The sequence below is a fragment of the Lichenostomus cassidix genome, chromosome 1, assembly GCF_008360975.1.
Source record: "Lichenostomus cassidix isolate B80296 chromosome 1, HeHo_3.0, whole genome shotgun sequence".
NCBI lineage: Eukaryota > Metazoa > Chordata > Aves > Passeriformes > Meliphagidae > Lichenostomus > Lichenostomus cassidix.
The window spans coordinates 32,737,976-32,850,191 of record NC_139479.1 but is presented as its reverse complement, the minus strand read 5'-3'; the positions used below and the strand labels follow the sequence as shown (position 1 = coordinate 32,850,191).

Genomic DNA, 112,216 nt, shown 5'->3' with positions numbered 1-112,216 from the left:
TATTGTCTTGACTTGGATTCAGTGATCCACATGAGGATCAATGACATCAAGTGGCTTCAGGCTCACTGCTCCAGGTCTTGTGTGTCTCCTCCAGGAACCTCAGGAGCACAAAGCAGGCGCAGGCTAACTTGCTGCTGTGTCCCCACAAGCTAGAATTAACTCTGCTACCAAAACTTGCCTCTCCCCACTCCAGACTCTGGTTTCCAGCTGGCTCATGTAGCAGCCCCATTATTCAAGGGGCACTACACACCAGTGAGCACCCAGCACCCAGCATGGTCTTTCAGGAAGTAGTCCCACACAGCTCCTGTTAATAGATTGTATCTGTTGCTCATCATATACCCTCTTCTTAGCAATTTTCTCCTGTCAAATATTTTTATTTGGTTGCCTTTATTCATAAAGCAGGTGGCACAGCCCAGGCTTCACTTGGTCACATCTTTTTCTATTAGTGGTATATCTGGAAAGTTCATGGGCCTTAAGACCTTACCAACAGGTGTTTCATGTAGGCTTCTTTCAATGGACTTGAATGTGATATTAATGTGATAATTAATTTATCATCACCTTACCTGAGCAGTTAGACTTCTATTTTAGAGGCTTCCTTGGTATTCCTTCAGTGCTTAGCAATGAATTTTCTATTTCTGTCCCTACTGCTGCATGTACAACAAATAGCAGGATTTCATCTCAGACCTGAGGCAAGCAAATTATTAGCAACAACCAACACAGAAAAATATCCAGAAAAAAAGTACCACATATCTCTCCTTTTTTCCATACATTTTACAACTTGGAAAGAAGATGCAGAATTTAAAAAAACAAATCACATGCAAAGAATTAATTGAATTGATGAAGGACAATGAAGGACAATTATTGCTTTTTACACAGCTTAGCCACATTTACTGCTCTCCCATTGTCTTTGCACACTACAAGGCCATTTGGGATACGATGCACAAGCTTACTGAATCCAGCAGCAACAGGAGATACATCCTCAACCCACCTCACCAGTCTCTCTGCTCCTTGCTGACTTAGGCATTTGCCAGCATGGTTTGGAGGCATCACAACAAGCTGAGTGCTGGCACACACCTTGGGAGAAAATTAACAGCTCCTGTAAGAGCCAGGTTACAACACAAACTCTGTGCCTTGTATTTTGAGCTTGGATCTCACATAGTCACATGGGACAGCACTTCTGCTTTGTCTTCCAAGCTTAGCTAATCCAAGTTTGTGGAAAGGTAGAGCAGGGAAGAATCCATGGTGGGGATTCCCACCTTGAATCCATGCTTTCACAGAGAGCATCAGATGAGGTCTTCTGCCAATGCAAGTTCACTGTGGGAGAGAAGAGCACAGAAGAGGTAGCTGCCAAAGGTTGTGCTGCTTTGTGCCTTCCCCACTGGGAACTTCCCACTGCTGCACCACAACCACAAAGTCTACTCTGTGGCCTCCAAATCTGATTGGTAGGGAGCTTACACAGTACCTCTCTGGCTTCCAGAGGACACACTGGTAGCTCAGTATTTATTCCACATGGTAGTGCACATCATACACTCATTCCTCCTGCTTTGCAAGGAGAAGGGAGGTAGAATTCTTACTTATCTACAACCATGAAGAACACAAATAATAGATATGTGATGCAGGAGGCCCTGTAGGCTGAAGTCACAGCCCTCCCACAGCCTGCAGGTTCCCTGAGCCTGCCAGAAGCCATTACCCATCTTGCCAGTCAGGAAACGCTCAGCAGTTTTGGAGAATAGCCTGGAACACCACAGAGATGGAAAAAATTCCCCCACCCTCAATGACTGTAGGCAAGAAGAGGTGTCTCCTGGACTGTTTCAGGAGCTATAGTGACTGGGTTTTACTTCTGCTCATTCCTGGAAAGTTGCAGTTGTTCTCTCCTTTTAAGAGCCTAATCCTGCCATTTCTTCATTTTAGAGCAATCCTCACATATTTTCCTTCACCTTTAGCCTTTACTACTGCTAGTCCTCCTTCCTCCTTGAAGGTGGGAGGGCTCTAGACCTTATCCATGGCTGATACAAAGTGCAAATGCTGCATATCAGATGTCTGTATCCCACCAGCTGCCTCTGAGTATGGAGTCTTCAGGCCTCCTCCACAGAAGGGCAAGGTGCAGCTGAGAGCAGCGACTGTACCAATGGCAGTGGAGCCCAAGGAGCCACTACCTCCATGCAAGCCTGTTAAATCCATTAAGGCAACCAGAGTGAGCACTTGGGAATTCTTCACTAGCAGATAATACCGCATTTGGAGCTGCACAGATGGAGGGACAAGCAAAACACAGCGAGCAAGAGCAGAGGTAGAAACACAAAATCAGTCACTGCAATCAGTTGGCTGGAAAGCAAGAGTTGGCACCGTCATGCACTTGTTTGTAGCCAAGTGTAGTTCTTGGAATTGGCTTGTGTGTCCAAATCAAGCTTTTATTTGTTAGCGAGCAACAAGTAGGTCCAGGGGAGATCAAAGTGCAGGAAGTTTCAATTGTTTATTAGTCTGGATGATCACAGTTGCATATTTAAAAATAAAAACATTTGCCAAAATATTCCATGTTCCTGTTTGCAAATGTCTTCTTGGGAGAAGGTGGCACCAGCAGACTTGTGTCCATTGACTAATTTATGTGTCTAACACCACTGTCACACAAGTTAATGCAGAATGGATTACGAATCTCAAAGAGGGAATCTTTTCCAGAAAGTATTGCACTGAATCACCCTGAAGTCGTATTGAAATGTTTAGCCTTTAAAGACCAGTTTTCACAAAAATGACAATTGTACCCTGTAGTTATTACAGCTTATTGCACAGACTTCTTTCAGGACAATTCCTTCTGTACAGGCCACAGGCTCATGAAAAAGCATCTCTCACTTAAGAATACAATGCTATAAGCTAACGTGTGACCCATCCCATTGCAGCCAGTCTCCCCTATGCTTCATGAACACCCTCACACTGTCACACATGCACCCCCAACTGCTTTGTCCTGGGAGCACCCACAAGTGCAAATTCCTGCCACCTTTAGGTGCCTCACAAAGCTGGAGCGCCCAGCCTGTGCTTCTCCAGACCCCTGCTCTGCACTGGGAGCAGCTGGGCAACTGGGTGCTTCAGAAAGCATTCTTCAGTGGAACACAGCCAAGACATTTTTCATTAATGCCTTACTTTTCTGCTCTTTGTACCCCATGTGACCTGGATTTGCATTTTGCTTGCCCCAGGACAAAAAAAAAAAAGCATTGATATGTGCTGCAGCAGCTGCAAAATTACAGTCCCAACAGAGGTCATGCAACGGAGCCAGGACTTCAGGGAAAGGCAGCATCTTTCATTCAAATAACTGATTTAGCAACAGTGCTTTCAGAGTTTGCAGCTTACAGGCATGCAAATCAAAAACAAATTTCAAATTAACTACAGGTTTAGGGTGACTTCTCAGAGTTTAACTTAAGATGTTCAACCAGACAATTAGAGGAAAGTCTGGTTTATGTACTAGCCATTTGTAATGAGTGTAAACTACAATTTGTTTATTAGTATTTGCATCACCTGGCTCATCCAGCTTTTAGGCCTCTGTGTTTCCTTAAACCAGGAGAGATGTCTGGCTTTTTGTAGAATGAATAATCAGGAAAACGATAAAACAATGCCCCTGCTCCATTTTAGAGGAGACAACAGGACAATAGCTGAGCCATCAGTTTTAAGCAGGGGAAGTACTTTGGTCAGGTTCCATTCAACCAGAAGCAAATGGAGCCTAAAATGCCAGTGACAGGGGTTCCCAAACAACTCAGCACCACCCTTGTGAGATAAGGAACTACAATGGAATGCAACCAGACACCGTGGTTTCAGGTGAAGTGGGTGGGCTAGTTTAGAGATGTTTTTGCCCCTCAGATGACTCATTCCCTCACTAGGGCCTGCACTTCCCAGGGTATAACCAGAGCCATTTTCCTTGCAGTTGCTGAAACCACAGAAAATAATAAGAGTGGCATATCTCGAGGGTGGCAAGACACTGGAACAGGTTGCCCAGGGAAGCTGTGGGTGTCCCATCCCTAGAAGTGTTTAAGGCCAGGCTGGATGAGGCTCTGAGCAACCTGGTCTAGTCAGAGAGTTTCTGTCCATGGCAGGGGAATTGGAACTAGGTGGTCTCTAAGGTCCTTTCTAACTCAAACCATTCTGTGATACCTTGAAGTCTGTCACAAGCTCAAGAGCTCTCAGATGACCACGAGATTTCCTGATGACACCTCCCTTTATATGCTGCTGTTGTGCTAAGTTTTAAATCCTTCCTCAGGACTGGCTCATCGATTTGGTGAGCAGAACAACTCTGGAACTGTTGTTCCAGAATCCCGGAACTCAGTCAAAATACAACTGTATGTGTGCTGCTCCCCAGTGCTCCTTCCTGGGGTTAGGGTGGGTGGAGCAGCACCCAAAGAAAAACAACAGAAACCGGAAAAAATGTCTTCAGGACGTTTAAGCCAAAAGAAACCATAAAGGTGTCATTATGGAGCCTACCCAGAGATCTAAAACACTGTATCAGATAAAGTATCCAAGGCGAGGCAGACACCCAGCTCCAGGGCTGCTGAGAAAGGAATGGAAGGCAGGGAGGGTCTGCTCAGCCTGAAACAAGAGTCCCAGAGAAAGGGCAGGGCAAGGTGGATCGAGGAGGTTGTCCCAGACAAAAGAAGCCTACTGGAAAAAGAAAGATCATATGGAAGCTGTACGCATAGAGACAGGGAAACTATCCAAGGCTGCTTCTCCTTCTACAACCATGTGGTCACACAAATTTATCCAAGCTCTCTGCAGAGGGGTTAACAAGATGAACAGAAAAAGGCGCACACATCTGCTATTTTCAAACAACTTACCCAACTGCTATGCAACGTTTTCTTTCAGAAGGCTGTGCTTGCAGTCACTTTAATCCACCTGTCACATCCTGCCAGATGTGTTGACTTGGTTCAGAGCAGAGCCTGGCAGCAGTTATCCCAGGATCGTCTCTGCAAGAGTGACATACTGCAGAGCAGCACTCAGGAGTGACAAAAGTCTGCTCAACTATGAAGCTGGTGTAAAAGGAAGGTTCACAAGCAGCAGTAGCAGTGCATCTCTCATGAAACCAGAACCCAGAAGTCTGTGAGTCTTCACTTCTTCCTAAGGAAGCAGCATTGAGGCACTCCATTGTTTTCCATCTCTGCCCTTCCCTGGTATTTTTCCCTTGCATGCCAAGCTCCCAGGTTGTGCAAGCAGCTTTTGTTCCTTAATTCACATCAAAAGCATGTTTTCCTAACAGACGTGTCAATTCCCTGCAGTGCTAAACCTTTACAAGTACTGGGATCATCAAAATTCCCAACAATCAAAATGAGTGGTTTCACTGGATTATCTTTGCAGCTCACAGAGGCAGGCTTTGAACACTGGGTAACGCTCGGTCCCTCCCAGGTATCAGATGTACATCATGAGTCTGCAGTACAGCCTGTACACCCAGGCCAGCTCGTCAGAGGTACCACATCAAAATTGAAGGAATGTTTCAGGCTTACATTTAATAGCCAAACACTTGTAATATCTTCTTCTGTGCTCCAGGATTCATGGTGCAAAGAAAACATTCTACAAGTGACATACACAAGTTATAACTGTGAAACATTTCTTTTAGGGCAGAAACATAAACACAGAAATAATGGTGCTCAGAACCACTGTGCAGCCCCTGTTAGACCTTGGCCCGCATTACCATCAACACATAACCACACTTAGCTATTTGAAAAGACTCTACAAACTGATAGCAGCTTCCAAATTAATGGGGATACCAATCTCCTTTCTTGGCCCTGTCTTTCCCACATCCCAGCCACAAGCAGACTGTATATGCAAAGGGAATTAGAAGCCATCAGTCAGAAAATCACAACAAGGAAGTCTGTTGCTCGTATCTCCTGAAAGATGCCTTTAGGGAAGAAGAAATCCTGGTCCTGAAAAACAACTGACAGTCTAATGTTTACTGCTTCTTCCGAGTGCTAGTTTTTCTTTCCTTCTGTCTGAACCTTTACTGCCTTTTCTCCTTTTTTTACCTCCTGTTTGCTTTTTGGCTGAGAGACTCGAGCTCCATTTCACCCAAGCTTTCTCCAGCTCCAGTTCCAGCCTGCCTGGGCCCACCTGCTCAGTCACTCCATTCCTTAAGCCACACCACAAGTGTGTTGGCTGCTCAGCTCTGACTCACTCTGCTGCTGCCAGACCCGTGGAAGGCAGGAGGGTCACTGCTGCCTGCAACATCCAGATTACAAATCCCATCCCTCTCTCTTGAAGGCTGCCAGTTGCAGAGCCTGCCTGAGCAGGAGGGATGCTATGGGATCAGCTGTGCAGCACCTTTCTCTCCACCTTCTCGTTTTGCCTTCTTCCCTGCTGTAACCCAGGGAGCAGCTCCTCTGTGCCAGCCAGGTACCTCACAGCACCGGCCTGTGGGAGCAGGGGGAACTACAGCAAAAGGTGGGGTAAAACCAACATGAAGCCGACATGAGCCCAGGAAGCTGCTTTGTCCTGTGCACACAGATGGCACCAGCGGCTGCTGAGTGTTCAGCTACGCACGTCTGCGGGTGTGCAAGAAGAGGGATCAGACAGAAGGCCTGGCTACAGCTCTTCCTCTATACCTCACTTTGTCCAGCCCGGGAAAACCAGCCATTCTACAGCATAAGCAAATACATTGAAAAGTGAGGCCAGGCCAGCAAATGGTCTGTTACATTTGCTCAGCTAGGCAGAAGCAAAAGCCAGGCTTGCACTATTTGCTACACAGCAAATTAGTGCTCAGCGACTCTTTTTTTGGGAGGCTGAAGGGGAAGGGTTTTCCTGGATACTTAACTTGTTAAAGCATTGCCAAATCTGCAGAAATAGTTTACTCCTGATGGACACAGTACTGATGAGTTTCACAACCTGCCAGACACAGAGGGTAAAGCCCTGAATAAATCACAACAAATGAAAATATTGTTAGCAGTTTCATAATTTAATGAAAAAGTACTTGTAAAAAGGGGACATCTGAAAAAGACCGAGTCCATCTTGGAAAATTGAATATATATATATTTATATATATAAAACAAAATGCAAAAACACAAAAAAAATTTGACAAATAAGGTTAAGAGGTAATACTTCAAACAGTTAGCCACCGAATGCACAATAAAAACTAGCAAATGCACTTTGGGGACAATACTTGAGAACTACATAACCAAGGGCTCCTTCATATGTCTATTAAAATCATGTAAAAATTAGCAAAACCATTGCCCAGACTGGAAACAACTGAATTGATTACCCCAGAAGAGCAGAAACGCAGAGTTTTGCTGAAGCACCATTTTCCCTCTCTTCTGTCATACGCTTCCAGCCACAAAATAACATGAACACTTTGCTGACCTCCCAGATAAGTGTTCCCAATAAAAGCATCGTAAAATTTCATGGCCAGTGAGAGAGGATTACTAATAAATGTCGAAGGAGAACTAAGAGAATCAGAACCGGAATACAAATGAACAGACATTTGTTTACTTATTCTGAATGACCCATGGCTTAGAACACAAAGCATTTCCCATTAAAATAAAATATGTGGAAACCTAAATTGCTACTGTATATTTACACCAAAAGAAATAATTTTGAAGATACAGCTCTAGAAAGATCAATTACACAAATATACATAAAATCAAGAAGTAAAAAAAAAAAAAATTAAGATGCATGAAGCAAACAGAGCAGATTGGCCAAGTATACTTTTTTAAATTATTTCACTACTGAAGAGTCCTCCAGCCCCTGACCTGCTAGTCCTATTGCAACTAGGGAGATTTCAAAGTTTAAAACAAATCTGAAAATGTTGTTGCTATTTCCCAACCTAAAAGCAATAAATTAAAACTATGAAGCAAAACAAGTTACTGTTCAGATCCTGCATAGTCATCTTCATGCTGTGGGGGGAACACCTTTTGTTTCTAGACAAAACTGAACCCTGAACAGAAAGGAGCTGTATGACATGCCCTACACAACCAGTGGGCTGTTTCAGCCAGTGATGTGGGGACAGAGGATGTTGCATGTTCATGAAATGTACAGCATTTCAGAGAAAAACAGTGCAGTTACTTTGTTGATCGACACAACAACATCTGTAAAACAAGAGGTTAGTTTGCAATCAAACAAAAATCTCCTGTCATTGAAACAGAGAGGGATTCATTCCCTTCCCTTCTTGACTCCTCAGTCAGAACTGGCTGAAATTTAATCACTACTTAACAATTGCTGATTTTGGAGGACATACAAAAATGTGTTAGACTGGGAAACAGCAACTGATCCAGAGGTTGAAAAGCAGCGTAATAAAATAGTAGATTTTCAGCAATTAAAAAAAACATTTTTAATTAAACCATCATACTCCAAAAGATGACTGGCTAAAATTTTACAGACCTAGATGCCAGAAGGCTCCTATGCCTGTGATCAGGCAACTAGGGTTGAAAATTTGCACCTGCAAAAAAAAATTCAGCTAAAATTATTTCTAATTCAGCTGACTTTAAAAATACCAGGTAAAAACACCTCTGGATATGAAATCTCAGTTTCAAGAGGAACCTGGCATCACCGGTGATTGCCTAAATGTAAGTGTCAAATAGCATTTTTCTTTGAAGTAGTACATCTACTTTTGTAAACACTATCCACAAAATTAGCCATCTGTACTTGTTAGCTGGGTAAAATATTTACAAGTGCATCCCACAACAAGCATCTATGTACAGAGATTAAAAAAACTGAAGTACTAGAAGTTGTATATTTACAAAATAAGCGATTCATTGTGAAGAGAAACAGAACCTTCAGCAAAAGCAGGGAATGGGGGCACGGCTAGAGGTCAGCGAGTTTGGCAGCGCCAGTGACGTCTGCTTCCGCCCTCCGCAGGGAGCCTGCAAACGCCACTGCAGTTCAAAGCCTCCTGCAGAAGGGGATCGTCACTTAGTAGTCACTTTGGGCCTGATCCAGCAGAGCACACGGGCATGTGCTTGGATATCTGAGCACAAATGTTCCCGGGGGAAACCAGCAGGACTTTTCACATGCTTAACTTCCTAACACATCCACAAGTGCATTGCTGGATCAAAGCCATACTGCAGGTGCCGTAAGAACGCAGTTTCAGTGTCTCCGTTTGCAGTCTCTTGCAACACGTTAGAGCAATGCAAGGACTTCTTTAAATCCTGTCCACCACCACAAGACTGACTCCACATGAACATGGCGCCTTGCACATAAGCTGGCAAGGGGGAAGCGGTTTCCTAAGTTTATGCAAAATTGACAGCTTCGTGCTCTCCCAGATGTTACCCTCTGATAAAACACACAATTTCCACGTGACTTCGTGGATAACTGAGATAACCTTGCAAAGACTGCAAACCAATTCACAGTTGAACAAAACTACTCTGATTTCTCTCCCCTCCCCCATCCCCTACTGCAGCTCTTCCTAACACAGGTCCTAGACTATTTTCTGGAACCTTCTGATGCTGAGCTTTGCACTGGTACACTGGAATACATAAAGGCTGAATTACCCCGTGGGGGCTTCTAATCACCTTTGTACCGAACTGTGAGATATCATATTCTTTTTGTTTCTATTGTGACAATCTCTTCCAAAGTCCTTACTTGGGCTTTCTCTCTCTGAGCTGCTTCGTCTTAACCTGACTTGCTCTTTGTTTTCATCACTTTCTGCTTCAGAGTCACTCAGCTCTAAGTCAGGACAGTACCCATCGTTGTCCTGGTATGGAGCACCTTCAAGCGTCTGCTTGCTCCACAAGCGATCTTTTGTTGCAAGTCTTCTTGTTGGCTTTTCACAGCACCGGAGATCCTCCGTGGTCCTCACTAGACTGTTGGTAGCCTCTTTAAAGGACCGGCTAAAATGTTCTATGGTGGATTTTCGGAATCCACTTTGGCTGGCCAAGTGAGCCGTGAGCACGGACTCTTGTTCATAGGATGTCTGGCTGGAGCTGTCTCTCTGGCTCACATCTCCAGCCCTGCCCATCATACCATTGGATTTGGACACCAGCCTTGAGTTCTCCTGCTGCACCCGCCCATTCCCAATGGAAGACTGTCCATGCAAAGCAGCCTGGAGTGCTAAAGGCTTTCCGGATGGCTGGCCCCGGTGAAACTCCATCAGCTGCGTGGGGCCAGAATCTTTTGCCTCGCTCCGAGGCTTGCCGATCCCTGCCAGCAACCCGTTACTTCTGCTGTCGTGCTGATACCTGGCATAAGATTTTGCTTTAATTTCATACGATTCCTTTGACATTGGCACACTCCGTTTGCTGTAAACAGTGCTGTTGTTGTCAGGAGAAAGCGGTCTGTTGCCAGGCTTCAGCGAGTTATTTTTGCAGTCTCCTAATGCTGATTTGGGCATTTTTAACTTCAGGGTGATCCTGGGAGGTGGGTAGAACAGTGTGTTCTCTAGTGCACTTGTCAGAGTATGGCCTACAGGAGAAAGAGACAAGGAAGCAGAAAAAAAAAAAGCTTTTTAAAAAAGGATAATTTCTTTTGTCATCTGTAACAAGTTTTATAGTCCATTATAAGGTCATGCAATAGTAAGAAGCATTTGCAAATAATTACTGTGAAATTATTTTAGGACACTAAGGAGAAGTTGGGATAACTAAACTGTTCCAAATTATCCACTGCTTTGGAATTTAGGTAAGCATTTAAATATTTCCACTAAAAACAACAATGTGCCCTTTTTATTGGGCTTTAAGCCAGTGAATTGAACCAGTTTTGAGATATGACTGAAGCTGTTCCAGCAAAACTGTAAAAAAGGTTCATATTCAGTTTTGGATGAAGAAAAAACAATGCTTCAAACTGAGTTTCAATTTGGACTTGGTTCAACTTTCTGCTTTGTATTATAAATTTCTCTAAGCTTTAAAAGTCTTTTTACTTCAACATATTAGTCGTTTATGGTAATACATGCATACAGCACCCACTGCAAATTTCAAGCTATTATAATAATAAGCATTAAAAAAGCACTTGTATTTGTATAGACATAAAATAAAGTTAGTAGACATTTGTAATAAAATGCATTTACACAAAAGCAAGGAGCTTCAGAGTGCGACTGCTTTCATGAAGTACTAGTCTGATCTAAAAGAGTTTAAAAAAATCTACTTTATCCGTACTAACGAAACTTATCCATGTTTCAGGGGCAGAGAAAAAAAGCACAAAGGCATCACCCTAAGCTGGTAAAGCATGCATCTTGAAGGACCAGAGATCTTAATTTCACACAGAAAAATACCTCTCTTTCCTATTAAAAAAAACAAACAGTAATTACACTGTAATGCATACTCTCCTCCTCTTTCCAAATACTGTGTTCCTTATTTTAAAAAGTTGCTGTAAAAATGAAGGGCAGAGTGGAGTTTGGCACCTAAGAATTCCTAAACAGTTACTAGTCACTATTAAAAACCAGAGCACTTAACCTCTTTTTGAAGGAAGGAGACCAACTGCAGATGGCAAGCTAAGAAATCTACGCTGCTCATGAAGTGCCCAAGGCACACGAGAGCAGCAGCAATTCCCATCAGTCACTCCTTCTGTTGCCTGAAGGAACCAACTACTGACAGCAAGCAAAAAGCTTTCTCAGCTGGAGAACCAACCAGCAGGGCAGCAGAGCTTGCTGTGGGGAACCAGTGCCACAGAGCAGCAACCCAAGAGTGCAAAAGCCTAGAGATCACCACCAGCTCATTTCTGCTGTCTGGATGCCACAGTGATTGATAAGCAATAGGCATATACCAGAAACAGCCATAAAATAAAGACATATTCAAGCAAGTATCTTAAGTGATTAAAGAATTCTCTCCATGTTGCCACTTCTATTGACTATATATTTGAAGAAAGATCTTAAAGGCATTTTTAAGTGTTAAAAGCACTAAGCAGGAACATAAAGAGAACACACTGTTTTAGTTTAAATATGGGCAGCATTTAAAAGTATTTTACATTTATACAATTACCTGCAGCAATTTCCTGATTAATGAGTTGAACTTGCAAGTTGAAGACCTGTTCATGTACTTTACTGTGGGACAGCTTCAATTTTTCTCTCCTGCTTACCATGTAGCAGAGATTTCTTACCTATGGAGGAATAACAGGAGACTTAAAAGGCAATAAGAAAATAAATCCAGACAGTTTAAAAAGTCTATCATCAACAGAATCAAAATAAGATTACGTGCAAGATCCCTTGGTAAAGTTCTTGTCAGTATTACTGAACTTAACTAGCTGTGCATTAAAAAAAGATCTTGCAGATTTTTTTTTAATTGCCAATTCAACGAATGCCTTGAAAACATTTTGCAAGACAGCAGAATACGTTTTCATTTTGGCTGACCCATTTACCCGTTTCTTTTTTGACTCCATTGCATTGACTCATAAGGTTCAACAAGGCCAAATGCAAGGTCCTGTTCTTGGGTCAGAGCAATACCCAGGATCAGTATGGGTTGGGGGTTGAATAGATGGAGAGCAACCCTGTGGAGAAAGACGTTGGAATAATGGTGGGTAAAAAACTGGACATGACTCTGCAATGTGCACATGCAGGTCACAAAGCCAATTATATCCTGGACTGCATCAAAAGCAGTGCAGCCAGCAGGTCAAGGAAGGGGATTCTGCCCCTTTGCTCTGATGAGACCCCACCTGCAGTGCTGCATCCAGCTCTGGGGCTCCCAGCACAAGACAGACATAGACCTGTTGGAGTGAGTCCAGAGGACTGCCCTGAAAATGGTCAAAGGGCTGGAACTCCTCTTTTCTGAAGACTGAGAGCATTGGGGTTGTTCAGCCTAGAGAAGAGAAGGCTCTGGAGAGACTTCACTCCAGTTTTTCCTTATTTTAAAAGGGATTATAAGAAAGAGAGACCACAGCTTGTAGTGACAGAAAAAGAGGTAATGTTTTTGAACCGAAGGAGGGTAAGTTCACACTGGATGTAAGGAAGGCACTGTTTACAGTGAGACATTGTAAACAATGCCCAGAGAAGTCGTGGAAGCCCCATCCCTGAAGTGTTCAAGGCCAGGTTGGATGGGACTTTGAGCAATCTAGTCTCATGGAAGGTGTCCCTGTCCATGGCAGAAGGCTTGGAAAAAGATGGTCTTTAAGGTCTCTTCCAACCCAAACCATTCTGTGATTCAGTTCCACATAATTCTACTTTTACGACTTGTTTGAGTAAATAAAAACATTTCCACCGAAGGTAATAAGATAAGAAGAGACACTGAAAGCTCCTGATAAACACCTGAAAGTTCTTTCACAACACAGAAACAGCATGGGGGCTGTTGACAGGTATCTGCCAGCACTCAATTCCATCTGTTCAGAACTGGAATCTCTTTACCCAGAAACAAGACTCCAAGATTCCCAAATTTGTATTTATCCCAAGATATAACAGAGTAGAAAATCTTGTGGCACAAGAAGTTCAGAAACTTGGAAACAGGCATTTCAAATTATGAATCATCTCCACTCAGAGTAAGTACACTGATTTCAATAAAATTTGGTGCAAACTGAACATTTATCAAACAAAAAGCTTGACGTGGTCTCTTAAAAAATAAAAAGTAACCCACCCCAAAATACCAACCCTCCATCTGAAGCATGTTATGGGTTTAAACTGTTTTCTTAAAGTAAGGTTCCATACTGAAAGCAGTCCTAGAAAAGATCTGAGATTGATTATGATAGATTCAAGACAACAGTTACACTGACAAGTGCAAATCTTGGCTCCAACTATCTTCCTGTATTTTTATGTTTGCTCCCCAATATTGTTTCCCCTTTTACAACACTATTACCTCTCTACTGCTTTTAATTCCCCTCCTCATCACGTCTGTTTTACTTTATTATCTTTTTTACATTCACTACCTGCATCTAAACACTTGAAAACTGCAGGTGACCACTACCCAACAGGCCAACTTAATGGGCAGCCTACAAGTGGAAACAAGCCCTACTCTTGCTTTTGTTTAATAAAAGAAACATTTTTTTTCCCTCATTCAATCTGTATCACTAGCTACTACTCCAGCTGGGTCAAATAAATTTCCTCTTTTTTTAAAACATTTACTCAACTGAAGCTGAACTCAAAGAGTCAATTACCAAATATGTCCACTGTGCATAGAAACATGCATCTTAAAATACGTAAAGGAATAACCTTTAAGCAAGTCAAGAAGCACTCCTTTCGCATTAGATCATTCACTGGACTAAGAGGGGACAGCTCCTGAAAGGCTCTGCACCAGGCAGTGCTGCATATCAAAAGATTGGAGTTGAGGGCGTTCCTTTTTTTGTTTTTTAAATTACTTTTAAAATCTTCTCCCTTTGCTTTCCCCACTCCCACTTTCATCCACAAAGACCTTGCTCACCTGCAAATAATTTTTCAAAATTTTACAAGTTAATTCTTACCCTCTCTAGGTCCTGCCTTAAATGCATGAACATCCTCATGCGAGTATGAATGCTATCTTCTTTTGGCTGCACCAAGCCATTTTCTTCATCCTCCTTGGGAGGAAACAATGGTTTGTTAAAGTTACTTTTTCGCTTTAATTTCCAGTAATTGTAGATGAAGTCTACAGCAAGTTTAGGAAGGCCCAGCTCTGCTGCAACATCCTCCACTTTAACTAGTGAGTAAAACTCTTCTTCCAGCTCTCGGAGTTTTTGGGCTCGCAGACTCGTTTTCTCACTCTCTGTTTGCTTCTGCTCTGGTACGCTTTTGGGGTGCTCCTCAACATCAGGCAGCGAATTCTGTTTGTTCTTGCTGTGCTTTAGACAATATGACTTGAACTTGACCTCATCCCCATCATCCAGGATAGTCTTCATCTCTAAGCTATGCTCAAAGGCACAGGTGACATGGAAGGCAGTGATGCAGCTTTTCACGGAGCACTGCAGACAAAAACCAAAAAACCTCAATTACTAACAGAAGCAGCAAACCAGAAAAAAAGGACATAACTACCTCAATTACACCAAAGTCCATCCCTACCAAACCCTATTTCCTACGCATTCTTAAAAATATTGATCCCTTTGAAGCTGGTATTACCCAATTTAGTATTTTCTTGTTTGCAAAGAGTGTTCAGTGGAAGGAGTTTTCTGTCCATCTTTGATACACATAGTAGTGACTCCTAAACATCTCAGCCTTATTTGAAAGAAGGTGACCCAGACTAATTCCTAAATCTCTGTCTAGTCAACTAATTTGATAGCAAACAGCTATGAAGAAGTAGGCATCTGTCCAAGTTTTCTCCATTGTAAAGCATCTCTGAACACAGGAAGAACAAAATGCAAAACCGAAACTGCCCTTCTGACAGACTCACCCTGCAGAGTCACTATGGGACAAATACGTACCTGAATGCAAGCACCAGTTTTCAGTTTGCACAAACTACACACTAGAGCCCATCGACTTGGTGGAATGTGAGACACCTTTGTGATTGGCTCCATCCTTTCTGGGCAAGCAATACTAACCTGTAAAGAAAAAAACCAGTGCAGAAAACAGTTATCAAAGGAAAAAAAACCCCAAGCTCTCCATTTGTACCAGAAGATGAAAACCATCCATTCATTTCTCCTGCTGCAAGATGTCCATGAGCTCGTACTTGTCAGAAAGAGATCCCAAAAGATCCCACACACACACAATAGCGTGCAATGCTATTAGTTTAACCTGGTGGCTCAAAGTTGCAATTCTTCAAAACATTTGAGGCACCTACAGCACTCCCTTGTTATTAACCGGTGCCCTGGTTCCAGCCAGGACAGGGTTGATTTTCGCAGTAGCCAGGAGGGAGTATGGCTAGGACCCAGAGGTTATCCTATATCAGCTCACATCATTTTCTGAGGATGGGGAAAGGGTTCTCTTCTGGTTGGGTAAGTGTGGTGTGAAGCAAGTGGTCGAGTAGCACTGGCTCCCTCTGTTACTGATATTGTAGCTCTTACTGTTATTCTTATTTCACTGCTCCTTCCAGTAAATTGTTCTTATCTCAATCCATGATTTTTACCATTTGTGTCTCCAAACCTCCTGTCCAGCCTGCTGCAGAGAAGTGGGGAGTGGTTTGAAGTGGTTCAATGGGAACACTAAATTGGGGAATACCATTCCTAAACCACTACCAGTTGAGAGACTGAAGCAAGTGATACTCAAATTTATTTCCATTACCTTGTGATTTTGTTTTTGGCTTTTTCCCCTGTGCTGCTTTCATAGGTCTAGCCTAAAAAGTACCAAAATACAAGGCCCTTAGAACAAAATAGGAGCACTTTCCTGAAAAGTTCCTTCTATAAAATCCCTAGATCTGCTACAGTATTGACTGTCAACTCAAGATTTGGGACAGAACCAGATCTATCAGTCAGTAGCCAGAGAGTTCCCAGCTCTGCCTCTCCACTGAGCACCCCCACTGCAAGAGGTGATTCTAATACATTTTTTAAACTATGAATTGTATAAAATATAATTTGAGAAAAAGTGCAAGAAACTTCTCTTATTGCAAAGCATGATATATTGTCTTGTGCTGGTTTTCACATACTTAGGGATGATCAATTTGTCTCTGGTAGACCAGATTACAGATATTACTAAAAGAAACAAAAAATATCAGATATGCACAGAATAGCTTTTCCTATTCTTTGTTACCCTGACTTCCACATATCCACTGTGATAGAAGTTTCTCAGCTGCCTGGTGTCTATACAGGGAAATGAGGACTGTCCTCCATTATTTGGACACTAAAACAGATGTATCTGTATCTATAGGCATCCCTGAGCCACTCCTGACAGGATTTATCCAAGCACAGAAACAAAAACTTTGAATGCTCTGAATGGAGTACTAGGCCAGTATGAGAATGGCACATGGCAGAAGATTTCAGTGGGATAACTGTCCCAAGAACACCAGTCTCTAAAAGCTTGGATTCTGACATTTCTACAACACTTGTTGAATTTGGCAGTTGTGTGCCTTGGAGGGTTACCTGGCTGAAGCAAAACCACAATGCTGATACTAGCTAGGAAGCTCTCCTTACTTTCTAAATACAATTCACCTGAATAGAGCAGACCTGTATTTCCAGTGGTAGGATATGGGCTTCTTCTCAAAGGGATCAAACCTAAGAATTCAATGAAAGGAGGTTCCTAGGTCATGCTCTATGGCACTGTGAGGCCAGAAGAAAGCTGATGGTTTAAAAAAGCAGTTAGGGATGAGATTTGAACAACTATTATTTTGTTTTTCTAGAAAACTTCAAGAGCATTATGCTACAGTGATTTTCATAGATTAACTCCACAGTAAGAGCCACCCAGGGAAATCTGGGTGGTATGAATTAGTTTAGCATGTGATAATTAAACTGGTGACATTACAAGAGCCAGCAGACAAAGCTAGATTTCCTAGCTTCCCTTTGAGGGACATCAATCACTTGATACACATATTCACTTAAAAACCTGTTTAATCCCTAAGGAGGAAAAGCTTTGCTTCAGCAGACCTCCTCAGTGAGACAGACTTACCCAAAGATAGCAGTGCTAAGTCATAGTTGCTATGCTCAGAATATTTTTGTACTCTCTCCTTATCATGCATTGCTTTAAGGATCATTTAAGTAGGTGGAAAAAACAGCTTTGCAAGAGATTACTTGGTTATTTCCACATTAGGAAAAAAATTGACTAGCAGTTCATGAATTAATGACATAAATTGATTCAAATAAGGTATATGTCAGTTACAGTACTTCACTCTCTGATGTGCCAAATGCAAGCCCACATCTTCTGGAATACACTGAAGTCAACTGGCTGCATGGCATTTCTAAAAGTCTTCATTAGGAAGACACTGAGATGCTTCAAAAGGGTCAGGTTTTAAAGAAGAAGAACAGTCAGGCAATATGTGATGCCTTCATAAGATGGAGGTAACAATTTAACTTCTTGTGGCCTTCCTATAAATTGGTGGACAAGTGACAAGGCTGTCCCTGGAATGCCTGAGTAGCTCAACAAAATCATGTACAGCACTCTTAAATATCACCAAATGTAGCTTTTTCACTTCTGAAAGGAAAAAGCCTTTCATGAACCTAACTTGACCACGCTCAAAACAGCTAACCAGCTGTTGCACAAGTACTTCTGAAACAATATTGTACAAAGATTGACTGTTACCACCATACTAAGAGGAAAGATTTCCTTTAGAAATTCAGGGATGGTATCCATGTGTCACATTGTCTATATTCTTTTCAAAAAGATACCAGATTCTTCAATGATTTTTTTGTTTGGAGACTGAGTAATACCAGCTTTCCACCGTGCTTCGCAACAGGAGCTGGGAATTGACCCAGACCTTTTCCCTCTCCCTCTCTGCCCCCTTAAATGTTCTCCCTGCTCCTTTCCCAGAGGAGACTCATAAGGTCAGGAAACATTTATACTAGAAATACTGTTCATTCAGCTTGTAATGCTGACTGTTGATATTATCCCACTTTGTAAAAGCACAAAGAGGGACTTAGAGAGTCAGGTGCAATTTATTTATACTGGCCTTGTGCCACCTGCATGTTTCTGCAGAGAGGAGTCAAGGCAAAGTCTGTTTGAACTTTGCTGTTCACAAGGGATCCAGAGAGCAGAGGCCAACCTTTTAATCCCCCAAGAACTCCCGTTCCTAGGCAGAAATGATCTATCTGCCATAACATGTAGTCATTTTCTCCATTTCTTCACCTTGAATCAGGTTACATCTTGACTGCTACACTCTGAAGAAGTTTTCTGAGAGTGGGAGATGTCACTGTTGAGCTGCTAGCAGAGAAAAGGACCCCAGTTTCAGTGTAGCAAGAAAAGCATTTATAATTTTGATTTCCATATATATATAGACTTTTCAGAGGTCGCCCAGATTGGTCAGCCAGAAACCTCCCCCTAGGCCTAATTGGCCAGGCCTGAACTGTCCAAATCTCGAGACACGGTTTGAAAAACATCCAGACTTTATCTTTGTTTATGAAACACAGCAGAATGTTCTCACGACAAAGACCTGTGCTAGCCACAGGGAGAGAGTGAAGATAATGGGTTGTTGAAGCCTATTATCTGCAACTGTTATGCACTTGATCATCAATCACCCTGCTGTCCTCTGATTCCCTGCTAACTGTGCCACCAACAGCTGCCCCAGTACACAAGGATCTGCATCAGTAGCTGGAAAGGGCAGCCACTCCCAAAAGCTGCTCCGAACAGTCAGTTTTATATTTCCTATAAAGCTGGGGGGTTATCACTTTCTGATTCAGCTACCACCACATTGGCTGGTAGAGGACATACCTGGAATGGGTTATCTAAGGCGGAGAAAGACCTTGAATTTTAAAACACTCAATACAGGTTTTCTGGTATCAGTGTTTCCTATATTGATTTTTTTTTTTTTTTAATTTAGAAGAATACCTTAAAAAAAAGAGGATATAAACCAATGATGAGTACACTTCAGAAAGTAAAAATCTTGAAATGTCCCAGTCAGTCAAGGGAGGGTAAAGAAAGCCTTTCAACAGCATTAACTCACAAGACGGCAGGGAAGAAAACATTTTAAGGTAGTGCTGAATGAATTCATACAGGAAAATACCTGGCACAATTGACTGCAACAATGCTAGACTATACTTGGTGACTCATGAAGCCTCTTTGAACCTTTTGCTACCAAGCACAAACATGTTTATATCCCCTTCCTCCCTGCATTCTGTCTTGCTCCACTTTGTTAGGGCCATAAGAGGAAATACCAGAGACTTTATAATTAATCTGTTTCTTTTTGTGAGTCCCAGGAGGCTAGTACCTCAGGGAGAGAAAAAATAGATATATGAGAATACACATTCTCTCATAAAGCATCCATCCCTGGGTCTTCAAACTCTATATGCCTTTCTTGCCAACTGCAGCACATAAGGCCAATCCAGAGAGGAAATGACCTGCTATTTCAGTCAAGATATACTAAGATTTTTCTCTCTTCTCTGGTGACTGAATTGTTTCTCAAGTGACTATACACAGGCCTGAGAGAATGGATCCAAGAGGCATTTCCCATGCCTGCAGGCAGGTGCCACCTCTTCACTAAGCCTGACATACTTGGCATTGGTGTGGAGAGGAAGTGTCCAGAGCCTGGAATCACTGAATGGGTAGTGGAAACAGCTGGATTCAAGTTCTCCCACCCTGGGTTTCTCTCCCTCAGCCAGAGGAAGCTGGGCGGGCAGAAATCCAGTGTGTGCCTCCTGCCCTGCCATCATCTGCTTTTCAAACCTCACTGTCCCTCTTCTGCTGTGAGAACAGCAAGGCAACCCCATGTAGAATGGACCTCTTAGAAAAACCAGTCAGCTCTGAGCTAGGAGAGCTTCCAGTGAAGACACTCCATAAGTACAGGAGGAAAAATGATTTTTTAAAAAATATTTTTTCTTTTTTTTTTTCCAACTCCTCTCTCCTTGAAGGTGAATGAGACGCCAGAAATGACAAGTAGCCTGAAAGGAAAAGTGCAACTGCAAAGATAACCTCCTTAAAAAGCAGATATATATGCCTAAAACAACTAAGACTACACATTACATTTGGTTGCTAAGTTAAAAAAAAAAAAAACCAAACCAAAATCTTAACATCTTGCTCAAAGCTGTGGACACATCAGGCCTGTTTGCACTTGGGAGCAGAAGATTCAGAAAATACTGTCACCTTGATTTCATGGTGCTGACAGATCTGACTACTGCCTCACATTAAACCACCCACCACAATGGATTTGTGAATCTTACCAGAAATGAAACATAAATATTCCAAGTGCAAAATTAAACAGGAACTCCATCTATACCTAAGTGAACTTTCTGTTTTATAGAACTACACTGTGATGCTACACTTGATTCAAAATAAGGAGGAAGTGTAAAACTTCATTACAAAACTCTCCATGTAGGTTATGCACAGATAGATCAAAAAAGCCTTTACTTACGAAGTATAACATGGAGATAAAAATTCTCATCTCCCCACCATTCAGAAAAATTTTAGTTCAAAGAAACCTTAACTACAAATCTTAGCATATGAACTGCAGAAATAATGCAGTGCAGGCATTCTTTAAACAAACAAAACTAAGAAAAAAGTGGAGGTATTCATGCAAATGACACATGGTTCTGAACATACAAATTAATAAAAAAAAAAAGACAATGAAGCTGCAGTTGTAAGATTCTGCTTACATCAGTAGCCCTTTCTATCATGTCACAGGTAGCATGACGACACCAAGAAGTGATTGCTGAGTAAATGAAGGTGACAAAGTGACTCATTAATAGAATATAAGCTGGACTCTCTCCCAGTCTTCACAGACTGAGCAGACTTACCAGAATAAAGTCAGACAAAGACCTTAAATCACGAGAATGTAAAAAGGCAGGAGGGAACGAGAAGGACAGGACAGAAATTAGGTTTTTACCTCTGGAATCCAAAGAGCACAGCTCACATGTGCCCACTTGGTCCCTGTCCTGGTAGCTTTCATGGCACCTCCTCTTTTGGGACAGAGGAGGCATTGAGGATGTATTCCCAAGACGCAGGTGCGACACAGCCAGCTCCCTTCGGGTACTTTTAAGATTCCATAGCAAGCCTTGGAGAAAAACAGATATTGAAACCATTGTGCTGAAATGATTTCACACACAAGCATTCACAATCACACAGAGCAAAGCCTTCAAAAAGTAAAGGTACAATCTGGCCTTCACTTAATTTTTCTGTTATTTCTTTACCTTAAAATGAGTCAAGTGATCCAAGAGATAAACAGCCTCAAAAGCAATTGTTTTTACACTTGTTTATAAAATATATCCATTGTGACTGCACAACAGCACTGGTGTTACAAGCATTCACCTTTGCTTCTAGTGACTTTTAAATTTCTGAAGTAAACAACATAGACATTTCTTTAAATTAGCTTCTGTATCCAATGCGTTTTAAAATCACAATTTCCTATTGCTAAAAACTTAACACTCTAACATAATTCTATTTAGATGTGAAGGTATTTAGATGTGAAGGGATATGAGCTGTTTGACTGAAAATCATTTACTGCAACATTAAATTAAGTCTGTGGTTACAGATCTCTGAACTTTTTTCTTTTACTACTTATATAATATTGCAACGAAAATCACAGCATAGACTGAAATTATAAGATGCTGGGTTTTATGCCTATTTCCCAAGTATTGTACTTAACCACATGGAAAATGAGAGATTCCTTAAGTTTTGCTAGGTTTGAGAATTGAAAGGAAAAAAAAAAAAGGAAAAGAAATAGTCTGACTTCCAATTCAAACTCCTCATGGTTCTTAATGGAACCAATGATGGATCCTGCTGTACGTACACATCCTCCCTGCCTCCCGTGAAGCTGAGAGTATCTGAAACCACTGGCTGCCACCAAGGTCTGATTTACTCAACCACTCCAAATTAAACTTTTATCAAAAGGCTGGATATTACAGGAAATCTCACCATTCCTAACACTATCTCTGGTAATGGTAACATTAAAAGACTCAAAAGAACAGGATCATTAGTTGTAACCATTCTTTCAGATTAAATCTAGTATAAAATTCCCATACTTGCATTCCCAGACTCCTGATTATAAGATCTCAGTATTTAATATTAAACAATATCACAAAACACTGCACATTTATGTCAGGCTTGTAGGGAGGGGGACTTTCCTGAATTAAATGCAGCAAGACTGACTAACCTAAATGCTTTTCTGATGTGATAACTCGTGTAGAAGCCCAACAGGGGGAGCTGCAATCCAAATTTTACAAGTGTTCTTTTCCTTCTCTGTGGCACATTCCTGCCAGAGTTCTTTCTGTTACTAGAGCAGAAGTGGCATCACATCTAAGATCATATCTAGGGTGTTGGAAATGGACTGAAACTATTTTTAATTTAAACCAATGAATAAGCAGAGGATGCCTAGACTACTAAGACAGTAATTTCACAATGTGTTTGAGCCAGCACAAGAGGGTACCAAGAAGGAGGAATTTTCTCACACTCCTCCTCCCCTCCACCTCCAAACTGTGTGATGACAAACAGACCTGAGGCTACTTGTTGAACCAAAGCTGATCCAGATTAAAAACGAAACAAGTTGCTGTTATCGCTAAGATTAGCTCTAGCCCAGACACGCTCCCTAGTTTGTTTCAGGCAGATCCAGCACAGGGAAGAGTGAGGGGCAAGGAGGCAGCAGACCATCAACTCAAGCTCAGCTCTCAGCAGACAACATGAGCCTTTGACTGCAAATCAATCATTACTCCTTAACAGGCACAAGCAAGGACTGAAGCAGACAGCCTAGCTGCCAGCTGTATTCCTGTCACTGGCCACCTTCCTGCCAACTCAGGGTCACACGGCTGCTTCACACAGGGACTCAGATCAGGAAAGCAAATGGGCTGGAAGCCAGCCCACTGTAAGCAGGGAGGTGACAGGTTGCTTTTCAGCCAGATATGTTTTCCAAATATTACTTGCAGTCAGTACAAAAAAAAACATTAAAAAAAAACCCCAAAACCCAAACTTCTTGGTCTATTTTTCCATTTATAGCAAAACCCCCCTCCAGAATAGGATGGGATGCACAGATGGGACCACAGCATTCATACCTCTTTTCTGATTATAAAGACACCCCTACCTGACTATGCTGAGCTCAGGCACTATAAAGTCTTGGCTACATCTGAAACGCTATAAACATGAGCACTATTCAGACTGAGACCATGGTTTTTGCAGGTGCTGATGCCTTCTAAAAAAGATCACTCTTTTCAAGTGCCTACATGTGGTTTCAGATGGCTAAATTTGGACAGTCTATGTCTGACTAATTAACTAGTCAGTCAAGGAAAAATAAAAGCTCTGAAACAAGTGATCTTTAGATTTCTCACAAACAGGCAAAACAGTATTTCCTGTCCTGTTGATCTTCAAAAGCAGGTTTAGTAATAGGGGGAAAATTGTTTACAGTCACAGAGGAAATACTTGCGAGTCCCAAAAACACACTTTGCATTCCTGTTAGACTGTAGCTGTCCCCTCATTAACTATGCTAGGCCACTTAATCTACTGTAATCGTTAGAGTCCAAAAATTCACCTCATTATTGCACCACCCTTCATATGTAGAAAACCGCAACGTCCTCCACTTAACATTTAATACCTGTTCAAATTCCACATTTGCCTGGCTAAACTTAGACCACAGGATAGTGTCAACATTTCTGCAGGCACTAACCTGATGGACACAAATATTACACTTGTCACAAAACACCATGTCGTTCCCATCTTCACTGTCCGGGGATCGGCACACATCACAGATGACATCCTCATCATATTCGATACCCAACCCTTCTTCAGTCTCGATGGCATGATTCATATTCTCATGGCAGTGCCGCTCCAGCACTTCAATTGTCTTTTCCATGGTGTTTTCATCCAGGAGCCCACATCCTACAACACAGAAAGGGAAGGGCAATTAGAGGACAGTCAGATGCTTCTGACTGAGTCAGAGAAGCAGGAAGAGAAAAATGACAACTTCTAGCAACTAATGCAGTAGACACAACATCTAAAAATAAAATAAAAATAGAAAAGATTTTTCACTCACAGACTAATTATAGTGTTGTTTTATAAATACAAGTAGAACTACTAGTTGAGTAAAACCACAAGGTTGCACCTTGAAGCAAACACTACAGCATATAAGACTGCAGTTGCAGTAACTGCTAGCTGCTCTCATAAAACCCTTCCTGCACCTCCATCATTTTAAGAAACATCTAATGAAATCCAAAAATCACACACTCTGTTCTTCTGAAGACTAATGTCCTGGGAAATAAAACGTACCAAGAATATTTCATATCTTAAAATGATACCAAAGTTGCACCAAGTCCGTTACTTGGGTGACCAAAGCATGATGATTATGAAAAATAGTTTTATTTTGTTGATGTTTTTTTTAAAAATAAAATAGTCGATAAATATACTGTTGCAATCCATACTATCTGTTCACCTGGACACTACACATGCTATATATACTCACCACTATCAAACTTAGCATAAGCAAGATCACTTAAAAAGTATTTGCTATGAGACTGGTCCTCAGCTGGCAGCTTCAGGACATGCACTGTGTAAAAAACCCTACAATGTTCACAACTACCTCTCCAAACTGCATCTTATCAAAACCTGTGGCTAGCACAGGTCTTTCCCATGAGAACTTCTTCTGTGTTTTATAAACAAAGAAAGTTTGGATGTTGTTAGAACAGTGTCTCGAGATTTGGACAGTTCAGGCCTGGCCAATCAGGCCTAGGGGGAGGTTTCTGACTGACCAATCTGGGTGACCTCTGAAAAGTCTATATAAGCTGAAATCAAAATAATAAAGCTCTCTTTTCTATGCCACGCTGAGAATCCGGGGATTTCTTCTCTGCTAGCGGCTCCACAGTGACAAAAACCCTTGGTCAAAAATGATCATGATGTTCACACCCCATGATACACTCAGGCCTTCAGATGCTGGGATATTCATGTAACATTAATTGAAGTGACTAATATTTTAACCAAGGCTACTAATTGTGATGGCTTGTTACAAACAATAAACAGGGAGAGTTATACTGGCCTCTCCCAAGTCCTAGTACTTTCTTATTCCCTGAATTAAAAGAATTACAGAATTATTCAGGTGGGAAGAAAAGGAAAGGATCTGCAATCACACATGGAAGAATACTAGCCCCACAGGCTATTCCACCACAATTCAGTTTTTCCACTGATAACTGTGGTATTATTTTCCATAGCTCACTCCCACTCATAGACCTCTATACCCACAACTTGCATGGAAAAAGAAAGTTTACTTCGCTGATTTTAAATGGGCTAACATGTGAAACTTAATTACTCTGTTGAGAATCCACCATGCAAGACCCTCAGAACTCTGAATTTGTAGATATGGTCCAAGTTTAAGAAAGGGAAACATCTGCTTTCCCTACAAAAAATCTTTAACTTTTGAAGTCCTAAAATTAATTCCACCTGGTGTGGGCTTTTTCTCTCCTGCCTCAGTCTGCAGAAGTTGCAGATGATTTTGGATGTGAATAAAGTTTTAGGCACAACAGGTAAAATATAAAACATTAACAGATCAAAAGAAGTAATTACTTTAACTCCTGTTTATCTTAGCATTTCCAATCAATTCTCATTCAGCAATCTTTAAGAGACCTTACACAGCAGACTACAACTCAAACAGCAAAAATTAAGTGCAGCTTTTAAAATGAGAACATGTTGTGGAATTACCCATTTCTGTAAGCTCTTCATTTAGCTCCTGGAGCCAAAAGATGTCCATGTCATCCAAGTCATAGCGACACACAGATTCTGCTAGTTCCAAAATGTTGATGTAACCTGGTTCTGTGGGTTCTTGGCTGGAACAGTGGATGTATTTCCTGGGTCGTGTATACAGTACTTCTTTTACTTTTTCTGCTACAACCCTGTGAGTGAAGAGGAATAAAAGAAATACTTACAGCTTTTTAAGACCCATCCTTGAAAGACATAAAGTATTTGCTATAAGTGCAAAGAAACCTGGTGTTTCACAGATTTTAAGCTAGTGAGTAAGTGTAGTCAGGCAAGGAAGATAGGATTCTGAAAATGTCATTTCTTCAAACAAAATGTTCCAAGGTTTACTATATATACAGAATCCTTTTTAAAATGTAAGCCTGTGCATATGATTTTCAATTTAACAAATGCTACTAGTACGACAAAGCAACTGTTTCTGAAACCCACAGAAAGTATTATGCACAAAACCAATACAATCTTTGTCCTATATTCTTCCTAAATGATATAAGGAAACCTTGCCAACCGATCTCTTGAAAATACCAGCTTTTTCAGGAAAATTTGATTTATTCTACTGTAGTGTCTGTGTGAAAAATCCTTGCTCACCATTTGGGATACACAGTCTACCCTTATTTTGTAGATGACACCTTATCTACATTACAAATACGTTATTTTTGTTACGCAAGAAATGTTCTGATGCCAAGCAAAAACGTAAAGGGGAAAAGTCATCCAAGAAGCAAAGGAGAAAAAGATTTGTGTTCTCAACCTTTCAAGTATTTTCAGAGATAAAACTCAGCATTTGGTTAGTTTGATTTTGGAATGGAAAGAATAATCTTAACTAGATAAAGTTCAATCTTTCTCTGAATTCAATGCAAAAAGCCCTACATGTGGAAGGAAGCCAGAGAGATACAGAATGGAACAGTGCCATGCATGAGTAGCTCTACATGCTTTCTGGAGCTGACCCTCCACAGGACAAGGAAAAGATAAAACTGTGGAAAATGAGGCAGCAAAGAAGGAGGAGGCAGCTGTCAAGCTGCATCCCACATAATTCTTACTGGAAATGTGGATTATCAATGTTAGCACAATGTCCTTCTGCCATTTTTGTCCACCTTCACCCTGCTCATTTTTTTCTCTAATTCCCTTGTGAACTTTTTTTTTTCCTCTGGTCCAGCCAAATCTATAGCAATTTTTTCTTCTAATATAATACTACTGGTATGAGATGCAATATATTTATTTTTAATAACCTGGTACTGACAATAGCCTCAGTGGAAATTAAATTATGCTGGCATCAGTGCTTTCACCGGACAATTCATTTATCTTTGTCTTGAAGACCACGCTGGCAATAACCTTTCTATGTTGAAAAAACACACTTTGTTTCCACCAGGAAGGGCTGCAAGACTACAGTGCTATGTTTCCCTAGTCTAAACACAGTGTGAGAGAACAGAAGGTTCTTTATCTATCTCCAGAATCTGAGATCACTCAACTTCTATAATATTAAGCAGCCAGCTGTGGTGAGAGAAGGTAGAAAGCATTGAGAATAACCAAAATTAAGTTATATGAACAAATGAGTAACTTTATCAGGTATCAGTGATTACTCCATGTCTAGTGCTCTATATCAGCATGCTGTGTAGGGAAACCTTTCAAGTAATATGCATAAGATATGGGTTTTTTTAATTTATTCAACTCCCTGTACTCAAATAAAAAACAGCTTTTAATCCACAGCACCATGTGACTGAGGAAAAAAGATCTTTTTACACTCACAGTGTAGATACTGTAACAGTATACAGACAGAATGAGATCTGAAGTGCCACAAAAATGTTTTCCAAATTGGCACTTTCATGGTTTAAGAACATGTCTGAAGGCTGCTACACAGAAGATTTAAACATACCAACAGAGAAAAGCTGACTGCACTTAGACAACTTGGTTTTGAGAGACCATCTTCTCTGAGTTGACAGTTTGTGCACATGATCCATGTCTGATCATCAATACCTGAGAGAAGGCTGTGGAATAGTTTCTGGACTGGCTGGAACTTGAACCCCTTTCTCCCATTCTTGCTTCCATGTGTCTGCAAAGATGTAATACTCATCAGGGTTGACATGGTGAGAATCTGGTAGTTTCATGGCACTAATGAGATCCTTGCGGAACACCTGCAGAGAAGACAGAGTAAAAAGATGGATTTGAGAAAGAGCATTGCGCTAAAGAATGCGGCAGGTATTTTTCTTAATCTACATTGAAACAATGCATATATACTGATAATTTTTTTAAGCATGTCAACACAAACAAGTCCATTTGAAACTGCCTAGATTATTAACTTTTAGAGTATTAGGTACATTATGATAAGAAGTTTACACTAATTCAAAACCAGGCTGCTCCCCAAAGGCTAATCAGAAGGAAGAAGGTTTTTCAGGTAACCAGGGAGGGGACAAAGAAGGCCTGCATCTGATTCAAGACCCCCCACCATATTTTCAGTCAGCTTATTGCCAGTCTGTAGGCCTTACCCCAACTTAGATACAAGGTAGCATATCCTTTTCTTTCACTCAGTTCAGCTACTTTAAATGGTTATGTTCATCACGGGCTACAAACAGTTGCCATGGCAAAACTGATGGACAGGCACTTGCTCATTTATTAAAGTCACTTGAAGTTTTACTGGTTGGGATCTCTGAGATGGAAGATGAACAGCTGCCTTTGCTGGAACACAAGACCTGTGTTGCTCTGTGCCTAAGCAGTGACAGACACAATCCAGCTTCAGCATCCTTCAGCAAACCTATTCAATGAAACATCACCCTCATGCAAAGCAAACTCATCAGTGACAAATCTCCAGCGATAACATTTGACTCTTGGCTCAAGAGAGCTAAGTTTTTGCAAGCACATAAATATGATTATCAGTCACCTCAAAGCTTGTTTAATGTCAGTATCTGTCAACTACAGGTGCATACAATTTAAACAAAGTGTGTATGTATCCCTCTGTAGGTTTTTTCCTCCAGAGTTTCATCAGTTTAAGGTTCAGTAAAGCAAAACAGTGACAGTGGTTTAGTGTTAGGGAGGCATCACAACTAATTACCTGTATTGTTGTAATGAGAAATCAAATCCTCAAAAGGCAATAAAATGAAATGGAAAATATCCCTGCAATGAGTTGTGACAGGTTGAACTCTCTTCTTACTAATTCAGTTTTATAATCAGATGAGTAATAAACTATCTCAGAACCAAATATCTTCATGTATCCTTTTCAATTTAACAGTACCAGACCGGTTATGCTTACTGCAAAAATTCTCAGCTTTTCTTGGAAATTATCATGTAAATGTTATTAAAAAAGGTTCTGCACTAAACCAGGTATTGAAATAGCTGCTGGTGACCTGGACTAGTGTTACTTCATTATGTTCTAGCAACTGCATCTCATATGGGCAGCCAAGAGAGCAAGCTGACCGAGGGCACGCAAACCCACAGAATCAAGACTCTTGTATTTGCTATTAACATGTTATCTGCCTTGGCTCAGAACAGACTGTTCATTGCTGCCTTCTGTATAAAACTCCTCAGGTATCTGACAGGGCTGCATTAAAATGTGAATGTCAAGAGTGAAAGCACTGAGACTGCAAGCATCCACTATTTTTCGAGCACTGTATGTACACACCAAAAATAAAATGTAAAATGATTTATGCTACTTAAGAGGCATTTTAGTTTTCTGTGTTACAGGTACAGAGCCAAGATTATGAGAAGCACTAGCAGGGCACAATTCCAAAAAACACCAGAAAGAAAAAGTCTGATACAGGAGAAGTGCAATGACTGGTTTCATTACCAGAAAATGTATTTCTCAAATCTCCTCTGAGGTATGTGCTTTACAAACTACCTTTTAAGCCACTGACAGAATACAAAAGTGAAGTACTTCATATCAAACTCACTATTTCTTAAATACTAGATGAAAAATGCTATTGAAGACATCAGTATTTTACTACATTGCTTAGCAGCAAATCTTCTGATCATCCATTATGCATGTGAATTGTATCTCTTTTTAGAGCACAAACCCCTTGGAGCATGAACTTCTGAGTTTCTTTTGACTATTGCAGGTACTGACCACACCATCACCATGCCAATGTTAAGTTCTCCGCTTTCAGATTTCTACAATTTACAACACAGGTACCATTGAAGGTCAAAGATTTAACCAATAAAAAGATAACTGTTGAAACTGGGACTCCAAAACTCAGCAAAGACTTCCTAAGAATTGCCTGTTCATACTTGTGATTAACAGTGCAATTGAGGATTTCCAGCAGACACTTGGAATCATTACAATCTTTAGCTCTCATAATTCTTCATTTCTTCACGTGTGGTCAAAGCAGAGTCTTCCAACAGTAAAATACTCTCAGAGGGCAATGTATGAGAATACTCAGTCTGTATTTCCTTTGTTGTGGAAGTAAACCAAAACACCCAGGGGACCCAAAGAGCATTTTCTGACAAATTGAGTAAATTCTACTTCAGCAGTCAGCCTCAAGGCTATGAACTAAGCCATCTACACAAGGAGCAGCACACACGCCTTCAGGATTTAGATAGCCAGCTTTTCCTTAGGGCTCTTTCTTTTCCAACATTTATTTGAAAAACAATGCTGCTCCTTTACTAGCTGTGTCCATAGAACAGATAGTCTGCTCCACAGCACACACTGTCCCCTCCTGGCAGGGACCACCTTCGCCCCCAGTAAGTCCATGCAGTGCAGTGGTCATCTTTCAATCACCCCAAAGTAGTTCTACTTCTTACCTTATATAAAGCACAACCCCTCACCTTTATTTTAACACCACCTGTAATATCATACATATTGAAAATACCTGAAAAATGAGCATGCCAAGGCTAGGCTAATAAGGTATTCCCATTCAGAAACATTAAACAAGACTCAGCAGGTGTCGAGTGTCTTCAGCACACGACAAAGAAAGGCCTTGCAGAGCTGGGCTATAACTGAGTGCAGCTCACAGAGCCAGCTGCATACAAACAGAAGTGGGAAAATCCCCACCACTAGGAGCATTCCACAGTAGTTACTGCATGACAGTGGGATTTTTTAAAAAAAAATTTTAGCAAGAGAGCATGAAAGTACAAATGAATTTTAGCCCTACCATGCAAGACTGCTTGGTCTGAACTTAAAATTATGTTTTGTTGCCAGGAACTTTTAGCTTCAACCAGCACTTTTGAGTGAATGACATCAATGAAATGTGTCTGCTTATGTCATCATTGTCACCATAACCTAATCTTTACAATTTCATTGAGAACTTCTATTATGTATTCCATACTTCAGAACTGGTGCTTAAATTTAGAAGATAAGACATTGTTCTTGAGTCACATTGTGGTTTTAAGCCAGCTGGAAATGAAACACCATGCAGCTGCTTACTCAGCCCCTCCCCTGTCTCATCCCCCAAATCCATGGAATGGGGAGAAGAATCCAAGTAAAACTTGTATGTTGAGATAAGAACAGTTTAATAATTGAAAATAAAGTAACATACAATAATAATGGTAAATAATAGTAACAATCACGATAATAAAAAGAAAAGAAACCAAGCAAGTGATGCACAATGCAATTGCTCACCACCCACTGAGCAATGCCAGACCCTGCTTCCCAAACTCAGATCAGCTCCCCTTCTGGATAACTCCCTCAGTTTATATAACAATTCTAAGGTGTGGAATATCCCTTTGGTCAGTTTGGGTCACCTGTCCCAGTTATGCTCACTCCTAGTCTTTTTGGTTTTGTGGTTTTTTGGGGTTTTTTTCCATACCTCCTTACTGGCAGAGCATAAGACGTGGGATAAAAAGTCCTTGACTTAGGACAAACACGAACTACCAAAACCCCAAAACATCAGTGTGTTGTCAACACCATGTTAATTCCAAATCCAAAACACAGCACTGCAATAGCTATTGAGAAGAAATTAGCTCTACCCTAGCTGAAACTAGGACAGGTCAATAGTAGTGTTTTGCTCTGCAGTAAAAGTCCACTTGACTTTGCTGAGGAAAAAAGAACTTCCTAGTCAGCTCTGCAGACATGCTGTCATCCATAAAGCCTTTAAAAACCAAATTCTACAAAAATTCTTGAGAAATATGGATACTCTGCTCCCCCAAAGCACTAACACACCAAGAATCAATGATATCATAGAGTCATGGAAGGAAAGATGTGGTTCATATGTTTTATTTGTTTTTCAGACTTCTGAGTCCTATTTGGAAATCATGTTAGAAGAGTATGTCCAAGGAAAATTAACTTCTTAGAATTTATTTATACATGCTTCACCAAAAGCCATATATGACTTGAACCCAAATTCCTTCTGAAAGCACTCTATGAAAACTCAATATATAATCTTCCTCACAGGACCCTGCTGTGCTTACTCTGAATAAATCAAGGCTGTGAAACAAAGAATACTATTTTGCATGAAGTATCCTTATCCATTAAAGGTATCAGGGAGAATACAAGTAATGCTATAGAGAATTACAGTAAAATACTAGCATTGAAAACAGAGAATAGGTATTGACAATAAAACAGCCTTCTACAAACCCCATGTTTGCTGAACAATTCAAACATCAGGTCTGCACAGACTGTCAGGCACCTTCTGCTCATGACCACTGCAAACTTAAAACCACATGAAGAGAAGAAAAAAAAAAAAGAGTAAAATACCTTTTCCAATACCCCTCTGCAAGCTATTACTGAAGCTGACTGATGCCAGTGCTCATTCAGCATGTCTTGCCCAAATGCAAGTGTGAGGAAAAATGAACAGATTGTGTCATCTCTTAAAAATGAAAAGAAAAGCGATACTTCCTGTGACACTCTCTGTGCTTTCAGGTACTTTGATCAACCACTTGCAAACTCCCAACACAGGTAAGTCACTTGTCAGAGGCATCAAGGCCATGACTGGGAACCACACCTCCAAGACTTAAGTAAATTATGGGTTAACTGCTCTTGTTACAATCAAAATCCACTTTATGCTGGATTGCATGTAATTGCTTCAGTCCTAAGGCTTCCCCTGCAGCCAGCAGGCAACAGGCAACTCAGCAACAGGCATTTCAGTTCAAGCTCATCACTTAAGGAGTCAGAAGACCCACTCCTCAGAAGCACAGAACTATGATTTTTTAAAAAGCAGGAGGGAACTACTATGTCCTGTCTTCCCTGCGAAAGTACATTTTAACTTTTACGGCAAACAGCATGGAATGAGGGCCAGCATCCTCTCTAACCAGAGAACAGCTGACATTTTCCTGGATTTTTGGTGTCCTTCACAACCCACCTCCAAGGCCAAATTTGAAATTCCATTGTCAAACACATGAGTTTCTGTAAATTACAACAGTTTTTCCATCATGTTGACAGTAAAATCATCTTTTATTCTCCTTTGAAAGGGTCTAGTGACTTTTATTCCCATAAGCACCCCCAAGCATTAAGGCTTACTCTACTATTGTAGCTCTCAAGTACAAGCCCTCAGCAAACATACTTACAAAGCAGCAGGTTTACACCCTAAAATCACACTATAAATAATAAAACAAAATTTAAATTCTAATATGATCTACTAGAAGTGTAATATAGCCACATAGTATCAGAGCGTAGTTTCTCTTTGCATGGATGTTTGAGAGTATGTGCAACAGACTGCCCATTTACAGGGGATGAAGCTCCAAGAACAGAATTGGTGGGCTCATCCCGGAAAGGTAGAATTTTTCTTGTTAATACATTGCAACCTGGGTGTGAAGTTTCTGAACTAAGGCACCTTATAGAGAAGTGTAGAAACTTAAGGCAGGTTTGCTTTGGGTTTTGGTTGGTTGAGGGATTTTTGGCAGCAAAGTAAATAAAAGGCAACATAAATTTCAAAAGGAAAGGAAACTACAGTTCCAGGCACATATACCAACTGGACTGAAAAACTTAAAATGTTAAAAAAGCTGTGATAGACAGGAATATGTGTAGCATTAAATCTGTAGTTCTCAAACATCCACACAATTTGGACAAGCAAGGCAGTAAATCCTAATATAAAAACCCCTACGCCCTGAAACTATTTTAATGAATTATCCAGGACTCAAGCAAATGAAATATTGTACTTTTCTTTTAAGTAGCCATGAATCTTCCTAGCCTCCTTTTACAAGCATGTATAAGAAAAGCCAGGAAATTGGATACTAAATCAACCCTACCTAACATCATGTCTCTGACAGTATCTCATGAGCCAGAAGAATGTACAAGAACATGTCAAGTTTCCTTCTGGTTGCTAATCAGACATAAGCTTTGGATTTTGGGATTAATCCTAACAATCAATTTTTAAAGTGGTATTAATTTACACAGATATTTTTAAAAAATATGTACTTGCTATCATCTGTCCAATTCCTTTTTTAATCTTGTTTAATTCTCAGTCTCAACTTCCTGAAGGAGATGAGCTTCACAGTCTAATTACATGATGCATGAAAAGGCTATCCTTTTAATTGCTACAGATTTTCTAAATTTTGGCCTCATTTCTCAATGCTCCTGGCCACCTTTTCTCCCCAGTTCTTCCATCACAAGGACAGGCAGAACTGAAGCACTCTAATTCTGCTGTTTCCAAACCATTCATACTTCACTGTTTTGCCTGCTCATTCACTTCAAGGGTAAAACAGCTCAGCCTTTTCACAAGCAAGCTCTTCCACACCCTTCTGCATTTGGGTCAGCTATTCCTAAAGAGTTCAAATAGCCAGAGACAGTATCTCAAAAGAAAAAAATAGATCATAAAAGTAACTGATGAGTTTGCACCTCCAACTTTTCTTTTTTTTTTTTTTTTAATCAACTAACCCAAGCAGGCTAAAAAGTAGCTTGTGGATAACGCAGGTTTGCCAGAGGTCTTGAGAAGCCTCGTCCACATGTCCCAGATAATTCAGAATTCTCTAAGGTAAGCACACACATAAAAGTGACAGTCTCTTATTACACATGGTACATGCAAAGCAATCTGATTTAACCACATCACCCATTCATTCACAGAACAAAATCAACCACTTTCACACTGCAACAAGAATCCATTTTCTGCCAAGAGTCTAGTCTTACAGGGTGCTTCTCAGGATCAAGACCTACGATTTATGTGGCAGTTAAATGCCACTAAAAAGAGTTTCACGTACCCAAGTAATGAATGCAGACCATTTACTTTTGGAAGACAAGCTGCATTGCACATGATAATACAGCTGTCACAATCATCAATGAGGGATTAGAAACTACTCTCGCCATGAGATTCAAAACCTTATTTGCAAAGAGAGGTAGAATACTGCCATGTTATATGGGAAGGGTTTAAAGAAAAAAAGCATAATGCTAACTTCTTTGCAATTTCAAGAGGGAGACAGGATTGAAAAGAAAAATATATACATAAACCTGAGTGCCTAAAGATCTCTTAGGCTCTTTTGTGACCCCACCAGCATAGGCAAGAAGAAATGGTCAGTCATTCAGAACGGTCCAGCTAATGTGTTTTCCCTGCAAAAATTATTCCCACTAGTCTGCCATAATTTTATACTTCAGTTTTCATGGAGAAAGGAAACTGCCACATACAGGCTTCATGCTGGGCCAGACATCCAAATGCCTCATACCCTGCTCCTCCCACACAGCCTATTGCTTATGCCTGTGAAGCCCTCCTACCTACATTTAAATCCACTGAAGGGCAACACCACAAATGGTATGTGGCCAACATCATCACAGAAGTCTCCAAACTAGCAACGACTTTAAATAACTGGTGTGCCTGTAACCTCAACACAGCTAATTTATTCAAAGTAAATGCTAAAGCTAATTGGATAACAGAATTTTTAAGTCACCATTTCAGTAGCTTGTGATAGATTGTAATCCAGAAGAGGAGCAGCAAGAAAGAGACACAGCCTTGCTTTTGACATTACATACAGAAGCACCATGGTCTGAAGAAGCATCATTAGAGGCTTCCCTTGTTCTCACCTTCTCCTCCAAGGAGGAGACTGAAGTAAGTTGAAATCAGGTCCAACCCAGTAACATCCCTTCTGGATTGACAGAGGCTCTGGAAATGGGCTTTGATATTTGCACTGTAACACCACACCTCTTGGCCTGGCAGTAGTACCAGATGACATCACTCCACTGAGGCCATTCCCAAACCCACCTGGATTCTAAAGCACCTGGAGGAAGGCAATTCAAGGCTGAGCAGTCCTCAGATGCAGCCACTCATCACTTTTTACAGGCAACCTCAGAGGACCATGGCATATTTAGATAAGTCCTGAACTGGCACATACACTCACTACTTGCTTGTTGGAGTACCAAATCCAAGCTTTTATTTGGAGAGAGAACCCAGATACACAGGTTGGGCTCGTGATGGTAGAGGAAGGGGAAGAAAGCCTATGTATTCACATACAATTTATTTGAAAAAACAAGGCTTACTGGCATGAAAGAAAAATTAATGTACGAAGACCATGAACAAAAATATTCCCAAACAGCTATTTATAGCTTTGACCTTCTAGATTTTCTGCATCACTGACTCAAGAAACAGCCTGCTGCCTGGCAAGCAGAGGTGAATGAAAGGAGAGCTATGCCAACTTGTTACAAAGAGACCTTGCTAAAGAGATGCTGTCAGCCTGAAAATTTAAATTTCTATCTAATAGATATTAGGCAACGATTACTACAAAAAGCTTATGGGATTACAAAATTATTTTTGGAAGGGTGTATAGTGGGATCCCTTTTCAGTATTGTTTTGCATCCTTGTCACCACTTGATGCATAAATAATCCATTCCAATGCTCTGCTGACAAAAGCATTTCATATAATACACTTTCCAGCATATGCTTTTCAAAGGGTTGGATGGAGTACTTGCTTTTAGCAGCAGAAAAGTCTTATGTATAAGAGGTACAGCTTATTACTGTCACCTTCCCTTCCATTCCTTTTCCAGGAGAACTTAATTTGTTTCAGAGTTCTTTTAAATATTGTCCTCAGGACACTCTGAACAGGATATATTCTAAAGTCTGAGACTTCTTTCCTTCTTTCTTTTTCCTTCCTTTCCTATCCCCCCCCCCAGGAGGGGAATCTTAAATCAAATATGACAGAAAGATTCCAGTATTACTAGAAAGATTACACTATGAAATACACTTTTTAAATTTCAAGTGTATATTCTGGATTTTGTTCTTTAAAGTTCCACATTTTCAAGCACTAAAGGAATCAAGATTTTGCATTGGAACTGGTAGAAAGGAGCAAAGATGATCTCAAAAGGAGGAACTGAAAACACTGCTCATTTTAATTCCTAGAAGTTACATAAACAGAACACTTGTATGCTACATAACTGGACTGTATCTTCATCATTATTGTTTATGATGTACATATGCAAAGGAATGGAGCTAATTCAAAGAAGTCTGTAATAGGGCAATCCCTAAGATGAAGAGATACAAGAAGAAAACTGGATGGCTGGGCAGAAAGAAGGGATTGGTAAGGGACTGGCACTGAGGTGTATCTGAAACAGCAACAACCGAGACAGTGTATGTGCTTCAGCTCCCATTTGCACAGCTTGACTATTAACAAAGCTACTGCCTAGGCACACATGAGCAACACTTACAAGACCTTAACAGCCACAAGCTGTTTTAGGATTAAAATTCTACAGAACCATAATCCTCATAACATTTTAAAGGCAAAAAGCTTAGTGGGCTTTTCTTAACCTCCTTGGTGTCTGCAAATAAAACACAATGTAGCTAGTTCTAGCCAATTTTATATTTTAGACTTTTTTCAGTGTTTTCTTTTAGAAATAAGTGAGTTTTCTTGAATTAACTTGCAATAAGAATTAAGCTTCCAAAGAAAGGACACATTCTGTATCATTTACCTTGTTCTTATCAAACCAAACCTATCTACTTAGCAGCATTTAGAAAGGAAGCATGAAGGATGTTTGCTGAATAGCTTGAGCTATAGGAGCACAATCTACACATTTCACACCACCCAGCACAGCAGTAACCTCTCAGGTAAAAAGCTGCTGGCATAGTACACAAAATAATTTCTGGGACATAACTCAACTTGAAATACTATAGAAATAAAGTGGGGTTTATCAGTCTTTTTCAAGCAGTCAGACTAAAATGCTGAAGGACTCATTCAGTGGCAATGTGCAACAAAGTAGCAGAGCAAAAACTGCAAATAGGTATCCTACCCATTTAAGTGTCCCACTGTTTCATCCTAAAGCAGAAAAACAGTATCCTTCCCAGACACATACATATGAGACACTTTTCTGCACCATGCTCTCAAATTTTAAGACTATACCAGCTTTTGCCAATTTCAAAATGATAATTAAATTTCAGGGGAAGAACAAACTACATGCTGCTGTCTGCAAATGCCATGAGTCATTTTGATACATCAAACACCAGAATTCCTATAATATTCACACAGTGAGGAAAACGGGGGTTCACAGAGAATGTGACATGTGCCAAAAGGATTCAGCAGCACTGCATTCATAGCTCACTACTTCAAGGCTTAGAAACATGAGAACTACATGGCAGAAAACTACCAGCGACCAACCCAGTTCTTACCTCAGCAGGCTTCTTTTGTTCATTTGCTGGTGTTTTTGACTTACTCCTGTATTTAGAACAAGAAGAAAAGGAAGTGGAAGGACCTGTCAAAAAAAATAAAAAAGAACCATTATAGCTCAGTTCAATTCATTTAATTTTTCCAGTAAAACACAAGGCACTCCAATCTCTTGAATTATAATTTTTGACAAGATGTGGGCAAAAAATAAAACCTGTTAGGCAGTCTGTAGGCTTAACTTCAGCTCCTCCTGTTCCACTCATTCTTTACAAAACCACAGCACACCAAGTTTATAGGTACATTCTGCTCTGCCCAATACAAGCATGAGTAAACAGAAACAAGCAGATAGACTGCTTTCCTTCATTTAGTTTCCTTCCAACAAAGTGGAAGGAAGAGTAAAACAGAGTTTGAAAGTGCTCAAAGAAAACCTTCGAAGAACAAAGCAATGATACTAAAATGTGCTAATGAGAGATGCAAAAAAACCCACAGTGTGATATCTTAGACATTTCTGGCAAAATGTTATTTCAGCAGAGGATACATCAATGACTTGCAGTGAATATGACAATGAATCATTATTATGTATAGAGCCATTAGATAGGCACAGGTTTATAAGAAACAAACAAGATCCTGCCACACAGGGCTGTTCTGTTTGAGTTTTTTTGCAGACAAAATGGGAAGACATTCAGGTAGATGTCTGCCAAGGAATATTTAAAAAATAACTTTATTAAATTGTTGTTTACTAAATTGTAACGGACCAAAGTGGAGTAGATCAAGAACCAGCATGAGGTAACATAACAATCAATATACTGATTATATTTAACATTATATTTATCTAACATATCAATGTTCAAATAACTTGCCACCCCCAACACTGAAGCTCTGCATAACATGAGAACAGGATTTATTTTTAAAAAATAGTTACAGAATAGAACCCTGGGCAGCAAAATTTCTCTTTATTTACAAATTTCTTCTTGCCAACTATGAATGAGAAAGATATACAAGTTTGTCTTGAAATTCTAAGTATAATCAAAACTCCCCTTATAAGATCATTTGCCTTATTTTCCTCCTATAACATGATTCAGAACACCAAAGACCACAAATGCAAAAAGAAATCAATCAAGAAACATTTCTTTTTTAATTTTAAGATGTAAAATGGTTTGCCTCAAACCACAGAAAGAAACCACAAGGGGGTGATAGACCAAAGAAAAACTAGCAGGTATTACTTACTCTCATTGTCTGAACTGTCACTGGTGCTTAGATGCCTGTGGCGTTTCATCCTGACGCATCCTAAAAAAAGAGACAAAAAAAAGTTGATGGCAACCGTTCTACCAGAAAATCACCGGCTGCTGGCTGATGCCAAGTTCTTCACACTTAAGGCAGAGCTCCTCTGAAGAGGTCTCGGGCATAGAAATAATCCCAATTCAGTCACTATGTTGTATGTCTGCAAGCAACTATTAGATCACAATATTATCTGTGAAACCGAGCACCCTCAAAACCAGCATGCCTCTGCTGGGCAGAGCTTGTTCTTAATTTTGCAGAAAGAAGTGCAACCCGCCAGCTGATTCCCGGCAGGGCATGAGCGGTGCACTGCTCGACTCAATGTCCCATCTGTTCAGCTGGAGGAAGAGTTGCCATAGTGGCAGTAGCTAGCTGAGAGATGGGCGGAGGCCAGGAAATAAGGTGGATGCACAGCAAGGCAAGGATTTAGAAATATAACACACCTGAAAATATCCTAAACAAACAAACAAACAAAAGCACAAAAAAACCCCAAAAGCATCCGTGCAAAGCAAAAGGCAGATTTTGAATAGTGACAATCACAGAAAGTAGTGACTGATGCCATTTAATTTAAATCATCTGATCACCATTTATTTCACAAGATAGGTGGTTTTCAGAAGTTTGAGAAGTGATCAAGAGTATCACTGAGAAATACATCAGTGGCAGTGTGCCTGTTGCATTAAAAAAAGGTATTGAACTTTTTGAAATTCATTTTTGAACGTGCTATGCATACAGAGACAGAGGAAGAAGAAATTTCTATACCACTACTTAATAAAAGAAAAATCAAAACTTATCAGCTATATACTCTAAACATGTGCCAAGAAAAATCCATATACATTCTCATTACTCCTGCCATTCTGTAATATTCAATGTCACATTTGTTAAATAAAGTTCAATAACAGTTTACAATTAATAGCAGTAAATAAGAATCACCCCTATGTTTTTAATGGGTTGAATGAGTAAATCAATAGAGGAAAGAAGTAAAAAGTAGTTCTGCAGGAATATACAAGAACTCTATTTTTTTGCTTGTTTTTAAGCAGAAGATATGCACAAGTAGGTTGCAGATAGCTGAACCTGAAATGTCTGTAGTACTCCAAGTGCCAGCTTGGCCACACCTGAAATATATGCAGCTTCATTTCTTAAACATAACCACATGCCATTAAAAAAAGCAACACAGCTAAATATCCCATTTAATAAGCACTCCACATTAGTTACTGTACAATGGGTCTTGAGATTATCCAAGTACCATGGGATAAACAAGATTTCCAGATAAGAGAGGCTTGCCCAAAGGCTTTGAAGAGATTGAAATTGAATTGTTTGCAGCATGAGTGTTTAATTTAGTGGAAAATTTCAGCAGTCTTTGTATTTAAGAGAATGAGTTTACTGAATCTAAATGCAATGATCACTCGAAGTTTAAACCAATCCTTTCAACCTCTTATTTAAAAAAAAGACATTATCCACACTCCTGAAAGCTAACAAAAGAAGAGATACTTCTGGTTTTCAAGAAAGCAGATACAGAACTTGAGTCAGGTGTTTAACCTGGGGGAAGACAGAAAGACACAGGGCAAAGGTCATTTGCATCACTTAAGCAAGTTATAAAATTCCATTACATAACAAATAATTCCACATTAATTCATCTTCTCACAGCTCAGGCAACATAGGGGAGACAAGGCAGCCATGCTGTATGTGCAGACCAGTGTCCAAGAAAAGAGCAACATCAAAAATTAAAAACCTGAAACACCACAGGTCTTGACTTTCAGTGAGCAATGTAATGTAGCCTGTACAAATGAAGAAACTTCCTTGAAGCTCTTGGACAAAAGCTGTTTGACAGGCAGAAAGCATTTGGGTCAGAAACACTTGTCTTTCTACATGTCTTTGTACATTGTACAGACTTGAAGTTTGCTGTAGGGAAGTGAAGACAGGTCTAGAAGACTACTTCCATATTGCTAACTCATGAAGTTTAAAGGCATGGATTTTAATCAAGAGCAAATAAAATTGTATAGTCTGTTTGAGAGCTTGCACAGCAGTAGCCAAACCCAGCCCTCTGGAGGCATGCAAGTCTCCCTAACAAAAGCAGGTTCTGTCTATGACAACTTATCTGCTGGCAGGCTTCAGCTCCAAACAACCTGGCTTACAAACCATCAGGTATCTTACAAGATCTTGGGATACAACAACAACAACAAAAAAAAAAAGGCATTTAGGTGAGCTGAGCGCTTGCTGCTGGCTTTGGTTTTATGTTCAGGTGAATTTTTGAGAATTTTTAAATGATGCTGAAAGCTTATGGCAGGTGATTCCCATCTCTTAGAGTCTATATAAACATGCAGCAATGAAACCTTTTCACTCTGTACTAAGGAGAGCTATCTGCAGAACACAACATGAGCATTCAATTAAAGTAGGGTCAAACATGAGGTTGAGAGAGACAGCTACAGGACAGAACACCCAGGAAGCCTGGACTTCTGCCTGGGGAACTGAGAAAGAAGAGCAGAGATGCCTTCAACTTCAAAGACGGCTTACACAGAAATGGCAAGTGTAACAAAAACTTCAGAACAGAAACCACACCTCTGCCAACAACTCCATGAGAATGGAAAAAAACAACCAAACAAAAACTGAACAAAAGTAAAAAGCTATTATTTGAGAACTGGATTTATAGCAGCTCAGGCAAGAGATTTACACCTCCATGATAGCAGACAGAAACAGAAAAAGGAATCACTGAGGGCAAAAAGCCCTGAACAGTACTAGTACTGGATTCCTGCCTGATTTTTTTCAGCAATATTAACCACATCAAGAGTGACTAAAAGTCCACAGAGTTACAACAAATTACAGGTGTGCTGTGTTTGTAAGACAGGTTCAGTGACTAACAGGCTACAAGTTCACTCTGTGTCCCCACATGATACAGGAAGACCCAGAACCTCAGCACCATTCAGCAGAGACCACCTCTACAGGGGATTTCACTTTTCTTTTTATCAGGGAACCCCTTTGCTGTACCCTTGTGTACACTGGGACTGCCACACAACTTCCAGCTGACTTCCACCCCAAAGCATGAGGGCTCATCAGACAGGCTCACTGAAAATGATACTTCCATTCCCTAGTCACTAGAGAGGGATCCCAAAGTAACACCCATTCCATGGGAAACCTCCTGGCGCACTTCACCTGCATTTGAAGAATGGAGAAGAAGAATCAGCAGCTGTTCAATTCAGAAAAACAGGAGACACCTCCCTACTCCTCTCCTGTGGAAATTGATGTCAGTCTTTCCCAGCTTCAGGCCAATACCCCCAAAGCAGATGGGCATCCTTCAGTTTGTCCAGGCACCTCGCAAATTGGCATGCTGAACTTCTTGTTTGAATAAACTTAGGTTTTAACATTTAAACTTCCTAGCAGTTCCAATGTACAAACTAAGAAAACCAGGGAGTGTAAAGCAACTCACAACTGAAATGTTGTTTCAGAGCAACAGAGATGTGGCTCCGCTCCCCTCAAAAAGCCTTGAGAAAATCCTTATTTCTTAGTCACTGGATCATGATTCTCACTACCTTAGAACACAAATAGGGGTACTTTGGCTATGGACTTAAAGAGTGCACAAGCCTGTAGGCAAGCACAGATTACCTCAAAAATTATCATTAAAAATACAGACATGATATACTAAGTGTTTCCCCGTCTTTTATTTTTTTAATCCACAGAGGGACTTACAGCTTATCAATCACTTGTATGACAACATATACAAATTCGAAAGATGCCCACCTTCAGGGATCTTCTAAATGGAAATTGAAATACAGAAGTGGCATTAAGAAATCATCATGTCACAAGGAAAAAGATGTTCAACTCTCCAGGCAATTACTGCAATGAAAGATTTGCTGGCATCATTTTTAATAGGAATTACTAGAGTTACTCCTAAACTTGAACCATATTCCACACCTGTTGCACTTCTGACTTGCCAAGCCACATGTATGCCCAATCTGCTTGAAACAATTTAAGACATAAACTACAACATTAGAATAGATAAATCAGTCTCATTCCCTGCTGTCACCTTAACAACTGAACACAGGTCAAGATGCCCTGAACCCTTTTGTGTGTTTAACCAGAGAACAACCCCAGGAAAATCTCAGCCACAGACAGCAACACTGCACTGCCAGCTTTTCCTGGCTTCCAGAAGGCTACTGTACATATTGGGAATTTTGCCCTGGAGACAAAACTGATGATTGTATCCAACATAGCACTGAACTTTGAAGAAAAGCCAGAAAAAAGCCACCCTGCACTCACCTGGCTGAAATTAAAACATGGATCCCAAGCTAAGAGGAATCAATACCTCAGCCAGCATGTGCAAGAATCTAAGACAGTAACACTGGTATTTCCAAAAATCTAAAGGATATCTTTTATAATAAATTATTTCTAAGTTATGTTTGCTTCTTTTTGCATATTCACAAAGACCAGCACTGCTAAAGTGAACAAGAGGCAACCACTTGCCTCTACCACCATTCTTTCCTGTCTCTGAGGAAAATCAATGTTGCATTGACTTAAGGCACTTCCCACTTCTGAAAAGCTAGTTACCATGGATTACTCAAAAAAAATCGTTCAACCAGCACATGTGAACAGCAGACAGGTAACAAAATTTCAAAGCTTTATCCAAGACAAAATCCCATTTAAAATACCTGCAGAAACAAGATAAACAAGTATTTTCATTTTCAATTTGCATTGGAGTAAACAACTAAATTTACCAAATATATTATTAAATTTAGCCTCTTTTTCTAATGCATTCCTCTGGCTAGTTCATCAGTAACAGCAGAAACAAGGATGAGATATCACACAGTCTGAATTTGTACAACATATTAGGCAAGACATCAGTGACAAGCACACAAGATGAATCCTTAAAGCAAGCCAAGATTTCTGAACAAAACAGTATCTCCAAGGAATAGCAGTGTTTCCTGGCTTCAGTTTGTTGCAGACAAAGGTTAAGCATATCCATACGCTACTCAGTATGGATATGTAGATCCTGTTAGAACCTATAGAGACGGAAAAAACAACCAGAAAATTCAAGGAACTCTTAAGCAAATATATCCTAGACCTGTGAGATTTTATTTCTTCACATCTTAAAATAGCCTGACAAAAATGGAACTGGCCACAACACTATGGAAATTTTCAAGTGGGACAAAAGGTAACCTCCATTATTTTATTAAAAAGAAAAGCAGCATCTGTGTATGAAAACCAAATGACAAGCTACATGCAAACTACAGATTATAATTCTGTACTTACATTTTTAAAGCATGGCTTGTCTACAAAAAAAAAAAAAAAAAAAAAGGCAGAGGCAATAGGTAGCAATTTCCAAGTCTCCAAAATGTGGTTTATGTAACTGTTAAATTTAGATTAGGAAGCAAATTATCTTGAAAGGTCTCCAGGAAATGTAGTACAGTAAAACCATTTAAATAGGTCAGATTTCATAGTCAACTGCCAGGGAAATTACAAAATATGAATAGAGTTAATACAACCTTTCAAATAACTAGAGGAAGAGAGATCACTCATGTTTGGGTTTTTTATTATTATTTTTAATATCCTATCCAATCTCACAAAAAGACTATATAAACTGGAAAAAACACTCACTTAGAACCTGGTTTAGCACTATTTGCTACACTGAGAAGGTTTGAAAGGTTAAACAATTCACAGAAGATGATGTTCAGCAAACAAAGTAACAACCTTAACAGTTCTGTGATTGCTTTTTTATTTCACTCTAACCAGAAAATTCTTAAAAATTTTCAGTATATTCCTGCACTACTCAAGAATCCCAGTCTCCCTTCACTCCCAAAATAAAATAATGAATTATTTTCTGGACTGTACTTGGCCTACCATGAAATAAAATTTTTCTTGCTACTATTTCATACTAAATCTTGATTAACATAATAATCTGCAATTCAGCAAAGGAGAAATGCACCAGTTTTTAGAAGCAGCAATACCAGCGACAGCCAATTCATTTGTCATTAGGCAATAAATAATCGTAGCAAGGAAGTGCACATTTAACATGGGTCTATATGAAATGCAGTAGCAACAAGACATAGTCTCAAGCTCTGTCTTCTCCTTGTATCTTATCTCTTTATATATAAAGCAATTTGGCAGCTGCCTCAAAGGTACTGTAGGTTGAAAAATGAGAAGAATAAAAGAAGTCCAAAATATCATTCTCCAACATTACTTATCCCCTGAAACTGTTAATTCTGGGCTGAAGTCATCTGATAGATAAAACCAGGATGAAGAAACCCCAAATATAATCACACACACATTCCTTTGTGGATTATTGGCCAAAAGGGAGCCCTGACATCATTTTGCATGTCCTTCTACCATGATGATCCATCATTCAGTGCAGTGCAAAGTATTTAATGACCATAATTTTGCCTTCCAAGTATAAAAAGAGGATAAGCAATGCTACTTCACATTTATAACATGCTTTGACAACACAATAAAACACAGCACACCCCAAATACCTTTCCTGCATTGAAAACAGAAGTACGGTTTTTAATTTCTGGTATTGCATCCATGCATTGACCCACTGCGAGGGCGGGGCAGCAGATGTATACCAGAGGCCTTCTAAATCACCTCACACCAAGCAGCTTGTTAAAAACCAGAAATCCTTCTCAGAAGAGCAAGTCACCAGCAACAGGAGCAGTTCCACCATTACCTTAGCAGAAACTCTCCACGAGGCTACGAAGAAATTAAACTGCCCTGTCTTCCCAATGCTTTCATGACACCCAGCAGTGGTGTCATGAAAGCATTGGGAAGTGGTGTCATGGTGAGTGGTGTCAGAAGACTGAGCAGCCTTATTTTCATCTTTGATGCAAGCTGCACATGTTGGCCTGTACACAGAGCAGCCAGGTGGGCCAGGCTGACATGGAAATATTTCTGTCCGTTAAACATGCAGTTTTAGCATTAGCATCCTGAAGACAATACTAATCTGGGCAGAGGCAATTAAAATAAAAATAAACAACATCAGATTGTCATTAGTTCAAGCAAATACACCATTGTGTATGTGGTTCTGAGCTACTCTCTGCTTCGGTCCTCATTATCAATTTTTTACTCCTAAATACAACACTAGTTTTATACCAGCTGTTTACTAACACGATTATTGTTTTCCTAAAATGTCAGCAGAGATTTGGACACAGAACATTATTTCCTTCAAAACACTATACTGAGTTTGAATGAAAGCCTGCTTTTAATATAAAATAAAAAAAGATGAAAAAAAATCACTTCCTTCCTAGAACTACAACCAGTCTGGTGCTGCCTGGCATTGCCACACTTACATACCTGAAGCATGTCGGCCTGGCTACAGCCCAGTGAACACTTCTCACATCCACTTCCCAACTCCTCTCACCTTCCTCCTGGTATCGCTCCCAGGCAGGGAAGACACTAAAATGAGGGTACATCATTCAAGAAAGGGAGTCATGGCCCTCAGCAGGGTCCTGTGCCTGCCCACCCCAGCCAGGTCCATCTCATTGCTGCAGGTCCCTCCCTGGTGTAGCAACAAAGTCCTCAGCATGATAAAATGAGGAACAAGTTCCCAATGGGAAAATCACAGTGACATTAAACACACAAGCACTACCACCTGCTGAAGTGGCCAGCAAGACACTGTCGACAGAGGGAAGCTCTCACTTCCTCAGGTCAGCATCACATGAACTGTCTTTTGTCAGGCTGCTGGAAACAACATGGCAGCTAATTGATCCCTGAAGGAAATCCCCAGGAGGCAGCAGCCAATTCACATACAGCCCTCTAACTGCACCTGCACCAAGTGCCATGGAAAAGCACCTACCCCAGTTACTCATGCTCAGGAAGTTCATCTGCTCCAAAGAGCCCTCAGCTGGGGAGACACAGTAACTGTGTGTGAGCTCTGTTTCACAGGGGCTCCTCAGAAGAAAACTCATACCTGACTTAACACCAAGACATCTAAGAACCAATGGACAAAAAAAGAAGAACAAAACCCACAAGCCCACTTACTAAATGGAGATGAAGCTAAGGACAACTTTGAAGAAAGACTGATGTGGGTGCACTGTTATTCAAAATGGACCAGTACAGGTCATCACACCCTCTGCTAAGCCAGGCAAACAAGAGGCTGGCTGCCCAGAGGGTTCAACACCCAAAGACAGCCCCGTGCCCTGTATCTGCAAGGAGACTGCAGTCACAGGCATGCCAAACACAGGCGAGAAACAGGAGCAGCAAACGCTTCACCAATATGACTGAGCAGAAAAATCTCTGAGAGCTTAGCTGGGCTTTCTATTTTAAGAGCTGGTATGATTCACGTTACCTTGGCTAAGTGTTTTTCAGTCTTCACCGTATCTACCCTCATGATAAGCTGCTATTAAGCAAGCACTGAAAGCCCTGACATTTCAGAGCTGCAGTGCAGAGCAGCCACACATCACGCGGGGAGCCTCCGGCACCAGCAGGCAGCTGCACCCAGGTCTCCCAACCGCATATTCTGCGACCTTGCCACTCACTGCCCTTTCTGCTGGGGCACATGTGGAAACAAACAGAAGAAAAAAAAAAAAAAAAAAAAAAAAAAAAAATCAGAGAAACCCCTGTGATGCACTAAGTCACTAAATATTGTCCTGCTATTGCACAGTTATGAAACTGAAGGGAGGGGAGAGATGGGGATAAAAAAAAACCAAAAAAACACAGGGTGTCACTACTTAATTGACATTAAGCAATAACCAGTATTAGATTAGTTCAAATGAAGTCTCACTTTGCCTGATCTGCCTGATGCTGCCAGCAGCTGTCTACTCATATCTGTTTTCTCTGTTCTTCAGCTGTACTAATGCATGCTTTCATGACAAAATACAGGTGAAGGAACTAGTATTGCAGCTAGGATCACAGGTAGGTAATATTATCAAAGAAGGAAGGATCTAGAACTGTATGAGCTATTTGGGATCATGAAAAACAACTTCCCTATTAATAGCATAGGCAAAAGTTCTCATAGCCTACAAAACACTTAAAATAATCAGCATTTTTTTGGTACTCATTGATCAATATATTAAAGTAGGTTTCACTTTTCCTGGTTTGTTCTTTCCAAATCTCAAATAAAAGAATCAACAACAGCAGCCCGCATTAAGTATTTAAACTGTTTTGACTAATTTTTTTCTTACTTATAACACTTTGAAGAGGCTAACCATTGCAAAATTTTGCATCACCAACAAAACCTGAAGGATTGTAAAAGGCAGAAAACATCAAGATGCATCTTTATATGCTACTCAAAGAAAGTAAGAACACAAATATTGTTCTACAGGAAACATTAAGTTGATAATTTCTTATCTGGCAAGAAACATTCTTCATTTACAAGTTGAAATAAACAATCTGGATGCTAATGTTTTCCTCAAGTAAAAAGAGTGCACTGAGGGGATCACTGGAGAGGAACAATTAAAGGGAATGTATTGTCACAGCCAGAACTCTAAATGGTATTTGGAATATTTTAAATGTCTGGTTGAATACTAACATCCTACTACATTTTCTAGCATTTCACACAACATGTATATATGCAATTGCACTACTATTTGGTTCTCCATATCAAAATACCACAGTATGAGAAAACATTTACTGAAAGATTTCTTAAAATATTTTTTAGTTTAAAAAAACCTTTTGGAGAGACAAAAAAAATCTGTCTTAAAAACTAATGAATTAAAATTAATTTTAATGTCTGGTCAACTAAATTAAAGTTATGCACTACAATCAATAATATACAATACATCAAAGGACATAGAGGGGTCTTTTAGTCAGAGATTTAAAATAAATTTATAAAAATAAATACCATTCCAGGGTTCTATAAATCACCAAACTGAGGTGGGGAAAAAAACATTATGAAAGAAATACTGCAGTCAACTGATGTTTGTCTATTTTTATGTACAGAGTAGAGGCAATTTTTTTTTTTCTCTCTCATAACACAAGGTGCAGCAATGATTAAATAAATAACAGACTTGCCCCCTGGGACTGATACCACCCTGAAAAGAGGAAAGGATGATTGTATTTGCCCAAGGTTTCCAAAAGGTCACATCTTGTTTGGGAAAGAGGTCAAGAGATGCATCCTGAAAACCACATGAGGTTCAACTTCTCATCAAATGGCAAAGTTGAAGCCAAAGTAATTTTATATTTTTTAATGAGGGGACACACTGATCAGGACTGACCATTAACATTCCTCTAAATTCTTCCTTCCTCTTCCTTCCTGTGGAAATAAACAAGATTTAAATGAGTAAGACTAGACAATCACCATTCTACTGTTCCTAGTGGAAAGCATGTCCTCAATCTGCACTGAAGCTGAGCCAATGGAGGTGACTTTTCTGGCATAGGAGAAAAGGTGCCAACCCACAGGGTGGATCACAAGGAACATGGGGACTTAAAGATGTGGACTCTGAAAGTAGAGGAGAACACTCTCCTTTCCATCCCCTGAGGATAAAGACCTATCACAGCTGACCTTCCAAAGCTGCCAAGGTGTGAGGTCAAGAATCTGCCTTCAAAGCAGGTCTCTTTTCCACTCTGCACTCCTGTACTGGGAAGAATGGAAATGCCTACAAGCCACGGAAGTAGGGAAGTGTTTCACCACTTGCTTATTCATATGGTAAGAGCTACAAGATGCTGCAGCTGCTGCAATTGCATCTCATGCTGTCAAGAGCAGTACTAAAACCACTGCTGAGAAACAGCGAAAGAAAAGAGGTTCCACCTGAAAGTACAACCATGAAACTGAACCAAACAAACAAAACCACCTTTACAGCAGCATCACTCTTAAGACTCCATTATGCAATGCAAAACCGGCACTTGATATGTTTTGTATATGCAACTCTACCTGCTCAGGGAGGTTCTCACAGACCTAAAAAGAAGTTGCCTTCTCTGCAGGCTCTTACCTCACCTAGCTGCAGGACATGGGGCAGCCATACCAGTTACCCTGGGCTCTGCAAAGGAGAGAAGGCACAACCAAGCCTGCACTTGGACTGGGGCAAAATAAAGCCACCCCAGACTCCTCTTTGGTCATCCAGCTCCCCAGCTCTGCAACATCACAAGTGACTGGCTGCTCACACAGAAGCTGTGATCTGGGAGCAGATCGCAGATCAGGCATGCGCAGCCACTCCCTCGGACATCCCTGCCAGTGAGGCAGTGTTGTTGCCTATCCCAACACCAACTATGGTTTCCAGTTAATACATACACAGCCACATCATAGCACCTGTGAGACACTTCTAGAAGGTCTGAAGAAGACGAAAACACACACATTAATTCAATGTCTTTAAAAAGAGGATACTTGGGCATTCCCAAATCACCTGTTGTGAGCTACTGTAGGAGGAGAACAGCACAGAGAGCTGCACATTGATGCAAGAGAGGCATCCTTCTGGCAAGGCCCAAGAGCAGCAGCAACAAGCACCGACACAAGCCTGTCTGGTTTCATTTGCTACACCCACTCAGCCACATAGAGAAAACTTTATAGATGAGCAACATTAGTCAATCACTCATTCAGGCTAAGAGCAAGGCAGTGTCTTTTAGCTCCCCTCAACACCACTGAAGGAGAAGTTGCAGAATATGATCCCCCAACTACAGCTCTAAGGAAAATGTGCCATGGCTTTAGGGTAAGAGATGAAACAGACTAAGGCTATCTGTGAAAGAAGGATACAGAAGAGGGGAGATCTGTCTAAAGTGGCAAAGAGCAGCAAACAGGATGAAGAGACTACTCACTGCTTCTCTCGGCCCAGAAGACAAGAAACACAAAGTTACAGCAGAAACTTCAAGGGAAAATAAGTGAAGAAAAGAGAAAAAAAGTCATTCTGTACAAAATTACTCCACGCTACAGGATACTGCAGAGGTTGAAAAGCAAACAGGCTGAAGAAAATTAGGCAAAATGGAGAACAAGGGCTATTAAACACAATGTCATGTCAATCTGCTGGAAATCACAAAACCAAAATTTTACAAGAAACAGAGTCAGCTTTATAATGCTTTCTTTCCCTACGTGTCCACTGCTGACCATTATCAGAGACAGCAACTGGCCTAATTCAGTAAGGGAAATAATCTGAAACCAGACAGACTCCTAACTTGTAATTCCTCTCTGTGCTATGGATTTCACTGTTTTTTAATATATCACTTCTTAACCTGACCTCTGTGGACTACAGACCAGATGAGTGTCTATAGGGCCAGAATAAATATTGAAATGAATATGTTCATCAGACAATATTTTGATTATGATGAGCACAACCAGCAGAGATTCTGACACTTGACATACTGTTTGTTAAGTGTTAAGAGTTTGTTAATTGCTGTTCAGACTAGATAGCTATTTGGGTCAAAATTATTAAGTAAAATATTAGATCATTCCCAGTGTACTTGAGTTTTTGATTTTCAATTTTTTTTTAAGGAGAAATCAAATAAACACTTGTACAAATATAGCTGACATGCAGCTTAGGGCACTATACACTCAGGATTTTCTTTTACGTTCTCTTGTATTCCTGCAGAGATTCAATCCCTTTAATAATTAGGCTTCCAATTCCCTGTCTCAAGTTTAAGAATCCACTACACTTTAATTTTCATACAGTTTTTCAGATCTGGATAACTAACAGTGTTCTCATGTGATTCTTACAGGTTTATTATCTCAAACCCTTCCAAGATACACATCTGAAGTTATTCAGTCTCTCTCCTCCCTCACAGGGAAATAACCCAAAACCTCCAGCCAGCACTGTATTGCTGCATGCTTGAATTCTGCAAGGTAAACGCTTAAAAACCTACTTAAACTACTTAGAAAAATGTAACCATGCTTAAACTTTTGCCTGTAAAGCACAAACATGACAGTGATTCATCTCATCTGAGCCATTAATTCCATTAGTGAGATCTGTCTGAGGTTGTATTTTCCAACTGCAATGGCAAAGCACAATGCATTGTAGCCCTGCTAACAGTACAGAATCAGGTGGGAGGAGAAGCTGATGCTGGTTTTGTGTAGAAAAGAATTGCTAAGCCCTGACCCCTTGAAGACAAAGTGATGGTGCAAGAGTAGTCAAGGCCAAAGCTCTATTTGCAGAAAATCAATGGGTTATGCACAATAGCAGCTGCACTCAGAGGTTCACAGCTCAGCTGGAGTCTGCAGATCTGGTCTCTAAATTCAGAGTATCTGATGCTGAAAACTAGAAAAAAAACCCTAAAAAACACTCCCCTTCTCCCCCCCCCTCCCATTTTTTTAAATTAAACAGTCAAAGCAGAAGCAAGCTTTGAACTAAAATTCTTGAAATTGAGATGAGTGAATCCCTTCTCTTTGCCACTCCTTATGATCTTTGATAGCCAGCCAAATGGCTCAGCTTAGCTTCACTTTCCACATCAGTCCAAAAGTTGAATAAGTAATAAAACTTGCATGAGGAGAGGGCTTTATAATCACATTAGAGACATGCAAGGGAGACCGGTTACCTCGGTTCACCGGACAGCTTGAACAAGGCTTCATAATGAGGGACAGGTGTTGGCACCAATTAGCAACACTCAGCTCACCGCTGACATCGGCCCCTCAAAGCATTGACTGCACTTTAATCCTCTAAGCCACATAAAAGGAAAAGCAGAGAGTGGGCAGACAAAAAAAAAAAAGAAAAAAACAAAGAACCCAAAAACTAAAAATGCCTCTGCAGAGGATTGAAATATTTTTGCTTACTTAAGGGAATAAATTAGAAGTGTCACAAAGCTGCAGAAAGTTCACTATGAAGTATCTTGAGTAGATCAAGAATCTAAATCTTCTGCACAGCCAGAGTATTTAATTTTAGGAAGGGTATCACCATGTATAGTATGCATTCATCACAACTATCAGAATTTATATCCAGAAAAGAAGCACAGAATAAAAAGGAGTAGAAGCAGCACATGTAAATATTGAGGTTAAGATAAAATTATTCCATCTATGCCTACCAGCATTTCAAGCATTATGGGATACATAATATAGATTTTAACTGAGATTATTAAGGAGTTCTGTAGGATGAAATGTTACTGTTAACAGCTTCTTTTATGACTTCCTCCCCTTTAAAAGACTTTATATTCCTTTAAAATTCAGAAAGCTTTCATTTAAAAGGTGGTATCTGAAAGTTGAAGGTATATAGATTCAATTTACACATTGTAAACACCAACACACACATTTATTTATTTGTAAGTATCAGTTCCTCCTTCACTTACATGCTAGGTCATGAGGTAGATGTTTTCGCTTCAGCTGATGACATCACAAGATCCTAAAAAAATGAAAGTAGTGCTATTTAGGTCGTAGGAGTGACATCAGGCATTTCATGTTTGAGCTACAATTTAATTTTTGGCAAGTAAGTGAAGGGTGTATTATATTTTTAGTGCAACTTTCCCAAGAAAATTATATATCTGGAATATAAAGCCTTAAATTCCACAATTCTCTTTAATATGGGGAAAAATGAAATGTATCAGCTATAGGTCCACATACCACAATATAAATGCAGTAAGTACTACAACTAAAAACAAATTTATAATACTTTCCTCCAAGTTGATTTTGCCATCCTCTTAACATGAATGGGAACCAACTTTATCAATATCAACAAAATGAAATTTTAATTAGTATTTTCTCTATCCTGTTTTGGGAATTAAAAAACCCCAACAAACATTCAGATAGATGCACGCTTTATTCAGCTGGCTTACAGGGTTGATTTCCCCATATACACTGATGCTTTCTTCATTCAAGAGGGTCTTCTATGAACCACACATGCTTATAAATTCACAGGAGGGCAAACAAAGTAAGTATAGAGGGAAAGCTCCATGTGGCTCCTGATTTAATTCCTTGCAACATTCCTCCAGACCTCTCCTTGACAATCCCGAATAGCTTAGCTTCCCTGGCAGGGATTCTGCTTACTCGCCCTTTTTAATGTAGTCCCAAGCCTTGGGCAACATTAAATATGGGAACAGAAGGAATTTTGCCTTCCACCAACTGCCTGCATTCCCCTCCTGCAGGATCATGCACATGTATGTTTTGTGCCCTATTGTAATGCACATGGCAAAGGCAGTAAAGCCGTCACACCCAAGAGATGAGTTGCAGCACTGCTCAGAGATGTCAGCAGCCCGACCAGGGGCTGTCCTGGCAGGCAGTATGCCCCATGCCTCGGAGCAAAAAGTTAACAAAAACAGGACAGCTACGAGCTGTGGAAGAAAGTATTAGAGTGCAAAAATGCAAGTAAAAACCAAGGAGCCGATAACTAAATAACCTGCCAGAAGAAAAAGAATTTTGAATAAGTGACATGACAATGTTTTTCTAACAAAATTAAAACATTTGCTGGCCAAAGTGTCAGCACCATAGTCTAACATTTGTGCTCCTCCACCCATGTGGAGTACAAGAGAAAGATACAACCACCCATCCACTGAGGAGTGGCACAGATCCCATTACTTATTACAACTATTGTTGCTCAACTTAGGCTGTGGCATCAAAGGAAAACATTTCCTTACAATCTGAGGGGCAGGGAGAGAAAAGAAACACATAATATATTACAGCTCCTGTACGTTGACTGTGCAAAATTTTGAAGTTTTGGCTCTATTAATTTTCTTTGTTTTAAAGTTTTGCCCTTGGGGTTTTTTTGTGTTCATGTGTTTGGTGTTTTGTTTTTGAAGGGGGTGGCAGGGCAGCAGAGGTGCTCGGTTGGTTTGGTGGTTTGTTTTGTTTTAATCTTCCTAGGTTCCTCTTCCCATTTTCCTGACACACTTTGGCTATACCCCACATTAAGGAATTAACTTTGAGCAACACAAGAAGATGTGTAGATGAAAGCAGTACCAGAGCCAAGGCTGTTGAAACATGAATCACACTATGTGGGTCGGGTTTTCCACTTGAGATAAGCAGAAACACTCTGCCACCACACACATGGCCCGAAGCAATCCACAGGGTCCATGCAGGAGATGGTGAACTTGGCACGGGAGCCTCCAGTCTCCATCCAGAGGGACCCAGCTGAGGCACAGCAGAAACACCTGACACACAGGGAGTGGGGGCGATTAGAGGGGCTTCAACAGCTCACTGCTGCTCTGCCTGGTACTGCCCGCCTGGTATTCTGCCTCTACCCTCCAGCTAAAAAATGCCAAGAGCCTCACCCACAAAAAGCACTGGAAGAGGGAGAGCAAGTGAAGAAAGTAAGTAAATAATAAAGGCCTGGCTAAGTTTTCCAAACATGACTTTGAATGAATTTTTCTCATGACATATTTCATTACAGAGTAATTATTTAATGTCCCGATTGAACCCATTTAATATAAGTTTTCCATAGAAACACAAGCAAAGCCCTGGTTGTGGCAGCTCAAATGGCATCATTAAAATGCAACACAGCCTACAACTTCTAAGTGTGAACAAAACCACAAATTTTGCCTCCCAACTGAACCGCACAACTAATATATTTTTGAACTCTTCATTAAAAACACATTTATTTGCTCAGTAAAATGCCAAGACAAACTCTAAAATACTGGAAGGTTCAACTAATTTTTTTCCTTTCTCTAATTATTACAGTATAGTCATAATCTTCAGTCCCAACCTCACTTATTTCACAACCATGAACAAATACACAAAATGGGATGAAAAATACAGTTGCCCCCACAAAATACTATTTTCCCCCTCCTTGTTTTGAAAGCTAGTCTTAATGTATTGATTGAGAAACAGTAAACTAAGTCACCTCAAATAAATCAGGGGGTTCTTCCCCAACAGACTTAAAAAAAAATGGAAGAGTGCCAACATCCCCAGCAAGTCCAGGAGCAGGATAAAGAATGCACAGGAGATGCTCACCCTCCCCTCCACACACACTGTTCCAACAGACTCCACACTCCTTCTCTCCAGGTGCATTTGAAAAAGTAATGGGTCAGCAACAGAAACCATGGCACGAAAAACCAGAAAAAAATACATAGGAACTAAAGGACTGTGCAGACACAGAAAACAAAACTTAGAAATGCACAGTAGCTTTTCATAAATACTGCCTGGAAACTAAGCGTCACCAGGGAAAAAAGCATCAGCAAGATTTATTTCTTAAAATACAACTTTTAACAACAGAAGGCCACTTGGAACATGGATCTATTTTTGCAGTTATCACTACTGTTATACTATCACTCTCTGTAATTTACCACAGTGCTTACCAACAGCCAAGCCACCAAAACAAGAATTGTGCTGGTTGAAAACAGTGCTTCATGCTTTCCCCATCAACCGTCCCACACACTGCACTGCCATTTGCAAAAACAGAGATGGTCGTAGAAAAAAGATCTGGCAGGGTCCTGAAAAAGGACAGCTAGATAGGACCAAGAATTCAGACTCTGCATAACAGAGGCTCCTCAGCCTCTCCAGGGGAGTCCCTTCCACACTGCATGACCTTTACTGCCAGCAGGTTCGTCCCAGCACGTTAAGTACCCATCCTCCCCCATGCTGCTGAAGCTTTAACCAGGTCTCTCCCTGCACTGGACCCTGATGAAATCATCACTGTCTTCTTTACACAGTTCATCTCATGTTTGAACACTAACTCAACTCTCTTGTCAGAAACATCCTTGTCTTTTCTCCAGACTAAATAAAACCCAGCTCTCTCACCCTCTGCTTCATAGAACATGTTTTCTACATTTCTCATTCTTCTAGTTGCTGCTGTCCACCACCCTTTCCAGGGCTGGCACACAGAACCAGTATGAGGTTGTGATGTCCAAATCTGGACAAAGTCTCCCAGCTGAATCCTTCCCTACACAGAAAATGCCATTTTCTTGTTACAGAAAAACATCCTTCACTGTCACATGAATTGCAGATAATAATCCTACATATAAACTCCAGTGCATTTGCTTTTGCAACAGCGTGACTGCTGCCTCATGTCCTGGCTTTGAGTAGTTATTGCTGCTGGGCCCATTGCTGCCAGTCTGCAGGCCTGCAGCCAAACCTTCCTGCCACAGAGCTGCCCCTCCACACACTGCCCAGCCCCATCCAACCCCTCCTTCCAGACTCCTTCTCCAATCTATCAAAGTAACTAAGTTCAAAGCATCTTCTCCAATAGACATGCAGCTCCACCCAGCTTGATTTGGATATTGAATGGAGTCCTCATTCCTTCACCCACATCATTAATAGCAAATATTAATTCACCTATCTTGTTTGAAACTAATTAGCAATTATCCTCTCAGTTTTCTCAGCAGCTACAAACATTCCTGTGAGCATTTCAGCTAATTCATGCGTCCTTAGCTTGATTCTGATAATATGGATTGCCTGATAACTTGCATCATCTACAGTGCAATTCCTACCTCACAAATTACTTTCAAAACTGAATTAGGAAGCTGGTCTTGTGATGCTTCACATCCCCTTCCCCATAAATAATCCCAGGGGTATATCACTGCTTAGGTGGGAAAGGTATCAGAAAATAATTTTATAATTTCCAGGCTTTTTACAGACTGTTTCAGATATCTAGCACACACAGACAGCTCCCCATGGGCTACCACTAACATCACACAGACCTCTTACAAAAGGCAGATCAAAATTTTAATACTACCAAGACAGCATAGGAAATAAAGTCAGTAAGTTTTGAGATTATAAATATAGTATAAAGCAGGAAGGTAATGGCACTCTCTCCCTTATAGTCCTGAAAAAATCATAATAGAACAAGTATCTAAATACCAAAACACTATCCATCGTATTTAACTGAAGAGCTATTTCCAGGCAATATTTATCCTACAGGGATTAGAAGTGGAAAAGAATAAGCCAGTAAGCTTTAAGAAAAGTCTTGTAAAATCCCTCCAAAGTCTTTGTAGCAAACAGTGTTGGGTTTTTGCTTGTAATAAACTGATTTGTTGTTTATTCTTCTTCACAAGTTTCTAACAGTCCTAACAACAGTGAGTACTCTGCATCTTCTCAATTCTTATCTCTCTTCCACATTGGCTTAGCCAACAAAGTAATTCAGTATAAATTCACAACTCCATTGAAAAAAATCTAAAGACAGTCCACCTCACCTCAAGGTAGATCAGAGACACTGAAAGCATTTAGTGAAGCCTGCAACTCTCTAGCACCTTCACTTCTTTCCACTCTCATAATAATATTTCACGACACCTTTATGCAGCAACAAGCCTATTCTTAATAACAGCCAGTGATTTAGTAATTCCCAGCAACCAATTAAAACTTGCTGGGAAAACAATTTCCCACAGCGGCTTACCCCACTTTCCGACAAACAATGCAGCAGGATGTCTAGAAGGATAGGTTTCATAAGGCAACTAACAAGTAACATCAAGACGTTTTATGAAATGCTCTGAAGTCCTGGGCCCCAGGCACTCAGATGGTGACCCAACACAGCAATTATTTAACTTGTGTGTGGTGCCAACCATTCTACAAAATACTCAAAACTTCTTATTGATTACTTGAAAATAATTGTTAAACCACATAATTAACATATACATGCAAAAAACTGAGTCAGGCTGAAAAACTGCCCTTAAGGGAAAAGCTACTAAGACCAACATAAACACAGGATTTAACTTACAAACACCTAATTTAAGGTGCGAAGCTGTTTACATTCTTCATATACAGGTAGGATATTAGAATTAGTTAAACAAATGCATTGGTCTGTAAGAGATTAAATATAATGGGATAAATTTAAGAAAAAACCCAAAAAGTTTAGGCTTAGCATTAAGGAAACATCCTGTGAGTCAGAACTGCTGACCCATGTCCCCAGGGGGAGGATTGGAGGCTGCAGCTCTTGACGTTTAAACAAAGATTGGACAAGAGTCCTGGTTGCTGCACTGCCAACACAACATGCTCCACAGAGCTCAGCTTTTCTGAACCCAGCCAGAGGGCAAGGCAACAATAAGTGGGACTTGAGTATAAAGAGCACTGCACAAAGTGGTTTGTTGGGGCTGTCTGTGCTGAGGACTGTGCCTCACCATGCAGACACGTTGCTGTGCAGCTGTAAGTACTGTGCATCAGCTACTCCACAGAACTCATGCACATTGCTGCATACTGGTGAGAGCAAAGCAATCCCAGGTAGCTATTCCACCGTTCTGTCTCTCTTCCCTACATCAGAGACTGAGGGATATACACAGCCTGACAGATGCTATGGTGTACAGCTGCATGCAAGGACAGTGCACAGCAGCTCAAATCCCTGCTCCTCTTTCTCAGGACAAAATGTTAAGGAGACATGTTACTTCAACCTGGTGCAGGATGCATCCCTCCCTGAAGAGCAGATATTCCCTGCAGCAGGATGCACTTCAATGCAGAGGAATGTAGCAGAAAGAGACAACAAATGCACGTGGCAGAAGGCTGCAGTATAAGACCTAAATTGAGATAAAAATATCGGGAACTGGCAGGAGGCTTCCTGATCCACAAAGCCTGGAATGGGGTACAGGCAGAAACAACAAACATATTTTGGCACTACCTACTACCAGGGACTTGAAAACAGGTCTGTGAGCCACAGAGGAGCAAAAACAAGCTATTTATGAGGATCTGGAGCAAAACAAGTAGATGCAGTTCTTGAGGAAGGAGAACATTATATGTCCTGCTGTTAGCCACAGCCACATGCTGGCCAGTTGGATTTTAAGTATCAACCCACATCATTCAACCTGTACCTTCTGTACTGAACAGATGTGCTTGTGTGCATTTCCTGTAACTGAGTGATGGCAGTACTGTTTCATACTATTTTCTGAAGGGAGATTCAAGCAAACATTGCAGAAGCAATAATCTAGATGACTTAGAAGCATAATTTTCCATAGCCAAATTCCATTATTTAATGCAACTATATTTGTAGACAGTTATGGACCTTTAGTGGAGACCTTAAAATAAAAAAAAACCAACTATTCAAGCATGAGAACTTATAAAGTATGGTAAGATAACAGATGTTATGTTTCTGATGGCACAGCTATGCCACTTTCTTATTCTCCACAGCAAGTCCCATGACCCCACCACATACACAAGGGAGTTACAAATGCTAAAAGCAGCGTGTGGATCCTCCACACAATGACAATATAAAATATATTTAAACTTTGGACCAAAGTAATACCAAACTGTGCACTTCAATGTCTTCAAGTTAGAGCTCTGGCACAAGAAACAGCAAATCCCACAAGGCTTTAACTCCCCATGCAGCAAATGGAAAGGTCCTTCCAGTGGGATTCAGAGTGCCCAGCATGTTCAGGACAGGCAGCTCACACACCAAAGAGGGAATGATGACAGAAACCCCTCCTCTCACAGATTCTACTGCTGATTTGCAGTCCTGTAAATGGATACCTTCAGGAATCAGATATATGCTTGGACCTTTCTTACCCCTCACATACATTCTTCAGGCATCAAATTGAGCATCACATAAGGTGTCAGCAGTTTCCACACCTGCAAAGGCTGTGTTTGTTTTCATCCTATCTTCCCAGCCCTCCTCTCCTGTCCACTGAGAGTTTGTCCCAGCGCTTTCTCCCTTTTCCTCAAACCCTTTCCATCACACAACTCTGCCACTGCCTACCTACAGCATTCAAGCACCTACAGTCGTCACTCCCATCACTTCACTGCAAGACCAGTCTGTGCAAGCACTTCCTATCTATGTTCTGATATTTAGCTTCAACCATTTACTTGCAGGGGGACCACGAGTTGCTGAATAGTGTCAGGAGGAGCTCATGCCTCAAAGCACCACCCATTTTTACAAAACAAGTGAGCCTGCTGAGCCTCTGCTCCCATCGTGGTCAACACAAATACAGAAAAAAGGAAACTGCATACAAAAAGATTAAGAAGAATTTATGTCTGGATTACAGGAGGAAAGTTATCTCACAGCCGGATGATCATAGTCAAGAAAAGATTTTTGTCTCCTTTTCTGGATACATTAAGTTGTGACACTCACAAGTGTACAACACAGGGATTCAGACAGGCTATAGAGTATGCATTTTCAAGTTTCACTAACTGCTCTGGCTATGCAGAATTTGAGTAAACTAGCGTGGAGATACTGAATATTCCTGGCCCTTAAGGGGGCCTCAGTGGCCACAGAAAAATAACCCTCATAAACAGCGCACCTCACATAAAAATATTTAGTCAGTATTTAACTGAATGACGGTTTGCAGTGGAAAAAAAAAGGGGGGCAAGAAAAATGTAACAATGTTAACTTCCCTCGATCACACAGTGATTTAAAGTACTTTTGACATCCTTTATCAAACTTGGAACATTGGCGTTTGTGTTTTTTCATAACGAAAGCCTCTCAGTTTTTTCTTGGTCAGACATAACACCAGCACTCAAACTGTCACCTTCCCCTGCAAAGAAATTGCATAAATAAAGCATCCAAGATTTGCACTCAGACCGCAAAACAGGAGGCTTGGAGCACAATCAAATGACAATTAATGAAGTAGCAGACATGAGAACACAGTAAACACGACTTGATCAACTTCAACTTCTGGGGCTGCAAATCCCATAGCAGCAACCAAAATGACTTCTTCCTTGGAGATGATCTTAAATGGCGGGGAAGGGTTGTGGGTTTTTTTTTCACCGTTATGAAGGAGAAACCTGTGTCAACTAGCTAATCCTTTCCCAAAGTCATTCCCACTCAGTTAGACAAAACATATGACAAGCTCTGAGAAACAAGCAGGGAAACTCTGGTCTTGGTGGAGTCGATGGGAATTAAAGCCAGTGCCAAAACAAAGCCAGAAATTAGCAAATGAATTTGTGAGCGGAATTCCTAAACAACAAAACTGAGTTTATTTCTTCTCAAAAAATCTCCTGACTCAAATATATTGGAGAAGGGTGGGGGGGTTGCAAGACCAAGTTGTAAGGCAAGAGAATTATTTCTTTTTAAAGCACCCACCGTGAGAAAAACTTACTGTCAAAAGGAAAAACCTTAAATAGAATCGTCTAAAATATTCCGACTTTTCTGATTTCTTGTAGTTTATTAACATAAGACTTCCACTATATAAAGCTTTTATATTGCTTTTATGGAGGCAAAACTTCTGATATTGTTTAACAAGGGATAAAACTAGACTTCCGAGAGTCTCCCACCCACATAATTATGGATGGGCTTCCAGCAGTTCCAAGGAGGACAGCAGGTAACACTGCCCTTCACAACACACTGGCATTAAGAAAAAGTAAATAAAAGAGAAACTTGCCTTCATAGGTTTGCTCCCTTAGAGTTTCACATTACTTCTGCTTACCTGAAGCACAAAAATGTCTATAATCCTGTCAGACCTGGAAAGTTCAAAATCAGAAGTAAACAAAGGAGCTGAGCTTTTTCTCCTTTGAGAACTTCCACCATGCAGTTAAACCCACAATTTTGACTGATTAAATCCCTACGAGCCTCTAAGAGACCACAAACAGGCAGAGGTGCCATAAAGCACCTTAATGTGACATTAAAACCTCTAAAAGATAGCTCTAAAGACACTTTGTTATAGCCAAAGGAATCTGGTACAGAAGTGAAGATGGCTCAACTTGTACAGTCCTTGTGCAAAGGCTGGCACTAATGCCGTTTCTTCAGAAATAGATGTACATGACTAATTGGATAATTATAAGAGTTACACCAGAGCAAAACCTTCAAACTGTTACCAAAGCTGACTTATGTTGATCGAATGAGCTTAATATAGATTCCCTAAAATTATTAAAAGGAGGAAAGAAAAAAAAAGCATTTCGACAAAAAAAAAATTAGCATAGGATAGCAAATGGTTAAAAAAGGATTTGATACAAGTAACCAGGATGTATTTAAATGTTTCAAAAGTTACTCCACTAAACCAATGCTTTACCACTGTCTCACTATTTCCAGCAGTTGCTCCATATGTAAAAGCAAGTTTGTTTTGAAACACTCTTATTATCTGTACAAAAGTAGATTGTTCATGTGTGTTTAAGTCAAACATACAGATTTTACCTCCTTAACTAAGCACAATTTGCCTATGTACAGGCATAACACAGAAGGTTTTTTTGTTAAACGCTAGCTAAATACACAACAAATCAATATCAGCACTCACCAGAAAAAAAGTTTTACATCACAAATGCTTCTTTTAATGAATTTTTAAAAATACAACTTGAATTTTCAGTGTATGATGCTTTTGTATACACACATATGTAAACCCCCACAAATGTACCAGCCACGAAAATAAAACCTCACGTAAAGACATTGATGAAGGAAAAGGCCCCCTTTATCAGACTGAGCAAACTCACACAAAAAAACCAAAAAAACCAAAAAAAAAAAAAACAAACCAAGAAGTCTGCCAAAATACTTTCAGGTCAACTGCAAATAATCTGGAAGTCCATACTGTCTGGAGTCTGGTACAGGAGACAAATTTAATTTGACCTAGACGATTTATAGGATCCCAAGAAAACTGTAAGACACTCACCGTTTTCTCCAATAACAAGGAAGAAATTGGAAAGTTAAGTCAAAAAGAAGAGGGGACAGCCAAAGGGAGACTACAAAGGCATCAAAGACATGGATGGCTGAGAGAGATAAGTAGGAACTACAAATCATGTTCAAGTTCTCATCTGCAATTCAGGCTTTACTTTTTTTCCTTTTGTAAGTTTCTTCAGACTTTTTTTTCCAACTTTTAACCCATTAATATTTCAAAAATGGACTGTTTCAAATGTGGAAGTCAAACACACAGAAGTGAACACACAGAAAAGAAGTATTTCGATAATCTTAAAAAGAGAATGACACGGCACCTGCAAAAGCCACTAGATTTCAGTAACCTAAATTAATGCACATTCCTGCTTGCTGTTATGTATAGAGGCTTCTGAAAATCTAGAACAAGTACACAGAAGATGCCAAACAAAGGATCTAAGACAGCACTTAAGCCAGATTAATTCATGTAATGGGAGTCACGGGGCTCTTACTGATACTGAGCTGATTGGCAGGAGAGTAAGCTTTCTAATAACTTATATCCCACCTTCTGAAGATTTATGGCATTTATAGAGGAAGAAAAACGAAAACATCATGCATCAGATCCATATGTATTCAGTTTTAAGCAACAGAGGAAAGACTACTAAGAATACTGCATACCAAAACAAAGTAATTTTTAACCTCTTCTTTCATGGAGCCCAAGGCAGAGTCTCACTTTCTACAGTATTGTACCACAGATATTCTGTCTCTGCATAGGTGCATACAACCAAATAAAGCAAATCAGATCTCCATCACTACTGCAGAAACACACATGAATGTAATCTGCCAGTCACTAGCAAAATTTCATTCAGTTGCCATTTTAAGTAAACTCTTTGCACATTAGCTGTATAAATAAGTGTTGGGACCAAAAATATGTTTATTACTAACTTCAACAAACTTAAGCATCTGAAAAATACCTGAATAAAGAAAAACTTCATATATTCATAAGACATCGCTGGAAAATATAGTACGATACATTAAAAAGTACAAAACCACAAGAACCAAAATGAAACCACCTGAATTCATGGACACTAGTTGCAAACAGCACACAAAATCATTTTGCATCATTTCTATTTATATAAAAATATGGAATTATTTCATCCCACAGCTTTTTCATCTTCTTTTTGGCCCAAAAAAGTGAACAAGCACTAACCAAAGTGAAGAAAATTAGTATCTGTAATACAGGCACTATTTTGAAAATATAATTTCCATAAAAGAATCATAGCACCATAAGCAGAAGTGAATTTTACTTCCTAAGTATGCCAACAGCCACTACGATATTGTTGTTCATAAACACGTGCCTTATATTAAGATCAACTTTTTGGTTCCTCCCTTACTCAGCACACTCTGTTGCAGAGCTGCAAGTTCAAATTTGTCAAGCAAAATGCTTCACTTACTTCTTAAGATTGCTCATTTCATGCTACAATGGAAATGATTATGTTGTTAACATAAGGAAGACTGCAACTTCATTATCAGGTTTAAGTATCTCCCTTTCAGTTGCTTAAATGACAGGCAATTTGATTTTTGTACAAGAACACAACTGCTTTTGTATTAGGCTCAAGCTGAAGAGTTGATAGAACTCCCCCAAACAAGGTTAACGATGTCAAAGTGTAGCAGCAACACTGACAACTAGTACCCCTTCCCTTTTCAGAACACCAGTCAGCAGTTCTTGACAAAAAAAACCAGAAAAACCAAATGAAAAACTAACATAAAAAGCTATTATATTTCTGCTTGAAATGAGCATTTTTTTTCTCCCTCCTGTCAAACAACATCTAACAAGTTTACATTGCACTGCAGAGTAATCACCCGTTATCACTATTTCAGTCACTATTTTCCTGCAGGGAAAAGAGTCTATTTGTATGAAAGCAGGAAGAGGAGCACCAGTTTATTACTCCTATGCAACTATTAATAAAACTGGGAGAGGTATTACTTCTACCTCTCTGCTGAGGCTCCTCCTCATCAGATAATTGCTGAGCCTAACATCTTCTTGTGTGTCTATAATGAGCTCACATGAGTATTTCAGATCCACAAGGTCTTTGACTGGTTGGTTTGTTTTTTTCATTAAAGCCAAAACCTGGGTAGGACATGGGCACTATTTCCTATGATGCGTCCTCTACAGCCACTTTGATATCAAAGCCTGCAAATTAACACAGAGAATATTAAATAAATACAAGCTGTTAAAAGCAGAACAAATAAAGAGAATTAAACAACACAAGGAATCCCACTAGGGACATTTGTTTCCTCCCTTGACAGGATACACATTTCTCCTATACACTTTCGTATCCAGAGGTTCAAGACGTCAGGTTTTCTGCATGTCAGCAGATAGAAAATACTACCATTTTATTCTGCTGTACTTGGTATGTAGGGGAAGATTTAAATATTTGCACACTAAAAGTAATAATCTTCTCAATACCACCATGGTCTATAGAGGAAGCATTATTTAAAAACTGTCTGGTCTGTTAAACCAATACTATATTTTTTAAGTGGTGTGAATGAAAGCTCATAGTTTAGTTTTGGTTTTCAAGTGCTTGCGAACAGCCATGTTACCGTAACTTTTGTCTAACACTTGCAGTAAATCCTTTATTTATCTACATATTTGAAGAACTTCAGTCATTCAGTATTACGTGATAAACTATACCGCACAATTAAAGAACAGCGTGCAGGCAGAACTTCTCCTATGCAGTTTTCCTCTCACTACTCTGTCATCAACCGAACAGCATATTCCAAAACAAGAACCGCCTGAAAATTTAGAACACAGCTTGGAAAATGCTTCATAACACAGCAACACAGAATTAACTACTTCCAATAAATGTTCCTAGTAATTTGTTTCACTTTGCAATGCCTGGTGTGTGGAGTACCACCCCTCCCTTTGGAGGATCTCAGGCATCCCAGCCTCTGCTCACCCACTGCACTGCGCTAACCCTCAGAAGCTGTTGGATTTGCTGTGCACCAAACCACTCGTGCAGGCATGAAACTGCTCTCTAGGACATGAGCAAGAGCCTGAGCCTTTCACTAACAATGGCTATCAACAGTCAGGAGCTTTAAGCAGATGTTTTTTCAGAAAACATTCAAGCAAGAGCTTTTTAGAGAAGGGAGGGGAAAAAATGAAAGAGGAAAGAAAGCGGGGCTGAGGGAAGCCCTGAACAGTAGATTAGCAAAATAATACATAATTCCCTCAAGACTGTGTGACAGGCATATTCAGTTTAGCAACCAGTCAGGCATGTGTATAAACCTGTTTTTTAACATCTTCTAGAGCTCTAATTAAAACACAAAGAGGCACTAACGACACGATATGTTATGTTCACCATTCAATTCAATAATCAAGAAACGCAGCTCTTTAATGCTGTAACAGGTGTGCTTTGAAGAAGAAAAGCACTCCAAAGTTTTCAAACAAAGTTTAACAAGCTAAGGCAAACATCCCAGTATTTAATCCAGGAGAAAGTTATAACAAATAGCATCAGCAGTCACGAGCTTATCCTCCCACCTTCTCCTGCTCCTCTGAAGAGGGCGACTAAGCAAGTGCCAGTGGAGCCTCCGCAGTCATGCTCACAGCTCAGGGTCTCTTCCATTCCTTTAAATCCGAGTAAAGCCTGCATTACAGATCTACAAATGCAGAAGCTTTCATTAGGTCCAAGATCACACATCCCAGACTGCTCTAATCCCCAAATTCTTGGTCTCCTACACACTGAAATAAGATATTAAATGTTGGAAAAGTTCAGATGTCTTCTAGAAAAGGGTAACTTGGAAGCAAATGAATATGCAAGAGTGAACAGCCCAGGGAAACAGGGAGGTGCTTGGTAATTACATGGGCATCTTTCCACAGAAGGCAACACCCGGATTGTCACATTATACTTCTGAAACTTATTTGCCAGATACCTTCTTGTAGCCAAAATAAATTGAAGTATCAATAAAAATGGTATCGAGAGATACACTTTTTAGGGGTTCTGAACGTCTGATGTGCAGTTGCAACTAGAAAATAGTATAAAGAAAAGTAATTGGAAAGTGACAGGTGTAATTGATCATTTAACATGAATATAAAAGAAATCAATTCTCACTTTTTATTAGCAGCATTAGATTAAAATAAACTATGCGATAAAATGCAAAATTTCATATAGTTGTCTCACTTTTCAGAGGTGCCATCAAGCCCTACAGATCTCCAGCATCTCCCACTCCCACCTGACCCAGCCTCCGCCAGCACAAAACCTGCCAGGGCCTTGACATAACATTTTGTACATCAGCTCTTCAAGATGCAAATAGCATCTGTTGGCTTTCATTACATAAATACCCCCAATAAGAGCTATTATTAACTTGTTAGTTTCCATTTTAAGTAAAGTATGTAAAAATTGTATTTATGTCTCCATTTACATGAAGACTCAAGCGTCACAGGCACTTCAAATCTTCAGAAAAGAGAAACATCACACAATTTCAGAGTTTCCCCTCTCCATAGAATCAAAAGTCCCCGGGCTGCCTTTGCTATAGGTCCCACAGAAATTGTAGGAGTGGAGAGATTCAGCAGCATGTGTAAATAGCAAGTTTTGGCTCAGTCCGTTTCTGTCCATAACAAAAGAAGTCACCAACCAAAACACAACACTACCACTGATCTAGACAAAACAGTAAATTTTTGGTGATAAAATGCATTGAGACAATATTCTGTTAAGTATAGGTATCATTAACTTTTAAATTTCAGTTGAATACAACATTCTTTGCTATCGAATTGCCCGGTATTTTCTGAAGAGTGGGCATAACACTGCACCATCAAACCCATTCAAGTAATAGCCTCCCAAACCACATATCACCTTCTAAAGGAGACTTCTAGGACTTAAGGAGAAAGACAAACCAGAGAAACAGACATTTACATGACATTTCCATCCGGTGATAAAAGATGCACTACAGAAATGGGTGCACATTCTTGCTCCAGAAACATCCCATGTCTTGCCAAGCTAACCAAAAATATCCAGACACCATGCCCTGCTCCTCACACACTGGGGCATGATGGTCAGAAATTAACTTCAAATATTGAAATAAGCTACCTAAACAGACCACAGGGAACACTGTAGGAGTGTTTCAAACTCAAGACAGCTTGCACAAGGTTTAACTTCACTTCTCCCCATCGGGTCTAACATTACCCAGCCATTTTCACCATGGCCTTGGACACCACACTAGCCAAGAGTTAAGGTCACCAGTCAAGACATCCCCCAGGCCAGCTGCAGCAAGCTCTTGGGGAAAATGCTCTACAGCATTCAGTAGCTACTACAGTGACCATGGCCATGTGTCTCTGCCCATGTGAGCATATACAGAGCTATACAGGTAAAAATACTACTCAACTGTAGCTAAGAAGCCTTCATACAAATTCTTCTCCATAAGCGAATCACCCAGGTCTATGAAAATTATGTGTATTTTAAAAATCAAAACAAAAAGCCCGCAACAATCCCAGGTATCCCAATAAATCCCAAACACAAACTTCCCGATTTTCTGTTGCTGAGAGGAAGTCCACAGAACCGCAGAGAAGAAAACAGCTGGGTTATTCTAACACGACACTGAGATCTATCTATCCATCCCAGGCTCTTACATTCACAGCGGATTTTCATGGTTTTAATGAGATCCCAAATGAACACACATCCTTGCCAATAAATGCCACTGCATATGTTCTTACATCAGTTCTCTAGCAAACCTTTGTGGGTATCCACTACACGTACATAAGGCAAATAAAACAAACAAATAAAAAGACCTACAGTCAAACACTACTCAGAGGAGTTTTTTCCGCTGGGGGAGGGAGGCCTGCTCTGTAAAAGGAACCTAGAAAGAGGAAACATCAAACGAAAGACAGGTAATAGAAACAGTTCTGCTATTTTGATTACTTTTACTGCATCTAAAGCCCAAGTTTTGTAAAGAAAGCTTTTCTCTCCTCCTCTCTACAATAAAAACAGGGCATGTCATATCTAGTCTGAAAAGAGGTCAGAAGTTCAGGTAAAAAAAAAACAACAACCCAACACAAACTTTATATCCTAAAAGTACTAACTTGCTTTTACTTTGAAAAGGTACGTTCTTAACTAAAGCAACTTCAAATTGCATTTTCTCCCTTTGGTAAGTGCAGGCAAAGGCTTTTCTGATGTCTCCTTAACAAACTGTGGCAAGCTCGAAAGTTATGCAAACATGCCTTCATCCAGGCTGCCCTTTCCGGCCTAAGCCCATCTAGCTCTTGCATTCTCAAGCTAAGCCTCTAACCATCACTAAGATGCAGTCTTGCTGTGTACAGATGAGCAGGTGTGCTCGAGATGCTCTACAGAACAGCCCACAAGCAGCACCAACCTGATGTAAAAAGTCGGCTGCTGATTAAACATCTTGCAAGCACCAGGACAAAATACATTTCTCTTACTCTTGCAGTTTTAGTGCAAAAGCTCTTCTACATTAACAGAGAGGCACAACAGTTTTCAAGTATCTAATGTATAGTAATTGAAGGTTTTCTAATCACAACTAGATGTTGTCTTCAGCATCCCTTTTCTCCCGAACATGAAAAAAAACATAGGGCTTTTAAATGCAGTGCAAATTTAGTGATATTTTAATAAAAATACATAACCACTCATTATAACAATTTGCAAACAATAGCTGAACTCCTCAAATAACTACAAATGCTTTTTATAAAATAGCACTAGTTAAAAGAAGGGAAAAAGTGGCGTCTATTTGCCTATTAACATGTATTTTAGGGTACTTTGTTCCAAATTCTCCCATTAATCATCCCATTATTATCTGCAAGTGTTACTTTTGCTACATTCCCGGTCGCGGTACCTCCGTAGAACGAAGCCATGCCTTTGCAGAAAGACGAACAGCATTAAAGCAAACACCATGCGAGGGAGGAAGGTTTGATTTGGAGAACTGAAGTCGGGACCTTCCCGCTCCTCTCCCTACAGGCACAGGGGGCACCGGGCGCCATCCGCCCCACCGCTCAGCAAAAAACTTACCTTAGCGGCGCGGCCGGGCAGGCGGGAGGGCTGCGCTAGCGCTTCATTGTCAAACTCAGTTCTAGCAAGTTCCTCGACATACCGGCGGAGCGGTGCTCGGCGGCGGACAAGCGCCCGGCTGTCTGTCTGTCTGCCCGCCCGCCAGCCACGCCCAGCCGCGCTCCGCAGGGCCCCGCCGGCTCGGGCACCGCCGGGTCGCCGCCTCTCCGGGCTGCGGCGAACAAAAGGGCGCTTGGCCGGGGGCCGCCCAGCCCCTGCCGCCCCCCGCGGGCGCAGCGCCCGCACGGCTCCGGAGCCGCCGCAACTTTTCCCTCCGGACGCGGCCGGGGCCGCAGCGCCCACGCCGGACGGGCTGCCCGCCGCGCTCCCCGCCCGCCGCCCCCGGCGCGGCTCCGCGCGTTCTCCGCCGGCGCCCCACGTACCCGCAGCGCCCGCCGCCTCCCCGCGCTCGCCGCCGCTTCCTCCTCCTCCCTCCTGCCCGGCCTTGGCGCCAAACGCCGCCGCCGCAGGCCCGGCGCCTCCCCCGCACAGGCCCGGCGCGGCGGCCCCGGCGCCCGCCCCCCGCCCCGCCTCCATGCGGGCAGCCCGGGCCGCGCTCACCTCCCGCCGCCGGCCCGGCCCGGCGCGCCGCCGCCTCCTCCTGCCCTGCTCGCTGGCGTGGGCGGCCGCGGCCGTCAGGGCTGGCGCTCCCGCCGCGGCGGCGGCTCCCGCTGCGGGTGCTGCTGGTGCCGTCCCGCGCCGGCGCGCATCGCCCCCGCCCGCCCGCCCGGGCCCGTGGCCGGCGGCGGCTCCCGCCCTGCGTGCCGGCTGCTCGGCGCGCCCGCAGCCCGGCCCGCTCCTCCTCCGGCGGCGGCGGCCGCACAAGAGCCCTATTGTATTATTGACACTGCTGGGCTCCAGGCCCCGCCTCTTCCCCTTCCCTCCCTGCCCGCGCCGGGCCTTCCTGCCAGCTGCGCCGGCAGAGCCGCCCCTCGCCCGGAGAGCGAGCGGGAAGCGGCCGGCCGGGAAGGAAGAGCGAAGGTGTGGAGCGCATGTCCTGTGAGCGGCGGCTGAGAGAGCTGGGGTTGTTCAGCCTGGAGAAGAGGAGGCTCAGGGGTGACCTTTCGGCTCTCTACAACCACCTGAAGGGAGGTTGCAGCCAGGTGGGGGTTGGCCTCTTCTCCCAGGAAACCAGCAACAGGACAAGAGGACATAGTCTAAAACTATGACAGGGGAGGTTTAGGTCGGACGTGAGGGAGAAATTTTTCATAGAAAAGGAGATTAGATGTTGGAATTGGCTGCCCAGGGAGGTGTTGGAATCGCCGTCCCTGGAGGTGTTCAAGGAAAGACTGGATGTGACACTCAGTGCCATGGTCTAGTTGACATGGTGGCATTTGGTCACAGGTTGGACTCGATACTCCCAGGAGTCTTTCCAACCTAATTGATTCTGTGAAGGAGCTGGAGGGGAAGACCACAGTCTCAGCCCTTGCAGTGGGTGTCAGGGTTGAGGGGAGAGGACCATACCTGAAACCAGCTGAGAGACAGGAGCTGGCTACTGAGACTCAGCTTGGACCGGGCAGCTGGTGGCAGGGACTGAGGTGGCCAGGCACCTCACCACAGCCCTCACACCTTCCAGCTGCTTCCAAGGGCACAAGTGTACCCATCTCAGCCCAGCCCAGCATTAGATTGAGAACATATATCCTAACTGGCACATTTTGTAAAATAATGAGCATGAAGTTTACCTTCGGGCAGCTTTTAGCCAGCTATCAGTGTTAATCATTCAGCCCATGACATTGAAACAATATCAGACAGCACAGTAGGAAGCATCAGAATAAAGGAAACAATGGCAAAAATTCAGCAAACCTCCTCTGTTGTTACGCCCCACACCCACACTCACTTCCCATACTGCTATTACCAAGTATCACTTGTGTCAAACACTCTGGAAACCCCTTTTGCTTGCCTTTCCAGAAGGACTGCTGCAAAGAGTCTTAGCTGGAAATCATCCTTCAGCTGCTGCAACCCAGTTGCTCCATGCACACAGTAACTGAGGCATGGAAGGGCTATGGAAACTCAGCAGAGAAAGAAATGGAACCTGAGGACTCAAATCTGGGGTACAGGCCTTCTGTCAAGGCCAGGCACAGAGAAGAAACGGCAAGATTATAATGAGTACAAAGGAAAAAGAGCAAAGAAACGTGCAGCAAGCATGGAAGGGATAGCTTGGCATGCCTGAGCTGCATTTCTACAGTGTTTACTGACTGCAGCTGAAAGATGAGGGGAAACAGATTATAGGAAAGGAGGCACTTGCAGCCAAATGTTCCACCTAGCCCAGCCTAGCCTTCCACCTGCTCTGCCAAGTCACAGGCTGCTCACACTGACCTCCTCCTGGCCCAAGTGGGCATCCACAGTAAGATACTTCCCCTGAGTACTCTACAAGCCTCCATCTACTTAATCACATTTCCCAAGCAGGTTGTGGAGCATCTCTTTAGTAACCTTCAACAGATCCCTTCTCCAAGTACTTGTCCAAGTCAGCTCTCAGTGAACAAGTATAGGCTTCTGACTGTAAATCACTGCTGGCAAGGACTTGCATGCATCTACCTGCTCCAAAAAGAAAAAGAAATAGTATTTTTTTCTTTTAAATAACTGGTTAATATTCCTGAGTGTAATATGAGGCATAGTGTTCTACAAATGCAGCTAGACCACATCTAAACAGCAATGCTGACACATATGACTTCCTTCACACACCAGCAATCACCTCATTTGCCTTCTGTTCATTTACCTGCCAGAAAAGCACTCTGAGCAGCTTCAGAAAACCACAGTATCTAGTAAAACACTGAGAATGCTCCCCCTACCACCGCCACTTGTGGAATCCTCTGTACCGAACCAGGTGGGGCAGGCAATATTGAATTTTAGACAAGAGATTTGAAGTCCAAAATGAAGAGAATTCAGAGTGATAAAACCAAGTTCATGTACTGAAGACCTGTTTTCTAGTCATAACAGAAATAAAGTCTGAGTTAAACTAAACAAAAACCATTTTCAAGTACCAATATCTTCATTAGGATTTCAAAACAATTTCTATTTTTGTGTGTCCATTAAACCTGATTAGAGTGTGTGTATATATATGTGTGTATGTGTATACACATATATAGTTTTTAAAGTATCCATCATTCTGGAAGACAATAAAGAATGTATATTCCCATCAGTGAAGGAAACATCCCCATGAGAAGTCTCCTGCCAGATTACTTTATATATGAATAACCTCATCAGGAGCCGATGCAGCCCAGCCCAGGAAAGGTGTTTAGAAGCTATCTTCATTTCCCATGTCTGGGATCATACGCACCTCCCTACATTGGCTGTCACATGTCAGGAGAAGATGACATCCAAGCCTCTAATTCTCTAGTAAATCCACAGCTGTACATGGTGGGCTCATAGCCAAAAGATAAATGACATTGGAAAACCCATGTCAGAAAGTCTGTGGGGACACAAATTTCAATAAATGCTTTACATTCACTGTGTATTTCTACAGGAACACCAAGAAAGATGAATAAATAAGAAGCAGATAGTACACTTTTGTTATTTTTAAAGACATCTGCAACACAGTTTCCACATTTGCTCTTCAAAGGATGAACTATAGAATCTCTGATGCACCTAGAGAATATGCACAAAGCCAGGTGTTAACATGTTGATAAAATGTAGCACAATCAGGAAGTCTTCCCAAGGGTGGAATGATCTGAAAACCAGAAGAGGTATGATCAGGGTAAAATAACATATACACATATACCATACTCAAATTGAACCAAGACCTTATTCAAAGACCTGTAGTAAAGTTGCATGTGTTATATTAGGATATTTTAAAAGTTACACTGAAGTAGCGTTTAACATTGATCTGAGCCACAAAAGAAGCACCTCTAACTGAAACACCTAGAAGTACTCCAGTGAGTTTCAACAACAATTTTTTTCTACTGCATCTGCTATAGGTAATCAGATGCCAGGGAAGCAAAAGACAAGAAGTATGTCACAGACAAGTAGCTGGGGGAAAGAAGCACTGGAAAGGTCTGGTAGGTTAATTCAAACCACTTACCTCCAAGACTTTCTGGCATTCCCAGCCTGCACATAGAAGTGTCCATGGCCAGCAATTCTAGTAGACTCTGATAAAAGAAGGAAGTACACAGATACCAAAGCTGGCTGTACCGCTTTTCTTTGAAATGTGTAGATGCTGCATAAAACTCCCTTCATCAGCAGAGCAGATACCATTGATGAAACCTTGATACAACATCCTTGAAACCAGGGCAAGCATTGGCAGTTTCCAGCAAGAGACAGAAAAGCTTAACTCCTTTATTTTCCTTTCACAGTGAGAAAAGTTATTGAACTGTTACCATAAAGCAAAAACATGCACCTGCAAACAAGAGTGTTAATTATGACCGTGGAGAAACTTTCATTCTTCTGAGGAAAAATATGCAAAGCAGAATCTCAAATAAGGATGGCTAGCCATCTTTAAATCCTTGTGACTAAAAATGTTTCTGATATTCACCAGAAGAAATAGAAGCAAAGAGCATTCAGAGCTTCAAAAGATAGTCTTTAAACACTGAATCCAGTCCTTTAGCACTTGTTGGGACAGCTATCAAAAGATGCCCTCAGGTCATAGTACAGCCCATCCATTTTATCTCCAGGACCCTATGAAAAAAGGCCCCTGAAGTGGTTTTCTTTTTTTTTTTAACTTCAGGGGGACTTCAGAAATGGAGGGGAAGGTCTCCCTCATAAAAAGATCAGCACATTCAAACAAAACAAAAAAAAAAAAAGAAAAAAAAAGAAAAAAGTACTTCCACAATCATGAACCATTTACTCTCTTAAGAGCAAAATGTGCCAGCTTCACTTCCCAGGATCTGACAAGTTCAAAGTTTTGTGCTTAGGGAGATCTTTGATTTATCTTTTTCCTTCTAAGACAGTAGCACAGAATGGAGAGAGCTGCCAGTAGCTTTCCAAACTGATTAGTATTATAGCTCTGTACCTTAAATGCATGGAAGTAAGTACCAAACAAAAAGAGAATCAAAGAATACATCTTATGCTTTTATTAGGGAGGAAATAAAGTTGCCTAAAAAACCTGGAAAGTTAGCTGCCTCTCTGGTGATGTACATGCAGTTTGGGGGAAACCTCACCACAGCAGACAGCATCGATGTAAGTAGGGGAGAGTAGGGCTGCTGCACCCTTCAGTGTTCAGAAATCGCAACTCTGTGGTCACTCCACCTTTCCCTATCCTCCAAAAGGTTTAATTTCTTTTTATTTTTATTTTTGAGACACATGAGTTTAATGGCTTCAACAGAAAAAGAAAAAAAAAAGACAAACCAAAATAAACTGAAAACAAACCCAAGCTTTTCAAGTTTTCTTCCCTATGACAAAAAGTTCCTAAAAATAAAAGTGTGGATTCTTGCATGACTGTATGAACTGTGACCTCACTACCACAATACTTGTGATAAAATGAAGTTGGAAAAGCAGAGAGATACATACTACTGTCATCTAGACACAGAGTCCTTTGAGCTCCCAGTACTGCAGAGGTGCTTTGCCTTAAATTTAGCCTCATCATCTGGGTAGAACCTATAATAGCACATTGCTTTCAGCCTTTGCAGTTTAGGGAAATCAGTAAAACACTCATATGAACACTGTTCAAGAGCCTTTTAACATCACTGTAATTTCCTATCTATCAACTTTGAAGGACAAACTTCCTACAGCTGTTTTAGCAACAGGATACTCGTGAAATCCACATATATTTGAAAGACCTCCTATACCCTTGCAGCACTGGCAATTTTAAAGCCTTGAGCAATTGGAAAGAGGATGACTTGTACTTGACAGATGCTGGTCACATTGCTTAATACACATTCTGGGAAATTGCTCAGATACTGTGGCCATGAAATTGTGCATAGCTGGGGATTATCATTAGATACATTAAAAAAAAAAAGAAAAAGGAATGAGCAGTTGCACATTTTTCTTTATGTACTCAGAAAACTTCAGAGCCTTTTTAAAAGCTTCTCTCACTTCCCCTTCCTTTTCTTCTCTTACTCAGAAGCAGTGGTGACTACATGTGCATCAGGAAGACTCTGTGACCACAAACATTACCAGTAACAGTCTTATGGCAACCAGGCATTCTGAAGAGATGAAAGCAGTAAAAAGCATTTTTCCATCAAACTGTACACCAAGATATTAATGTCTGGACTGTTAATGCTCCATGACTCCCAGGAATTCAGTTAATCCTCCTGTACCTCTTGCCTCCACCAGGTTTGATGTTTGCAAAGTTTTGCCATATGTAGATGGTTGTGTTGAGAGACAGAGCTCAGACTAGACAGGTTTAAGAAAAACCTCCAGGCTAGCAATACAGCAAATGATTATTTTTCAGAAATTGTTGTCCTCAGCAAATTACTATAGCTCATACAGCAAGCTCTGTAATCAATCCCCAGGGAATTAGGTGTACTCCCAGAGCTAGCTGCCTTCCAACATATACTGCAGCAAAATGCAGTGCTGCAGCCCACAACTTCAGGAAGTGCTACAGCCAGTTGCACCATCCCACTCAAATCCATGGATGCTAGAGACAATACTTAAAATCAGCACTTATTCATAGCTTTTGAAACTGTTGGACTAGAATTTACATGTTTTTGATCAGATTTAAACATGCCTTGGGAAGAACTGTTCCTGCAGACCTCTAAAGACCTATGTCACCCTTGTGGATTCAGAAGGCTTACTCATTAATTAAAAAGAAGAAATGGCACAAAAGTCCCAATGAGTCAACAAGAAACTCGTTAGCAAAAGACCTAGAGTTTAGGAACTAATCAGGCAGGCAACTGGGCTGCTCCTAGGTCTTAAAAGATTGATTTCATTACATGCTGCATTAAATTTTTTGGGAAACAGCCTGTGAAATAAACATCTTCTAGAAGATATTATTATCCATGTTAATTTAAATTAATTGCAGAAAGCTGAATTCTGTATTAATAAAGCCTAAATACTTAAAAGCCAGAATTATATAAGAAAATACTCAGCTACAGAGTTTTTACTCGTTTAAGTCCGTAAAACTTTTTTCCCCCTTATTAGTCAGAATGACTTAAACCTATATTTTGTTATAAAAGGTTAAGGCTGCTTTATGAAATTGAAAAAGAAATATCTGTCCAAGTTATGTAAGTGCAGCCTGGTATGTGGATTAAAGTAATGCAAAAAAAGCATGTATATTAGTTATGACAAAAGAAAGTGGGTGATCTTCTAGCAACTGGGGCACAGATACTTCTTCATGTTAGTACTTCAGAATGTGTTTGCTAAAAATGGTGAAAATACTTAAGGGCAACTTTCCTATGACTTAGACACTACTTAAAAATAGTTTATTAGACAACTTGGATCCAACTGGGGTAACAAGATGGTTTTTAAACTGTAAAATTGTACAATAATAGCTAAGGTTAAACCAAAAGCTTTGATAACTTTAAAGCTTCACAATTTTACTCAATATATTCAAATGATAATTATATTTATACAGTACTTTATATTCTTCCCAAACTTTTATGCTTAGTGAGAGTTACCCTAGACCATCTCTATTTGGAAGAGTCACGTTTCCAATCAGTTTAAAGCCACATTTAGAAATTTATTAAATTTTTGCCTATTTTCAGGAAGTTTTTACCAGTTTTCAAATATTAAATGGACCTGCTTTCTAAACTAACAATTTTACCACTATAACCACAATCTCTGACTGAGGCACAATTCCTGCTTTTTCAGAGGATGAGTGACTCGAGTGTTAATGCTTATTTTCAATTAGCTGAATCTATTTCAAGATACAAGCCTGTTTAAACATGGAAATCAGTTTTTATATCTAATATAATTATGTTTTCTCAATATACTATAATTTTAAAAAGTCTTCAGAATCCAGTTTAAATATTTCAAATGTTTATTATGAATCACATTCACAGTGTAATACAAATTACATTAAAAGCTACACAACAAATGTACAAAGAATACATGAAACATGTACCATTCTGTAATGCAAAAGATTCCTGACTCTTAAGCTAGAAGTGTTCTTAACACCTGTTAGCAAGAAATGGAAATCAAAAGATAAATAATTGGATTGAGAAACTCCTTCATTATTTAAAGATTTTTTATTAAAAATTATTGATGTTGGTAAGCAGACTATCCATGTTAAAAAAAAAAAAAGCAACACTGCTCTTTCCCAGCATGTAGAAAAGTTATTCCACTGTTCAAGCCTAGATTAATTGTCAATTAATCATCCTGTCCTCCAGCAAAAGTAGTCACAAAAGTCCATTTAGCATTTTGTTTCCAGAGCAGGTTGGTGATACAAAATTAAGCTATGAACATACACATAATCATGTGTCAGCATAAAACTTTGAAAATATTCCATGTAAAAGTTTAGAGACCAAGGTAGTCCAATATATGCACTGCTGATATAAATCACACAATGACAGCTCTGAAGTACATTACACAATTTCAATGTACTGTCCATACAAAAAAAAAACATTTACTGTACACATCAAGATTAATGTAAATGTTGACTGATGAGTTGTGCTAGTACTTTGGAGAGCAAGATAAAATTTTTAGCTCTTTTCACAGCCTCACCTCACATATATTAAAAAAAAAATCCTGGCTGGCTAAGTGCAAATAAGTGGTAATTTCTGCTACCAGTTGGATTCTGGCGGTGGCTTGATTTTCTTTCACTTTGTCAAATAAAAACATTTCAGAGAAGTGGCAATTTTCTTGCCTTCACTACACCAATGGTATAGTTTGTTCAGGAGATATTCTTCCTTATTTAATCTATGCATAACCGTAACAAGAGGTCCTAAGGACATATTCTCCAGTTTAAACTAATGGCAAGCATTTGCCCAGCAGTGACAAAATGACAGTTCAGAACCTCTCTTGAGCATTACAGAATTATGAATTTCAGAAGAACAGATTCTTTCATGTGCTAATTCCAAAAAAGTAGAGCTGTGTTTTTAGCCACCCACTTTGGAGCTCCAGAGCTGTGAAACTGATGAGTCAAAACTCATTTTCAGTTAAGATTTGCAAGATCTTCCCTTTTGACAGATGACCATAATGAGGAAATTGCTTTAGCACCTCAACACAGCCCAAATCCATTCAATGAATTGTAAAGGCTATGCAAACTGGCAAGCCACTGTTTTAATTATGAAATTTGGTTTTGTGTGTCTGCATGCACAATTGGTTCAAGTATTACAGAGGACTTGTAAACCTGGACATAAGCTTTTAAGCTCATGTAGAAAAATCAGTAAGGGATGTAATATGCAAAAATATATTAATCATGTATTTAATACCCATATAGATTTTCATTCTAATACGCACTATTTAGCAATAAGCCTTATTACTGAACACTATTCAAATGCATCTCACAAAATGCTGGTAGCACTTCTTCAGTCTGTTTTTAGAATTAATACAAAATAAACCCTATGGCAGCGTGTAGCACTTGACAGCACTTTCTGTACTACTTCTGAATGTAAAAGCTTTCTCCTGGGGTCTAGCAAGGAAGAAGGGGTTTTTAATGCCATCAAAGTCCTCCTCTGACTACTGTATGTCCCTTCTGGCAAACAACAACGTGCCAGAGGTTTATTGCTCCAAGTGCAAAGAAACCTCATGTATATCCCATGTGTGACTTGGGAATGCCAGAGGCACCTGTATTGCCAAAGAACCTGAGCAGAACTTAGAGTAGCTTCAGCAAAGCACTCATGCTCAGGATTCACCTCAAAGCAGAAAAGCCTGGCAAGTGCTCACTTACTAGAATGCTGTTGTGACAACTCTCACCATAAATGCTGCTGCAAACAACTTTATTCAAAAAACGTGCTGAAGCAGAGTAAGCCAGTCACAAACTGCTTTTGAAAGCATGCTGCAAGGACAATTAATTTCAGAATAAGCTTTCAGAAAAAGTCAACTACAACTTCCCTCCTGGACCCCCAGTGAAGACAAATTTGCATATGGGAAAATTTTGAAGGGCAAGTTTCACATAAATACACTTTCTAAACAATGTGTCTGAATTCAAGATAACAATTACTACTGCATCAAACTTGGATCAGCATTGCACTTTTAAAATGTGTATAACCATTAGATGTTGTCAAGAAACATTCAAGTGTCGATAGATGTTTAGAAATCACTGTAAAAAAGTTAGTAGAAAAGCTCAATTGTTTTTGGAGTTAAACTTCAGTTTCAAACACAATGCACATGAGGAGCTATGCTGTGTACTCCAGTTCAAATAATATGGTACTAAAACTGCAAGTGGCTTTATAAAAAGGATATATGAGAAATACAAAACTAAATGACAAAACTACATCCAAGACAAGTGGCATCCAAGTGCTGAGACAAACTGTACATAAGCACCTTCATGCTAAACTTCACATTCCCATCTGCATGTCAGCAAAGTTGTAGAAATTGTCTACATCTTGAGATGCTGATGCTTTGCTTTCCGATACAAAAACCTGTTTTGTTAAAGAAGAAAATAGTTATACATTAGTAAAAGCAGTCTTTGCTTGTTTGGAATCAGTAATGCTTACTTTTAGTTTTGCATTTCATGAGAGGCACAACTATTTTGGTTCCCACTGCATGACGGAACAGTCCTACAATTCTCTCAGGCCTGATGCACCCACTATTTGTTATCCTCACCCCTTCCTAGCACACGTGCTAACTGCATTAACCCTTGCCTTCTACTGATCAGAATTTTGAGGCTTCATTATTCAGGGGTCACAGCTTCAGTTAGTGTCTATTTAGATGTATTTTCATTGGTAAAGTCAACTCTCCACAAGAGGGGAAAAATAAATACAAAAAAACCCTTAGACTACTACTTTCCTTTAACAGACAGAGTTTCTAAGAAAGATTTCCTTCTGCTATATGACCCTCAAAAAAAACTTAATTGCTTTTCCAGCAGATGGCTAGTTTTTAAAAATAATTTTAATTGCATCTGCATTTTTTAAAATTTATCAATGCATGTGAAAGTCCAAGCTCTAGGACAGTCACCTTTGAAAGCTTTCAGCAGATCAACAACAATTATCTTAGGCAATACCCAAACAGTTGAGAGTGTAACAGAGAGCATTGTGGCTGTTCACCAAACTCAACATGCAAGCAATAGCCTCAATCAAAAAATTAAATTACATGACTTGTTACAAGATGAGTGTTTTCCAGAAAGTGGGCAGCCTAGTTCCAAGTAAGTCTTTTGAAAGGAACTGAAAGACAGCAAGGAGCTGTATGGATGCCAGGTCTCAAAGACATTCTAGTCTATAAATGTTTCCAGAAACTTTCTCAAAACCATTGCCATTCAGAGAAAAGGAAGAGCAAGGAAAGAGGAGGTGTGGTGTAAGGCAGCTAAAGTGAAACAAGCTGACAGAAGAAAAGAGAAAACTGCCTTTGAAGGAAGGCATTCTGTGGTTTCCTACAGAGCAAAAGCAAACATGGAAAAAAGTTGAAATCCCATCGTGTTACCTTTGTTATGATTTAATAGACATGACATCACAGAGCTCAGTGACTAAATCCAAGACTTGAAGTGGAACCTTTTTGAACTAGATTTATAGAACTTGATTTTGCTATTATATGAAATAAAAGTTCTAAGCAGAAATCTTGTATTCTTGAGAGGATATGGGGATTCAGTACTCTCCCTCCTAGGACAATTTTCTTGCCACCAACAAGTAACTTCGGTTTTTAGTACAAAAAACCAAAACAATGACAGGATATTCTGATATTACTACCCACGAACCTAAATAGATTGTGTAGTATGTCAACACTATATCTTGACCATGAAATAGCTCAGACATTCTGTAATATTTTCTGCGAATAAAGCAATGCACCAGCTTACCTTGGTCCCACTAAAAACTTCATTTATAGTGCTTCGACATTGTTCCACAGCACCATCTCCATTGAACTCCAAAGCAACCACTGCACCTAGAAAATAGTTTCATCTAAAATCAATACTATGTTTAAGCTTGGAATTGAAACAGTACATTTCTCAACCCATAGGGAATTGTGAAGCTTTCAAGAAGCATTTTATTTTTCTGCTTGAGCAGCCCCATAACAGCAGATAAAGAATTAAAAGCACTCAAACACATTAAAAAAAAAAAGTACAGTGTTATCCGCAATTCCATGCTCTTTTTTTTGGGCAGAGATTTTGGCAGGATTCCAGTTTTACTTCTTGAAAGGCAGCAATAGCATAAAAATGCTAAGGAGTACCAGGCATCATGGAAGTGAGTCAGACTATACTGCTCAAATAGTGAGCCATTTCACAGACATCTGGAGTGGGACTGAGTCATTCAGGCATTTTTGCTTCAGTCCCAAGATAGCAAACTGCCTGATTTTTAGACTTGTTCTCACCCACTATTTGCAGATCTGCTTTCTCTGGTTTCATTCTGAACATGGTATTTCTTCCTGTATGACTGCAAGTTAGCCCATAAACTACACTATAGTCTTACAAGTGCAGTGACTTGTCCTGTTCTTGAAATGAACATCCCAGTCTTCTCATGTCACCATGAAAAAAACTGTACGTTGCTACCAAGTTCAGGAGTGTGTACTGAGCTTCAGCATATAACAGATAACAAGATGTCAGTACCTCTGCAAGAAGGGACAAAACCCAACTGCAGTCATTTCAATAGAAAGGTTTTTGAAATACTCTGACAGTGCACCAGTTATAAACAAGAATTTTAAACACTTATCTGCTTTATGCACATCTATACTGATTTGCTTAAATATTTGTACAGAAAGTCTGAACAGCGCAGTGGTTGAGCAGCATTGGTGACAAGTTAGAAACAGTCTAAAAACATGCACTTCTTTTGACCATTCCACACAGACTTCCATGTGCCACTGCTCTTGAGCTATGCAGTTGGACCACTAGAGGGGGAGCACAGACACAAAATACATGTGAAATAACTAAATTCTGCTGCATTCAGGAGTTTTGGCTGGTTTAGGGCCTCACTGAGGCTTCCAAAACTCATCTCAACAGGTTTTACAGTATGCCCTTGAAACACAAATTCTTTCTTCATTCCTCTTTCTTCTCCACAACTCCCTAGTGACAGATTTGTGTATCAAGAGGAGAAAGAAAACACAAACTCACCTTTTTCCAGCAGTGGAATGAATTCTGATGCACACTGCTGGAAAACTCTGTGACCATCCTCTGCCTTCATTAAGACTTCTTTAGTCTGTACCAGATGAAAGCCTTTACTAGTCATCTGTTAACAGAGAAAGAATTCATGTTAAAAATGCTTCTAAGGCAGAGTTCAACTTGAGTATCCAGATTACACTGTAATAGACCCATTTTTCCCATACACATTAAGTCACAGAGCAAAGGAAGCCTTTTTGCTCTTTTCAGAGACCATTTGCTTTTTCTACACTTCTGTTTATTTTCATTCCATTCATCCAGATCTTCTCCTCTGCCCCAGTGCACCTAGAGGAATAAATGTGACTGGTTTTGTTTTATATTGGGGCCCAGGGTTATGTGTTTTTCCCCACAATTCCACATGAGCAGAAACCAATGGGAGTTAGAGGCATTTAGCATCTGGAGACAAGCAGTTAGCTCTCTTTACTCTTCAATAGTTCAGTCAAGCATTAGCTCAAACTCTCACTGCAGAAGTTTTCAGTTTTGGAACAATAGTGAAAAACTTTTGAAAACACAGGTACACATCCCCCCCCCACTTCCAAATCAAATATGAAACTAAATGCATGTGGGAAAGGAGCAAACACATTTTTACTTCCAAAAGGTCCATTTATCTACTGAGCAGTTAGATTTCCATAGAAACCCACAAACTAGTCTTTTATCATTTTCTTAACTCCAATTTCTAAATAACTACTAACAGAGAAGGACACATCTACTACCCTCTTTCCTGTAGCTATTCCTTTGTCAGAAAAAAAACCAACCCGTAAATATCATTATCTCCCTTCACCCAAGGGAGCTCAGTTCCATAGAAGTCCAACTGGGCAGTGGGGAGGCAAGAAAACACCCTACAGCTTTCTTTCCTTGCAGATAAAAACCCAAGGGAAAGAACTCCACCAGATGTTTAGTCAATCATACAACAGTGTGATCAGCAGCTTTTGCAGATATCACTCTCAGATGCTGTAGCCCATGGCTACTGGCTCTGCTCTGTGACACCCCTGGCACTTCAGGGTGCTGTAAGCAGCCAACCACTCCCACGTTTTAGCCCCAGGAAAATACAAACTCAGCCAAGCTTGGAAGCTCCTGCCTCAGGACAAAAAAATAACCAACCAAAAAACAAACAAACAAACAAACAAACCCAACAACAACAACAACCAAAAAAAGCCCAAAAAGCAAAAAAAAGCCACAACAACCAAAAAAAAAAAAGAAAAAGCCAACCAATAAAAAAGCTATTTAAGCCATTGAAGACAGTTGACCAGCCATGACAGACTCACTGCCTCTTTCAGAAAAAAAGTTCCAACATTTTTGTTGGATGACATAGGAGATACATTTTAAAACTTTTTTTTCTTTTTTTGACTCTCTGTTAGCACTGGAAAAAACTTTCAGGACAGTCTTCTGTTAGCAGAGACTTTCAGGGCAATAAGCTAACAAGTCAATAGGGTACATTCCTTTCACAAGCATGGTCAATCACTTACTCTGTATTTGACCAAGTTCATCAAATCAACTACACATTTTCTTCAGAGCACCACTTTGCTTTGCCATGATGGAAAAGTATACCAGAACTGTTAGAGGATAGATGTGCCACTCACAGAATGTCACCTGCAAAGCAACTGACTGATCAAATGAGATTTTTTCTTATCTTGCTTTCAGGTTTTAAACAGTGCAGTTGATCAGTACGGTCAGTAGACAAACAGAGCCTCTATATTCACCCTTCAGGGAGCATCAGAGGCTGTCCAGAGGAGTGTTTAATTAGGAATTGAAAAACCTGAATGAAGACAAAGGTTGCTTACCTCATCAATTAACTTCCTGGCATTTGCAGTTGTGTAGTCACCAGCAAAAAACACAACCAAACACGATTCATCGCTGCTTTTCTGTCTCCGCCCTCGAGTTACTGGTATTATGCTCTTTGTAGCATCAGTAGAAATCCTGACAGCTTTCAGCTCCTCAGAGCTGGGCAGAGGAACATAATCTTGGACTACAGCAGTTTCAGGCAAAAGGCCCCAGTTATTTTCTCCAGAAACAGGGGTAAAGTCATGGATGTTGCTCCATGTGTTGTTGAAGATACTCAGACCAGCATCTTTAAATTGTAAAGCAAGCTCAGGATAATAGTACTGGAAACATCCAAATTTCATACCTGTGGAGGACTCGATAATGGGCTGGGTGGCACAGCACAAGAACACCTCCAGCTTTCTGCAGTCCCGTGTGCGGAACTGTTGGCAAGCAACTATGCATTTACAATCTTTGCAGTCACGGAAAAACACACTGCCTTTTATTGGTCCTAAAAAGATTTGGCAATTTACACAGTCATCAATGGTGATTGTAGCAGAATGGTCAAATATGTAGATTCTACAGTTCTCGCAATCCTGAATGACAAATTGTTGCCCTGCTACTTTTCCAGGCAATCGACCCACTGTTTCATCTTTAAGTCCAGAAAAAGTGTAATCTTTGGGGTCAATCTGAAGGAGGAAGAAAAAAAAAGAAAAAGGTTAACATCTTCAAATACAGAGAATATTACAATGCTAAATGCATCAAATAGTGACTTGCATCAAAAATTGACTTGCAGTGATTGAAGTACCACTGAATTCTACAGGATAAACTGCCAGAAGAGTCTTCAATGAGTGATGAAAGAACAGAAGCAGCTCTTTTAGCTAAACTAGCAGAATACACAGTACTGAGGTAAAACCAAGAAGTGAAACTACACTTCTGAGATGCTCCAGGGGAGGAAAAAAAAAAATCTCAGTTTGTCCTTTAATAAAGAAAGAGGGCAAGGAGAGCTAGTTTTGTCTGTGGACTCTAAACTGTGTCAACAAAGACGATGGTTCTTGGTATTTGCATAGTAACTGCAATAAATAAATTGTCCAACCTACTTACAGATTCATAAAGCTGGAGATACACAGTATTTTCTTTTTGAGTAGCTATCTTGGTCATATTTTATGGTACCTCAGCATGCTGCAAGGAAACCTTGTTGCTGTCAAGCAGTATCTTCTCTGTTTGCAAACTACAGAGAGCTCATTTATCTGTGCCACAGCATTATCTTGTGCCAACAATGAAAAGATTTTTGTGCTAACAAAACAAACAAGATTGCTTTAGCTACGTTCAAGAAGCAAAAACTGGCAGTCGTGGTACAGGGGGCATGTTTGCAGATCTCCTTCACACTCCAGCATCCTGCTCACAGGGGGAGGTCACTTGAGAGAGGCTGTGGCTTTCTCTGGGACTCTCCTTTAGGGAGCAGCAACTCATGACCCACACAGCACCCAGGATGGATGCAATACAGGTGGAAAGCATGAATAATACAGCTCATGCTGTCCTAAAACCAAAGGAAATTGAGCTGGCTTATTTCTAGATATGTTAAGTTTCAAGTCAAGCACAATTCCTGGAGCAAATTCTACTCTGCCCTCTTGTGAAAGCTCACTAAAATAGCACTTAGAAGTGTACAATTACCTGAGCCAGCCTAACACAAGACCACTTCAAAAACTTAAAAAAAATTTGATTATCAGCCTGAGGCTCCTAAAATCTGCTGTACCATAATCAGATATCATGCATTACCCCAGTTTCTGTGTATCCCAATTTCTAAGAAACTTGTCCTCCCCAGCATGTCAAACATTCACTCAATATTTAGAGACCAGCAAAAGGCATAAACCAGAATGGGCTAGCACCAGACATTCACTAAACCAGCCTAGGCAGCTTTTGACTGCAACAGCTAAAGGAAGCTAAAAATCTCTACCAACTGATAAAATGTATTCCATTCAATGCAACATATGTGACCTTCAGACAGCAAAAGGAGATTTGCAGATAATGAATCTTCCAAATAAAATCCAAGTTGAGACAATGAAGATGGATTCCTAGAATTCTCTCCTCAATCATATATAATACCACTAGTACACATCCAGGAAAGTTAGTTGGAAGTGTTACAAATACAATTGGGAGATTCAAAAGAAAAGGGACAATGCTTGGAGACTCAGTCACACAGTATGCTTTGGATTCAAATTCTCCAACGTCTTCAGTCTCAAGCAATTTTACACAACTGATCCATATAGAAGCTATTTACACTCATATTTCCTCTTACTTGAGAATATAAGTATTAAAATTCTACTTGGACATATTCTTCCCAGGCATGTCCTAGAACATTTATGTATGTTTGTGTATGTCTGTATGTTGGGTGGTTTTTGCACTTTTTTAAAAATAACCATGGGAGACCTACTGCCTTCAAAAGAGGCACAGAGGAACAGTTACTTCTCTTAGGAATGAGAAGTTCAGTGTTTCCAGAACTTCCAGCTCTTTTGAAACTTCAAATTAAGCACGTCCTTCTGAACTGCTCTGCTCTGAATGCCTCTGAAGCAGCACTAGTTCGTCCTACACAGGGGCCTTTGCAGGCAGGTGTGAAACTTCACTTTCACTTTGCAATTTTATTTAGGCCTAGGTGAAAAACAGTGGTTAGTCAGCAAACTCACAGCCTATAGACAGTCTCAAATGAGACTTCTTGAGTAAGAGCAGTAGTCAAGTTAAAGATAAAAATCCAGCTCATTATCAGATTCAGGAGCTCCTCTTTATTTCCCGATTTCCCAGAACTAAGAGTTCTGCCCTGACATAACATTTACTTCTCAGTTTGCTAATGATGCTAGGGAGTTTGCCCATTTCCTTTAATTTTACTTTGCAGTTTTCCTTTTAAAGACCAAGAGTATTTATTGCTTAACACTGCAGTACAGACTGGAGGGCCTGGATGAAAAAGATTTAATACTCCTCGCGCACTGGGTCATTGCCCCTGAGAGGACAGGTAACCTAAGAGACTATAGCAGATATAAATATTTCACTTCCCCTGGGTAAAAGAAACATGCCAGACAAACAGGCATGAAGGCAGAACCATGATTTTGAGGATGCATACAGCAGCTCCTTATATGTTCAGAGGATTATAGAATAGTTTAAATTGGAAAAGACCTCTAAGTCCATCAAGTGCAACCATTTATTTAACACTGCCAAGTCCACCACTAAACCATGTCCCCAGCTGCCACATCTACACATCTTTTAAATACTTCCAGGGATGGTGACTCAACCACTTCCCTGGGATGCCTGTTCCAACTCTTTCTATGAAGAAATTTTTCCTAATTCCCAATCCAAGCCTCCCCTGGAGCAACTTGAGCCCTTTTCATCTTGTCCTATCACTGGCTACTTGGGAGAAGAGACAAACCCTGACCTCTTACAGCTTCCTTTCAGGTGGTTGTAGAGAGCAACAAGGTCTCCCCTGAGCCTCCTTTTCTTCCAAATAAACAGCCCCAGCTCCCTCAGCTGCTTCTCATCAGACTTGTGCTCCATACCCTTCACCACCTCCACTGCCCTTTTATGGACACACTTCAGCACTTCAGTGTCTTTCCTGAAGTGAGGAATCCAGAACTGAGCACAAGATTTGAGGTGCAACCTCACCAGTGTTGAGTACAGGTCATGGCCCTAGTCCTGCTGGCCACACTATTTTGATAGCCAGGATGCCATCAGCCTTGTTGGTTCATGTTCACCATCTCTGAAGCCTTCAGGTATCATCAACAGGTTAATATTAAATCACTGCCACCACCTTCCTTCCCCTGACAGTCAACACCAACTGCTTCTGAAGCTCTGTCTGGGCAACATAGCAAAAAAAGCACACTAGAAAGCCAAAAGAAAATGAAGCAAGTAACATCTGCAGTCTCATACAACCATAACCAGGGCTATGTACATTTCTCTGCCCATCCATCTGGTGCAACGTTGGCCATAAAATCTTAAGCATGTGGTAGGTCAGCAAAAGTCAACTATTTGATAACTCATCTATTTATCCTTTGCATTTGGATAGTTTTAAAAAACTTTGTCCAAATCCACCCATCTCACCCAAACAGACATTTTACTCTCCAGCCCTTAACAGATTTTTAAATCTTTTTTTTTCTCAGGCTGACATAAGTTCAAAAGATGACAGGATTCATAGAAGTAACTTTTAACATTTTCAGCTGAATTCAAAGAGTTCTTGGAGTAGATAAGACTCATACATTAATAGATACAGGCACAGCTCAGGAGTTAAAACCTTCTAACAGAAGCGACTATGCACAGGTTCGGGAATTACTCCATCGAATGACCGAAAATAATCGGATGTGATGATAAAAATGTTAGCCCTGCATTCAGGGCTAACATTCTTCCTTCTCAAAACAGGCACAGAAGAAAAATCTTTGGTTATCAGTAATTACAATGGTGAGAAGTCTGCTAACAAAGAAATAAAGAACAAATTGTAAGGAGCAAGGATTTTAAAGAACAAAAAAAGGGAGAGAAGTGAGGGCAAACAAGCATTTGTAATGGTTGCTTACAACTCTAGGACATCCTATTACAACAAGTGCAAGGTGCATTAAGCAGCTTTCCTTCCTGCAAACACTTGTCTTGCAAGGAGGTCAGCGGCTGTGTGAAAGCTGCATATGACACATATCTCTTAACCCACCATTATCCAGTTTACTGGCACCAAGACTGAGCAGCTCCCATTTGGAAGAAGACTTAGAAGTACTAGACCTTCACAGTTTTTAGTGGTAAATGAGCCTAGAATCACAAAAGATCCCAACATCTTGAACTCTTTCTGGTATGAGTTTGTGTTTTAGCCAGGCTTTTTCACAGGGTCCATCAGGGAAGGAGTTTCAGTCAACAGTGACACACCCCCACAAATATGAGAAGGTATTGCTGTTCTTAACAGGTTACAGTTCTCCCCTGGTTACCTGTCTCTAGGCTGTTGAGAAAACAGTTTGTAAAGTATTTCTAAACCACCTACACTAAGGTCTTCTCTTTTAAATATGATTCTCAAAAAATCATCCCCTACCTCTCTAGGTCACTACAGATGGCAGGTCAGATATGAGCTTATATACAGCTGATGAGTTGGCTGCTGACCCAGTGACATTAAAAGCTGCACCTATAGGGTAAGCACACCAACTTAAGAAGCTTTAAGCACTATTTTTGTCAGCAAGGGAAATAAGAAAGAAAAGTGCATTCCCAGGCCTAGACACTACTGCATATTCATACTTGCATAGGGTTTGGTGCCTTTAAGCAGTGAGTTGCAACATCCTCTGAAAACTGCTTTTGGTAGTTACTCACTCACTGGCAGATTTCAAGATTCTTGCACAACAAGAAAAGGTGTAAAGAGTAGCGCAGGTTCCAGTCACTAGCACACAGTTTTGCATTTTGGAGCACCTCCTGCACACCCTGACTTTAGAAGTGGTCACTACCACAGCCTGAATGCTCATTTCATTCTATTTTTGGTAATCTTCACACTTTTCCATAATGCCCATAACAGCATGAAAAGGTCATTCACATACAGCAAATTACTGCCAAATATTGCATACAAAAGAAGTGAACAAAAAAAGGAAGCTGCTACAAGCCTATATTTGACCTAACCGGCAAAATTGTTTAATTTGAACCTTCTGACTGTTTCTCTGTCAATCTGACCACATTTTGATAAATACAGCAGTAGTTCTTCTGGTGCACCAGGAAGCATAAGGCACATAGATTGCATTTAAAGACAAAATGTTTAATTGCTTAGAGAAAAAAAATATTAATATTAATATATTATTATCTGTATTAATATTAATATATTAATATTTATATTAATAATTATTAATATAAATAAAATACAAAATGGCTACCTGAACAAGATCTAGACAGTTCAAGATACCTGAGTCAGCTCAGAGTATTCATGAAGACTCCTCAAATGTAAGGTAAATGACAAAAGACTATGATTTAGGTAGAAAGTTAAACCTCTTGATGTTTTTTTACTGTATGAATACATCCATCACTGCACAATAATGATAATGGCATGTTTCCTATCAGCTAAACCAGTTAAGTTGCAAGTCAGTTGACATAAAACAAAACTTTACTTGTTCCTTCTAAAAGTAAAAAAAAAAAACCACCCAGGAAGGAAAGTTCCTCTAAATGCTGCTGTGATCATAATTAATCTAACCCTACTTCTTTGAACATGAGACAAGAGCAAAAATGATGATGTAGCTATTCGTGTTGCTTCTCCTGTGGAGAAGGTCATGAGGGTATCTGCCATCACAAGACACAAACCCAAGTTCCTGTCAGTACATACCCATATTCAGTTCTGCTGTCAGTCATACAGTAGGAAAGGAAAACAATTCAGGTGGAAAGCTAGCTGAAGACAGGTGAGAAGGGCTGAGCACCACCAAGTTCTTCTCCCACACTTGGTCAGAAGGAGACTCTCATGACAGCCGAAAAGACATCAAGAGACATAAGTCCTCAGGATTCAAGGCAGGAATAACAGACTCTTGAACAAACTGTGCTCTTATACTCATGGACTAAGGACCCCAGAGCAGCAAGAAACTGAATATTCATCCTTTTCCCTTCTGTTTTCAAAATATTCTGATTCTTTCATTCTTCTACTGCACCATAAGTAATCCCCACACAGTTCTCTGAACCCAAGGCTCAGTAAGCATTACAGAGACTCCAGCAGATTTACAATGCAATGTAAATTTGATTAAATTTAGCATACCTTAAAACTTCTGTCCTCACTTAAGTCACACAGAAATCTGAAAAGGCCCCTCAAATTAATATACTTTCCTTAATTTCAATTCAACTATCAGCATCTTATGATATCTTCTAATGAGAGTTTTCTACCACATGGTCCATTTTTGGGACTAATACACAAGAGTTACACGGTCACTGGGATATCATCATATTACTGTTTGTCTAGGGCTACACTAGCAGATGGTATCAATACTATTTTGCCACCAGAACATGACTAAAATAGGCTCAACTAGCATTGCTGTCCTTCAGAAGCAAAAGAAATAGCTTTGTTAGAGGAACCCCTTAGGTTCAGTCATGTCTACACATCCCTAATCACACAAATATGCACACAAATGTGCCTACATCTTTCTGCCATGTCAGCATGCCATTAGTTTAAAGGAAGACAGTGGGAGTGTCTCAGCAGCAAGACATACTCACCTGTAAGAACATAAGGAGCATAGTTTACAAAAACTGCAGACAATCACCAAACCTGCTTGCAAAACGGCACTAAATAAACACAACTGCATTGCTGAGTAGGAGAACCTAAAATTAGAAACATATCCCCAACCTAAATGGTGGAAATAAACACCAAAAGAGCCCTTAGCACTACATCTGTTGACAGATTTGAGGTTTTAAAAGCTTTGAATATGATTCAATGCACTTGATGAACAAAAAGGAGTCTTGATGCCACACATTTTCCAACTGAGTTCAATTTAACATTGTGTACAAACACAAACTGGGAAATAAATAAGTGTATGTGATGCATCAGAAATGAGAAAGCAATAGACAACAGGAAAAGGTATCACAGACAATATTTAAAGCTACTACATTAACATTGACAGCAACACTTCATACAAGCTGAGATCAACAAGTTTAGTGGACCAAGTGCTCAGTATTCCTTTACCTAAGACAAGGTGACTCCAGTGCTTTCCTGGATTAAGGTATTAATCTTATACCCAAAAATCCCAATGAAAAATAGGGATGCAAAGAGCAAGAGAAATGGTCTTAAACATGAAATAGCCATTCTTAGGCTTACAGTACAAAATTAAGTAGTTCATTTGATGGCTTATGCAGTTCACTAGCACAGCCAAAACTCGCTGATTCTTCTGGTTTCTAAGAGTCTTTTATAGAAAGGGAGGAAGTTTTACATGCAGTACATGATGGCCTTTTTTTATTCCACAGAGATAGATTGTTGGTGCTGTAACAGTTTTATCTGTTAGCTTGAGCGTACTTCCAGCAAGTTAACAACAATCATCTCCCTAGCAACAAGGCCAGCTATTCTCTGAATCAAGTCTTTCTATATCCTGACTTTCCTTCTTTTAGTTTTCAAAGTTAGCTGTATATAAGTAGATGGGGTAAAAATTCTCCTACCTGTTGAGCTTTAGCCAGGGAATTTGCTCTAAAATTAAAAAACGTTATTCCAAAGGTTGATTTAATAGTTTACTTTTCAGCAGACTACGTTTTTGTTCTGCCACTCCGAAATATGGCTTCAGTACAGCCCCTCCCGCTGTGAGAATAGTCATTACACAAGTGATATGCTGCTATCCTCCCCTTCTCTATCTGCTCTGTAAATATCCACTATCCAGTCAAAGCCACAAGCCCAACACAGATTGTTCATCTTTATCCTCAAGGAACTGATTCCTCCAGGCCACACACACACTCTCTAGCTCATCTCCATCTAAGCTTGTCTTAATCTCCTTGGAAGACTTAAGGGACACCCTAGAGCACCTAGTCAAGTTTAAAAAACAAGCAAGCTAAACATTCAAATAAGTTCACACATTTTCTTTTCCATACTTGTAAAATATGGCCTAAAGGTTTGAGGATTTTGTTTGTTGAAACCACATCAATTAAGTTTATCGCCTGCCCCAGTTTCTGCTTCCCCCAGCTGAAGGCAGCTGCAGAGGAGGGAAGGCCCAGCAGGGCTATAATGTCATGATATATCTAGCAAGTGAAACTTGAATTGAGGCTAGAAAGAAATACATTTAATCCAGCATTTAAATGCTTTCCTACTTGAGTCTTCACGACTGCCTTCAGAAGCTCTGGAAGCAGCAGGGGGAAAGATGTGTCTTTATCTGTCGTTTTAGGGACTGATAAACTAGCTCTACTTCCTCTTCAAAAAAACAAAAAAAAAACCCCAAACAAACCAACAGCGCAAACACCCAAGCAGGAAGAATCGATATTGACAGGACACAAGGCACGAGTTTACTGCCTCCGCTGCAATTCCAAGTGCGGAGACTCCAGCTCGCCCGAGCACAAGCAGCTCCCCAGCCCCTAATCCCGCTTTGCTCGGGTGCAGCAAACACCCGGGGGACTCCGCGCTGTATCCGGCACCCCGAGGGCAGGCAGACACCCGTGGGGACTGTGCCAGCCAAGCTGCCTGCCCACAGCTCGCTGTCCCACCCGCAGGCAGCGCCAGCCCCTCCGGAGCAGCCCCGCACCAGGACCGATGCTCGCACCGCCGGCAGCCGCGGCATCCAGCGCGCCGCCCTCTCCGCTTGCACAATTTGAGACCGGCTGGTCAAATCCTTAGGCTAAACACTTTTTTAATGTTCAAATAAACGCACTGAACTGCGCGGACCGAGCCGTAACAGCGGGATCGGGGAAGGCGAGCTCCCTGGCGGAGCACACACCCCGCCGCAAGCCTCGGGAGGCAGAAGGCGAGGCGCTGCCCGCCGAGAGAAGCGATACCCCAGCCCCAGCCCCAGCCCGCGGCCGGGGACAGCAGCCGGGGCGCTACCTTGGCTCGCAGGTCCCAGCTGTACTGCGGCGCCTTCTGCTCGCCGGCCGCCGCGTCCTGCCCGGCTCCCGCTTGCTGCTGCGGCTGCTGGCCGCCCAGGGCCAGCTTCCTGCGGCGGGAGAAGAAACACCCCATGGCGCTGCCGCCGCCGCCGCCCGGCGGAGAGAGGCTGGGAGCGGGGAAGGGCTCGCCAGCGCCGCGCCGCCCCGCCCCGCCGGCTTCCGGTTTTCCCCCGTCTCCCGTGGCGACCGCGACATTTCCCCCCGCCTTCCCCTTCCCCTTCTCCGCCCCGTCCCGCTCCAGCCATCGCCGGCGGGCCGCGGAGGCGCCTGGACGGGGCGGTGCCTGGCAGCGGGCGCGGCGCCGCCGGAGGCAGCTCACCCGCGGGGCTGGGCGGCCGGGGGCAAGCGGGAGAACGCGGTCTGCCAGTGATCGCCATCGCTCCCTCTCCCCGGCCGGGCTTCCCCCACGTCCGCCCCGCGGGAAGCGGGTCGGAGGAGGCGGCGACTGCTCGTGAACCCACCGCCGTACCGGCGTGAGCCCTGTGTCCCGCCCGGAGCCGTGTGCGGGTTCGGCTGTGGAAGTCGGAGGCAAAACGCCCGGTGCGGCGTGTCAATACAAACCGACTAATCCTCCATCACGGCATTTGCTATGGATACATCGGCGTGGTCCCCTCTGGGCGCCTGACAGCGCCGTGCTCGCTCTTCTGGGAGGGCTGTGCCAGAACACTCAGCTTCTTGCAAGTGTTTCAGAGCAGCAGCAGCAGCAAGCGGCAGCAGGAGAGCCTCCAGCGTCCTTCTGCTCTGTGCCTCCCTTTGCAGATAGTCGGGCTTCCTATGTTGAGTTGTGGTTTGTGAGTTCATTGTTTGGCCTGGTTCTCTTGGGTTGGTTTTCTTCCCCAGACGAAAAACGCACACTTTTTTTTACCAGACTGTCTGACCAGTCGAAGGCATTTTTCACAAGATTTTACAGTTTTGAGTCCTGCGATTGAGGCAAAAGACTTCAAAATTGTCTTTGATGCTTTGTTCCATTCCTTCAGAAAATAGCCACCTGCTCTGTTGTGGGGTCCCTCATGGGCTGCACTGTGGATATTTGCACCACTGTGGTCCTTTACATGGGCTACAGGGAAATCATTGCTCCAGCACCTGCAGCACCCTCCTTATTTTTTACCTTGCTGTTCATCCTGGTATTCCTCGATTTTTCCCCCTCACTCCTTTCTCTTTCACTGGTATATAGTGGTTTTCCCCTTCCTTAAATATGTTTTCCCAGAGGTGCCGCTGGTGTTACCGGTGGGGCTCAGCCATTCCCCATGGTTGGGTCTCTCTGGAAGTGACTGTGTCTGGCATGGGACAGCCCTGTTTCCTCACAGAGACCTCCCCTGCTGCCAGCACCTGGCCACCTACAGCCAGTCCATACCCACTGACAAAACTGCAGAGATGTTTTGGGTTAAACAAAGGATGACATTCCTCCTGTAGGAAGAGAAGAGAGGAGAATACAGGAAATGTGGCAGAGCAGTGCTCTGCCAGCTGAGCAGGCGGAAAGACTTGTCCAGCTCAGGGCCCCGAGGACAGCAGAAAGGAGGAAGTGAAACCAGTTGCTCAAAAATGGTTGCTAAGGAAGAAGGATGACTGACACCCTTTTTGGTGTCAGCTGTACTGTGAAACCATATGCCTGGGCAGCAGTGAAACCTGCTCTGAGCCTCTGAAGCTACAGTTCAAGTCAACAGCTACCCTCAACACCACCAAGTACAGTTTTACATCTCAGTTAAAAAGTAGATTTGCTCTGTGAGCCATTTTTCTGGGTTTCTTGGGCACTGACTTGCTGAACTTCATCAATCCTCTGTGCACCAGCTCTTTCCACAGTGTGTGCAGCTAGGGCAGTTTGAGACAGTTTGCAAATGCAGGAGTCTGATACACCCTCACCTCTTCTAGCTCTCTCTCTGAAAGTCTAACAGTCCTGCTCTGTCTTTCATACAGATTAGCAGAGTTCTGTAGACTTTTGGCAACCAGGCTCCTCTTTTTGTGCATCCATTAAAAAAAAAAAACAGAAGGAATAAAAAGCAGCATTTGATACTTTTTTGTTAAAAGCTAAAATGCCATTTAATTAATCTAAAACTACCAAAATCTAAAACTACATTACCAGAACATTGTTATTTCACATTAATTAATAGATTGCTTATTGTAACAGAAAACTTCATAGTCTGTGTATGTAAAGAGGCTTCTTTCCCAGCTGAGATGCACTCAGCTCTATGTTGGAAATATCTCACCACTGGTGTACTAATGCTTCACAAAGGTATTTAAATGCAAGAGAAATAAAGTTACTTTTACATTTCTAATGAGAAGATGCAAGGCACATACAAGTTTCTGAGTTGGGATTTTCCCATGTTGCCATGACCAATACACTTGTCTTTCAAAATTATTAGTTCCATAAAAATACAGGATTTTTATATGACTACAGTTGATCAGGACAGGCTGTAGGTTTTATTTCTCTGGCACAACACAACCTCTCAAGCTCTAGGGTGTTTCCTGACACTAAAACCCCAGAGTGTTTATTCCTGAGCAAGTTAAAATGACTTGTGATTTATGAGCATATAACTTCTTAAGAAATTGCAAATGCGTAGTTCAGTTCTTCATCCTCTCTTCATGTGCCAGCCAGACCCAACCCTCTTGGCTTCTGAGATTTGATACAATCATAGCCTGAAGTGTAGTAATACAAGATTGCAATAATATCATAGTCACTACCAACCATGACTACACTTACCTTAATTTCAACAAACTGCTGTAATTAGTGATTTCCCTCATGGGGATGTTGTGAAATATCTCTAATTACAGACTAACACAAAGTTTTGTGATCTCCAGAAGTGGTATCTAGGTAACTGAAAAGTAAAACATTTTCTTTGTAAAGGTTACATTCTAAAGTATTTGGTGAAAGAGACTTGCTGTATTAATACCTTCAGGGCACAGGCAGCTTGCAAGGAGCCTTTCAGATCCTGAAAGGCTGTCCTTCTTAGGGTGGCAGCCATTCTGTGCTCAGGCAGCTGGGCAAAGCATATGCATGAGCTGTGTGTCTGCATGGGCTGGCATTTATCCCCACATCACTTGGTAGTGCTTGCATGCTAGTAGGTAAGATCCTAACTCCCTTTCCTCCCTTTGTTTGACACTCTTCTGCATTGCCCCAAAAGCACAGAGAGGGAGTTCTCAGTAAACATCAGGACCTGGAAACCTGCCCAGGCCTTGAGGAGGTACCATAAGGAAGCAAGAGCTCACTGTGTGCACATCAGCACTTCTCCTATCATGGGTTACAATCTGTTTGTCTTGGTGGTGCTGGAAGCTTGACAAAATGCACAAACACAAACCTTCACAGCCTTCTTAATGAGATTCATTGTATTTTCTGTGTGTCTATTAAAGCCCTTGAAATCATATCTTTGTGACAAAATCTGAAGTGTGTCTTGTTTAAGCAAGTTTTTAATCTTGCTGGTTATAGAGCTTGAACATATAATTTCTTTAAGACATGAAAATAATGAAAACAAAAGAACATAAATACTATTACTTTCTAAAAGCTCATTTCATGTTTTTTTATCAGCACAGATTACAACTCCTGTATTTGGGATCCTAGCAACTTATCTAAAATTGGTATAAAGCTTTGAAAAGGATTCCTAGTTAAGATTAGTTTAGCCTGTGCTCATACAAAATTGTGAATTAGAAATGAGGCAAATCCTTCCATAGTATTCAACAGAAAGGAAGGATACTTTACTGCTGGATTCACTTTCTGAGGCTGTGTTCTCATGCACGTGTAAGACAGAACTGTCACAGAAAGCATCCCTTGCCTGCAGCTGCTTATTTATATCCCCAACCACCTATGCAGTGGGACAGCACAAATATTTGTACAGACATGGTAAACTGAGTTGGGAAATGGATGAATGTGTAAAACAACCATTTCAGTCAGACATCTGTGCATTTCAGTCTCATACACTTTTTTTTATTTTTTCTTTTTGGAAGCAGATGATGAATATATGGACTATGATTTTCATACAGCAGTCATCACATACGTGAGATCATATTGGCCTTTTTTGGTCTCTTTAGCAGATTTTCTGCTGCTGGAGATTCTTGCCAGACTGAACACCAACAGAAGCTAGTCTGGAACTTGAGGCATCAGTGACAAGATGTACTGGAATGTATTTTGCATTGCTAGTGGTGATTTTGGACTAATGTCCTCTCAGTTTTCAAGCAGCGTATGACTTTTTCAGCACCTTGCATGCAGAAATTAGCCCTGGTCACCAGTAACTTTGCTGAATCACATTACTGCTTGTCAACAAGGAAATGCATATTTTTTGTTGCTTTAGTTGTCCCTAGCATAGAGTCTGTGATACACAGCTTTAATGCTGGTATTTTTTAACTGGGAACAATGGGCAGGTGTGCCCATGTCCCAGGTTACTGTGAACTTATCTGATAGGACAAGGAAAATAAGAACAGCCAAACTGAATAGTTCATGTTTGTTAACTTGTTTGTTCAGAAATTACCTCCTACATACTTCCAAAAAAATTATCTTCCCAGTAAGAAATTTCATCTTGTCTACAGATCTTTTTCTGTCACTTGTTTTTGGGACAAAAGTGAGAAGTGTTCTATGCAGTACATGAGACGCAGACAGCACAGTATTTAAAGTCATTCTTAAAAGGCACCACATAGAACTACAAGTAATTTCAGAAGTGTTTTTTTACTGAAAATCTAAATAGTCCATTTTTTAAAAGCATAAATTAAATATTGTTGGCTGAAGGAATGAAAGACCATATCCTAATATTAGCATAAAGGACAGCATAATGCATGGTACAAACCCCACGCTAATTCTGAACTTTGCCTCAAGCCATCTCTGAGACAGAAATTCTGCAGCTGCAAAGGTCACAATCAGCTTAAGGGCTGCTAATGTAGTGAGTGCAGCTGCTCTAACAGAGCACAGTTAAGTTTTCAGCTATAAAGCATATTCTTATACAGTCCTTACAGGTTGATAGATCTCACACAAGAGTCTATATCTGAGATCCTGTTTCCTGATGTGAAGAAAGCTGCCATAACCAGCTGCCCAACTGGTGCTGCCCAACATTCAGGTTGCCAGAAAGCCTTGTGTTCCATCTCAGCTTCTAGCTGAAGCAAACAGACCCTTCAGTTTAATGTTACATGAAAATGCAATGTAGTGACATTAAAGTTTATGAAGTGTATCTCTTTAGTTCATGCTTAATAGGGCAACAATTCAGATAACAAGCTGCAGTGATTTAGCAAGGCACGTATGCACATGCTAAAACCTACAGATTTTAGTGGGATTTGAGGAAGTGCATAGAATTAGGCACATAGTTAAAATTAGGATGAGTTTTAACAGCTTGCTGCATCATAGTCCAGCAGCCCTTAAATTTTCCCAAGCTTAGAGTTCTTTTTTTTTTTTTTTTGGTGGTAAAAGTGAGAGGTACTCTAATACCCTGTGTATCTGAGTTAAAATTGACAAGATCATCTGCCAGCATCTGGTTCCAGCTACATCCCTTTATCCTTTATCTAGGTATCTAGCATCTAACATTGGGGTGCTTGGTGGAGTCTTGTTACAAAGGTAGGCTCATAGAAAGTTTCCCTCTGTCACAGTCCTGACATGGAAAGGTCAAGAAAACAATAAAGGTGGCTTGCTCTTATCTCTTAATACACTGGCATTTTAGAGCCTTTTTGGCTCTCCTTTTTGTACGTTCTATTTCTTTGGTTTGGGTTTTTTTTTCCTTGCTTAGTATCTGACATAATACCAGTCCTCTTTCACTGTTGGTTTCAGCTGCAGCTGAGGCACAGAAAAAGGATTGCTGAGACCTGGGGTAGATACTGTCCTCCTAATTCTGGTGCAGCAGACCATGACAAATGGGTAATTGGAGGTGGCAACATGTTAATTTGCTACTGCACAGTTCATCATAATCAGTCTATCTGAAGTTTCATTTTACATTGTTGCAGAGTTTATTGATGCTCTTCCAATTTGAAGCTCTTAATATTAATTTTGTGGGATGGTTTTATCAATGGTGCCAACCTGCCATGCATATTGTTCTTGTGTGTGTGAACAGTGGCTGCCTGACACTCCCAGTGAGGCTGGCAAAAAGTGAAAAAAGTGGGATCTTCAACAAAAATGTAGAAGACATCACTGATCTGAACCTTGGAATCCTGCCAAAATATACTGAAGGGCTGCAGCAGGGCAGAACTTGGACTACATTAACTTTAGAGAATTACACAGGAATCTGTAAGCCTGAACAACTCTAACACAGGTCAAGATTTTATAAAACTTCATCAGCATAGTAATGAGCCAATGAAACAGATCTAAACTGCACATTTAAATGTTTGGTGTTACTGTAAAAAAATCCTGCTGGTAAAGTAAACAAATGCAGAATTCCATTTGTTTTGCCTTTTCTTCCTTTAGTGTCTTTTAGCAGAATGTGCAATAAACATTCCAGACACTTTTTTTTGGAAATAGTGCTAAGTCACTGTAAGACTCTGAGGAATAAATTAGTTAAACTGTTGATAATACAAAATAACAAGGGATACTGCTGAGACAACAGATGGAAAGAAAATACAGAAGTAATTATTATTATTTGGAAGAGATTAAACCCTAGAGCTTGCTTGCCTGTTAGGAACGTGCACTAAGACTGGATTTCAAATAATATAATTTGTTCTGAAGGAACAAAAATGTTCAATATAGAAATCAATAAATAAAATGCTCAGGCAGAGAGGAACTGGTGTGAAATGAAAGATATGTTCTCTTGCAAAATAGACCCCATTCACTGGACAGCGGCATGAATTAGTAAAATCTGACATGTGGAAGGACCTTCCTCTCAATCCATACAGATTCTTATATTGTAAGGTGAAATCCCAAAGGAATTTTGTGATCATAAACAGGGGTAAATACATTCCACATAACCTGCATATAGTTAGGCAAATTGATCCAGAGTTAAAAGTCAAGAGGGGAAGCACAGCCAAATCATGAGAAACTGGTGCAAAGTTGACCAATGAGCAATGTGAGAATGGGAAATATCTTTGATTTGAGGCAAATTGAAGACTTTCCTCACTCAACCCTCTGCTGTTTCGATGATTTGCAATCCCTCTCTTTCTAGGAGCTCAGGCGTTATTCAAACTGCAGTAACCTCTCTAAATATTTTTCATACAGAGAGTCATCAGAACAAGGTCAAACTAAAAAAAAGTAGAACCAAAATTCAGTAATGATAGCTGACTTTGGGACTCATACTTTACTCTGTTTCAGACCTCTTCAGCAGGACTTATGTCCCCAGAAAAACAGTCTAATAATTGTCTCTGGTTTTAATCATATAGGGAAAAACCTGTCTCTTCTCCACTTCTGTTAGTGGCTGAACATCTTCAGTACAGGGAAATTATCAAAAAATACGTTTTTTTCCATTTTGAGTTCACAATACTCACTGGAAACTGTTGTTGCCAAACAAAATAGACTTCTGAGTAGATTTCCTTAGCCATAGTATGGCAGGTCTACTAGTTAGATATTAAAACTCTGAGACTCACCCACCCAAAGCAGTCTTTTTGTAGGCAGTGGGAAAATATGTAGGGATGGCAATTCATCTCAGACAAGCTCTTTTGGATGATAGCTAACCAGACCTATCTCAGCTTGCAATTTTTCTTTCTTAGAAAAGTAAGCAGAGAGAGATGAACACAAACACAGACACCAAAACTTTAGGTAAGGCTGTTTTAGGTTAATCACACTTTTTATGTTCAATTGTTTTTCATTGATTATTTCCAGAAGTTCTCTCTAAGTTTATAGGTACTGTACATAAATGAAACCACAAAATGAGTCCATGGTGGAAAGCACTTACATCTGGAAAGCAGCTAAACCGAATCAGCTCACATGCACAATAAAAGGTCAAATCAATTCTCACACACACATTAAAGAAGTGCCTGCTATAACAATTCAGCTTCAAACAACTGATTAAATGATACTCACTTGTTATTTATGAAGGTGACATATCTGTTTCAATGAATATAGTGAATAAATAATCCTGGACCATACCCTGAAACAAATAAATTTAAGATCTTGTTAAGGCATACAAAAAGATGCTAGAATTTAAATGCTTTTTTAAGGTAAGGTAAATACAATAACTATTTTCTGGATTAAACTGGTTTGTGGTCAATTTTTTACATTGCCCATTTAAAATTATTTCCTTTTAAAATAATTTATTTTGAAATTCCTCTCTCTATTTACACACCAAAAGACTAAAGAGTAAATAATAAAAAACAAGAAAATAATTAGAAAACATCAAAATAGCCCAGCGCCACAAATGTAAAAGAAGTGCACTAGAGAAAACCCCAAAGACCAGAATGTGAGTGAAACCAAACTTAAGAGCAAATAAAACAAGCTATGTCTTCCATAACAAGCAATTGCACTTTATCAAAATGTGAGTGCAACTCTCTCAGTTGAGGCAGAGCACTGAAATACTTTGCGTGGATGGGCTGCTGGGGACTGACTCACTGCACACTCAGCATGTCTCAGAGGCCACAGCATGTGATGTTTGAGAGGGGAAACCAAGGGAACAGGCTCCTTAACTTTGAAGAACCTAACTTGTCTGTCTCAAGGTCTCCTGCAGCCTGCTGGCTGTTCCACCCAGAGGCTGCATCAGCAGCTCATGTGAGAAGACTTGTCTCCTACCAGTCCTGTGGGAAAGCCTGGCTTCCTAATCACACAGTTGATTAGGTGTTCAGTGTCGTCAGTTGCCACACTTGTTGCCAGTTCCACCTCATGTTCTTCTCAGTAGTTTCTTTCTGGCAGACCTGGTTTTGCCTCTCCCAGTTGCCAAAGTCAATATCCCAGGCAGCGAATCTTTTCTAGCTTCCTTTTCTTGCTGTGAGGATTCCAGATCCTCTGAGAGGGTGTCAGCAATGGTGGCTGCACCTCTTCAAGGAAATGGAACCCACAAAAAGAGGGAATCAGGACATTATTCTTCTGCTGATGTTAACAGAAAACCTTACTCCTCTTTGACTTTCTGAGTCTCTGCAGAGAAAGCATTGCCAATTTTACCTCCTGGTTCTCACTGTCATTCCTTCTTGCACTGGTGTTACCAGGTTCCTTATTTCTCTACAATATTGTGAAGACAATAGCAGGTGTGCTGGTTTTGGCCAGGATAGAGTTAATTTTCTTCATAATAGCTGGTGTGGGACTGTGTTTTGGATTTGTTCTGATAGCACAGGGATATTTTCCTTATTGCTCAGCAGTATTTGCAGAGTCAAGGCCTTTTCTGCTTCTCACCCCACCAGGGAGGAGGCGTGGGGTGTGCAAGGAGTTGGGAAGGGTCACAGCTGGGACAGCTGACCACACCATATGGCTTCATGCTTGGCATATAAAGCTGGGGGGAAGAAAACAAAAGGAGGAGGACATTCAGAGTGGTGGCATTTGTCTTCCCGAGTCACTGTTATGTGTGATGGAGCCCAGCTTTCCTGGAGATTACTAAACACCTGTCTCTCCATTGGAAGCAGTGAATTATCTCTTTGTTTTGTTTTAAACTGTCTTTGTCTCAATCCAGGAGTTTTTTTTCAGTTTTACCCTTATGATTCTCTTCTCCACCCCACTGTGGAGGAAGTGAGCAAGTGGCTAGGTCAGGCTGAGCTGCTGGCTGGGGTTAAACCATGACACCAGGAAAGATTAATGACAACATATTATTAGTTGACAGTGAAAACATTGCTGCAAAGCATTTGCTCTGCTGAGTGTTTGGAATTTTTTCTGAATTAAAAAATTTCTCAGTCTTGCCCTGGCAATGGGACATTTGGGCTGGCATAAATCTGGCAGTAAGGTGGAGTACAGCAGCACAGAACTACCACATATGTGATAGTTCCACTGTGACCTTGGCATTTCCCCAGCAGCATGAAGCTGCTATGAGTGACTTTGACGGTGCCTTGGGCTTAATACCACTAGAGGTCATGCGATGTACTTATTATCTAAGCTGCTTTTGAAAAATGCTCTAATACCCACATCTAGTAGATGTATTTGTACTGACGGTATCTGCACACTCTGCTCTGGCCTCTAGATGTCCCAGCTTCATACACACGTAATAACTACGCCACAATAAATCACCCCACCTATTCTACTGCTCAAATGTGGAATTTATCTCAACTAGCACACAGCAGGGGAAGCATGAGGAACTGGGAATATGCAAATAATATTAACATGAAAAACTATCTGTACAGAATAAAGTACTCCATTTACTAAAAGAAGAAACAAAGAGGCAGGGAGAGTGCAGTATAACTCAAATCCTTCCTTACAATACCAATTTTGTCTGACCTGACTATCATGACACTGATTCCACTAACACATCTGTCTTGAGCATTTCCTATCTTGGGGTTACAGCCTGCAGTTATGTTGATTGCACCTCAAAGCAGCTGACAACTACTCTCTGTCTTTTGATTTCAAGTCTTTTGTATCTTTCTCCACTTTGCCTTTGGCCAGCAGTCTGGCAGACAACCAAATAACAAACACCCCGACCTACTTCATCCACATGAAAGCTCCCCGTTCAACAGGCAAGTTTTAGGGAGCTCGTTCTGTCACAACTTGGCCCAGACCTACTATCATAATTTTTCCAGGAGATGTAGATCTGTTCTGAGAAGGTTCAGCTGTTGGAGCCAGTGTGTTTGCCCTTTGAGCTTGCCATTGGTAGTGGCCAGGGTCCATCAGGAGCTAAAACTTGCCCAAAAGCACTGCCTTCACCAGCCCAAATTTTCTTATTCTTGGAAAAGAGCAACCAGCTCCCAGTACTGGCATGGCTTGGTCTTATTCTGGACTTATGTGTGATCCTCTTCTTTCAGCTAGGCAGCCACTTCTGCCTCCCTGACTCAGGGTTCTCCCAGATTGGAGTCTCCCAGATTCTCCCAGTATGGAACTGGCTGCCCACATAGCCTTTTGAAAAACATACATCCAAATTTCCCTCATGATTTGTCAGACTCAGCAAAATGAGCCAGTATTAGTCAATCAGATATTTAGTTTCCACCAGAAAAAAAATTTACAAATAAATTGTTCTCATCCTTTGAAAACATCACACTCAGATATTTTTCAGTCTGGAAAACTCTGGAGATATTTGTTGTTGCTAAATTAGATACTGCATTCACAATTTCATAATTGATACTCTGATCTCATTTTATAATATATTGATAATCTCATCAATATCCATAAATATCTGTAGGGAAGGTGAAAACAAGATGGAGCAAGGCTGTGCTCAGTGGCAAGACCAGAGGAAATGGACACAAACTGAAACACAGAAGGCTCCCTCTGACCATCAGAACACAGTTTTTACTTCAAGGGTGACTGAGCACTGGCGCAGGAAGCTCAGAGAGGTTGTGGAATCTCCATCCTTGGAGTTGTTTAAAGGCTATGTTGACATGGTTCTGGCCAACTAGCTCTTTGCTTAAGGCAGGGGGGTCGGGCAAGATGGACCACAGAGATCCCTTCCAACCTCAGCCACCCTGTGATATCTGGCCAGTTAACTGACATTCGGTCTCTCTCTTAGTAAGTTATTTCTAATCTATGCAAGAAATTGCTTAGATTATCTGAACTGGCTGTATTAGTATCCTGTTAGAAATCCAGTTCTTTCAGCAGACATAAAGCCTATGGCAGCCAAGTTACACCTTCTTACCTCCAGTTACACCTCAAACCTCTAGGCTTCTTTTAAAACTGCAGAACATATTGTCCAGCATGATGGGAGTAATTTATCCATGGGTATTTTAGGATCTCATATTTCTAGGAAAACTTGTTTTCCTGTAGGAGAAACTAGAAATTTTCTGTTCAATTGGTTTTGTTTTTTTTACAGAACAAGAGCAAAAATAAGCACCCTTAGACATAACCTCTGAAGACAGACCTAACCTTTTTCTGTCCAATGTCTAGCCATGCCTCTGGGCTGCCTAATTCAGATGAAGCCAAGATACATAATTCTTTGTACTAAGTTTCATTTTCTAGCCTATGCAATGTCTAGAGGCACACATATCAAGCACAGTCAAGTTTCAATGAACCATAATTTTGACTTTCTGTTTCTCTTTCAAGAGGAGAACAGAGACCTCTTCTTTTGTCAAAAGGTTTAGTATGGTTGTGCAAACATGGAATAGAAATATTTCACAACAAATTTGAATGCCACAACACCATACCCACATTTTTCCCAATCTTTCCTCCTTTACTGACACTTCAGAACTACATTCAGGGAAACTTTCGCAGACACTGTTTCTGGTAGTGGCCAGCTGGTAGCTGTCACTAATAGAGCATTTATGGGCATGCTTTAAATTTCAAATGATGTTCATATAGCCTCTTGTTCTGTGCACGAGGTCAAATCATAATTCACATGCCTCATCTGAAGCTCACTTACTCTTTTCCAGAATGTTTTTTTCAGACTCTTCTGGCACAGATTGGGTTGTGGCACTTGTTGAGCTGTGATAGTCACTTGTTTAAAATTTATGGAGAATATGGTGGGAAGTGATGAGTGATGAGAAGAATGATTGCTTAGCTGCTTCTTTGAGTGATTACAACACTGAAAGTCATAACCATGATTCATTACCTGCAAAGGGTAATGAACTTCCTTCTTCAGAGGAATAAGAGACAGCCTGCTAGTCCCTAGTAGAATGACACTTGTTGATATCACATACAGCTAGAAGGGGAAATAAATCTGTTTGGGTACAAGGGAGCAGACAAAGCACTCCTATATAGATAAAATTTCAGTCATATCCCTCTCAGACATTTTGAAAGTTTACCACAACATAAAAGCTGTGAGATGTAGCTGTGCAATGAGTGACTCTTGCACCTTGCAAATAGCACAGAACAGGTTTTATTCTAGCTAGACTTCTGTCTACTGGAAAGGCTAATTATGATTTCTGCACCTGCATTGATGGAAAATGGCAGTTCTGACATTTTCTCAGCTATATGACACCTCTGCAGAGCTGGTACAAGCAGAGAAATGTATCACAATTGTTAGCACTTCCAACAAACTGGAGATTCGAAAAAAAAAAAAAGAGTTTTCAGTAAAAACATTACGTGTTCTTCAGAATTCAGTTGCAGAACACTTTAAGCTCACATCTCAATAGGGCAAGTTTTATGGGATCCTGGGGTATGTGGACATCTTACATGGACATGGGAGAGTAGCCCACAGGATGATGCTGCTGGTGCCAGAAGTTGGCTAAAGATTCAAAATGGGTTGCCATTTTCAAGAACAGTGATGGAAGTGTTTGGCTTAAAAGGGAAGAAAGGAGAAAAAAAGGGAAGAAAGGAGTGTGGCTGACATGGCAGCAGCTCTACAAGGTCGACCTGCCTGCTAATCAACTTGCTACTGCATTCTGGATTAACATGCTAGAAAATGTGAGTGTGCAAAGGTCATTTCATAAACACGCCATTGTATTAAGATAAGGATTTGTTAGATTTCCCAGTTTTTTATAAGCCCAAGCAACTGTGAGACTTTATCATAATCAGTCCTACAACAGCCTGTTAGATCAGTGAAAATCTCAAAACTTCTGCTTTCACCAGCACAAAGGACCAGTCTCAACAGACTTTCATAGTACAGAAAAGGTCTCAAAAGAGTGCCAGCTCTCCAGTGTGATTGACAAGGTGTAGATCATGTTACCACCAACAGCTGGAGAGAGCTTGAAAACAGGGCCTTGCATTTGCCTTACATCACGTTATTCAAATCTGGGAATAAGAATAAACCCAAAATGTGGATCAGATCATGTGATGACAATGACTTTGTTGACAAAGGAAGTTATAAAAATGCTGAATAGACTCTTTAATGGTGCTTCTGGCAGAATGAACATTTTAATAGGATGACTGGTAGGCAAAATATAGGCTGGACCATATCTGTCACTGTAGTGTTTTTGCCAGACTCGTGTGACTGAATCCTGAGAGTCAACTACCAACTATGTGCAAATGTATGTATTTATTTGCATTTAACACAAAAATCTTCCTGCATCCCCCTAAGTACAGCTGAACTCTGTTGGATGGCTACATTTTGTCCTCTGACCTATTTCACTGCCAGCTTATAGCTTTAGTTTGAAGCTTTTGATACCTCTGTTGTTATCCACTTAGCCTTCCATCTCCCAAAGCACACCTCATTGTTTCTGCCTCAAGCAGAGCCTCTCACACAACAAGCAGATCAAAGACCTCTGCTTGGGCCCAGATCAAAACTGACAAATGGAAAGAAAAAAAGCAGGAATAGAACCAAGTGATAGTTTTGCTAAGCAGGCAGGCTGATTTCTGCAACATATGTGATGGCTGTTGGACAGAGGTCCCACCTGTAGAGAATATGAAGAAGCTTTAGTGCAGAGCAGCTTGGGAAGGCGGGTGGAGGCCTGCCAAAAGAAAGTCTGGAGCACAAACTGCAACTGCAGGGTTATTACAGTGGAGGAACTACCCCTTGAGGTGAAATTATTGATGTTCCTAATGGACTGAAAGGAGCGTGGTGACCTGGGAGCTAAGCCACTGCAAGGAACTGAGCTGTGTCAACATGGCTCTCTTACAAAGATGCAGCCTGCCTTACAGAGATGTATAAAGAAGCTCAACTTGATACCTTTTCTTCCTTATTTGATAGCACACACTCTAGGTTATGCTGTTTAAAATGGTTTAAGTATTTATGCACCATGATACCAATCCATGAGTGTAAAGAGACAGCAACTTTTGGCCTGTATGAACCAAATACACTCTGCATATCAAGTTCCCTGGCAACAACTTAATAGATGGAACACTGAGTTGAAGAGAAGTCAATTACATCACTATTAAATTTTGATGCTCTGCACAGACGGAAACAATCATGCTCCCATCACCATTTTACATACAGGATTTAGTTACACCCATGCAGTCCAGAGAAAGAATAAGTTGTACTCACTTTTGACCACAACAGCGGTGAACACTGTATTTTTAATTTGGTAAAAATAATTCGGGAAATATTCATAGGATAAGGTGATACCTGTCCAAGGCTGCAGGGATGCAGTGAAAACACCTGGTAAATGTGAATATGGGAGTGCAAGGCTTGAGCTGATGGTAGCACTGACACGCCAAACCATGGATGAAAGCTTTCCTCCATAAACAACAGAGTTCAGCTGGGAAAGAAAGTAAGAAAAAAATTTTAAAAAAATTGTGTACTATCCTTAAGTATTAAAAGAATTAATTGCCTGGATATTTCTCGTTTTTGCCTTAAGAGCAACAGGCAGAGTATGTAGTATGTAGTGAACTGTTGAAGAATAAAACACAGGTTACTGGTGGAGGACTTTGCAGAAAGTAACTTAAGATCTTGACTGCAGCTCAGCTGAGAGGTGGATAAAATTACAATATACATGGAAATTGTCTCCTTCAAAAGAACCATCACTTAGTGACAGACTTTGCCCAGCACCATGCAGCACATAAAAAACAAACCCACGGAGGAGGTTATGGCTATTCAGTTTTTTATTTTACAACTTTATCAGCATTACACATACGTAATGCCATATTGCATGCAAGGTCTGCTATGAGGCCTGTAGGTTGTTATAGCCTGAAGATATATGTTGTATGTAGATTGTGTATCCTAAAGACACACAGCAAAGATTTAGCAGTATAATGCTCTCATTATACCAGAAATGTTACTTTTGAATGTGAGATTCAACATAAGCCCGTCTTGAGGCAGTAATTTTTAATGGTTCACATAGGTTTGAGAGCTAGATCTTCAGGGCAAATTACTGCTTTTCATCTCTAAGAGGTTTACAAATGATGGTACTGTCAATGTAAACTTTCAGCCCTGAACAATCAAATATTTAAAGATAATTGCACATAATTACACGGATTTTTAAGGTTGTTAAGAAGCATTTGCATAAATACCGTATTTAAAAGGACTACATATAAATAGAAGTGTAGATTTACATAGCTGTCATCTTGAAATATTTATAAAAGGGAATTCCTAAGCAATAGCAAATGACACAAAGACAGTTCCAAATTCATTAGCAGGAGAAAAGAGTTTCTTGTAACTAGAGCACTTCAATAAATACCTTCAGAAGCATGGCAACAATGTTAAGAAAGATCACATCACTGAAGGAGATAAGACCCGGTGTGTAACTAATTAAAGATGTGGCCAAAGTTATTGTGCTTTCTTTTTATGCAAAATAGTGTCTAAAATACACGTTTGATGTTATGATTGAAAATAACGACTCTGGGAGAATTGTCACAGTAGCAGAAATGTCAGCACTGTTTGCACCACCACTGGAAGCTGGGAGGGAATTCCTCGGGTAGCCAAAGGCAAAGCACTCTTCTGCCGAAGCTGATAAAACAAAAAACCAAAACCAACCAACAAACAAGCCCCCAAAAGAAAACACAAACACAGTTTTACAGGAGTTTGTATTATTTTAAACTCGGTCATTTTCGTTACTCAGTATTTCCTCATTTAAAGGGTTTGTGATTCATTTAAGGGGGAGAGAAAAAAGAGCTAAAGGAAAAAGTGTTGATTTTGGGTTGCTTGCAAAAAGTGACTTTTCTTTCCCTCCCCTAACTCGAGGTGATTTTAAAACAGTAAATATATGCTCTTTTCCTTTTCAGGAAAAAAAATTCAAGTGAAAAATGCTGACTACATCTCTATACATTTCCTGCAATTGTCTTGCTTCCTAGAAGAAGATGTCCAGTAGGATGTACCTGGATGGAAACCTCCAAGTTAGCAATTTGCGTTTAGTAAGTTTTCCTATGTCCTATTAAAAAAAAAAAAAAAAAAAAAAAAAAGGGGGAAAGAGGCTAGAGAAAAAATGGAGAAAATAGAAAAAAGGGAAAAGAAAAAAAAACCCCAAAAAACCGCCTAAAACCAAAGAAACAAACAGACAAAAAAACCCCAATCAAAAAGAAAGGACCACCCTCCCCCCAAAACCAAAAAAGAAACGACAGCGCTTATTGTCGGCCAGTTCTCACGGGGACCGTCAGCTCCCGGCCCAGCTCGAGCCCGGCCAGGGGCAGGGCAGG

At 40.7% G+C, this 112,216-nt stretch overlaps 2 protein-coding genes and 1 long non-coding RNA gene across 10 annotated transcripts; 1 reads left to right on the top strand and 2 right to left on the bottom strand.

Moving 5' to 3' along the window:
* Positions 1-6,900: 6,900 nt before the first annotated feature.
* Positions 6,901-71,665, bottom strand: JADE3 (jade family PHD finger 3). 8 transcript variants are annotated; one of them, XM_085055893.1, is made up of 13 exons: positions 71,526-71,663; positions 67,451-67,569; positions 53,840-53,892; positions 39,668-39,727; positions 38,446-38,528; positions 27,980-28,137; positions 25,958-26,148; positions 23,937-24,148; positions 21,171-21,338; positions 15,196-15,312; positions 14,266-14,739; positions 11,865-11,982; positions 6,901-10,356 (listed from the first exon to the last, which is right to left on the bottom strand). In XM_085055893.1, the coding sequence occupies exons 4-13, from the start codon at positions 39,714-39,716 to the stop codon at positions 9,464-9,466; spliced, it is 2,463 nt and encodes an 820-aa protein (XP_084912019.1). In that variant the 5' UTR covers positions 39,717-39,727; positions 53,840-53,892; positions 67,451-67,569; positions 71,526-71,663; the 3' UTR covers positions 6,901-9,463. The 8 variants fall into 8 exon arrangements, with proteins under 8 accessions (XP_084912019.1, XP_084912012.1, XP_084912005.1 ...); XM_085055886.1 differs by lacking the exon at positions 67,451-67,569 and having other exon boundaries at positions 71,526-71,665; XM_085055879.1 differs by lacking the exon at positions 53,840-53,892.
* A 128-nt stretch (positions 71,666-71,793) lies between these two features.
* LOC146444489 (uncharacterized) lies at positions 71,794-78,792 on the top strand. The gene is made up of 3 exons (XR_014850909.1): positions 71,794-72,067; positions 74,879-74,959; positions 76,960-78,792. It is a non-coding gene; the product is annotated as an uncharacterized LOC146444489 (long non-coding RNA).
* Positions 78,793-78,798: 6 nt separating this feature from the next.
* Positions 78,799-95,477, bottom strand: RP2 (RP2 activator of ARL3 GTPase). The gene is made up of 5 exons (XM_085055952.1): positions 95,264-95,477; positions 85,803-86,468; positions 83,977-84,091; positions 82,729-82,814; positions 78,799-81,361 (listed from the first exon to the last, which is right to left on the bottom strand). Exons 1-5 carry the CDS (start codon positions 95,396-95,398, stop codon positions 81,278-81,280), a joined length of 1,086 nt encoding a protein of 361 aa, XP_084912078.1. The 5' UTR covers positions 95,399-95,477; the 3' UTR covers positions 78,799-81,277.
* Positions 95,478-112,216: the final 16,739 nt, after the last annotated feature.

Coding starts and splice junctions, on each gene's coding strand:
- RP2 (XM_085055952.1), bottom strand. CDS start 95,398: ATGGGGTGTTTCTTCTCCCGCCGCAGGAAGCTGGCCCTGGGCGGCCAG. Junction 86,469..95,263: donor GCTGGGACCTGCGAGCCAAG/GTAGCGCCCCGG, acceptor TTCCTCCTTCAG/ATTGACCCCAAAGATTACAC. Junction 84,092..85,802: donor CCAGGAAGTTAATTGATGAG/GTAAGCAACCTT, acceptor CTCTGTTAACAG/ATGACTAGTAAAGGCTTTCA.
- JADE3 (XM_085055879.1), bottom strand. CDS start 67,562: ATGCAGGCTTTACTCGGATTTAAAGGAATGGAAGAGACCCTGAGCTGT. Junction 39,728..67,450: donor CTTCAGAGGAGCAGGAGAAG/GTGGGAGGATAA, acceptor CTCTTTTTTTAG/GATGCGTCAGGATGAAACGC. Junction 11,983..14,265: donor TAAGGCAGGACCTAGAGAGG/GTAAGAATTAAC, acceptor ATTCCTCCATAG/GTAAGAAATCTCTGCTACAT.